The sequence below is a fragment of the Schistocerca nitens genome, chromosome 2, assembly GCF_023898315.1.
Source record: "Schistocerca nitens isolate TAMUIC-IGC-003100 chromosome 2, iqSchNite1.1, whole genome shotgun sequence".
Taxonomy (NCBI): domain Eukaryota; kingdom Metazoa; phylum Arthropoda; class Insecta; order Orthoptera; family Acrididae; genus Schistocerca; species Schistocerca nitens.
Window position 1 is genome coordinate 418,902,005 of NC_064615.1, and position 144,179 is coordinate 419,046,183.

The 144,179-nt window shown below is 42.6% G+C and overlaps 1 protein-coding gene across 1 annotated transcript; it reads left to right on the plus strand.

Moving 5' to 3' along the window:
* Positions 1-29,658: 29,658 nt before the first annotated feature.
* Positions 29,659-120,095, plus strand: LOC126235059 (uncharacterized). The gene is made up of 8 exons (XM_049943795.1): positions 29,659-29,873; positions 63,467-63,753; positions 71,273-71,588; positions 80,955-81,167; positions 84,633-84,888; positions 110,108-110,679; positions 114,511-114,523; positions 119,625-120,095. Exons 1-8 carry the CDS (start codon positions 29,674-29,676, stop codon positions 120,093-120,095), a joined length of 2,328 nt encoding a protein of 775 aa, XP_049799752.1. The 5' UTR covers positions 29,659-29,673.
* The last annotated feature ends 24,084 nt before the right edge of the window (positions 120,096-144,179 follow it).

A 144,179-nucleotide genomic window follows, 5' to 3' on the forward strand; every position in this document is an offset into this window, starting at 1 on the left:
AAAGTGTACAGAATGAACTGCTACTAGCGTAGCAGAGCTAGAGGATGGGCTGGCAAGCAAGAATGACCCATACGTCTAGCTCCAACTGCCACTCCGCGTTCAAAGTCTGTTAATTCCCATCGTACGCCCATAATCACGTCGGAAGCCTTTTCACATGAAGCACATGTGTGCACGCTGATGACCACGCTGTTTAGCGCCCGTAAACCTCAAACATGTGTGCAAATGACAGCTCCGCCAATGCACTACCTTTTATACCCTTTATGGAAAAGAAAATTGAGAATGCGCTAAGTGACGATCAGTTTGGCTGTAGGAAAAGTAAAGGGACGAGAGAGGCAATTCTGACGTTACGGCTAATAATGGAAGCAAGGCTAAAGAAAAATCAAGACACTTTCATACGATTTGTCGACCTGGAAAAAGCGTCCGACAATATAAAATGGTGCAAGCTGTTCGAGATTCTGAAAAAAGTAGGGGTAAGCTATAGGGAGAGACGGGTCATATACAATATGTACAACAACCAAGAGGGAATAATAAGAGTGGACGATCAAGAACGAAGTGCTCGTATTAAGAAGGGTGTAAGACAAGGCTGTAGCCTTTCGCCCCTACTCTTCAATCTGTAGATCGAGGAAGCAATAATGGAAATAAAAGAAAGGTTCAGGAGTGGAATTAAAATACAAGGTGAAAGGATATCAATGATACGATTCGCTGATGACATTGCTATCCTGAGTGAAAGTGAAGAAGAATTAAATGATACGCTGAACGGAATGAACAGATTAATGAGTACACAGTATGGTTTGAGAGTAAATCGGAGAAAGACGAAGGTAATGAGAAGTAGTAGAAATGAGAACAGCGAGAAACTTAACATCACGATTGATGGTCACGAAGTCAATGAAGTTAAGGAATTCTGCTACTTAGGCAGTAAAATAACCAATTTCGGACGGAGCAAGGAGGACATCAAAAGCAGACTCGCTATGGCAAAAAAAGGCATTTCTGGCCAAGAGAAGTCTACTAATATCAAATACCGGCCTTAATTTGAGGAAGAAATTTCTGAGGATGTACGTCTGGAGTACAGCATTGTATGGTAGTGAAACATGGGCTGTGGGAAAACCGGAACAGAAGAGAATCGAAGCATTTGAGATGTGGTGCTATAGACGAATGTTGAAAATTAGGTGGACTGATAAGGTAAGGAATGAGGAGGTTCTACGCAGAATCGGAGAGGAAAGGAATATGTGGAAAACACTGATAAGGAGAAGGGACAGGATGATAGGACATCTGCTAAGACATGAGGGAATGACTTCCATGGTACTAGAGGGAGCTGTAGAGGGCAAAAACTGTAGAGGAAGACAGGGATTGAAATACGTCAAGCAAATAATTGAGGACATAGGTTTGAAGTGCTACTCTGAGATGAAGAGGTTAGCATAGGAAAGGAATTCGTGGCGGGCCGCATCAAACCAGTCAGTAGACTGATAAAAAAAAAAAAACAATACTACAGCCATCTGTATGTGTGCATATCAGTCTCCCTATGACTTTTGTCATTGCAGGACGTCACTTTGCCCACCAATAATGCGCAATCCGTTGATGAGGCAGCACAGAAAGATGCGGCGACAGTAGTGAGCTAGTGAGCTGTAGGAGAACACCCCTCACTGACGTCCCGGCTCACTGGAATCCCCAGAATCACGTCTGCTGAGCTCCACCTATCCCCCTCACATTGAGGTGACGGGGCGTCAAAGCACAATATCAAAATAACAACAACGTTCTAGGGTTGGGCATAGCTTGGCGTGGATGGGAGTAAAGCAGGCTGTCCGTTATGCTTATAACGTGCAGCAACTTGCCTACCGAGCTAACAGGCAAGCATGGGCAGGTTAAAAGCGGAATGTGTACACCTCTGTCCATCACACCAACAGTGCTGTAGACATCGGTGCTCGGACTGGTGTCGTGTTTCTCGACTGCAGGAAGGCATTTCACACTATTCCGCACTGCTGTATACTGAAAAAAAAAAGCTTACCGACTATCTGACCACATATGCGACTGATTAAAGAATTCCTCGCAAATAAAACTCAACACCTCGTTCTTAACAGAACGAAAGGGACATAGTTAAGAGAGCTCTCCACAGAACTTGATGAGAGCGTTACTGTTTAAGCGTATATAAGTGATTTGGTAGAACGCCTTCGAAGTTCTTTAAGGTTGCTCACAGATGATGCGGTTGTCTATAGGAAGGTAGCAACGCCAGAAGACAGTAAAGATTTGCAAAACGTCCTAAAGAGGACTGAAGAGCGATACAGGGACTGGCAGTTGACCCTGAACGTAAATAAATGTAACATGTTGCCCTACATAGGGAAAGAAAACCATTACTGTACGACTACACTATTGAGGACAAATTGCTGGAAACAGTAACTGCCGTAAAATATCAACGAGTATCTATCCGGAGCGACCTTAATTGGAATGACCACATAAAATAAGTAGCAGAGAAAGCAGATGACAGACTGAGAGTCATAGCAAGAATTTTTAGCAGAGGTAATTCATTCACTAAAACAGTGGCTTCCAAGGTTGTCGTTCGATCGATTCTTGAGTATTTCTCATCAATCTAGACTCTTACTAGGTATGACTGATAGAAGATCGTGGGATTATATAGTCCGCACGAGAGCGTTACACAGATGCTGACAAAATGCATGGCAGTCCCACAAGACAGGCGCCGCGCATCATGGTTTTCAACTGGAATTTCGGGAGAATACTTTTCGGGAAGAGTCGGAAAACATACAACGTCTTCCCAGACACATCTCGTGAAATGATAATAACGACAAAAATTCGCAAAATAGAAGCTAATATATAGGCTTATCGACAATCATTTGTCGTTCCTGGCATTCGCGAATGGCGAAGGGAAGGAGGCGGGATCATTTAGTGGAATGAGAAGTATCCTCCGCTATATACCGTCCGCTGGCTCGCTGAGTACCGATGCCGATATAGATAGGTTGTGTTTGATTTTCTTCGGTTCACTGAGCACTTAATGCCGGTCGAATAACCTACACACATCCATGAAATTAAGGTTTAAGCACAGTTCCTCACTAATTTCAGTGTTAATACATTACATGATTAAGTGATCTTTTTGTATCTGTAAGTGAGGTTTCTATTTAAAATATGGTGACTACCCTTACAGGTCGTCCCAGAAATGTTGCGACAAACCTCGAGGCGTTATAGGGAGTGTCTTGACGAATAAATAGAGGGAACGAACGTGTGTCCAGAAACGTCATCCAAGCACGCTATAGATCGTCCAAGTCACGGGCGACGGCGCCCGTCGCTAGGTAACTCCTTCGGCAGCAACCGTGACTTTGTACGGCGATGAACCGTAGACGGAACGTCTCGCAATGCTTCTCTTTCATGGACCTCGGACGATTGCTACGATCACCAGTGGAGGAGATAGAGCCAGCTGCCTTGTCTCCTATGAATGCGATACTCTGTTGCCTTGATGGTCGATGCTTTCGGACACGGGTTTCTATCTGCAGTTCGTTTTTCTCCTGTATACTGAAAATAACTGGTGATTTCCAGGGGAAAAATAAACTGTGGATGGAAACGCGTATCTCAAACCTTCATCCACCGAGGCAACAGAGCATCGCATTCGTAGAGGATACGGCCTGTCCACTCAACAGCTAGCGCCATCTTCTACACTAGCAGTACTGGCTATCAGTGACGATCACAGAATAAAAGTCGAAATTGCAAGACGTTCCACCATCGGCATACAAAGTCACATTTCCTGCCGAAGGCACGACGTAGCAGCAGGCTCCGGCGCCTGTAACATCGACACACTGCAGCGTCGTTGGTTGATGTTTCCGCACACGGGTTGCTGTTGTCAATTTGTTCCTCAACACATCCTCTACGACCCCTCGAAGTTCGTGACAAAATTTCTAGTGCACGCTATACAGATTCGTAGTCGCACCTTCACTTAATTTCTGTTACTAGCGTAATCATAACGACAGTGATGAACCTACAGGCCGAGTTAAATTGGCGCCTGCAAATTGGAGACGAAGCTGATGCCTGGGTGACAGGTAGGAAAAGAGGCCCAAAAGCAGGTCTCCATTTCATCGAGAGCAGGTGCTACTAGGGCCAAAAACCTTTTTTGCTTATAGAATAGTACATTCATCAGCACCATTAAATCCCATTCATTTAACAATGTGCGAACACTTTTTCGAAATTTATTATCCTTTCACCACAGCAATCCGTGCAAACGTATATTCATACGGATAATATCATCCAGCTACTTTTACACAGTTGTGGTGGGATAATGTAGTCAACCGGAGATCTTCAGAATCTTCTTGTATGAGTGGCAGTAGTCTGTAGCCACACGTATCATCCATGTGATACCCGGGCGAATGTCTATATGCTGGAGTAATTCCGTTCTCCTTATACACACACCTGAATGTCCGGCACAAATGAGACCTGAGGTACATTTTGCAGACTTTAACCGGATCGGCGACTAGAGCCCCAAGTGGTAACCGATGCCGAGTGTCAGCAGGTGAGAACCCGCAGCGATAATTGCTCCGCGGCTAAGGTCAGGCCGCGGCCGTTAATTGGCCGTGTTAATCGCCGCCGCTTTCAACTTAGGCTAATTAACGCCGCCCGGTTCATCAGCAATCAGCCCCCGCACCCCCTGTCGCCCCCTCCCCTACCCCCCCCCCTCCCCTTACCCACAGCTGTCGTGCGGGGGTTTTCCGAGCGCGGACGCGGATGCGCGCACGCGTTCAATTACGGGTCGCCAATTAACTCCTGTCCTTTACACACAAACCTTAATTTGCGCGAGCCCGCTGCGTGCGTGCGTGGCGTGGGAGGAGGCCGGCTATTAATTACTCTAATTGTAACAAATTGCGCGCCGGTCGCCGTCGTGAGGGCTTTCCGGAGAGTGGAGGGAGGAGTGAGGGAGGCGCCACAGCGATCCTCACCTGTCCAGCCGCAGCGCGCTCCCCACGCTATCGGGGATTTCTGCCGGTGAAAGCGTTCTCGCGCGAGTGCCGTATGCTTTCGCCGTTCGCTGCAGCACAGTCGCCTCTGGCGCTGTCGGTACTCCGGCTCACGTCGCTTTGAGTCTATTACCTCTACATCTGTGCATTAGAGAATGGCAGTCAATTGCACTACAGTAGACTCTCTACGTTTTACTGTCAGAATTTGAGAATTGACTGCCTATCGATTCAGGTGTTGAAGGTAGGTCCCCGACGTATTGTGCCAAAATACTATAGCTAGAAAATTTTTTGGAAAAGAATTTGAAGTCTATGCCCTCAGGCAAGTCAGGTATTTACAAATATTGTGACTAATTGGAACTAGAGGGTGGCCTACGTAATGCCTATCGGGCGCGTCCTCCAGGTTCGGATGGCAGATCTCACCAGATACGGTGGGGTGGCTCGAATAACCAATAATGTTAGGCCGAATAAAAGTCTCTGGGTGCGTAGAGTGCTGTAACACTCCACCAATTCGCCCTATCTCCCACTTCAACTTACCAATTCCCCTATTTAAATTTTCTATCCTGTCTACTCCATTAAAGGATCTAACATTACACAGTCCGAGCCATAGAACTGCAGTTCAGTTTTTCTTGATAACGACTTCGTCCTGAGTAGTTCTCGGCCGCTCATAACATATAGATCCAGAAGATGGTGAGTGTAAGGTAGAAACGGGTTATGATTGTAGTCATATTCTGTGATGATGTCTAAAGTTAAATGACTATACAAATGAATGACGTACACAGAATTCCACAACTAAACTATGTACTAGTGATCTATGGACTATACAGATTGTTGGGAGACATAAATATCGACAGCCCAGTCCAGCGTAATAGGGTGAAGATTTGAATGATAGGTCAGAGGCGACAGAATACCGCAACTACACTATTTACTAGTGATCTATGGACTATACAGAGTGTTAGGAGACATAAATATGGACAGCTCAGCCCAGCGTAATAGGGTGAAGACCTCAGTTATAGATCAGAGGCCAGCGGAAGACACAGCCCTCTGATTTGGGATAGCACAATTGGACACAGGTTTAAACGCTAAGAGGAGGCATGCTCTTTTTTAGACCTACCTGACGACAGGCTGGAAAACTGTTGTGGGGAAACAGCAACAAACTCTAATTCTTCACAGGAAAAAGCCGGATGGGTCGTTTTCCAAACGATCTGGGCGAAAGTTAAGGATAAACGACTGAGAATTATATATCGAGCAAAAATAGGAATATGGACTGAGAGGCGTCTGGGGGATAAAGAAGTGATCAGTGGACTACACGTTCTAAAACAATGTAAACTTACTGTCTTAGCCAGAACAGAAACTAAACGGAAATTAAAGGGGATAACATAACATGAGGATTATATAATGGTATATGATGGAGTCCCTCAAAACAGGACTTGTAGTGGTGTAGCAATTTTAATGGATAATACTACGGTTGGGACTCAAATAGTGGCTAATTCACAACCGATACAAATGAGTTACAAAAAATGGTTCAAATGGCTCTGAGCACTATGGGACTTAACTGCTGTGGTCATCAGTCCCCTAGAACTTAAAACTACTTAAACTTAACTAACCTAAGGACATCACACACATCCATGCCCGAGACAGGATTCGAACCTACGACCGTGGCGGTCGCGCGGTTCCTGACTGAAGCGCCTAGAACCGTTCGGCCACAAGGGCGGCAAAAGAGTTACATGTTTGCACTTGTTACTGTCCTTCAAAGTACGAGGTGCATTCAAGTTTTAAGGCCTCCGATTTTTTTTTTAATTAACTACTCACCCGAAATTGATGAAACTGGCGTTACTTCTCGACGTAATCGCCCTGCAGACGTACACATTTTTCACAACGCTGACGCCATGATTCCATGGCAGCGGCGAAGGCTTCTTTAGGAGTCTGTTTTGACCACTGGAAAATCGCTGAGACAATAGCAGCACGGCTGGTGAATGTGCGGACACGGAGAGTGTCTTTCAGTGTTGGAAAAAGCCAAAAGTCACTAGGAACCAGGTCAGGTGAGTAGGGAGCATGAGGAATCACTTCAAAGTTGTTATCACGAAGAAACTGTTGCGTAACGTTAGCTCGATGTGCGGTTGCGTTGTCTTCGTGAAACAGCACACGCGCAGCCCTTCCCGGACGTTTTTGCTGCAGTGCAGGAATGAATTTGTTCTTCAAAACATTTTCGTAGGATGCACCTGTTACCGTAGTGCCCTTTGGAACGCAATGGGTAAGGATTACGCCCTCGCTGTCCCAGAATATGGACACCATCATTTTTTTCCGCACTGGTGGTTACACGAAATTTTTTTGGTGGAATCTGTGTGCTTCCATTGAGCTGACTGGCGCTTTGTTTCTGGATTGAAAAATGGCATCCACGTCTCATCCATTGTCACAACCGACGAAAAGAAAGTCCCATTCATGCTGTCGTTGTGCGTCAACATTGCTTGGCAACATGCCACACGGGCAGCCGTGTGGTCGTCTGTCAGCATTCGTGGCACCCACCTGGATGACACTTTTCGCATTTTCAGGTCGTCATGCAGGATTGTGTGCACAGAACCCACAGAAATGCCAACTCTGGAGGCGATCTGTTGAACAGTCATTCGGCGATCCCCAAAAACAATTCTCTCCACTTTCTCGATCATGTCGTCAGACCGGCTTGTGCGAGCCCGAGGTTGTTTCGGTTTGTTGTCACACGATGTTCTGCCTTCATTAAACTGTCGCACCCACGAACGCACTTTCGACACATCCATAACTCCATCACCACATGTCTCGTTCAACTGTCGATGGATTTCAATTGATTTCACACCACGCAAATTCAGAAAACGAATGATCGCACGCTGTTCAAGTAAGGAAAAGTCGCCATTTTAAGTATTTAAAACAGTTCTCATTCTCGCCGCTGGCGGTAAAATTCCATCTGCCGTACGGTGCTGCCATCTCTGGGACGTATTGAAAATGAACGCGGCCTCATTTCAAAACAATGCGCATGTTTCTATCTCTTTCCAGTCCGGAGAAAAAAAATCGGAGGCCTTAGAACTTGAATGCACCTCGTACTCACCAACGTTGTGTAGAACCCGTTGCCAGCGATGTGGAAGGCGTAGTATACCGTTAGCATAGCCTGTTCTGTTGATGGTGCGAATGGAGTGGTCTAAAGTTATGGTGATTCTAGTGTAGGACATTCCTCCACGGCAGACCATCAGTGCACAGTATTACTGTTCGTTTTTGGAGCATCATCTGATACCAGCTTTGCGAAAGAAGCGACGACACTTTCTGTGCAACCCACCCATCAATTTTCACGACAATGCTCGGGCGCATACAGCGCAAGATGTGGCTTCTCTGTTCGGTCGATGAGACTGGGAAGTACTGTACCATCCACCTTTTTTTTTTCTTTTTTTTTTGGTCTACTGACTGGTTTGATGCGGCCCGCCACGAATTCCTTTCCTGTGCTAACCTCTTCTAGCACTTGCAACCTACGTCCTCAATTATTTGCTTGACGTATTCCAATCACTGTCTTCCTCTACAGTTTTTGTCCTCTACAGCTCCCTCTAGTACCATGGAAGTCATTCCCTCATGTATTAGCAGATGTCCTCTCATCCTGTCCCTTCTCCTTATCAGTGTTTTCCACATATTCCTTTCCTCTCCGATACTGCATAGAACCTCCTCATTCCTTACCTTATCAGTCCACCTAATTTTCAACATTCGTCTATAGCACCACATCTCAAATGCTTCGATTCTCTTCTGTTCCGGTTTTCCCACAGCCCATGTTTCACTACCATACAATGCTGTACTCCAGACGTACATCCTCAGAAATTTCTTCCTCAAATTAAGGCCGGTATTTGATATTAGTAGACTTCTCTTGGCCAGAAATGCCTTTTTTGCCATAGCGAGTCTGCTTTTGATGTCCTCCTTGCTCCGTCCGTCATTGGTTATTTTACTGCCTAGGTAGCAGAATTCCTTAACTTCATTGACTTCGTGACCATCAATCGTGATGTTAAGTTTCTCGCTGTTCTCATTTCTACTACTTCTCATTACCTTCGTCTTTCTCCGATTTACTCTCAAACCATACTGTGTACTCATTAGTCTGTTCATTCCGTTCAGCAGATCATTTAATTCTTCTTCACTTTCACTCAGGATAGCAATTTCATCAGCGAATCGTATCATTGATATCCTTTCACCTTGTATTTTAATTCCACTCCTGAACCTTTCTTTTATTTCCATCATTGCTTCCTCGATGTACAGATTGAAGAGTAGGGGCGAAAGGCTACAGCCACCATAATACCCGGAAAAGTCCTTGTGACTTTGATTTTATTCCGAAGATGAAGGAACAACTTCGTGGCATTCGCTTCAGAACAGTTCCAGAGATTCAACAGGCAGTAGACCGCTCCATTGGCACCATCAACGTAACAGGCTCTGCTAACGGTATGCTACCCCTTCCACATCGCTGGCAACGGGTCCTACACAACGCTTCTAAGGACAGTAACAGGTGCAAACATGTAACTCTTTTGTATCGGCTGTGAAAAAATAGTTGCCACTATTTAAGTTCCAACCCTCGTAAACACAGGTAGGTTACAGTAAGCTATAATTATGTAAATGAAGGATTTGTGACATGTAATCACACAGTGTAGGCTCTCACGGTCAGCATCTTCTTCAGTTAAAGTTACTATGCTGAGATGGTGTGGCCGCTGCATTAAACTGCTCCCTGACGTTTCGTCTCCAATTGCGGGAGACTTCTTCCTAGGTAAAATGGCTACTGCCACTATGGTTCTCGGGGACTCAGAGTAGACACCGTTATCTTACTGTAATTGGAGTGTATGCACCAGAAGAAGGAAGGAAAGAAGACACTCATAAGTTTTATAGCGACCTCCAAAATGGATTAAATGAGGTAAATAAGACAGACCATTTGTTGAAATAATCAGATGTCACTTGCACGAAAGAAATTTTATTGCTTTAGCCGTTTCAGAAGTGTGCAATTATCGCTTTATTTGACAGCGTCGAAAGTAAGATGTATGCAGCATATTACTCTGGTCATGTGGTTGATAATGCCTGTACAAAAATGTTATAAGGAAATCAAACAACTAGTGCACACGTCATGCATGATCTGGAGCTAATCAGCTGATTACATGTTGAAACTTTAAACAATAAAGTTAGAAAAGCCACACAATTGAAGCTGTATGAAACAACGGCCGTGCCTCTGCTACTTAATGGTAACGAATATGGCAATGAGAGAAAGAGATATAAGAGTAACATACAGTCAGCAGAAATGAGATTTTTAAGAACTTTCAGGAGAGAACACATAAAAGATAATGACACAAATGCAGAATTGGGAAGCTGTAATTCAAATTAGAAGACTGAAGATTAAGGGAAGTAATGGAGACAACACCTCAACCGGACGGATGAGTACAGAATTCCAGTCGCTGTAAACAAGTACTAGCCCTCAGAAAGGAGATATGCAGGAAGGCCGAGAAAGAGATGGAGTCGGAACTGGCATATTGCCTAAGACTTGAAGTGCAAAAGAGGGAGGAGACTGGAACTAGAGTATCTATCGTTGGATATGTTGTGACACGTGTTCGAAAACGCCGAAAACTGGACATCCTTGTGTACGCAGAACACTTAAGTACAATTCCAGAACGACACATATGGAAGAATTTCACAAAATCGCCAATGAAGATACTTCATAAGCAAAAAGAAGCGAAACGAGTGTAGCGCCGAAAGAAAATCATTTCATTTAGATGCACACAAAAAGCACCTTTCAGAATTAAAAAATAAACTAAGAAACGACTTAAAACATACACTACTGGCCATTAAAATTGCTACACCACGAAGATGACGTGCTACAGAAGCGAAATTTAACCGACAGGAAGAAGATGCTGTGATACGCAAATGATTAGCTTTTCAGAGCATTCGCACAAGACTGGTGCCGGTGGTGACACCTACAACGTACTGACATGAGCAAAGTTTCCAACCGATTTCTCATACACAAACAGCAGTTGACCGGCGTTGCCTGGTGAAACGTTGTTTTGATGCCTCGTGTAAGGAGGAGAAACGGGTACCATCACGTTTCCGACTTTGATAAAGGTCGGATTGTAGCCTATCACGATTGCGGTTTATCGTATCGCGACATTGCAGCTCGCGTTGGTCGAGATCCAATGACTGTTAGAGAATATCGAATCGGTGGGTTCAGGAGGGTAATACGGAACGCCGTGCTGGATCCCAAAGGCCTCGTATCACTAGCAGTCGAGATGACAGGCATCTTATCCGCATGGCTGTAACGGATAGTGCAGCCACATCTCGATCCCTGAGTCAACAGATGGGGGCGGTTGTAAGACAACAACCATCTGCACGAACAGTTCGACGGCGTTTGCAGCAGCATGGGCTATCAGCTCGGAGATCATGGCTGCGGTTACCTTTGACACTGCATCACAGACAGGAGCGCCTGCGGTGGTGTACTCAACGACGAACCTGGGTGCACGAATGGCAAAACGTCATTTTTTCGGATGAATCCAGGTTCTGTTTACAGCATCATGATGGTCGCATCCGTGTTTGGCAACATCGCGGTGAACGCACATTGGAAGCGTGTATTGGTCATCGCAATACTGGCGTATCACCCGGCGTAATGGTAGGGAGTGCCATTGGTTACACGTCTCGGTCACCTCTTTTTCGCATTGGCGGCCTTTTTTACAGTGGACGTTACATTTCATATGTGATACGAGCCGTGACTCTACCCTTCATTCGATGCCTGCGAAACCCTACATTTCAGCAGGAAATTGCACTGCCGCATGTTGCAGGTCCTGTACGGGCCTTTCTGGATACAGAAAATGTTCGACTGCTGCCCTGGCCAGCACATTCTCCATATCACTCACCAATTGAAAACGTCTGGTAATGGTGGCTGAACAACTGGCTCGCCACAATACGCCAGTCACTACTCTTGATGAACCGTGGTATCGTGTTGAGGCTGCATCGGTAGCTGTACCTGTACACGCTATCCAAGCTCTGTTTGACTCAATGCCCAGGCGTATCAAGGCCGTTATTACGGCGAGAGGTAGTTGTTCTGGGTACTGATTTCTCAGGACCTATGCACCCAAATTGCGTGAAAATGTTATCACATGTCAGTTCTAGTATAACATATTTGTCCAATAAATACCCATTTATCATCTGCATTTCTTCATGGTGTAGCAGTTTTAATGTCCAATAGTGTATAAAATAACGATAGAGAATATGTTTAGTGGAAAAGTAGGTAATTTTACGTGGTGTGTTAAAGAAAGTTGCACCTGTTCCTACAGGAAGTAGTAGAGATAAAAAAATGCAATAGAAGAAAAGTTTCTATACTTATGCATCCGGAAAGAATAAGTGTCGAGAATGAACCGGTTTACATGTGACCAGTAATGTGTGGTATTCGATGATGTAGCACGTCTTTCTTTTGCAGTAAACGGCGGGGTGAATTGCTAGCGCCACAGAAGAACATTACCCTTGTGGAAAGAAGACTGTGGAATATGAACCAATCCGTTTTCTCCGGATCGGACCTCACCGCAACATTTTACGGACTATAGATTGGTCGTTGAGGTCCAGTTGTGGGGACTCCCCTTACACTGGATCTGAATATGTTGGATTTCTTGCTATGGCGGAATTTGAAATGATTGGTGTATGCCCAACCCGTCGACAGTGTGCTCGTGTTACAAGAGCATGTGGCCAATGCAAGTGACGCAGTATAAATAGATCCAGGTGTGTTAGAAAGAGTTAGTGGTTCACCGTGAAGCAGAACTGAAGGATGTGTCACGATGGTTGGTGACTACACACAGAACCACCTGCTGGGGCAGCTTCTACGTAACGGATGGGAATGAGAGGAGAGACTGACTCATCTCTCAACAGGTTTGGTTTCCGGACATATCACTGTAGGAACTCTTCTTCAAGGGTTTACTAAAACTGCTGCTGTAGAAATATGCGACACTTTATTTCAAAAACCAGACAGCATAAATGACTGCTGATTTTATTCAACAAATAAAGACAGATAAAGTACTAAATATTTTACTGCGTTAATCTAGTAGTGTTCTATGTGCGTTGAGCGTCATCCATGGTTGTAACACAGTCAAGTGTGCATTTATTTATAGTTTGACAGTGTAGCAAAAATTAAAAAAAAACTGACTTCAGAATTAAGTGAGTAGTTTCTTAAATGAAAAACGTAATACACTATTAAAGTTGCCCCAACAGAATTCCTGAACTCCACTCGCATGTTGATCAAAAAGAAAAAAAGGTAAGAAAAAGAAAAGGAAATATTTTCAGAATTACGTAAAACACCCTAATATTGTAATGACTACCTACATTAACTGCAAATTGTTCCAGTTTAGACATCAACTCGGAAAAGCTGGTGCATGCAAGTCAAAAACGTATACAAACACATCTGTATCTTACGCGATTATAAAGTAACACTTTAAAATTAACTTTGTTTGAACGAGAAACAAACGGACGTTTCCACATGAAACATGTGTGAATTGCAATGGTTCGTGGTGATATATTGCAAATATCTACCTGAAAGCCAGACGGGGAAGACAGACGACAGACAGTCTCGCACTTTCTAAAAACTACCCGAATGCAGTTTCTTCCACGACTGGAATATTGTTCACAATCAGCACGATTAATACACTGAAACACGCTAATTTCACATACCTTTATTGGTTGGTATCATGTACATTAAAATTTTGTATCAATTCAGTTCAAGATAAAACAATACGTTTAGCTGACAACGGGCCAGTTAGGTCAATGAATCATGCATGCTGGAAAGTGAAGAAGTCGACGGAAAAAAGTGGTAACGCCCAACACCATCTCTTGAGTTACTGCATGTTATATTTTCGGTAAAATTCAAAGACAAGAACGTAAGTACAAGAAGACATGAAAAATTTCTATTACACTGTACTTTCTAGCAGAACAGGTATTTGTAGCAAGCGAAAGCACAACGGATTACGTGATCAAACTAATCTCTCCTAAACTGAATTGGTATCTCCTTCTTCCACTGACTGTTTCAATTAACAATCCTGTATCAAGGAAACTGAGAACTCTTACACTTGACACTGCACTACTTTCATTGCTTACGAGACATAGAAACAACCTTCATACTGCGAACACATCTTCATTTGCTGTACAGAAAAGTATTCAGCACCGTCTGATGTAGATTATCGGTAAAATAAAACGAAACAGTTTTAAGGTTCAACGTCCTTTCGACAACCATTTTCAATAAGCTTCTGCATGGAATTAATACTGTTACTGACAAACTGCAAATATTCAAATGCAAGTTTAACCTTATTTCGTTAGCAAACTTCTTTAATTTAGTACAAAAACAAATATAGGTCACCTTCCTATTTTTGGTATTTGTATCTCACTGAAATGACGTTAGAAAACAGGAATTTATGAATACTTAAGTGTTCTTGATTGTGTAATAATAAGCCGTAAAATCGAGGACGAATGGGGAAGAGATATGCTGCTTTACCTGATCAAATATAATGATTTGGGTGTTCAATGATTTTCCCAAGTGATTTAAGGCGAATGCGTTCTGACTCACCAGCGAAATAAGACAAGTGATTCAGTAACATTAGAGGAGCTCGTACAGATTCCAAAAAAATCTAAGAAATAATAAAGCATGCGGCCTAGATGGAATAAATATCGATCGTATTAAGTATGGAGGGACACTGTGTGAGTTATGGCTTTTACATGTATTTAGTAAAAGCTGGCGAATTTATAAAACCTCTGCAGATTTTAAGACAACAGAAGTATTTTTCTACTTTTGAAAACCGATTAATAAATGTAGGTGACGTCTGAAAAGGTGTAAGTGTTTTACATAAAGTTAATTGATAAATTTACTGAAAAATATTCAAAGATCGGTTGACCGCAATAGCAAACGTATTCCTGGGAGAATAATAAGCGACATTAGGAAGGGACGCTCCCTGAATGATCCTTGAAAGAATTTTGGAAGAACGGCGTGAAGGCAGTCTAGATAGATATGTCGCGTTTGTTGACTTCGGTGAAGCTTCTGAATCGACTAGAAACTACATATGGGCAATAATAAAAGAAAGACGATATCCTAAACATCTTATACAGACAATCAAAAACTTGGGTGAGGTTTGCAAAATAATCATAAATACAGGAAGCCTAAAAACGGAAGAGAAAATAAATCAAAAGCGTCAGACAAGGATGTAGCTTATACCCGACACACTTTATTGAGGATCTTTTTAAGAAAATGGAAGTACGTGAAGCCATACAACTGAGTGCTATGCTATATACAGATGATGTAATCTTCATACAAAATAAGAAATCAGACGTACAATATTCGTTATATTGAAGTACATAAACTAGGAAGATAATGTTACAGTCTAAAAATAGCCACGACTAACACTCGTGACTCTTTATGGAAAACACCCACAACGATCAAAAATTGTTATTGAAGACAATACAGCCGAACAAATGTCCAGATTTAGTTATTTAGGTCGATACAAACTGAAATAACGATAACGATTTACGGAATAAAATCAATATATTCCAGTACAAGTTTGGAACTGTAAATAAAACCTTAAAGGACAAGACGAGAGAAGACACATAACTAAAGTTTTACGGGGGAATGATGTGCTTGTCTCTCTATGGCAGTGAAGCTTGGACCGAAAAAAAAAACAAAACCAAACAAAATCAGTAAACAACCACCTGAAATGAGATCTTTAAGGTATGTCATAGGTTGATCAAGAGGGGATCTTGTAAGAAATGAAAAAGTGGAATAATGTAGGGAGAAATGGAGGCAACGTCCTAACTGTACGGAAGAACACAGAATTCGAGTCTTTGTAAACAAGTGCAAGTAGCGAGAAGAAAAGATACATTGGAAGACCAAGAAAAATATGGTTTTAAAATTGTGAAGCTGGACCAGGCACATGACCTAAACACTGAAGTGAATCGTAATAATAGGAGGAGGACGCTGTTTTGTACTTTGCCTAATACAGTCTCAAATGGCTCAAATGGCTCAAATGGCTCTATGGGACTCAACTTCTGAGGTCATTAGTCCCCTAGAACTTAGAACTACTTAAACCTACCTAACCTAAGGACATCACACACATTCATGCCCGAGGCAGGATTCGAACCTGCGACCGTAGCGGTCTCGCGGTTCCAGACTGCAGCGCCTAGAACCGCACGGCCACTTCGGCCGGCTAATACACAGTACATTGTCTGTTATCAGGCTTTGCAAAATGAAGTATTTTCAAGCAAAATGTTACTTCGATGTTGTGATCAAGCGTTTTGTCTTCCTTAGAAAACATGGTGCTTAAAGACTGTGGTTAGTCTGTTTCCTTTTTCTCCTCAGAACTTCTTCATACGTTGACTTCAGGCCTTTGTTCGTCTGACAGACTGGCTTAGATTGTCGTTTAGGCGTAAGGGTTGGAAATATCGCAGAAGTGATCCGTTCCTGCAAGCCATTTCTGTTTATATCAATATATTCCGTTATCTTGAATATTCTTGGATATTATCCCTTCGCTTGTGTGTGTGTGTGTGTGTGTGTGTGTGTGTGTGTGTGTGTGTGTGAGAGAGAGAGAGAGAGAGAGAGAGAGAGAGAGAGAGAGAGAGTGTGTGTGTGAGTGAGTGTGTTAATTCTGAGATGTAATATCAGATTTGACTAGTGCGTCTTTTACTATTCAATCTACGAAAATAGCCCGTTAAATTTCTACCTTTTTTCATATTGTTTATATAAATTTCTGTTGAGAACACTATCTCCTTTCTTCGATTTTTTAATTTAGTTATTTTTTTCTCACAACTTTTCAGAGTATTCTCCTATACTTTTCTTTGTAGTTTATACTGGTAAGCTGTTGTGCTTCATGTAAGTCATTCGGATCCATGGAATTCACCTGGATTTTATTTACATGTAGTCTTTAGGCTTTTTGATTCCGTCATACATCTTTTCCTATTTTGCGCTACGTCTCTACCTGCCTGCTCCATCCAATATCTTCTGCAATATGTTTTACGTTTTCTAGTCTTTCTGTCTTTCTTCGTGTCTACAATTTTTCGCCTCTCCCATCCCGTAATTGCTATTTAATAATGATAAACTCTTAATTGGGAACATATAGATTTTGTTGCTGGGATTTTGTATCACATTTCCTTTTCTCTTTATCTACGTGCCTGTATCATTTAGTCCGTCTCTTTGGCTATATTCTTCTTCTTATTAAATCTGGCAAATCACATGAGCGACCCAAAACGTTCTAAAACCCGCTTTTTCCACTGTGACTAAAATCACCGAATATCTGTAGTCTGTTTTCACCTGCAATTTAAGGCTTTTCGCAATTGCTTCTGGTTTCACTTTGTTTCAGAAAATTACGGCAATGTCAATGGGACAAACGAGTCAGAAACCTGAAACCTTTCTTGTCCTTTTTACAGCTTTATGTGCTTCTCTCGCCTAATTTTTCTCATTCTTCTCTTGCAGCTAGCACGAAATTAAAGGGAGAGGGACCGTCACGTTGCAGAAAATTTTTGTTGTATTTTGAACGATTCTGAAATTTCGTTTACAAGCTTCACTCTTTACATCATATTTACGAGAATGCGTTCTATCATTTTGTATTCATATTTCTCGATCTTTATAATTTGGGGTTAAATGTGAAGTCGATCACTGTATGGAAACTTAGGCCATTATTCAATTCAACGAAGGTGACATTCGTGTTGGTTTTTCCTGTTATTGTACGGGGTGGTTATAAGTAAACGTCCGTTACTTGAGAGGACTGCCGTGAATGACAAGTAGTCGTAGGACAATGAAATGTTGTAGAAATATTTGTAATAGCATGTAGAAGACAAATAACGAACAAATCACTGAAGGAAACGCATTTTAATATCCACATCAGAGTATAACGTTTGTTAATCGCGTACCATGTTTACTTTCCAGGCTACTAAAGTTGCTCTATGTGACGACCAACTGTATCCTCAACAGCCTGTAACCGTCCAGAGATACCATTTCACAACTGTTGGCAGCTCTTTTCAATCAGTGGACCATGGAATGTTTGTTTAGTTGTCGTGGCAAAACTTGTGTGCTCCTTGAAGGTCACACATTGCGCCTAGCATCGTCAGACATGGCAACAGTAACTTGTTCAACAATTTGCAACATAACTGGCTGTCGAACTCTCAGGAGCCATACCAAAGTCGCCAGTTAAATCGAACTTCCGAACCATGTTCTTCAACCGCGGTGCGAAAGTGGACCTCTTCGTATTCATTTAATGCGTCAATACTCGGAAAGGGCAGCAGCAATATTGCTGTCGTGTTGATAAAACAGCTTTCGAGTAAGGCCTATTTTACTTTTGTAGACTCATATTGACCGTTTACAACTATAATGCACACCGATGCTTGTGTTTCAACCTACGTCGCCACATCGGTACCAGCACCTAGTGGCAAGTCTTGTTACTAACACTACCAACAAAGCAAATCCCTCAGCGCACAGTCATTCCTATAAAATTGGGTAACCACACGTTAAATAGTTTTCCGTGTACACCGGCTCAAGTAGCGAAAGTATATTTACAACCACACTGTAAATCTCAGAGACGTTTTTAGGTTGAAACTTACTTCCGGCGTCGTCTACTTTCATAAGTTTTGTGACCTCCTCATTCTTACACGTTTTGCAGATACACCTTTTCTTTGCGAAAATGACAGGCAAGAAGGAGATGCCTCTATGGTTTTTGGCGTCTATCTTGCAATGAGTGAGAGTTTTCAGACCCAGACGTCCACGTATCTTTCTTGCTTCCAAGAGGTATTCTATTATACTGCTGTCAATTTACCGCCTAATTTCCACATATCAGCTACTATATCATCCTCATCTAGTGTCTTGTATATTCAGTATATCAACATACTGTTGTGTTTCCTACAATGTGCGTGATTTTTACAATATATGTTATTCCCTTTTTCAAAAGTCTCCATAATGTTTGTCGGTCAATTCTAAGTTGGCTTTATCATTGATAACCGGTGTCCTTACACAAATTCGAAGTGAATATTTGTGGGTCTGAACCCTCTGTCCTCGTTACTGAAGACATTAGAAAGGACCTATAATTATTCTTCTTGAACGTATTTTTTACCCTTTTCTTTGATTGTACTTACGTTACTTCACTCTTAATATCGAAAGATTTATTCCTTAGTCTTTGTAAAACGGTTCTAATGCGTTTTAAGAGAGAATTCCATATCAATCAGGGTGACAGTCTATGTTATATTGTTGCATCTCTTCATGTTTCATGTTCCTGTATGTCAGAGGCTTTAGTTCTTTCGCGATTTTCCATAACTTTTGTGATCCCATCCCAACACATCACTTCTGTTCGAATATTAGAAACAAATATTAAAAGTTTACTGATAAACAGCACATGTCACTGCAGTGATGTTTCCGTGTTTTCTTGATACTTTATTGTAACCTTTAGAAAAAATCCTAACCCATATGTTGAGAGCTATTTCGACACTTACTACATTATTCCTCTTTGCTTTGACTGCCTGTTTATAACTGATACGAGGTGTGGCTAGGAAAAAACCGGACTAGTACTGGTGAAACAATAAAACGAATGCAATAAGGCTGAAAGTCGCGTGGCCTGTTACGTGACTCTCGCTCCGCCTACTGCTCGAGTTTCATCTGCCTCCTGCACTCAGTCTGCCCGTGGCGTCTGTTTTAAGTAGTTGACGTTTTGTCTGTGCGTCGGAAAATGTTGAGTGTACAGAAAGAACAGCGTGTTAACATCAAATTTTGTTTCAAACTAGGAAAATCTGCAAGTGAAACGTTTGTAATGTTACAACAAGTGTACGGCGATGATTGTTTATCGCGAACACAAGTGTTTGAGTGGTTTAAACGATTTAAAGATGGCCGCGAAGACACCAGTGATGACACTCGCACTGGCAGACCATTGTCAGCAAAAACTGATGCAAACATTGAAACAATCGGTAAACTTGTTCGACACTTTCCTTGTCAACTCCTGTTAACTCAGACACTGCTCTGGTTGTTAAACGGCGATCTTGTCGAACAAGTTTACCGATTTTTTCAATGTTTGCATCAGTTTTTGCTGAAAATGGTCTGCCAGTGCGAGTGTCATCACTGGTGTCTTCGCGGCCATCTTTAAATCGTTTAAACCACTCAAACACTTGTGTTCGCGATAAATAATCATCGCCGTACACTTGTTGTAACATTACAAACGTTTCACTTGCAGATTTTCCTAGTTTGAAACAAAATTTGATGTTAACACGCTGTTCTTTCTGTACACTCAACATTTTCCGACGCACAGACAAAACGTCAACTACTTAAAACAGACGCCACGGGCAGACTGAGTGCAGGAGGCAGATGAAACTCGAGCAGTAGGCGGAGCGAGAGTCACGTGACAGGCCACGCGACTTTCAGCCTTATTGCATTCGTTTTATTGTTTCACCAGTACTAGTCCGGTTTTTTTCTAGCCACACCTCGTATAACTGATGTGAGTAAAAATATGTTCCTTATGTCCTTCTTTGTCCTTGGTAATTTCGAACAAGAATTCTCGTTAATTTTATGCCAGTTGTATAGCTGGAGAATAATTTGGAATTGTTTTTTGTTTTACCTCTTTGTCTGTTTGTTCGCTTAAGTCCCCCACCTGTTTTAAACAGTATCGTAGTAACTTTATCACTCAAGCTTTAACGTCTTTTACAGTATTGTCTCATTTGTTTGGACTGTTATTCTTAGCAATGTTGATGCAGGCATGTGCATTTGCAGTAATGTATGCATAGTTTCCTTAACAAAATGAGAAAAATGAGATCCGTTCCGATGGAGATGTAAAATTTATAAGTGACTCCGCCAAATTGTGTTTGATTATGGACGCAGTTACATGTTTTGAGGCTTTTTGTGTGTTTTTGAGATCCAATTTCCTTTAATAAATCTGTATTTCCGCATTATATTGTATAACTGATATCATGTAACATCAGTATGAGAAACATTCACCTTTCTGTAAATTTGTCAGATGATTTAGTCTGACCCCGCATCTCGTGGTCGTGCGGTAGCGTTCTCGCTTCCCACGCCCGGGTTCCCGGGTTCGATTCCCGGCGGGGTCAGGGATTTTCTCTGCCTCGTGATGGCTGGGTGTTGTGTGCTGTCCTTAGGTTAGTTAGGTTTAAATAGTTCTAAGTTCTAGGGGACTCATGACCAAAGATGTTAAGTCCCATAGTGCTCAGAGCCATTTGAACCATTTGATTTAGTCTGAGATGTCTCAAGAGAACAATGAATTTTAATGTTTCTAATAAATTGATCTGCTTAAGGTTGATGTGCGAAACTCAAGGAACCTTCCATAGATGATATCCTATGCTCTCCATAATTCATAGGCCTAGTTGTACTACATTTTTCAGTGGGGGAGAATTTTCTGCTTCACAGGGTACTTCTCCGTCAAGTATTTAGCATCTTGCCTGTCGGTTGAAATTATTTGAGAAGGTGCTTTAATCCCCCTCATTTGATGTTACATTTGAGGCCAAATAATCTTACAGAGTTCGGCTACAGGACCGGACACATTTCACAGCTGGGCACTATGATAAAAAGCAGATTGTGTTACGCTACTATTATCTTCATTTAGTCATTTCACAGTTCAGCGCTTTGATGTGTCTGACGTTAATGAATTAGATGCAGTATAATCCATTTTTTTAATTATGAGCCTTTTATCGTAAACGGCAGTGAAGGTAAACAGGGAAACATTTGAAGCGGAATTGTAAACAAGAGAAGAATAAATGTTTTGAAACATAAACAGTACTGTATCCATATAAATTACGATTCGTGTGATACAGCTTACCTGACAGGAATCAGTTAAATGGTATATTTTTATATCGATTCTATTTGTTCCTCTCTGCGCGTCAATGATAATTCGGAAAATGCAGGACAGATTGCAATAAGTGAGAATCCAACGCACTGACACTTTAACAAAATTATTTCCAATTCAATAATGAACTTTATTTACCAGAAGACCTATCACCAATGGGATCCCCAGTTTCAGCAGCCTAGGCAAATATTTTTGTAAACCACATTTAACAAATCACTTTTACAAAAATAGTATCAAAAGAATACATCACATTATATTGGTTCAGGTATACAAATGAGATCCTTTGCTTACTAGTTGAACGACAAACAAAAACTGTAAAACTACATACTGACAACTAGAAGCTACGTGAAAACATAAAATTCATAACTGAAAGACAATAGAACAACCAAATTAATTTTATGGATATAACAACAAAAAAAGAACAATAAGCATATGTTTGAAATTGACCGTAAACACACAGCAACGGACATTATCATTCCCCAATCCTTGAACCACCCACACTCACAAAAGCAAGCAGCATTTCGACACAAGCTCGACAGACTCAACACAGTGCCACTCATAAAAGAAGTCTACCGAAAAGAAGTGGACATAATAATGCAGATAGCATGAAGCAATGGTTACAAGAGTGACACAGTCACAAAGCTAAACAACAGAATTAAAAGTAAAATAAAAGCAGAAAGCCTCAAACCACAGAGCACAACACAACAGAACCAAACACAAACACGCAGTACCGCAACAACTACACAGGATAATGAAAAAAAGGTGAAAGGAAGCACAAGATAGTACACCATGACATACAAACATAAACTCCCACATAAAGACGGAGAATAAACGTAGCATATGCAACAAACAATTCTATACAAAAATACACCCCAAAACTGACAAAAAACAGACACATATACCAGAAAGCCGGTATATATTAGCTACAGTGTAACACTTGTGAAGGAAGATACATAGGACAAACAGGTAGAACATTTGATGTCAGATACAAGGAACACATGAGAGCCAGGAAATATGGGACAAACCACTCCACATTTGCAGAACACCTAGTAGAACATGATCGCAAACCAACCACTAGAGAAACGATTTGAAAATAATTAGAATCAGCAATAAAAAACACCTCCTGACCCTGCAAGGAAATTACCACATACAGAAAACCAAATCAGAAATGAAAACCCTGTTGAATGATCAAGTACACATGCCAAACAATTCATTGTTTACACTAATAGATAAAGTAATAGAATAACGCTCCCAAAGAGGATTGATATAATAATACCACCCAACATCTTTACACTCACATATCCATGAACCACCCCATGGAACACTGAAACAAAAAGTCAAATCAGCTGTCACCACTCGCTAACAGATAGTACATTCATATTCTGTACCCTACAACTCAAACTGCCAATCCCCCCCCTCCCTCCCCAGACACACACACATACACACACACACACACACACACACACACACACACACACACACAAAAGGCATATATACGCCCTTCAGTTCACTCTCTCTCTCTCATAAACATACACGATATAAACATCATGAAAAAAAGTTGGTTTTGAAACTTCGTTGCGTTGGCAATGTGTAGGTAAACACACCAAAGAGGAGAAAACACGTAATCAAGTTAAAATGTTTACATTGTTAAAAGCACAGTGTTCGAAGAAATAGTTATATCGCGTGGCAAAAGAATAATAGTACACCACAAAAAATAAAGAGAAACATGGTAAATAGTGTGAAAAAGGTCGGAACTCAAAATTGTGCTTATATATCGGTAATAAAGTGGTAGTGCTACCTCCAGACCAGTTGAGAGGAAACGCAGATCACAGAAGATCGTAAGTAATTACTTTTTTTGCATAAAAAGTCACGACGTTAATTGTTCGATAATCTAAAAATAACAAAACTGTATCGTTAGAGATCCTACTGATGATGCCTTAGAGCAAGGAAAAGACGAAACGCGTCTGGGAAAAATAAATTAAGTGGCAGCAGGAAAATGAAGTTTCTTTACAAAACAAGTATTTCTGTGTTTGCTGCAGAGGATGACCACCCAAACAAGCTTGTCACTCTTCTTTTTTTTCTTATACTTAGCATAGCATTGTATAGTCAACTCGTAGGAGTGCAATAAAATCGCATCGTGTGAATTAACTGCTCGGACCTGGAGACGCTTGCTATCCTCTCGCAGTCCGTCCGCTAAAATTCCTAGCAGTAGGTTTGGTGGCAACAATTGTTACGAACCGTGCGGGGTAGCCGCGCGGTCTTGGGCGTCCTGTCACGGCCGGCGTGGGACCCCCTGTCGGAGGTTCGAGTCCTCCCTCGGACATGGGTGTGTGTGTTGTCTTTAGTATAAGTTAGTTTAAGTTACATTAAGTAGTGCGTAAGCTTAGGGACTGATGACCTCAGCAGTTTGGTCCCATAAGACCTTAGCACGAATTTCCAAATTTTCCAATTGTTAAGAAATCGCTTTATGAACGAGCTGACTGATGATAAGTTGCGCATGAAACGCTAAACTGTCATTAAATATACAACATGCCTGGATATACACGAGGGGCATTCAATAAGTAAGGCAACACATTTTCTGAGAAAACATGTTGGTTTCATTCAGGATTCCAATACACCACATTATTCCCCACTCTTTTCGCTACAAAACCCTGTTTTCAAACATAATGTGTATTCATTGCGACCGCCTTACGGCGGCTTACTGGAAGGGCCTGAATCCCGCATAGTACCATTCCACTTGTCGACTGCGGTTCCAACGTCCTGCTGCATGTGTAGTCTCCCCAACATCCGTGTACTGCTTTCTCTGGAGCGCATGCTTCAATGGGCGAAACATATGGCCGTCGGAATGTGTGATATCCGGGCTGTAGGGTGGATGAGGGGCTCCGCTCGGGTGCGCCGACTTGTGTGAGGGGCTGCGTTGTCATGGAGAAGTTCGCATGCAATTTTGTGGCGACGAACAAGCTGAAGTCGTTTCATCAATTTCCATGGGGTAGCACAATACACTTCAGAGCTGATCTTGGCGCCACGAGAGAGTACATCAAACAAAATAACCCGTTGCGACTCAGCAGACCGTCGCCATGACTGTACCAGCTGTGGGTGTGGCTTTGAACTTTTTGTCGGAGGAGTGGCGATGTGGCGTCTCTCCATGGATTGCCGTTTTGCTTTTCCTTCGAAGTTATGAACTCATATTTCTCCACCTGTGACGATGTTCGAAACAAAATTATCACGATCAGCCTCGCAACGTGCAAGCAGTTCCGCATAGCCGAGGAACCCAGTGGGCACACGCCTTTGAACACCTTAACTGGTGGACGAGAGTGTCAGCACTACCAATAGAGGCGTCCAGTTGCGCAGCTGGGTCTTTGATTGTCTTCCATCAGTCCCCTCGACTAAGAGTGTCCGCACGTTTCAACATTGCGGAAGTCTCAGCTATGTGCAGCTGGTCGGAAAGGGGTGGGGGGGTGGGGGGATCGGACATGTTTTCGCGACCTTGTTCCGATGGTGACAGACGCCTCACCCAACGACTTACTGTGCTTTTGTTCACAGCCAAGTCTCTCTAGACATTCTGCAAGCACCTATGATTATCTGCGAGGTTTTGGTTTTCCGCCAGAAGGAACTCACTGACAGCTCTCTCCTTGGAACGTACTTCAGTTACAGACGCAATTTTGAAAGATACGCATAGCACCGCCACATATCGTAACTCCGTGAAACTATAGGGACTGAATCAGATATATTCCACGCTGTCACACAAAACATTTAGCATTTTTTTCAACAGAAAATGGCCGAGAAAAAATGCGTTGCATTACTTATTTGACGCCCTTCGTAAATTAGCACGTCAGCCCAATCGTACAAAGTGGCTAGCAGTAACACCGACTACACTCTGTACATCAGGAAAGATTATCCAGTGGCTTTCTTATTCCCAAATCGCTTTTCAGTGTTGTCTTCGAGAGGTTCGTATTATGTCTCGTACAACAAGGAGAAACGTCTTTCAGCGCCCGTCCTAATTCGACAGCTACAATGTCGTTGCCTACCGAGACAGCAGTTCACCGATTCGAGATATTGCCATTCACGTTGGTCGGATTACCACGAATGTCATGGGATACACAACCGGTGGCTACACGAAAGGCTCCACTCAAAACCATACACGATCTTGAGATAGCAGAATTACTGTCCGCATGTTCTAGCAAGATCGTACTGCTACGCCGTGTATCTTGAGTCAGGAGACGGGTAACTTTGCAGCAAGACATGTAGCAATAGCTCGACTCAGTATGAAGCATCACGCATTGGCTCCACGACTACGACTGTTGGGGCTTCCGTTGACGTGGCAGTAGAGTGAGCAGCACTGACAGTGGTGCGCTGAACGACAACAATAAACGTCGTGACTTTTTATGCAAAAAAAGTAATTACTTACGATCTTCTGTGATCTGCGTTTCCTCTCAACTGGTCTGGAGGTAGCACTACCACTTTATTACCGATATATAAGCACAATTTTGAGTTCCGACCTTTTTCACACTATTTACCATGTTTCTCTTTATTTTTTGTGGTGTACTTTTATTCTTTTGCCACGCGATATAACTATTTCTTCGAACACTGTGCTTTTAACAATGTAAACATTTTAACTTGATTACGTGTTTTCTCCTCTTTGGTGTGTTTACCTACACATTGCCAACGCAACGAAGTATATGTTCAAAACCAACTTCTTTTCATGATGTTTATATCGTGTATGTTTATGAGAGAGAGAGAGTGAACTGAAGGGCGTATATATGCCTTTTTGTGTTTGTGTGTGTGTGTGTGTGTGTGTGTGTGTGTGTGTGTGTGTGTGTGCCTGGGGAGGGAGTTGGGGGATGGGCAGTTTGAGTTGTAGGGTACAGAATATGAATGTACTATCTGTTAGCAAGTGGTGACAGCTGATTTGACTTTTTGTTTCAGTGTTCCATGGAGTGGATACAGAGGCCGCACCATTTGGCCTTTTGAGGCGATCCTCGTTCTGCGTAGAGCCTCGTAATGGAACGTACGCTCGAATGGGAATGAAGGTTGTCGAACTGCATTCGTCGTCGTCATATGGGTCCACCACCTGGCTTGATAGTATGGGGTGCCATCTGGTACACTAAACGATCATCTTTGTTTCGCATAGCCAGTGTTTCGGACAACAGACACTACATTTGTGACTGGTCAAGGACTAGGGCTGTGACTTATGTTCTGAAAAAATAACTCCAGACCAGAAGTTTTCCTTTGCAGTCCTGACCTGCCTCGATATAGAAGGTTTTCGACTGTTGCCCTAACAAGCACGACCTCCAGGCTTTTCACAATATGAACATGTGCTTGTGGGTTCAGTAGAAACTGGCACGCCGTCACTCAAAAGTAATCACGATGCATGAACTTTGGCGTAAAAATGAAGCAGCATGCAGTCGTACCGTTATTTATCATTCGAAATAAGTTGCTGGCTATGGTCAACTAGACTGGAGACCAGAGGAGTCTGCTATGTTTAGTACATTTGACACTTTGTATAGCCGCAAATGACATACCAATTAAATCATCTGCTCTTTCTACTATAATACACTGTATGAAATACACAGACATTCCTGTATAATGCGGAAGATAGGTGGGAGAGAGGGGAGGTGGGGCCAGTTGTTAACAGAGAAGCAGCAACCGCAGTTATATGGCTCATGCGAATTCTGTGACTTCGAACGTGGTCTAGTCATTGGATGTCACATGAGTAACAATTCCATCAACGGCATTTCAACCCTTCTAAAGCAGCCCCAGTTGACTGCTGGTGGTGTGAATGTGAAGAAGAGAATCGAAGGAACTACCACAGCTATACCAAGACCAGGTAAACCTCATGAATGAACTGACGTACAAGGCACACCGAGCATTACTGAGAGTGGTTGTAAAAATATCGCGCGAAATAAGCGGGAGCAATCACTCGTGAGGTCCAAAGTTGTACGAGGAGTGCAGCTACCATAATAACTATGCAAATGGAGTTGAAAAGAATGGGATACAGTGGTTGAGCAGCTCCTCATAGGCCACATATTTCTGTAGTCAGTGCTGAAATAGATTGAGGTGATGTAAAGAGTGATGACACTGCACAGTGTATTCCACTACAACTGATACTACACTACTGGCCATTAAAATTGCTACACCACAAAGAAGACGTGGTACAGACCCGAAATTTAAACGACAGGAAGAAGATGCTGATATGCAAATGATTAGCTTTTCAGAGCATTCAGACCAGGTTGGCGCCGGTGGCGACACCTACAACGTGCTGACACGAGGGAAGTTTCCAACCGATTTGTCATACACAAACAGCAGTTGACCGGCGTTGCCTGGTCAAGCGTAGCTGTGCTACCTCGTGTAAGGAGGAGAAATGCGTACCATCACGTTTGCGACTTTGATAAAGGTCAAATTGCAGCCTATCGCGACTGCGGTTTATCGTATCGCGACATTGCAGCTCGCTTTGTTCGAGATCCAATGACTGTTAGCAGAATATGGTTCAAATGGTTCAAATGGCTCTGAGCACTATGGGACTTAACATCTATGGTCATCAGTCCACTAGAACATAGAACTACTTAAACCTAACTAACCTAAGGACATCACACAACACCCAGCCATCACGAGGCAGAGAAAATCCCTGACCCCGCCGGGAATCGAACCCGGGAACCCGGGCGTGGGAAGCGAGAACGCTACCGCACGACCACGAGATGCGGTCTAGAATATGGAAGCGGTGGGTTCAGGAGGGTAATATGAAACGCCGTGCTGGATCCTAACGGCCTCGTATCACTAGCAGTCGATATGACAGGCATCTTATCCGCATGGCTGTAACGGATCGTGCAGCCACGTCTCGATCCCTGAGTCAGCAGATGGGGACGTTTGCAAGACAACCATCTGCACGAACAGTTCGACGACGTTTGCAGTAGCATGGACTATCAGCTCGGAGATCATGGCTGTGGTTACCTTTGACGCTGCATCACAGACAGGAGCGCCAGCGATGGTGTTCTCAACGACGAACCTGGGTGCACGAATGGCAAAACGTCATTTTTTCGGACGAATCCAGGTTCTGTTTACAGAATCATGATGGTCGCATCCGTGTTTGGCGACATCGCGGTGAACGCACATTGGAAGCGTGTATACGTCATTGGCATACTGGCGTATCACTGGGCGTGATGGTATGGGGTGCCATTAGTTACACGTCTCTGTGACCTCTTGTTCGCATTGACGGCACTTTGAACAGTGGACGTTACCTTTCAGATGTGTTACGACCCGTGGCTCTACCCTTCATTCGATCCCTGCGAAACCTACTTTTCAGCAGGATAATGCACGACCGCATGTTGCAGGTCCTGTATGGGCCTTTCTGGATATAGAAAATGTTCGACTGCTGCCCTGGTCAGCACATTCTCCAGATCTCTCACCAATTGAAAATGTCTGGTCAATGGTGGCCGAGCAACTGGCTCGTCACAATACGCCAGTCACTACTCTCGATGAACTGTGGTATCGTGTTGAAACCGCATGGGCAGCTGTACCTATATACGCCACCCAAGCTCTGATTGACTCAATGCCCAGGCGTATCAAGGCCGTTATTACGGTGGTTGTTCTGGGTACTGATTTCTCAGGATCTACGCACCAAAATTGCGTGAAAATGTAATCATATGTCAGTTCTAGTATAACATATTTGTCCAATGAATACGCGTTTATTATTTGCATTTCTTCTTGGTGTAGCAATTTTAATGACCAGTAGTGTATCATGTGACTGCACAGTACTAGCATGTTATTTATATGGCAAAGTTTTCATTCACATTTAATATTATTCGTCTTGCTAGTTAACAGAAGAGAAATTATTCAACTACCTGTTCTTCTCCTTTTTCTTTCAGATCGTAGACGGCAATGCGAAGACGGAGCTGAGTAACCGCAAGGATCCGGGCATGTTCTGCGGCGAGACGGAGCAGCCGCAGACGTTCATCTCGGAGACGAGCTTCGTCAAGGTGGTGTTCCACGTGGACAACTTCACAGACCAGACCTACTTCAGCTTCGAGTCCCGTGTGGAGCAGCAGCTGGAGGTGTACGCGCGCTACGGCCACCACCCCGAGCTCTACCCCAACAGGCGCGGCCAGGTCGTGCCGGGGTGAGGCGCCTTGCCGCACGGTGTCATCTGTATTCTTTGGATGTGCAGCTCCTACCTGACTCTGATGATGTTTCTTTACCAAAGATGGTGTCCCCTGTATTAAACATCATAGCGTGTGTTACAACTTTATTTGTGTTACCTCTTCCTGAGATTTTAGCTCCCTTACAACGAATCGAAAAGTCAAGAGAAATACGTAAAACACCTGAAACCCGAATTCAGTATATCTTTTATGTTCTATTTCGTTGATTAGGGACACTGATTAGTGAATAAAGACCACGTACAGTGCCTCGGTCAGAAACCTTCACAACTCCCGTCAACGGTACGTCAGATTACGGTTTCAGAGAGCTTGTATTCCCAAAAATCTTCATCACGTGAAAGTTCTTAAAATGTACGCTGTGGCTCTAAAAAAAAGTAGGACGATGTAACGGACCGAATTATAAAGGAATACGCTGAGGGAAAGCCAATACTGAATTATCATTGGTTGGTTACTGATTCTTAATACTGGGAATTTCGTATTGACAAAACTACATCAAATCATGTCTATATGAAAATATCTAAGATGTATGATGAAAATATCCAGTAGTCACATTTTTAAAACTATTAATTCATCATTGATGTCAAGATTGTATGTGCTCTTTATCAGATGCAAGCAGAAACCATGTGACCTATTGTCAGAGTAAGCTATGTGAAGGTTGTTTCGATAACTATCAGCATAGGACACATAGTTTTTGTTGGATTTGGTAAGCAGACATGCATGAAATGAGAGTTTAATGTACAGTGACTATTGGAAATACTCTTCTTTACATTACATAACCCACAGACCCAAATACACTTTACTAAGATGAATAAAATATTGCAAAATCTGATATACACTGCATCGGGACGTTCCGCTGCAGACATTAATGGGTCATATGATCAGAAAACGATTAGGGAACAACATTTGAAGAGAAAGGTGTAGCCACCAGGCTAGTCGAGCGCGCTAACTCGCTGCTTCCTGGACTTGGGTAGGCGCACCGGCCCCGGGTCTAATCCGCCCGGCGGATTAGCGACGAGGGCCGGTGTGCCGGCCAGCCTGCATGTGGTTTTTAGGCGGCTTTCTACATCCCCCTAGGTGAATACCCCGATGGTCCCGACCTCCCGCCTCAGTTACACGGCTCGCAGACATCTGAACACTCTCGCACTATTCCATTGATTACACTAGTCACAAACAGTTGGGGTACACTACTTCCTTCCAAGGGGAGGGGGGGGGGGGTACGGGGTGGTGACAAGAAGGGCATCCGACCACCCCTTCAACTAACATTGCCACATCCGATTAACCATGCCGACCCTGCGTATCCGCGGGAAAAGCGGCACAAGCAAGAGAAAGAAAGAATTTAAAGAGAAAGGTGTCTGGCTGTACTGCATTTGAATCTGCGAAGGAGTTGGTCGTATATCTCTCACTGATGACGCGGACTAACAATAGAGGCACGAACTATACGAAAACTTAGTCTGCAGGCCTTTTTTCAGTAGATATACATTTTCGGCGGGATATTCAAACTGAATTTTACTGAAGTTTTTCCCCATTCTCTGCCACCGAGATGTAGAGTTTCTCCTGAACGATGAACCATTGCAAGAAGCTTCCCCCGCGCTATAGCTCTTCGCATTCTCTCAAGCGTTCTTTCAAAGACAAGATCAGACGAGACTATTTCCGGACATCAGGTACCGATCAGTTGCACTGTTGGCCAAGTATTGGGCGGCATTGGCCCATCTGTTCATAATTCCTTAGTGGCTAGTTGGGAACGTGTCGATGAAGTTCACGAGCAGCGATTCTAGCAAGATTGAAGATTTTATGTACAGGTTTCGACGTGGTATGGCCTGAAATTAGCCGCTTGGATAATTTGGTTCAGTTTCGTGGCTTTCAAAGAACTTTGTCACACTAGAATCGTGTATTCTACAGCAGATTACCAAAACAGAAGTTCTCACGCAAATCACTTACGTTTACGACCTAGTCACTCGAATATATAACATTGAACTGCAGTGTTGCGCCGATGCCTTTGGTTCACCAGTATCAAAGTTGTTACATGGATGTGAAGGAACCTTTCTTTGGAATACAGTCCACAAACTAGGAGATCACCATATGAAATAAGAGAGCGTGAAGTAGCATCACTAATAGTCGCCCAGCAAATTCTCTGATGTGATCATGTAGAGATCTGTTAGCAATGGTAATAGTAATCGGATGGATGCACGTGAAGAGTTTGTAGCCACACCGTCCACAGGAGAGGAATAACTTCAGGTTGGGCAGTAAAGGTTTCCTGTTTCGTACACATCGATTAGAGGTGCCGATTTTCGTTTTAGGACCACGTTTTCGTTGTAAAAATCTTCAGTAATTTACAATGTTAAACCACGGACCAACAGCACCACTCGTGAAGTGACGCCCCAAGTGGTCGGCCGCAGATACTGCCTCCGCAGATGTCGCTTAGAGTATTTAACTAAACTGTGAAGCGATTTATTTTTTCTTTTTCATGATTAACCTTAGGGCTGAATTCTCCATAGCCCCATCATCAATGGAATGCTTAAAAGTAGCTGTAGTTGTAAGTTGCAAATATTCTGCATCTATAGATAGTAGTTTTGCCGCCTTGGTGTAAAAGATAGATTTCAACATTTCATCAACAAATAAGTCATTAGTGTTGGAGTACGAGCCTTTTTAAGTGAAGTATGGAAATGAGTTTACCGTGTCCTATTTAAAGAACCATTCCGGTAATGTACCGTTTTTCTTTGGAATCACTATGAAAATCCCAATCAGGGTGGCCGAACAGCGACCAGAATGTAGTTCCTAGTCTCTCTAATAATATTTACCGATTCTTAAAGTGTACCTGTGGAATGCACTGTGTAAAGCAACTTTTTTTCCATCGTGACTGCGGGCACATGTAGAATTTTGGGTTTCTTGTAAGCACCTGCTTCGAGAGGCAATATATTTTGTGAAGTGTTACGGTGTTCAAAGAGTTTTAGCTATCTCTTAAACGCAACGGTAAGGTACTTCAGTTTCTACTTCCATGTTTTGTAGTTGAAAGTTAAGATAGAAGATCCACATCGTCAATGTGAGCAAGAATACCAGTATATGCATATGCGCTTCACTGCTTTGTATACGTCTTAACAGAGATCCTATCATCCTGTCAGTGTTTTACATATATTTCTTGCCTCGCCGATTCTGCGGAGAACCTCCTCGTTCCTTATTTTATCATTCCACCTAATTTTCAACATTCTTCTGTAGTACCACATCTCAAATGCTTCGAATCTCTTCTTTTCCGGTTTTCCAACAGTCCAACATACCATACAATCCTCCAGGAATTTTTCTTTCTATGGTTAATACAATAGACTTCTTTTGGCCTGGAATACCCTTTCTACCTGAACTAGTCGGCTTTTTATGTTCTCCTTGCTCCGTCCGTCATGACTTAATTTTCTGCCTAGATAGCAAAATTCCTTAACTTCATCTACTTCCTAAACACCAATCCTAACGTTTCTCGCTGCTCTCATTTCTACTACTTCTCATTACTTTCGTCTTTCTTCGATTAGCTCTCAAGCCGTATATTGTACTAAGTAGACTGTTTATTTCATTTAGTAGTTCCTTCTAATTGTTCTTCACTTTCTCTGAGGACAGCAATTTCACCAGCGAATCTTATCATTTATATCCTTTCACCTCGAACTTTAATTTCACTCATGAACCTTGCTTTTATTTCCGTCATTTCTTCTTTGACTTATAGCTTGAACAATAGGGGTGCAGGAATACATCCCTATCTTACACCCCTTTTATTTCTTTCAATCTTCGTCTTCAACGCTTATTATTCCCTCTTGGCTCTTGTACATATTGTATATAAACAGTTTTCTCCTATAGCTTACCCCTGTTTTTCTCAAAATCTCGAATATCTCGCACCATTTTACGGTGTAGAACGGGTTCTCCAGGTCGACGAATCCCATGAACCTCTCTTGATTTTTCTTTTGTCTTACCTGTTCCCAATTTTCTTTTCCGTTCTTCTGTATATTATTCATGTCAGCAACTTGGATGCATGGGCTGTTAAGAAGCTTGTGCGACAATTCTTGCAACTGTCGGCTCTTACAATCTTCGGAATTGTCTGGATTATGTCTCTTATTAAGTCAGATGGTACATCGCCACACCACATCTACACACCAACGTGAACAATCGTTTTGCTGCCAGATCCCTCAGTGATTGTAGAAATTCTATGGAATATTATCTATCACTTCAGCCCTATTGGATTTCAAGTCTTCCAAAGCCGTCTAAACACGGATTCAATCTCTTCTATATCGAGTCCTGTTTCTTCTTCTATCACGTCATGAGACAAGTCCTCTCCGAGGCCTTCTATGTATTCTTTCCACCTATCCGCTCTCTCGTCTGCATTTATCATTGGAATTCCCATTGCATTCTTAATGTTATCGTCCTTGCTTTTAATTTTGTTTTTCTGTTTGCTGAGTCAGTCCATCCGACCATACATTTTTTTCTATTTCTTCACATTTCATTTGCAGCCACCCTGCCTTAGCTTCCATGCCCTTCCTATTTATTTCATTCCCTAGTGACTTGTATTTCTGTATTCCTTAATTCCCCTAAACATTTTTGTATTTTCGTCTTTCATCGATCAACTGAAATATTTCTTCTGTTACCGATGATTTCTCCGAAGTTACTTTCTTTGTACCTACGGCTTTCTCTCCATTTTTTGTGATGACCCTTTTCAGGAAAGTCCATTCCTTTGCAACTGAACTGCCTACTCAGCTATTCTCTATCGCAGTATCTACAGCCTCTATAGCCTCAGAGAATTCAAGCGTACCTCTTCATTCCTTACTACTTCCGTATCCCACTTCTTTGCACATTGATTCTTTCTGATTAGTTTCTTAATCTTCAGCCTACTCTTCACCATTAGTTAATTATGATCTGAGTCTACATCTGCTGTATGTGCTTCTGAGTACCCCTTCAATCCAGTATCCGATTTGGGAGTTTCTGTCTACCATGATGTAATTTAACTGAAACATTCCTGTATCTCCCGGCCTTGTCCAAGTATACAAGTATACCTCCTCCTCTTGTGATTCTTGAACAGAGTATTCGCTTTTAATAGCTGAAATTTACTGCAGAACTCAATTAATCTTTCTCATTCCTAGTACCAAGGCCATATTCTCCAGTGACAAGTCCTTCTATTCCTTCCCCTACAGCCGCATTCCTATCTCCCATGACTTTGATTTTCATCTCCTCTTACATACTGAATTATCCGTTTTACATCCTAATATACTTCATCTATATCTTCATCTTCGGCTTGTGAAGTTGGCGTATTATATCTGAACTATTGTTGATAGCGACGGTTTGCTGTCGATTCTGACGAGGATACTCTGTCGCTGAATTAACAGTAACTCTCTGCTCTACCTTCCTAATCATAACGAATCCTACTCCTGTTATGCCATTCCCGCTCATCTGGCCAGATATCCTTGTCTCCCTTACGCTGTACTCCACTGATCCTCACGATATCTAGACTGAGCCTTAGCGTTTTCCTTTTCAGATATTCTAACTTCCCTACCATGTTCAAAATTATGACATTCCACGCTCCTATTAAAACGGTTAAACGTAGCTTCTGAACCACCGAGGTGCTTGTGTAGAAAACCTCCAAAACACCAAAAAGACAGTTTCTGGGTCCTCCTGAAAGAACAGCTACAGTTTAAAATCTGCTTGTGTTTTAATAGCTGATGTAAGAGTATAATCGGAGCTGTGTGTTGCATGTTGAATTCCTTTTGCAATGACCGGTTTAATATAACTGTTCAGTCGATGTCGAGGTTTAACCTCGCCGCCATCCGGCGAGAAATCGCTTTCAATCTATTCTTTATGTTAGTATTAATTAGTGAAAGAGCATTCTGGATTGAAAAATTTGTGGGCTTCCTATAATATATGCAGAAACTTAATTTTAACTTCTTGGTTAACTTTCCATCCAGAACGTCTACATCTGAAACAAAAATATATACAAAATTGTGCTTTGTGCGTCCTTTTATGAAAATGTAGCACACTGTTTTTAATGAGCGCTCTTCCATTTGAGATCTGAAACTGGGTGCCTCCTGTGTCACAAGTGGAGGTATTTCCCCATTGCTTTCGTCCTGTGGTCACTTGAATATTACGGGGATTCCGTAGCTTTTCCAAAAATAACTTAATGACGTCGCAATTCGTCGACATCAAGTATTGTTTGCTCATTTAGTTTTAACGAAGCTGTTTGAAGGAACGTTTCTCTCATTTATCTTCTTACGAGAGAAGTTCCGTAATTTCCAATGTGCTGTTTCATGTTTACCTTTTTATCGGTCTCGGAGATTTCGTGCCGTATCCAGGTGGGTACAGTCAGCCATAGTAGACTTGTTAATTGTTTTCTACTCACTCTTTCATAAGGTGTGATACGATGTGCAAGACATTGGAATGGTCAATGGGGAAGGCAGTAAAATAATGCTTATAGTTGTTGATCTGTCTTTTCATCACGATTTCGAAATTCAATGAGCAACACTTTGGCGCCAAGGAAACCTGCGGCATATTTTTCCACTTTTCCATTTTTATAAATGACCATGCCGTTCACAGACTTAGGGTCATGTTGCCACACTCCAGTTGTAACATATTTTTAAATTTTCAGTAACTTTCTTTTTAATCTGTGTCATATTTACTCAATGGTTAATAGCGGTGCCCTTTGTTGGTTGCTTTGCGGCTCGTGCATGATCTTTCTACCTACGTTTCAGTACGTTTCACTTTTTTGAGGACTCTTAAATTGAGAAACAAATATATACCTATTTTGGGTGTACCAGAAATACTACTACAAACTTTGGGGGGAGGTTCCTGACATCAAAACTAGTATGCTAGTAGCGTTCAATAAGTAATGCAACACTTTCTTTTCTCCACCAAATTCGTTTGAAAAAATATGAAATTTGTTGTGAAACATCGTGAAATATTCCGCCTCAGCCCCTATAGTTTGAAGAAGCTCCGACAGGTGGCGGCCATTTACATAGCCTTCTGGCGTCTGCAACGGTTGTCGCTTCCAAGAGGAGAGCTGTCACTGAATTTCTTTTGGTGGAATACCAAGGGCATCACAGATATTCAGAGGTGCTTGTAGAGTGTCTACGCAGATTTGGCACGGTCTATCATTGGGCCAGGTGTCTGTCATCATCGCAACAAGGTCGCACAAACCTTCCCATCTCCTGCTTGCCGGCCGGCCGCGCACAGCTGTGTCTCCAGCAATGTTGGAACATGCGGACACTCATTCGAGGTGTTCGGCGCACCTCATTCCTCAACTGGACGTCTCTGTTGGTAATGTTGACACACTCGTCTATCTTTTTGGGGACTCAAATGTATGTGCCCGCTAGGTTCCTGGCCTATGCGGAAATGCTAGCAAAAAAAATGGGTCAAATGGCTCTGAGCACTATGGGACTCAACTGCTGAGGTCATTAGTCCCCTAGAACTTAGAACTAGTTAAACCTAACTAACCTAAGGACATCACAAACATCCATGCCCGAGGCAGGATTCGAACCTGCGACCGTAGCGGTCTTGCGGTTCCAGACTGCAGCGCCTTTAACCGCACGGCCACTTCGGCCGGCGAATGCTAGCACGTGACGAGGCTGATGGTAACAGTTTTGTGCCGAACATCGTCACAGGCGATGGAGCCTGTACCAACGTGTCCAGGGAGTCTACAGGACTATTTGATACCATCCAAGGGTACCTAAAAGGGAATCGGATTCCCCATGTGTCGACGGAATGCGTTGAGAGTCCAGCATAATGCTTTTAAATAGTAACTCAAGATATGAAGTTATCAACTACTGTCCTCCACAGTTGTAGACAGTGATTAAAAGAATGTTACGAAGTGCAGTACAACTTGAATTTGTTAAACGGGTTAGAGGTTAGTAAAAGAGAAATAGTGACCAAGAGAAAGAGAGAGTTGCCGTGCAAGAGAGAGAAGAAGGTAAAACTTCAAAGACAACAGCGCGCTTTGTAACGGGTTTGCTTACCCAGTGCAACACGAGTTAAGAACGTCATTACTTTCTCCGTCATATCATACGCAACCACTAGTAGAGAATGACATACAGTATCACAAAAAAAGGTTCTGACCCACACCGTAGTTTCAGCCACACGTTGCGGAGTAAAGGCGTACATAAAAAAACAGAATAAAGAACTTCTGTGAGCCGGCCGGTGTGGCCGAGCGGTTCTAGGCGCTTCAGTCGGGAACCGCGCGACCGCTACGATCGCAGGTTCAAATCCTGCCTCGGGCATGGATGTGTGTGGTGTCCTTAGGTTAGTTAGGTTTAAGTAGTTCTAAGTCTAGGGGACTGATGACCTCAGATGTTAAGTCCCATAGTACCCAGAGCCTTTTGAACCATTTGAACTTTTGTGTGCCAAATGTAGGCCCAAACCACGATTGATTTTTACGTAAGGATCCTATACAAACAGTAACAGTATGACCAGTAACTCTTTACTAAGGTGATTCTTGAACAGTTTCGTGAAAATACGTGCTAAATTAACATGCGTATTTTACTCTCCTGGACGAGCCTATAAATGGGTAAGCGGTAATAGTAAGTTAACAGAGTTCGAATAAAGAAATGGAGAAAAGACCCACTGAACTGATTACAATACAGGTGGAATGCAAGCTTGTCTTGGATTAAGCAAGGTTGCTTAATCGACTCTGCACCTATCTCGAGAACTTTCTGCAGTTCACATCCAGTAGTTTATTCTAACCACGGAAAGTTTAAATCTGGATCAGAGGGCGAGGATCTGAACCCGTGCACTTTCAATCCAGGAGTCTTCCCAGCGTTCCACGTCGCTTGCTGTACGGAGGCGAGAGTGGCATCCCTCTGCGTTACGTCATACGTTGCGGGTCAAAGCCAGGTGGATATACGTAACGCAACGCTTCCCTCTCTACGTAAGTTATTATTTGGCTGTAGATTCATGAAAATTTAATAAAAATTAATATGTTCTCTGCCAACGAAGTTCTCAGATCGTCTTATGGAATGTAGACGTGCTTTACCAAAAGCTCAAAATACTCTCTCCTTTGCAAAAATGTGTGTGCAGCAAACATAGTTCCTTGTATCTCTTGTGACTTACGAGAATACGTCTTAGCTGCGTGATCCTGAACAACGTGGCGCAAGCCGCTGGATGGAGTTCGAGGAATTGCTTGCATCCCCAAATGTGTTCATCTCGTTCGCGACAGGCTGTGGGCGCTCTCGTGAGGGAAACAAAAGTACACGTTTGCCCGCTACATTTATACAGTGGACGTAACTGCGATTTTAAAACATACAGGGACACTACCAGTCGAGTCCTCATTCTTAGTGAGAGCCACACTTGAAATGCGCTATCCTTATTTGTGACGGCGATATCACCACAAAATTAGTGGTGTCTGTGGCTAACTGAGAGATAACTGTTGGATCTTAGCATCCGATGACCCGGACGACATAACATGAAATATTATGATCAGTAGGCAAAGTGCTTTGTGAAGACGTCGCAGACTTATTTCTTGAACTGTGGAGGTGACCCACCTCTATCTTTTCAAAAGACTGTTCGAATGATTCTTTTACAGGGCTACATCGTACATCCTTCCCCATCCAGATTACCACTGATCTTTCTTCCTGTCTAAAGTTATGTAAGTGTATACCATATACATACCAAACTACGCTACATCCGATACTGGACAAGAAGGAGCAAAGTATTTAATAACGCTGTGAAAACGGAATTTAAACTGTATATAGTTTACCTAGAATACAATGGGAAATACATATGATATGTTTCGGAAAAGATTAACGAAAATGTATTTACCGTTAAGGGCAGTGCAAATATGAAACTGTTGTGGAAGTTATTACCAAGAAGGCTTTAATGAAAGATAGAAAGAATTGAAAATTTGGAACGGAGGCACAGAAAACTAATAAAAGCAAAACAGACAGTCTGTAATAAATATCTTCAAACAAGGACAAATCAAGCTTATGCATCATTTTAGCAAAAACGTAGTTTTATATAGAGCACTGTATAAATTTATATAATGAATCATGGGACAGATTTGTTAGTAAATTAGACAGTAGTGGCATGTAATATAACCAAACATTTTAACCAAGGGGAAAGTGAAGCATTCGAGCTACATTTTATTGCCATGGCTCACTCGGTTGAGTCTTAATAAAAACTATGGTTTGATGACAAAATCCAAGAGGAAACAGAAGACAGAAGTGTTGATAACGTAACATATACAGAATTATAAAATGCATTTAACTCCATTGAAGACAGAAAAAATACCAGCTGAAGAAATTTATGTCAACCAAGGAGTATACCAGAGCTGTAAATAACAGAAAAGAATTTCTTGAAATCCGTGACACGCTGTACGAGGATAGATATATTTAAAAACGACAATGTGCAGAGGGAACAGAATATTTTTTTAACAGAAGGTGGAGTCAAAGAATCAAAAAAAGTACTTCGCACTTGATCAGCTTGCTACAAAGATATTTACGGTGTAGAATGAATTCTAGAAGAGGCATTAGAAGCAACACGGCATGCCATTATTAACAGAGATTTATTTTTCGATGTAATGTTATCGTCGGGCATATGCCAAGGGCGTGATATAAGACGAGCAATTTTCGCAGTATATAAGTATAACCTAATGGATAATGTCAGAAGTTCCGTAAGGATTTCTGTGTATGGTGCTGTTTATTATAGCGAAGTGGCAATGCTAGAAAACTACGGTGAATTGCTGGAAGACCTGCATATGGTTGACCCTCAACATAAATGTTATGCATTATGCACAAGTGGGCAGAAAGACACTTTATGATTACATTTTTACAGAACAATCACTGGAGGCAGTTAATACGCTACTCCGACCGAACAGGCCTCGGAAGGCTCAACTCTATCTACCGACCTCCGTGTCATCCTCAATCGACAGGTATCACTGGATGCGGATACAGAGGTGCATGTGATCAGCACACCGATCTGCCGGCCACTGTCAGTTTTCATCACCGGAGCCGCGACTTCTCAGTCGAGTAACTTCAGAATTATCCTCACGAAGGCTGAGTGCACCCCGCTTGCCAACAGAGCTCGGCAGAACCGGACAGTCATCCATCCAAGTGTTAGCCAAGCCAAACCGGTGTTTCCACTGTGACAAGGCCATTCTCGGAGGCAGTTAAATCGATTAAATATCTAAGCGTGTGCTGACGGAGGGGTTTAAAGTGCCAGGACTACACAAAACTAATCGCAGGCAAATGTCATTCATTGGAAGAGTCTTCAGAAAATGTAGTCCTCCCGAAAGGAAACAATGAAACCCTCGTCCGAATAACAATTGCTCTTCAATCTGGGGCGCGTATCACATAGCACTGAAGCAGGAAATTAAGAAGATCCATAGAAGAGTAGCTGGTTCCGTTACGGATACATCTACTAAACTCGAAACGGTGACGAAGATGCTGAGCCATCTACACTGACAGAAGCTACAAGAGGTGTTTTGCATCAAGGCGTGATTTACTGTAAAAAAATCGATTGCATACGTTCCCAGAAGAATCAAACAAAATATTACTTCTTCCTATGTATATCTCGCGGGAAGACCTTATAGGTACAATTAGCTTAGCACTGGCTGCTTCGCTCACGTAGACTGTATGGTCTGAGTTTCTTTTACTTTTCTTTAATCCAATTTGAATGTTGTCACACCCACTGAACATGTGTAAATCTACATACTGTCCAGTCTCCTAAAGAGTGTCACGGATTTCAGGAAATTTCTTTTCTGTATTTTGTAGTTCTGGTGTACACCTTGGTTGCCATAAATTTCTTCACATGGTTTGTTTTCGATCTTCTATGGACTTAAGTACGTTTCATAATTCTGTAATTGTTATGTTATTAAAATTTCTATCTTCTGGTTCCTCTAGGATTTTGTCGTCAACCCGTAGCTTTTTATATCGCTAGCATGGCCATAAAATGTAGCTTGAATGCTTCACTTTCCCCTTGGTTAAGATGTTCGATTATGTTATGTGTGATTATATTTCTATTTAACGAAGGTAGCTGTCCTATGACTCATTATACGCATTTCATATAGTATTCCTTACAAAACTTCGCTTTGGCTAAAACTGTGTACTCGCTTCATTTGTCCTTGTTTGAACATATTTATCACAGATTATATGTTGAGTTATTATTATTTTTCTGTACTTGCATTGTAAAAGAGTTAGTCGCCAGTTAATTGGCTGCCAGTTTCTGCGTAGCTAAAATGTTCTAGCGGGTTCAATTTAATTTCACACAGCAAATTAAAAGAAGAAAGAGGCAAATAGGATAAGTGGTTCTACTGTTATTACTGCCAGTCTAAGCACCCAATACTAAATTCTCTCATCTCAATCGAATATTCCTATACGTGGAATCGCATTTGAAGTTGGTATCTATTCTGTCATCAGTAATGGTTACTTTGCGGAGCAATTGCAAAAAAAATGATTTTATAAGCACGTGTTACGCCTACTGAAAAAGTAATCTATTAAGGATCCGTTTCTTCTTCTATGCAGTTCTTGACAAACCAAATTTATCATGGTGACTATTAAAAAGCTGTCTTTCATTTAGTGCATACATCGCAACACGATCTAAACCTTTCACGTTAATAAACGTTAAAGAAGCATGATCTTTTCCGAATGTATTTCTAATCAAAAAGCGCTTGTACTTTCGTGATGAAATATTTTCATAAACTATTTCTTGCCCTGTTTCACATCCTTGTGGGTTGAATTCCCAAAAACACTAAAACTCATATTTTTTATGTCTAACCAAGATGTCAAATACCAGTTCTCATAAGAAATGATTTAGTAATTCTTTAACAATGATTTATTTTAAAAAAATTCATCCACCTTTTCACCCCCTTATGGTCTGATTTCCAAAACTGATGAAACACGTATTTTTTTGTTTCTGACTGAGAAACCAAGTACCAATTTTCGTAGTTATGCTTCAAAAACTGTCTCAATAGCGATGTATTAAAAAAAGATAAAAAATAATTTTGTCCTCTGCTTCACCCCCTCTGCGGTGGAGTTTCAAGCAATACCTTCTCAAACGATGCCTACAGTATAAGACCAAGACCCTCTCTAAATTTCAAGCTACTATCCTTAGAGGTACCGGCTGGGCGAATATGAGTCGGTGAATCAATCAGGAAATGTTCTTTCATACAGTGTTGTCAGAAGCAGTCTGAAACCCAGACGTAGCCGGCCGGTGTGACCGAGCGGTTCTAGGCACTTCAGTCTGGAACCGCGCGACGGCAAAGGTCGCAGGTTCGAATCCTGCCTCGGGCATGGATGTGCGTGATGTCCTTAGGTTAGTTAGGTTTACGTAGTTCTAAGTTCTAGGGGACTGATGACCTCAGATGTTAAGTAACATGGTGCTCAGAGCCATTTGGACCATTTTTGGCCAAACGTGTTTGTGGTTTGGTTTCCTTAAACCGAACAAGAGAGTGATACAAAAATTGGACCCGAAAATGTAGTAAGGATCGAACCGGAGGCAAAAGCTGAGCAGTCTCGTCCGCTATCATCTAAGCTGTGAAAACAACTGCCATTAACTGCATCTGGCGGGCCTCCTGAATTCGTGCACAACGGCCTGATTGGCTAACTTCAATGCTAAATAGCTCGGAAACGCCGCTAAGCATCGAATTTTTTTCTTAAGAATTATTTCTTAGTACAAACTACCGTGCAACATCCTTACAAGCTTTTCAGACTGTTTCTGACCACCAAAGATCTTGTACTGACTGGTTCACTTACTCATCATCGCCTAGCCAAAACTACATAGGATAGAAACTTGAAAATTGAAGAGAGTGTTGATCTTACACTGCAGCCATATTTGAAGTATGGGTGTTTTCAGATTTCCGTTCTCTAGGGGGTGAACGATTGGTAACTACTCCCTCCAGGGCCTCAACTGTCGAATCGCCTATTGCTTGATATACAAAGAGAAAAGTGTATTTCTCCGATCGTCGGGACAGGATTTCAAAAAGCAGCATTTCTGTTGAATCGTTCTAAATATCAGCGTCTTCCCACATCTCCTGTACCTCTCCTATAGATGGTAGCGACAGCTGGGACACCACACGTCAGAATGAAAGAGCCGTCGCCGCAGTAAGGATAACGGCACACAGCCGGGCTTTATTTTGAAGCTGCGTGGGCGGGCCGAGTCTTGAGGGAATGGCAATCACCGTCAGAGCGGCGGCACCTGCCCCGCGCAGCGCGAGTAATCAATTCCGCGGCCGAACCGAGGACGGCGGGTTGCCTACCACCCGCCTCCTGCTGCCTGGGACCGGACCGCCTGCCCGTCATGCATAATGGATAGCGCGGCGCCTCGCGATAACGCAAACAACTGTAGCGCCAATCTGCGAACTTGTTGCTCGCCGCAAACTCCATCTGCCCGCTGCCGGTCGCGGTTCAGTTAGCGTGCAAAGAAGGCCAATTCTGCGTAATGCGCTTACCGCCGGGACTGCGCTCTGCGCCAGAACTCTCATGCGGCCAGCGAGATAAAAGAATGCTGGATCGTGGATTACTTTAATCCGTACACAGGCATAAAATAACAGTTCCTCACTCGACGCTTTATTCAGAAACATCTGCAGACAGATTAAGCTCGTAAAGGAGGACGAGCAATTTGTGTTTACCGTAATCTTGCAAAGTGCAATTCGTTATTCGGCCCTTTCTTTTATTTACAGTTACTCGAGTTGATTACACACCACCTTTAGTATTCCTCGAGATAATCAGGTTACATGTTCGGTAATTCCCAGATTTAGAAGGTATTTTGGATCAATATGTCGCTGTTTAAACATAGTTTACGTAGCTATTGTATCAACATAAACATCATTTCCACCCTTTGTACTGCTCATGAAAAACACACAATGCACATTGTACCACCATACAGCGAGACCTTAAGTAAGAGGTGGAGGTCCAGACTGCTGTACGCACTGGTACCTCTGATACCCAGTAGCAGGTCCTCTTGCATTGATGCATGCCAGTCTTCGTCGTGCCATACTATGCATAAGGTCATCAAGGCACTGTCGGTCCAGATTGCCCCATTCCTCAACGGTGATTCGGCGTATATCCCTCAGAGTGATTCGTGGGTCACGTCGTTCAAATTATCCCCGGCATGTTCGACAGGGTTCATGTCTGGACAACGTGCTGACCACTCTAGTCGAGCGATGTCGTTATCATGAAGGAAGTCATTCACAAGATTTGCACGAAGTAGCCGCGAATTGTCGTCCATGAAGACGCATGCCTCGCCAAAATGCTGTGGCAATGGTTGCACTATCGGTCGGAGGATGGCATTCACGTATCGTACAGCCGTTATGGCGTCTTCCTTGACCACCAGCGGCGTACGTTGGCCCCACATAATGCCATCCCAAACAGCAGGGAACCTCCACCTTGCTGCACTCGCTGAACAGTGTGTCTAAGGCGTTCAGCCTGACCGAGTTACCTCCAATTAAGCCTCCGACTATTGTCTGGTTGAAGGCATATGCGACACTCATCGAAGAAGAGAACGTGATGCCAATCCTAAGCGGTCCATTCGGCATGTTGTTGGGCCCATCTGTACCGCGCTGCATGATGTTGTGGTTGCAAAGAATGACCTCGCCATATATTTACGTAGGGAGTGAAGTCACGCACCATGCAGCCTATTGCGGACAGTTTGAGTCCTGTGGATGCATGAAAAGCATTATTAACACGGCGACGTTGCGGTTAGAGTTCCTCCGAACCGCAATCCGTAGGTAGTAGTCATCCACTGCAGTAGTAGGCCTTGGGCGGCCTGAGCGAGGCTTGTCACCAACAGTTCCTGTCTCTCTGTATCTCCTAAAAACATGTCTTTGGTTCACTCCCAGACGCCTGGACACTTCGCTTGTTGAGAGCCCTTTCTGGCGCAAAGTAACAATACGGACGCGAACGAGCCTAGGCATGGTTGAACAACAGACAACACGAGCTATGTACCTCCTTCCTGGTGGAATGACTGGAGCTGATCTGCTGTTGGACCCTCTCCGTGTAATAGGACGCATGGTTGTTTACATCGTTGGGAGGGTTTAGTGGCTTCTCTGAACAGTCAAAGGGACTGTGTCTGTGATACAATATCCTCAGTCAACGTCTATCTTCAGGAGTTCTGGGAACTTTTTTTGATGCGTGTATGAGATTTATTATTGAAAGCGAGAGTTGGACGCGGCCAGTGAGCCTAAATTTATATTTGAAGCATTTCGAAACTTAATCTGATGTGTAGTTTAACGATTTCAGTGCAGTGTGGCGTAGTCACATGAGTAGAGATTCAATAACAAATGTTTTGTGACAAAACGCTCCTTCAGTTGCTCTGTAGGCCTAGTGTAAATGTAATCTACTTTCACATTTAACTCGAACGTTTCTCTTAACAGTTAATGAGTGATAGCCCTGTTGAAATTATCCTAGGATAGCGATTTATAGATCTGTTATCCAAGTGAATTCAAAATGAGTTCGCAATAGTGGAGTGTTTTAAGTCACAGATTGGAAAATCAACGTAGCTAATACGGATGTGCCAATGTAAATGACGGACGATGACACCAAAATATGTACACTAATAACAACCCACATCTATTTATTCAGTCTCGTATCAATTTCCTTTACACATTACGCGTTGTGACTGACCACTTCTATCGTGCGGTGTAGGCAAATCATGACAGCTGAGAGGACAACCACTGTCTGGACGAGGAAGAAAGAAGAAGCCGCCAATGTGTCCGTACCGTCGCTGCCACAAATTGAAATTATGTGAAATGTTAAATCAAAAGTTCTTGTCTGACCGCCCGTGGCCTTTTAAAACCCTCAGTGTCGAGCTAGGCTTGAAACATACTGAATTTCAAGGACTTGTGTGTAATTACTGTGAGTCAGTGAGAGGATTTAAGACGGAGTATTTAAAAGATTAGCTGTGTTAAATGCACGTGATTGGTAATTGACAGTTCAGTGATATTGTAATGGATTGGTATGATGATTTGCGTCTCAGTGTAAGGACAAATTTGAGTCAACAGTCGTTACCGAGAAGGAGAAATATCTTATGAGGCATGCATTGTATTTAATCTGTGCATGTGCGTTTTCCTTAGGAAGTGGTGATTTTCATTCAAAAATCGTAATACTCTAGTACGAACTCGCCAATATCTGACCAGCCAGGCAAAGTTATTAATTCAGGGCTGGATTACTGTCGTGATATTCGTGTGGCATCTCCCTAGGCCGATAACTCGTAATCGGTGCACCTATGTTCCTAAGGGCCAATTGATCGACAGACTACATCCACTTAAGTAGAGTAAGCTCCTAAACGATATATGAGGTCCGCCACAGCGTAGAACCGATATTATACTTTGTTAGCTGGATAAAAGTCGATCGAGAGAATAAATGTTATATTTCAATTTTTGTGAAGTTTTTGTAATGTTTGGTCAAAGAGAGCCAAACTTTCATTTTTATTCACAGACACAACGACGGATTTCCAAAGTGACTAAAACAAGCGAAAAAGTCAGTCTCCGTTGATAACGAAGTTACTGGGACAGAGCGGAACAAACGGTGGCATTTCGCCGATATCTCACATTGGAAAAAGATAAGGTTTGTGCCCTCGTGAACGTAAACACACAGCGAGGATAATATGAGAATATTACAATGCTTCTTGAAGCAAGTACGACTGAAGCTCAAGCATGAGACAGCGCATTTCAAGTTCCAACATCGGCACTTCTCATGCTTGCGTCGCAAAAGTACAAAAAGCACCGTACCTTTGAGCTAGGAGTCGTTATATTACTCTGAAATTATCTCTTATTCCTCGGCACAGATCCAGTGACGTTGGTGATTTTCGATGAATGAATTATGATTTGCACTTTTATTATCGGTATTCGCCTTCGAATCTGACACATGTGGAGGACCTGTGACCGATTCCTGACAGTGCCAGGAATTTTTTCTTGGTCGGAGGACAGAAACACTGTGCCTCAGCCCCGTGAGACCAACTGAGGATTTACTTGATTGAAATATAGCAACTCCAAAGTCTGGAAAGCTTACAAATGGCCGGAGATCGGTGTGCTGACCGACGCTTCTCCGTACCGCATTCAAATGACGCCATTCGGCAGAGGACGACACAGTGTGCTGTGGGCGTCGTGTGATACTCTTTGTATGACGGCACAGTTACTTTTATCTTTATTTTTGCAGTGTCCTGCCCGCAACAGGTCATTAGATTAACATAAATTGTACAGTCTAAAAAATTTTTAATATTTCCTAAACACGGAAAAATTTACCCGCATCTTTCGAATAAGAAATTTGAAAAAAAAAAGAAATACTTCATACACGATAACAGAAATGAAATTATTAATTTCTGAGCCCTAATTATCAGTACACTTTTTTGATTTTGGATGCAGCTTAGAAATTGTGAAATGCTGGTTTGGGTGAACAGGGTAAAAGGGTGCAATCGATTGACTGAGTTCAGGGTGATATTTGAACGCTTAATCGTTTAGTAATAACTTGTGTCAATATCAGTCGACATAAAAGCGGAATTTTACTTGAACAACAAACCTGTCCTACTAACTGAAATGAATTTGAGGACATAAAAACATTTTAAACACTCTGGCTGCATAAAATTCTTCAGCATTTAGTAACACAAAAAATTAGAACAAGTACTTCCAATTTTTAATCAGTTTCAGAAATCAAATATTTGTAAAAATACTCTGTAACTGAATTCTTTAAATGACATCTGCTACTATGTTTCAAAATATGATGAAATTTTAATTTTACTGTATTTTAAGGAGATATATGGTCATTTTAACAATTTACAAACCGATCAGCACCATGTGGACAACAGTAATTTCCCTGACATATTCTGTTGGATCCCAAGTATTCATTCTGTCATAACAGCTGCTTTGCCATATCAGTGTCAGTGTATACCACCCCATAAAATTGTAGGGAAATGTCACCTTGAACATCTCAGCATTATAAACAGGCAACCATGGGTTTTTAGAGCAGCCAGACAGTACAATAGTAGTATCTGCAAGTCTAACAGGTTTGTTGTGCATCAACAACATGCATTCAGACAAAGCTTGTCGCTAAAGGACAACATTAGTATACAGTGAGAAGTGAATAGAAACAATATAAAATAATCAGACAACTGCCTATTAACGACGTACGTTGATGTCAAGAATCACACGCATACAGACTACAGCGACATTGGTGAACACAGAGTGAAACAGACTCCATCAACGCACAATATGTGAGTGGTTACTAGAAAGTGGCGATATAGCCACACCAAATAACAGTCCATTTACATCTACATTTATACTCCGCAAGCCACCCAACGGTGTGTGGCGGAGGGCACTTTACCTGCCACTGTCATTACCTCCCTGTCCTGTTCCAGTCGCGTATGGTTTGCGGGAAGAACGACTGCCGGAAAGCCTCCGTGCGCGCTCGAATCTCTCTAATTTTACATTCGTGATCTCCTCGGGAGGTATAAGTAGGGGGAAGCAATATATTCGATGCCTCATCCGGAAACGCACCCTCTTGAAATCTGGACAACAAGCTACACCGCGATGCAGAACGCCTCTCTTGCTGAGTCTGCCACTTGAGTTTGCTAAACATCTCCGTAACGCTATCACGCTTAACAAATAACCCTGTGACGAAACACGCCGCTCTTCTTTGGATCTTCTCTATCTCCTCTGCCAACCTGACCTGGTAAGGATCCCACACTGATGAGCAATACTCAAGCATCGGTCGAACGAGTGTTTTGCAAGCCACCTCCTTAGTTGATAGACTACGTTTTCTAAGGACTCTCCCAATGAATCTCAACTTGGCACCCGTCTTGCCAACAACTAATTTTATATGATCACTCCACTTCTAATCGTTCCGTACGCATACTCCCAGATATTTTACAGAAGTAACTGCTACCGGTGTTTGTTCCGCTATCATACAATCACACAATAGAGGATCCTTCTTTCTATGTATTCGCAATACATTACATTTGTCTATGTTAAGGGTCAGTTCCACTCCCTGCGCCAAGTTCCTATCCGCTGCAGATCTTCCTGCATTTCGCTGCAATTTTCTAATGCTGCAACTTCTCTGTATACTACAGCATCATCCGCGAAAAGCCGCATGTAACTTCCAACACTATCTACTAGGTCATTTATACAGTACCTGTATTTACCTGAAGTGTACACACATCATGGCCAGAACAAACTCCGTGTGTCCTGCTTGGTTAGACACGCTGTAGTCCGATTGAAATTACTTTGTTTTTGACATATGGTAGTGGTGGGGAGCAGAGCTACTGGATTGTACACAACATGCCAAGTATTCATGCTCGCGCACCAAAAAAGATACAATGTGTCTACTTTCCTTGGGCCCTGGTACTCGCCGATTGTTGTTAACTTACTTGCAGGTAGTAGGGAAGGCAGTGGTGAGACGCTGCTACTGCAGCGACCGTGATGCGTTAACATGCAGTAACCACATGTTATAGGCGAATAACGGCAATAAGACGAGCATTATGTCACACAAATACTGCAAAGTAAGAAATTATCTAAATAAGTGGAGAAAACTGTAGGAGGCTGACACAGCTGAATTATACCGTTAACGGATGCACGGGTTGTAACTGAATCACATTCATTATCATCTGTGTAGTAACCAGAACTGTTGTCAGAATCTAATGAAATAATAAATTGTTCTCCGTTATTTTCCACTGCCATTCATTCATGCATACTTTGATTATTGCTTCCTTCCCATGTCTTGCAACAACAGGTCAGTCTGACGACGAAATTTGATTTATAGTATCCTTTGTCAGTCTTCCCAAATCTGCCATTGGACTTTTTTGTGGTTCCATGCCACTTAATCCGTCACTTCAGCTCCATATGCATCCGATGGAACAGACATGGTCGTGATATGTTGGCTGTCTAAGGGCGGTATGGCTACTTTTTTTTTGTTTGCCTGTTCATCTACAAGTATAAAGGTGTTTTATTCTGAACCGCGAGATGAAGTAATTAACTTCTTCTACACCCGTGTGGTACGGGAACGTGTTTCTACTGTTGTCAGTTGATAATATCTTATTTCCTTGAAGGTACCCTAGGTGCTTCTCTAATATAAAGAGCTCTAGAACCAGTCACAGATTCCAGTTCTGCCTGTCTTTAGGGAGACAAAACTTCACTGCATATTAATACATCGATCAATAACTAAGACCAAGGAATAACGATTTATATAAATACTCAGCTTTTTACGTTCATCCATGTAGAAATAAAACAACAAAGCAGTTTGTTATATTGATAAAAGTATCATATTAACTAAAATGAACGCTATTTTCTTAGAGACAAATAACTGAAGATTACATTTACTCCACACTGAATACCTGTTCTGACGGAGTTTGTTTTTAAAGTCACCTGAAGGTAAAGTGATCACATTTGACACGGGAAGTTCTCTAGATTAAATTCTGAAGGTCTCTTAATTTCAAAGTATCGTAATAACTATGAAAACTAAAGGAAAGCCGTGATGCGACACTACAAGTTGCGAAAGAATCGAAGCTTTAAACCAAATAGTTTATTTATGATCGTGTAATAAAGATTGTGAGTCTGAAATCTTCCTTTTCAATATTCTGTGAAGAAACTAAACCGTTTACCAAAGACTAACTTCAGTAGCAGACATAGTTTTGCCTTATTTGCGTAATATTGTTTTTGTAGTTGCTCGAAACAAAAGTCACTGGTTATGGGACCCTCCTTCCCCTCCCACCTCACCCTTGGGGCCTGGCCCGTCCCAACTAGGCATGGCGGCTGTCACAGAAACAACCGGTTTTTGCTTACATGGTTTTTTTTTTCAAGCCAGTTTAACCCGAGTGTTAAACATCCCAATATAACCGGTTTCCGAAATAACATATTTTCGGAATTTATACCTATTATTTTCTGTAACAAACGTAGAAACTGAGCAAAGACTGAAAAATTTTGACTGTCTCAGTTTAACGATACAGATGAAAATATTAAATCAAATGAGCAAGTAAAAGAAAATATAGTCCGCCCACCATTCACTGCTTTACTCGAAAAGTAATAAGTAATTAAATACTACCAAAAAAAGTTACCAGTATTCGCCTATTGATTTCTTTTTTACGAAACTGTGCTCAAAATCATGTTGTAATCGGGGACCGTACCACTGTTTGCGTATTACGAATAGTCAGTACTAAATCGTGAAAACTGAGGTCGGAGATATCTGTTTTTCGTGTTAATTTGTCCGTTTTTAAGGACAACAAGTAGGAGAAGACGTATTATGTAGACACTGGCAGCAGATCAGTTACCTTCTGTTTTTATCGTATACTATGAATGAACTGTTGTTAGGTTATTAGCTTACTAAAATTACCATAATTTTATTCCTCTTTTATTATTTCATAGAAATGGCAGACAAATCCTTAATGTTTTAAAGCAAATGAAGCATTGTACTTAATTGCTACGTCACTGTAGCACTCGCAAAGTAATTTCGATCGGAGTATAGTGGTAGGATTTGAAATCTGCTCCATCTTATTTTATTTGAAAACAGAAAGTTCAGAGTCGAATTGTACTCTGTAATGCACTCGAGTAACAGTATAATCTTTGCATTCAGCTCTAATGTTTTACGAAATTTATACAAGTCTTCTACTTGACAATGTCGTATACAGACTATGAATAACTCCCGAGAAGCTTAATTACAGTACACTAATTCAGTATTGTGAACTTTATTACAACTTGATGCACTGTAGAAGCCGTTTCCGTAACTTTCTCATTCATTTAACAACGGTGAAATTTATACCAACCTCTTCATAAACAGAGATCGCAGAAGACTTCCCCAACAGAGAACAATAGCACCACTCGCGCCCCCTGCCACCATCTATTCACTCTAAGGCTCATTAATTAAAGGAAAAAAATTCGATAGCACGTTTGCACCTTGGTCTGAAACACTCTTTCTCATGCCATGTTCAGGAACGTTCGTTGAAATATTAGGTCTATTTCCATACGTATTCTCGTAATTCGGAGGGCGCATTACATTTCATAAACAAAACGAGGTAACGAAACTAACCTCCCAGCACATAATTTTATACAAAGACGAAAGTACTTTGAGCTATTAGCAACGTCCATGTACCGGGTGATCAAAAAGTCAGTATGAATTTGAAAACTTAATAAACCACGGAACAATGTAGATAGAGAGGTAAAAATTGACACATGCTTGGAATGACATGGGTTTTTATTAGAACAAAAAAAAAAACAAAGTTCACAAAATGTCCGACAGATGGCGCTGGACAGCAAAACGTCAGTGACTGTGCATGACAATCGTGTATGAAAGGAGCTGTAATGAGAGAGAGAATCAGATGCGCCAGCAGTCGCAGCATGTTGACGTTACCTGAAAAGGCACCTTTAGTGAAGCTGTATTATCAGAATGGGGAATGTGCTAGTTCAGCGTTACGATCCTATCGCCATAAGAAGGGGATTCGAAAGGGTAAAGGTCCGTTGACAAATGCAGCTGTGGGGAGAATGATCTCGAAGTTCGAAGTCACGGGTTATTTAGAGATAGATCCCGTAGTGGCCGACCGAGCACAAGGCGTAATGCTGCTGAGACAGTTCAGGAAGAAATTGAGACTGTAGCGGGTTTGTCTATGCACGGGGAAGTCAGCGCTCGTGCAGTCGCACGTCGCACCGGCATTCCATACACTACTGTTTGGTTGGCACTTAGGCGTACCCTCCGATGCTATCCATACAAAATCCATCGGCATCATCAACTGTTACCCGGCGATTTAGTGAAGCGGAGGGCATTTGCGGTACGGGCGTTTCAAAAGATGGCGGAAGATGACGATTGGTTGAGTAATGCGTTGTGGACCGACGAAGCTAATTTTACGCTCCGAGGGTCTGTCAACGCCTACAACTGCAGAATTTGGGCTACCGAAAATCGTAGAACTGTCGTGGAAACTCCGTTGCACGATGAGAAAGTCGCGTCATGGGTTGGATTTACCACATAAACCGTTATCGGGCCTTTTTTCTTCGAGGAAGTGCGTGATTCTAGTTTTGTAACTGCTACCGTGACGGGTGAGAGGTACGCCGATATGTTACAGAATCGAATCATCCCCAGCCTCGCTTATTAACATCTGCTGGAACGTACGATGATTATGCAGGATGGCGCTCCACCCCATATTGCTAGACGCGTGAAAGATCTCTTGCGCACGTCGTTTGGTGATGATCGTGTACTCAGCCGCCACTTTCGTCATGCTTGCCCTCCCAGGTCCCCAGACCTCAGTGTGTGCGATTATTAGCTTTGGGGTTACCTGAAGTCGCAAGTGTATCATGATCGACCGACATCTCTAGGGATGCTGAAAGACAACATCAGACGCCAATGCCTCACCATAACTCCGGGCATATGTCCAGACGTGATTTCCTTCCCTGTCCTTGTCCAAGACAAGCTGACGTTCCGCCTATACTGTTTTCAGCTCAATGGTGCATTTCCTTTCTTCTCACTAAGATGACGAAAGTGGTCAGTAACGGTTTCCCTTTGAATCTGCAAGTGTTTCGGCAAAGAGCTTGGAAGAGTATTTGAACGGAATGCATAGTATTTTCGAAAGAGGTTATAAGATGCTCATCAATAGAAGTAAAAGTCGAAGTAAATCAGGTGACGTTGAGGGAATTAGATTAGGAAACAGGAAACTAAAAACTGTATATGTTTAATTTTATGCATTTCTGTTGGCGTTCCTTTCGTGACAGTATTACTTTCGTAAAATAAAGAATAGCTCCCTGTAGACCAAGCCATGGTTTTATTTCAATGCACAATGCATCTCGAGTCCTGAGTGCTCAATTCAGGGGCTTTGACAGTCTACGTTGATTAATTTTCCGGATTTAGATTCATTCTGGTCCTGGTAAAGTTGCAATGGCATATTGTGAATATAAGTTTAAAAAAATAATACAAATCGATAATTAACTTACTAATCCCAATGGTGGATACATGGTTTTTGAACCATAGTATGAGTAAACATGTTTATGTGCACATATACACTTTTTGTTCTTCAGCACATTTTGTGTTCACAAGTCAAGGAATTTCAAATGCAAATATACTGCATTTATACAAATGCACTAGTGATATTATTTCAGAGGAAATACAAAGCCGTTATATTATTAGTTATACAGCATATCATTTACAAAACAAAGATTTGTGAATATGTAAAATGTGGATTACGTTATCAAATGGTAGCACTGTTAAATGTTACTACCTGTTCATTCAACATGTTTTTCAAAGATATGATTTTGTTTAACATTATTTCTAATTTTTACCGTTGATCAAGTTTTTCACCACATTGTTCTGTGTGGTTTACACTTACTCTTTTGTGAATGTCAGGTAGACTGTGTCTCTTAAGGTACTTGGGGTTGGCTACTGTGGATTTGTCGAAGTGGTTAAGTCTAAAAGCATCAGTGTGTTCTTTGTATTACATATGGAAAGTTCTTCCTGCTTTGCCTATGTAAAATGCAGGGCAGCTGTTACATTGTAATTTACATATTCCTCTATGTTCAGTTGTTGGGGGGTTTCTGTTTACTGTGTGAAGAAAGTGATGTGCAAGATTGCGGTTTGTGGAGAATGATATTTTAATATTGGTGTTTCTAAATAAGTTAGCAATTTTTGTGATGCCGTACCTAAATAGGGAATGCTTGTGAAAAAGTGTGTTGGGTCATTGCTATTCATGCTTCTGTTACTTATGTTCGCCTGTATTTTCTTAGATAATTTGTCAACTGGTTTTTCTGTATTCTCATTATATACTGCAGTTACTTTTGTTGTATATTTTGGGGCACTGGGGTATAATGTAACTTCCAAAGCACAGAATTTCTATGGGAGGGTTATAAATAAAACCAACATTAGTTTCGCAAATACAGAACCAACCTACTGATCAAATGTCTTAAACACAATATCAGAGTGCTTGATGACCGTACCCTACAAAATCAATTAGTAAATACTAAGCAAGCTGTTGACATGACTAGCCTGTGAACGATGGAAAGATTTTCCTAGCACATAATATTAATGAAATTATTCAACAAGAAGAGGAAAAAGTAAAACAACACTCCAATACAACCTTTCAAGAAAACGAAGTGTTAAAACAGTTGCAACATAAACTAAATGGTCATGACACTATAACTGTTAAGGTGGATAAAGGAAACTCCACTCTTGTCATTTACAAATATGATTACATTAGCAAAATTCTAAATTTTTTCTCAGAAAAAAAACATTACTAAATTGGACCATGACCTAACCACTAAATTGTAGTAAAAATTAAAGGAAATAATTAACCAATATAAGTTCCTGCTGTCTGATAAACAACTAAAATGTTGTCCATTAATTAACCCCACAGTCTGCAAACATTGCACACAACTAAAGATCCACAAAGCTAGCTCTCCAATTAGATCAACTCTTAACTCCAATGATAAACCAGCATACAAACTTTCCCCAGTATTAAACAAAATACTCAGGAAGTTTTACACTTTCGAAACAATATACTCAATAAAAATACAAATGCGTTAACAAAACTCATCAAAGATGTTGTAATCCCCAGAGAAGATAGATTTGCCTCATTTGACACTGTTAATTTATTCACAAATGTACCTGTCAAAGAAGCAATTGAAAGTAACACAGAAAACCTTATAAAACACAAAAAACTAACCATACCAGACTTTTAGAGTTAGTTGATCTGTTCAGACTGGTAATATAAAATCTACCACCAGAAAGAAACCTTAGTTATGGCTAAACGTATCAAGCCTCCTGAATACAAATTTCTTGAACAGAAGAATATACTTCCTGAAAAAATTCAGTACTACAGAAGTTATGTGGATGACATTGCACTCCTACCTGGTGGCACAAAATATGAACATCATGAGACTCTTACATGATTAAGTTCAATCCACGATAAAATAACAATGACAGTAAAACGCGAAAGAAATCAATCCATAAATTTGTTAGACCTTACAATTGTTAACGAACAACAAGAAATAATTTTTACATTACAGGGAATCAATCAACACTGACATCACAAAACATGAATCATCATACTATCCTAACACACTCAAGTTTACTGTGCTGAATAGGGCAAACACATTATCTTTGAAACCTGGAACATTGATACAAAAACTGATATGATCAAAGCAATTTCAGTAAACAACGAGAGTACAGAAAAATGAACTGATAAGCTATCCAACAAAATACAGGCCAACAGAAGCATGAACAACAACTGAGACAGCACACTTCTCCACTGGTATTCCCTATTTAGGCACAGCATCACATAGAATTGCTAACTTATTTAGAAACACCAATATTAAAATATCATTCTCCACAAACCACAATCTTGGACATCACTTACTTCACACAGTAAACAGAAACACTCCAATAACAGAACACAGAGGAATATATAAATTACGATGTAACAGTTGCCCTCGATTTTACATAGGCAAAACAGGATGAAATTTCCACACACAATACACAGAACTCACTGATGCTTTTGAACTTAACCACTTTGGCAGACCCACAATAGCCAACCACAAGTACCTTAGCATACACACAATAACTGACATTCACAACAGCAGAACTGTTCTCCACACAGAAAAACATGGTTAAAAACTTGATCTACTAGAACAATCAGAAGTAATGTTAAACAAAGTAAAATCTCTGAAAAACATGTTGAATGAACAGAGTTTAGCCGTCACAGATTTTTCTGTAATTTTAGAAGTTTATTTTTTCCATAAAGTAGAAATATTTAATAGTGCTACCAACTGATAAATTAATCCACGTTTTACATATTCACAGATATTTGTATTGTAAGTGATATGCTGTATAACTAATAATAGAATGGCTTTGTATCTCCTTTGAAATAATAGCACTAGTGTATTTGTAGAAATGCTGCATATTTACATTTGAAATTCCTTGACTTGCGCATACAAAATGTGCTGTATAACTAAAAGTGTATACATGTACACAAACATGTTTACTCATACTAAGCTTCAAAAACCATGCATCCACCATTAGAAACAGTAAGTTAATTGTCAATCTGTATAAGTTTTGTAAACTTATATTCAGAATATGTCCATTTTCTAATGTACCTTTATAATCTTACCAGGACCAGAATGAATCTAAATCTGGAAAAATAATCGATGAAGACTGTCACAGCACCTGAAGTGGAACACCAAGGACTTTAAATGCATCGTGCAATGAAAAACCTAACGAATTGACTGAGGGCGACTGTTCTTAATTTTCCGAGCTGTAGATCAGTTTTGAAATCTGGGCAGCAAAATAACAGATGATGGCCGAGGTAGAGACGATCTGCAGACTGGCAGGAAATCGTTTCTGTAAAAGAGAAATTTGAGTGTTAGGAAGTCTTTTCTGAAGGTTTTTGTCTTGAGAATACAAAAGTGGAAAACAAGCAGTTCAGACAATAAGAAATAGAAAATTTTAAAATGTGGTGGTGCAGAAGAATGCTGAAGATTAAATGGGTCGACCGAATAGCTACTGATACGGTAATAAACTGAAATGGGGAAAAAATCTTGCCGCATCACGGAAGAGACAGTCTGGCTGTCAAGGAAAGTGTAGGGACAAAAACTGTAGAGGAAGAGCCAAACATGAATTCAGAAAGCAGGTTCAGATGAAAGTAGCTATTCAGAGATGAAGGAGCTTGTACAGGATAGATTAGCACGGAGATCTGCCTCAAACCGGTCTTTGGAGTCAACAGGGCAACAACGGTAAGTAAATGGGAGCCTAATCTTAAATTACCTATTTTCTTCTGTTGCCACTTTCTTAATTTTTCTACACCTGCCACCAACAGGAGTGTAAGATTCCTGAGCCTACAGTTCACAGTTCACCGTTGAATATCCTTCTCTCCCGCTGTAAAAAGCCTGTAACTTCTACCTTCGTTGTATGTTCACTCTATTTCGACTTCTCATTTGATATTATCCGAACTACAGTTATGATTAGTATCAGTAGAGAACTTTTAATTTTTGAACAACTATTTTATTCCCTCCTCGTACCTCTATTTATACTATTACCACTGCTATTACTCCAACAAGCTGGTGGCAGTAGTAGTAGTAGTAGCTGTTGTTGTTGTGCAATCCTAATACTATTACAGTCTGTAAACTGAAGAGCGAACAGCAGAAGCGGTTTAGAGAGTAGCCTTTCCCAGAGGAAACTACCATACAGCTGCACGAAGAATCATTTTTCCATCTAGCAGTGCTACGCAGCATGCGGAGATGTACGCAGAATATATTAGGGTGCCTTTCTTGAGTTAGTTGTTCGCGTTACTAGCGGAAGGTGGTTCTGTTTCCTTAATTTTTTTTTAGGGCAAAGATATCGATAATCTTATGATAACTCAAGAGATTGTGCACAAGATAGTGAGACTGTGGTTGAACGTTTTTATATATAGAAGAAAATAAATACAACCAGCCACACTTTTTTAATTAATTATTTGTTTCACCGTAACCAGTTACGGGGCTGAGCCAATCTTAAGGCGACAGCCAGAGCTTCTTGTACAAATATCACGGTTTTGTTCTATAATATAACACAATATTCATAATTTTCTTGTTTACAAAAAGTTTAATGTTATACACAAAACCTTTTAAATGTAATTTACTTGAGGAAAACGTTTCCCTACATATTCCAGCGGAGGGCTCACGCCATTACAGCAAGTTGAACACAAGCTCACCAAAGCAAGATAGTGAACACATATGTATGCACCTGACGACAAGTCATCTAGTTATCTGATTGGCTGCATCAAAGAAAAAATGGTGCAATATTCACTTCTACAGCTATAATGTATATTGCTGTAAACATTTTGTTTCTTCGTGTCACGGCCCAGATCCGAGATTAGCGAAATAAGTCATTCACTAAAAATGGGTGGCTGGTTCCAGCTTTTCTTAAGCTTTATTTTTGCGAAAACAGTTGCAGCGTTTCCAAACCATCGTGAGTAAAATAGTGAACTTTCTGTGATTATCTACATATAATCAGCAATTGCTTGAAAATTTCATAACCGATTGCATTAATTCTTTTGCCAAAAGAATGTATTTCAAACAAATAAAACTTGAACAGTTTACAAAACATCTGGCGTTGTTTTAAACTTCGAATGAGCCTCAGCAGTGAGAAGGATTACTTTTGAACAGATTTTGATACAGTTGCAATACATTCAGTTCTTAAAACTATACTTTAAAACGTTAACGTTATAGTTATGTTATGCGATACTGAAATACCAAACGAAATTCGTTAATACCCTAGTTTTTTTATGTGTTCTATCGACTAAAATTTTTATCTCGCAATCATAAACTCATCAATTGCATCACGTTGTGTTAAAAATCCTGTCGAAATATATTTGCCCGTTTAAGAGGAGATACTGCGAGTACAAGCGTTTTGGCCGGAAGGTATTACGTTCCATGTTTTTGGTGGATACATAAACCCTATCTTTCTTATGACACTCGGTCATACGGTAATATAATGTACCCTACATTGCTGTGGAAGAGTGCAGTCTCATACTCTATTTCATAAAGTGGTAATGCAGTAAGCGAAAAATAAACGGAGTCTCTCTATTGTGTCGGCACTGTCGAGATGACTGTAATAACTAAGAGAAACAGCCTGCAGGGGCACCTAGTGAAGTAGTTAAAAAAGAACAAAGACTCATTTGCTTGCCTTTCAGTCTAAATAAGACTTCACTACGCTCGTGGACATAAATAAGCGATAATACTTCTATTAATCTCACAAGAATATAGTTTATTTTGTGGTTCATATTTTTTAACCCTAGCAACACGACAGAGAAAGAATTTGTTTTCTCTCACTAACGCCGTTATCTCGAGCTACCAAAACAATTCCTTATCTGGCGCTGGATTGAGCAAGAGGCCCATGAGGAAGACAGGCCGTGGCGCGTACGTCACTAAGGTAGTCCTGAAGTCTCTCGCTCGCTCAGCTCAGCAGACAAAATGCGTTTCTAAACCTGTTAACTCGCAGCTAGGCGTGTAAGTACTAACGAGAATTGCATCTTCCACTGGAATCAGCTATTATGAAGTCTTACTGATTAACAGTACTACAGCAAAATTTAATTTAAGATCAATACTCGATATAAATGCTATAACGGCTTGTTTATAGCATTTAGTCTCTTCTGCTTAACAGTACTCATTACATACTGGATCTGGTGCCTTATGCAACTGATAATCATTGAAGCATGATTTTATTTTATTGTACGCCAGTACAGCCGTAACAAATTATAAGTAGGCCCGATGACTTCCCATCATTGTAAGACTAATAACGGTAAGATTCCCTAATAGCGGATTCCAGAAGAAGATTCAGTTTTCGTCTGTACGGACACGCCTAGTTACGAGTTAACAGGTGTAGAAACGTAGTTTGTCTGCTGATTTGAGCGAGCGAGCGCAGGACTACCTTCGTGACGTACGCACCGCGGCCTGTCTTTCTCGTAGGTCTCGATTGGGCACCCGTGACGTCTCAGGCCACTATGGAGGGACGGCATCACAAACCACACTTGGGTCACCAATTGACAGTGGCAGTGGAGTACTCGGTAGAAATCTCGTAGATTTTAAACTACTTGACGTGGCTGAAAGCCAAAGAGAATTTAATCAATATATATCGCCACGAAACTATATGTTCGTACATTTCTGTTACCACATTTTCAATAATCCACCATAATTTTAATCATGACAAGGTGTTACAATTCTCAATAATAGGCATTCCATTGTCCACTTGTAAATAATTTTAAGAGTAGCGTTGACAGACTCACTGATTTTAAGCCAAACGTTATCTGTGATGTATTTGACACACAATCAATAGTCCACTCAATGGGTGATTTGTTCTAGAACGTCGCCGAGGCTGCTTACGCTAATAGTACAAGTGACCTCTGTTACTGCAGACAGCACAGGCATACGCTGGTACGACGGACATGGGATGCAAGTTTAGTTATTCGGAAATCAGAAAGAAGAGCACGGGAGATGACAATTTACCCAGTTACCCTTTCCATGTCATCGTCTATTACAGCAGGTATAGTGGCACGTTGCCCCAAATAGGTAATAAGAGTAACTTTAGAATAATATCAGGCTCGATTTCTTAGGGAAGAAATAGCGCCCAGCGGCTGTATTTATTTCAAGAAGTAAAGGGTACAGCAGTCACTCGCAACGATATGTATTGCAGATCTGGATTTCGGTCACCATGTGGCCGTCTTTAGAGCAGTAAATGTAAGTAAAGACATTAAAGACACTTGTGTATGCACATAATCCCATTTTGACTGTTCATTTCAGACGTTCACACAGTGTGAACTCAACATTTGACATGAAAGGTCCAGTTGGGGCTACGTGCATATACAAGTGTGTTTAATGTCTTAACTTACATTAACTGCACTGGAGATGGCCAAAAAGTGATCGAAATCTAGGTATGCAATACACATAATTGCGACTAATTGCTGCATCCTTTACTACTTAAAAATAATTACTACTGCCGGGAGCATATAATGCTGTTGATGGTGTGGTCTTCAGTCCTGAGACTGGTTTGATGCAGCTGTCCATGCTACTCGATCCTGTGCAAGCTTCTTCATCTCCCAGTACCTACTGCAACCTACATCCTTCTGAATCTGCTTGGTGTATTCATCTCTTGGTCTCCCTCTACGATTATTACCCTCCACGCTTCCCTCCAATACTAAATTGGTGATTCCTTGATGCCTCAGAACATGTCCTACCAACCGATCCCTTCTTCTAGTCAAGTTGTGCCACAAACTTCTCTTCTCTCCAATCCTATTCAATACCTTCTCATTAGTTATGTGACCTACCCATCTAATCTTCAACATTCTTCTGTAGCACCACATTTCGAAAGTTTCTATTCTCTTCTTGTCTACACTATTTACTGTCCATGTTTCACTTCCATACATGGCTACACTCCATGCAAATACTTTTAGAAACGACTTCCTGACACTTAAATCCATACTCGTTGGTAACAAATTTCTCTTCTTCAGAAAGGCTTTCCTTGCCATTGCCAGTCTACATTTATATCCTCTCTACTTCGGCCATCATCAGTTATTTTGCTCCCCAAATAGCAAAACTCCTTTACTACTTTAAGTGTCTCATTTCCTAATCTGATTCCCTCAGCATCACCCGACTAATTAGTAGATTAAAATCGTAATACTGGGGCTGTCCTCTAACTTTTGACCGCAAAGTAATTATGATTGTTCATGTCCGTTGATGGAACTGTAGTTTTTTCGCCTCAGTTCAGGCTTTCGACTGCAAAGTGGATATATTATTGGACATCTGGATCTGCGTTGACTTCTGACTATAGGGTTTCACTTTCGTTTTCTGACCACGTCTTCTAGAATTCGTACCTTTGCTGAAGTGGTTATTGCACCCCTATTCTTACCAGAACATTGTCGATAGAATGTTAATTTATAACTTTTCACCACACTTCCGCAGCATGTATCGCATCGACACATATAGGACTACGTACCACGGTCGTCAACGCCTCACAATGCTGTCAGCAGCAGGTACTGAGTGGAACTAGGTCACAGCAGTGTTACGCGCGGTGTGTTCCCGTGTTTAGAGCGCTCGCCTGCACAGTGGAGAGGAAACTGCCCGCGGCAGCGATAAAAGCGGGCGGTAACGTCTTCTGCCCCGGCATGAGCGGACGTCCTGTTGTGTTCTCAGGTCCTACTGCGAGCGCGTGTTTCGCGACTGCCGCCTGCAGACGTGCTACGTGCAGTCTCCCGCCTACCCAGGCGTCTACCCCAGGGGGCTGCACTGCCGTTACCACCTCAACACCAGGCTGCCCTTCATCAAGCTCTACATCGAGAACGAGGTCTTCAACATCGACGGCCAGCGCTGTGAGAACATCATGACCTGTCCCATGAGGCCAATCTCGTCGGGCGCCGAGAACTGCCCGTACGACTACATTAAGGTGTACGACGGGAAGAACGAGAGCGCACCAGTCATCGGTGAGTGTGGCTGCACCTGCAGTCTGCACTGAATCTGCACTTACATTACGGTATTAAAAACAAAACAGTCATCATCGTTTCAGAAAACCAGTCATGCGAAACTTAATATATTCTTTTAAAATATGGTATCTTGCAAATAGTAGACGAAGATGAGCAATAAATTTCAATATTTCTAGATTTATGAAAGATGTTACATTCGGTGTCACAGTATCAACTTACAACGAAGACAAGAATTTGGTTCAAAAATGGCTCTGAGCACTATGGGACTTAAATTCTGTGGTCATCAGTCCCCTAGAACTTAGAACTATTTAAACCTAACTAACCTAAGGACGCCACACACATACATGCCCGAGGCAGGATTCGAACCTGCGATCTTAGCGGTCGCGCGGTTCCGGACTGTAGCGCCTAGAACCGCTCGACCACCAGCTGCAGGCACAGGAATTTGTTTCAACTCTTTGTTGTAAGTCCAGATTCATCTGTATGTACATGTTTGGCACCAATACCTGAACATTGTTGATGTTATCGTTGTTGTTGTCTGCAGTCTGAACACTGATTTGATAGTAACTCTTCACACTAGTCTATCCTGTACACGACTCTTCTTCCCTGCTCAAATACTTCATCCTACCTCCATTTGAACCTGCTTACTTGTTCGGTGAATTCTATTTTTCTTGTCGGCCGAAGTGGCCGTGCGGTTAAAGGCGCTGCAGTCTGGAACCGCAAGACCGCTACGGTCGCAGGTTCGAATCCTGCCTCGGGCATGGATGTTTGTGATGTCCTTAGGTTAGTTAGGTTTAACTAGTTCTAAGTTCTAGGGGACTAATGACCTCAGCAGTTGAGTCCCATAGTGCTCAGAGCCATTCTATTTTTCTTGTTTTCGACTGAGTACCTGTTCGTTAGTTATTCAGTCCATATATCTAATCTGTAGCACCATGTGACAACTACTTCTTTTCTCTTCTTGTCTGAGCTGCTTATCGCCAGACTTCACTTACGCACATTCTAGACAAATACTTTAAGAAAAGACTCCGTTATTCGATGTTAACAAATAAATACTTTTAACAAATCCTTTTCTTGCAATTACCAGTCAGAAGTTTTGTCCCTTCTACTTTGGAATCGACAGTTATTTTGCTCCACAAATAGCAGAACTCGTGTACTAGTTTAAGGGACTCATTTCCCAGTCTAATTCCCTTAGCGTCCCCTGGTTTAGTTGAAGAACATTCCATTACCGATTTCGATGCTCAACTAAGAGCCTCACATCAAAACACTATTTATTCAGATCAAATGCTCTTTCCAATCCTTTGTCGTCTTTCACAGAGTTACTATGTCGTCTGTAGACGTTGAAGTTTTTATTTCCTTTTCCTGAACTCGAACGATCTTTCCAAATTCCTCCTTTGTTTCCCTTACTACTCGCTCAGTGCACAGATTAGATAAAATGGGGGGGGGGGGGGGGGAATGTTACAATCCTGTCTCATCCTCTCAACTATTGTCCCTCGGCTTATTACTGCAGCCTGGGTTTTGTACCAGTTTTACTAACTTTTCACTCCTTGTATTTTATTCCTGCTAGTTTCACATTTTTCAATAGTTTGTTCGAATCAGCTTGATCAAAAGCTTTCTCTAAATCAACAAATGTAAATTTAACGCATTACTGTCTATTTATTCTCACCCTTATGTTTCGCACATTGTCGACTTGCACATAAGAGACATGAAGCAGTGCATGTGCACAGTTGTTTTAAAACACGACATTAATCCTAACAGTTATCTTTGAAAAATGTCAAGTCGTGGTTTGAAGATATGAGGTTACTCCATAATTAGCTATGTTTGAAGTGTTGACAATAATGTAAGAGTGCGATTTTGAAATTTAGATGAATAAAACAGAGGCCATAGCTGATGAAATTTCTTGAGTGTTAGCCGAATACCAGCGTCTTCTTGGGAACAACTTTTTAACAGGTTTCATCCTCGTAGTTTTTATGTGACTTCGTTTGATATTTGAAGAATGCCAAAGTTTTTATGGCACCCTTTCCGTCAGCAAGCGCGCTGCGTATTGTAACGCAGTAGCATCATGGCGGTACTGGTAGGCACAGGCACCAAAATATCATTTCCTGCAACAGTAAAAGAAGTCGTTCCAAGATACCTTAAAAGCCGGCTGCCCACTCACTTTCCCTGTGTAAAACAATCGACACTTAGTTCTCTGGTGGATCAAACTTTCGCTCTGTAACAAAGACTTCTCGTAGTCACGAGCTTACTATTGAACAAATATTGTGCCAAGCTGTCTAAACTTCCATAAATATTGAATTCTGGTCTTAATTTCTATCGCAAGGGGAAAAAGAAAAACGCGAAACAGAAATCTGTTGAACTTCGGATCTATCAATCAGGCTTTAGACTTCATTACATATTTCCTAGTAGCCTTCTCTTACAGAGTATTTGAGGGGAAGAGAAGGCATGTTTTCTATGCACACTGTAGTGAAATTTAACTCCATAGCAGCATGAAGGACATTTATTCACAAAGGGGGACGCACTCCTGAACTGTATTTAACATGGAATACATACAAAATTCCTTACAAGCAAACTGTGATTGCGTACAGATCATCATTATTCAGCAAGAACTGGGTGGACTAAGTACAACAACATGAAGGTGCGTCCAATAGGTTCAAACTCACAGAACAACTGAAAGCAAAATTTTACCGTTTTTCAATAAAGCCTGAACCGTCAATGCCGACTTGTAATGCGCAGCGAAAATAATCATGAAAGTTAACTGGGTAGTCGATGCATAAAATGAATCGTGACCGATTAAAACAAATTCCAGATGAATCTGCGCAAAACGCAGCAAAATTAATACCCACTTCTCCTAACGAATTAATTCAATTGTTAATGTAGTATCCTTACTCAAAACTGAAGTAACGCCCATTCAAAATCACCGTCAGGTATGCACAGAAGAAGCACTTCTCAATTTCTTGATCGTGGAACAGCGGCAGGCTAACTCTGGACAAAATCCAACCCGCCTCCCTCCGTGCAGAAAGAATGAACGAACTTGGAGAGAACTAACTGATCATCACCAAGATGAAATTGCCAGTGGAGCAGACGTCTCCTCCAGTCAGAACACAGGAGAGTCAATGCCCGGTTCCCTCGCCTCAGAATTTTCCACTCATTGAACTCGAAGCTAGCTTCCCTTTTTCGTGAGTCCGGAGCAATTAATCACGTCACGGCACGTGTAAAGCGTTTGGGCAGACGAGTGTCCCAACTGACTGGAGCCACGGGCCAGATTCGAAGATAGCATTCAAACGCCTTTCTCAGGCTTCACCTGCAAAGTTACACCAAGAACTTCCATCTGAATTCACCCAGTCGCATGCGTTGTAATTACACCCACAGTCACGCAATGCAGTGATTATCTATTTTTAGGACACGTAGTTACAGGAACATTGTTTGCTGAATATCTAATGTCGTGAAAATGAGAATAAAACAGTCTCAGTGTTGGATCCGTGCGTGGTTTTCCTTCCGGGCATTTAAAATATAGGACACCACAGGCAGAGCGAAGTGTTCAACCGATTTTATCAAATTATGGAATTATAAAATTACAAAATTATGTGAAATGTACATATATTTCCGCATTTCGAAATGATTTCTTCGATGAAATATCAGTGTAACGCGGAGAGGTATAAGACGACAAGAAGCTATGCCTAAATTGTTGATAGTCTACAGCCTAAATAGTAAAATCATAGTGATGGAAAATGTGGAGATCTTATGTACAAGGCATGCGTACGGCATGTTTAACATAATGGAGGTATTAACATGAGCCTACGGCGCTCAGCTGATATATCAAGCCTACTAGCAAGTGGAAAACGAAAACAAGACAGAAATTCACAAAGCTCTATAAACGCAATGTTTGCAGAAGTGAACGATTTAGATGTGCAGAAGTGTGTTTTTCTTACGACAAAACTGGCGTTTAGAGATTGTAAAACAAGAAGTACATGTTAAGAATTATTACTTGAGTTTGCTATGTTTAAACTGCATTATTACCGAAGTTATATGAAAAGAGGAACAAACAGAATTTTGTAAGAATACATAATGCGGGTTACGTCACGAAAACGGTGGTCGGCTCTTTCTAAGAGCGGCGACGTAAGACGAACTCCCTTCTTTTTATAGTGAGGCTTTCTGTCGATAGAAAGCTCTGACTTTGCCTTACTGCGTGGTGGAGCGTATTGTATCAGTGACAGGGCGATGGGGTGGAAACCTCCACGGCTTCCTCTAAAAGTGCCATATTTCTGACGTCGACGGCAAGAAGCTGCTCTAAGGCGACGAATTTTCCGCGGCATTACCAATATAGCACGCCGCTTATGTCGACTATCGCTAAAGAAGCTTCATATAAATTACTGGTTATGCTGTAGATGTTCAATTTGAAATAGAGAGTCACGGGGTCATAATCAGTTAAGACTAACATGTCTTTAACTATTCTTAGCATAATCATTTCCTAACGACACTATTACTTAACCACATGAAAAAATGTGCCATTTCTTAACAAATCTATATAAAGCTGTTTCGACTTACTGTCATATGTGCACTATAGACAATTACTGTAGACATTGTTCAATAAAATAAGAAACATGAAAATAAATCCTGTTTGTGGGAAACAAAAAATTAGAATGTGTTAAGACGTCACAGAGCTCCCATATCTGCATGAAATGATGTAGCATTGTAAAGGGAGAGAAACTGATGGTCACACAGTGGAGGGAGCAGAAAACATGCACTGATCATGAGAACGCTGAGTCCACACGAACTGCATTTGATTGGCGGAAAGTCTGTAGTTTCGAGTATTATTAGACATTCCTACCTCATAACATAAATTAGAACCAATGACGCTGTGACCATCAAGAAATTTCATTACAAGCTTGACAACTACCAAGGCTCTTCTCCAGTGTTTTAGAGGATCACAGAACCTGCAGAATGAATGGAGAAATTTAATGGTTAGTGATAGGAAGTGACTGGTCTGTAGTATCAGTGGGATTTAAGCGAGTTGGCGCGTCAAATAAGAGAGCGCAATTTGTATGGTGTGTACGAATAATTGAAAATGGATGTTAAAGTTTCACTTTATATTGCCCTGATTAAAGACGCCCATTTCATAAGGTGAATGGAGCCCCAAAGAAAATAATTTTATTTTTGATCTGACTGCTCTCAGCTATAATTCATCACAGCCATACGTACTTCGCTCAACGAATATTATGTGGCATTTTCTGTTGATCAGTTAACTTTCTCTTTAATGAATCTAACGTTAGATGTCATAAATAACCTCTAGATTTAACCTAATCAGCAGGGTACAAATATCAAATCATGTATTCAGTTATAAATTTATAACACTTGGTTGTTGTGAGCTGGTAACGTTAAGTTACCGTAAAACATTTCTGAAATTCTCAAGGCAGTTTTACCTTGCGTGGTATAAACGTAACTGACTAAAGTGGCAGAAAGCCTTGCTGGATCGCACAATGCATACGACATGAAAAATTGTTATCTTCGATCTAATGAGTGAATTGAAGGCATAAAACTGCATCTTTGTTATTAATTTACGAGGCAGTAGTGAAAAACTTCATGGTTACTCAATACAGGGTGTCCATGAATTATCTTTCCAACTTAAGATTTTATTAACATTAAAACTGTACTAGATGTTTAAAATGGTTTTCGAAATCTGATAAGATATTATAAGCCTTTTTACCTTCCATATGACGCAGCTTTGACGCAAAACTGAACTTGAAAAACCTCAGAAATGTTTTCTCCGGATAGATGACTTGGACGATATGGTCCACAATTCCACCCCCCCCCCCCCTCCACTTGATCTCTTCATCTCACCCCGATAGAATTATTCTTATAAGGGATCTAGTGTGCTGATCCTAGGTTAGAGATGTGCGCAGAACTTGTAGGCACGTATTCACAAGTCTTTTCAACATGTCGCCGTGGAGATCTTGAATTGTACATGGAGACGGAATTCCAACTAGGTATTATCCGTGCCACTAAATGTGCAAACACTGATGTGTATGAATGAGGACACAAAACTTCGTGGGTTATCACATATTTACAACCATATGTTAATACCTCGTATAGTTTTACAGATATAAAAAACTTAAAATGTAAAGATAATTTATGGATAGCCCGTAGTGTCATCTCGTAAGGTAATAATTCATTTAAAGGAATTGGTGAAAGGTACGAAACATAAATAAAAATACGTGATTTTCTGTAACATTATTATTATTATTATTATCAGATCTCGAGAATACAATTTTACCCAGAGAAATAAGATTGTTACATGAGCCATGTGGCATAGTCATACAATGACCAACTACATAATGTAGATTTGGAAAACACATAAGGTACAAAAACATTTCGGCGTATGAAATACCAGCATCGTAACCCAATCCCCGCATTAATCGTAGCTGCAAACACCATTTCACTGTACATTCGACCTCAGTGCTTAAGAAATCTGTGCTCCAAGATGGCTTGGCAAGAATATAGTTGCAGAAAAACATTACTTTGTGTTTCAGAGTAGACACATAAAAAGAGATGTATGTAAATTATGATTGTAGCTTGAAAAATACGTACTCATTGCTACTTTCATACATAGTTCTATCTCTTCCTCAGAACAATGAAATTTAATCACGTTGATTATCGCACCACATCACACACAGACAAAGGCACACATTCACTCAAGAACAGTCTTGAACAAAGTAGAACTAAAGAAGAACGCTTCGTACCCGTTAAAAGCTTGCCAGCTATGAAGAATGTCTCGTCCCCCTCGCTTCTCATGGCTCAAGACCGTACTAGCCCCAACCTCGAGCTCTTCCGAGGCTTTTAGTAACATATCTATAAGTATAAGATGGAAGTTATTCGCTTAGAACTTGACTTAAATCCTTTTATTTTATATACATTTTTATTTATTCATGTTTTTCAAGTGCTATGTTTAATTTTTATATTAATATTAGCAGGGTTGCTGTTAACATGATTTGCTATTATATTCAGAATATAAAACATTGTTTGTCACCATAATTATTGAATACCTACGACCTGTTTAGAGTTTTCAGATAAAAGGTCTAAAATTCATAGCTATATATTGAACTGAACTGAACTGACTCCCTACCGAAACTGAAGTCACACACGCAGCTTAACGCCTGCTCCTTCGGCAACCCCTCTGACTTACTTGTACCGCGGGGAGCCTATAAGCTCCTTGGACCAGAAGAAACCAACACTCAAAAGCGTTATCAGAACACATATAGGCAATCCTGCCTTATATGCAGAATGAAGATGGCGTTACTGCTACTCAGATTGTGAGACTGCGTCGAAATGCTATTCAGTTGCATGCCAGCATCGGTAATATACTTCATGCTAGTTTGAGTCTATTGCTTGCTTCCTTCATTGCGTTGGAATTTTAATGACCGGTATTGCAGAAAAAACGAAAACAAATAAAAAGCTCCAGAATTAAGATGTTACTGGCCGGCGTATGCTGTTTTAGTCCACTGTGGTAACTTTGCTTTTTACACTGCAGGCGTCTTCTGCGGAATGGGACACTTCCCGTACTCGATCATCGGCACATCGGAAGACCTGCTGGTTGAGTTCTCGAGCTCTCCGGCGGGCCCGCTGCTCAATACGGGCTTCCACTTCAACGTGGGCAGCTGGCCGGGCCACGGGAAGCTGGCGGGCGTGCGCAACGGCACGTGCGACTGGCTGCTGACCGGCGACGACTTGGGGTCCGATCAGGAGGGCATCTTCCAGAGCGTCGCCCACTGGTACCCGCCCCACTCCTCCTGCACCTACCTGCTGCAGGGCCGGCCCGGACAGGTCGTCCGCCTCTACTTCCCCAGGTGCCAAGCTGCCTCACTCTAACACAACAATGTGTGGGAAGGAAGAGGGATTGCACTGTGCACTAACACACGCCTGAGCCACGAACAATTGCATGTATCTCAAATAATCTCTTGTTCTATTACGGAGGAGGGACAGCAATTTTACACGAAATTTGATCATCACAGAGGGTGGTGGTAAGACGAAATGGCCATGTTTTTGCTTACAGGTGGTTTTGACAGTCATGTGATTGTGACTGAGGTTGGAGTGATGTAAAAGCGGGTATCTATAAAGTCGTATAACAGTCACCTACATCTACATCTACATACATACTCCGCAATCCACCATACGGTGCGTGGCGGAGGGTACCTCGTGCCACAACTAGCATCATATCTCCCTGTTCCACTCCCAAACAGAACGAGGGAAAAATGACTGCCTATATGCCTCTGTACTAGCCCTAATGTTATCTTTGTGGTCCTTCCGCGAAATATAAGTTGGCGGCAGTAAAATTGTACTGCAGTCAGCCTCAAATTCTGGTTCTCTAAATTTCATCAATAGCGATTCACGAAAAGAACGCCTCCTCTCCTCCAGAGACTCACACCCATTTTCCGTAACACTCGCGTGATGTTGAAACCTACCAGTAACAAATCTAGCAGACCGCCTCTGAATTGCTTCATTGCTTCTATGTCTTCCCTCAATCCGACCTGATAGGGATCCCAAAAGCTCGAGCAGTACTCAAGAATAGGTCGTATTAGTGTTTTATAAGCGGTCCCCTTTACAGATGAACCACATCTTCTCAAAATTCTACCAATGAACCGAAGACGACTATCCGCCTTCCCCACAACTGTCATTACATGCTTGTCCCACTTCGTATCGCTCTGCAATGTTACGCCCAAATATTTAATCGACGTGACTGTGTCAAGCGCTACACTACTAATGGAATAATCAAACATTACGGGATTCTTTTTCCTATTCATCTGCGTTAATTAAATTTATCTATATTTAGAGTTAGCTGCCATTCTTTACACCAGTCACAAATCCTGTCCAAGTCATCTTGTATCCTTCTACAGTCACTCATCGACGACACCTTCCCGTACACCACAGAATCATCAGCAAACAACCGCACATTGCTATCCACCCTATCCAAAAGATCATTTATGTAGATAGAAAACAACAGCGGACCTACCACACTTCCCTGGGGCACTCCAGATGATACCCTCACCTCCGATGAACACTTACCATCGAGGACAACGTACTGGGTTCTGTTACTTAAGAAGTCTTCGAACCACTCACATACTTGGGAACCAATCCCATATGCTCGTACCTTGGTTAGGAGTCTGCAGTGGGGCACCAAGTCAAACGCTTTCCGGAAGTCAAGGAATATGGCATCCGTCTGACACCCTTCATCCATGGTTCGCAATATATCATGTGACAAAAGGGAGAGTTGCGTTTCGCAGGAGCGATGATTCCTAAAGCCATGCTGATGCATGGACAGCAACTTCTCTGTCTCAAGGAAATTCATTAAACTGAGAATATATTCGAGAATCCTGCAACAAACCGATGTTAAGGATATTGGTCTGTAATTCTGAGGATCCGTCCTTCTACCCTTCTTATATACAGGTGTCACCTGCGCTTTTTTCCAGTCGCTCGGGACTTTACGTTGGGCAAGAGATTCGCGATAAATGCAAGCTAAGTATGGAGCCAATGCAGTAGAGTACTCTCTGTAAAACCGAATTGGAATCCCATCACGACCTGGCAATTTATTTATTTTCAACCCATTCAGCTGCTTCACAACCCCAGGGATGTCTATCACTATGTCCTCCATACGGGAATCTGTACGCGACTCAAACGGCGGTATGTTTGTACGATCCTCCTGCGTGAAAGATTTCTCAAATGCTAAATTTAAAATTTCAGCTTTCGTTTTGCTGTCTTCCGTTGCCAGGCCAGACTGATCAGTGAGTGACTGGATGGAAGCCAGTCCCAACAAAAGTCACAACAATAGCTACAGTAGTAGTAGTAGTAGTGGTGGTGGTTGTAGTGGTGGTATTGGCAGTGCAGTGAGCAGTGTTGTTGATATCGAGAGGACAGCCCAGACGTCCTAAGTAGATTCCAGGACCACTACTTGTAGTCATCCGATGCCTGTGTGTCGCTTCCTATACAGAAGTTTCAATTTTCGCATCAGACGTCTAGGAGTGATGAATGACGCCATATGAAACAACTTTTTTTTAGAGACAAAATGTTTGCTGACCCTTCCCTGAGACGCTAGACGTCTTTCTGTTGAATTCACTCTGGGCCGACGAGATTTCACCGAATAAGCATCGTCTGCTAACCAGGTGTTTTGCATCTGCATACTACCTACCCCACTAAATTGATAGAGTGATTTCCAACAAGAAAACCTTAAGAATTATATTTTAGAAACGGATGAGGAACTTTGATTTAGCCTTCTCGCGTTGAGCTGATGACTCTATTAAAGGCAACACACATTGCGTAGACAAACCGAAGAGTGCCTATCCCCTGCCGCCGCATCATTGCCGCCGCATAACCAATGATAAAAGACGCCTAGTGTGGCCGGGATGTGTTAGAAAACATTTTGTCTGTAACAACAGTTGTTCTCCATGACGTGATCTGTCATCATTAGGCATTTGATGCTAAGATTTTGAAACATCCTATAGATATAGTCTCTGAATATTGACAGGTGTATATTTTAAATTTTATTGAACAGAGTATATTTGTAAATGGCGATTTACGAATAAATAGGAAGAATTACTTATTTGTTCCACATATAATCAAGGTATACAGAAAGGTGTTTCCAAACCACTTTGGGGTAGAACTTTCTCCCATATAAAAAATACTGAGCGAGTCGTACTCTCTCATGCGTTATACAGTCCTCAGCACTATTACATTCTAAAATAGTCGACAGATGCTCATCAAGCGCTTGAATAGCCAGCAGTTTTTGAAGAGAAAAGAAGGAATATTTTGTTGCTATGTGGCAACTTTAAGTTGATCAATGGGTGTTCCTTTTTTGGGCATGCGGTGTGCTGACCACATGCCCCTCCATACCGCATCCACATGACGCCACATGGCAGAGGACGACACGGTTGCCGGTAGACAGTTCTTCGGCTTTCACGACCTGGCGAGGAGCACGTTTTAATGGGTGTTTTTAGGTAGGAACACAGAATGTGAGTTGGCGATAATATTAAATTGTCTCGAACCGCAAAAGTGCTTGCATTACTTCCCTCTAATCATCTTTTCTGAACGCGACGTGGAGGATAAAATTTGTCAGATAATATTATCTACCAAATACGCAGTCTTTTGTGAATCTAGCAATGAATTACCATTACTGATAATGCAGGAAACTGTCAAAATACATGTCCGGAAGGCACTGCATTAAGTGACTCTGAAGTATACTAACTCATTTTCATAAAGTATTAGAAATGTACCGGTCTCATGACTTATTTTGTCTAAATATACAGCGATTAGAATTTTTTAAGTCATGACAGCTGAACACTGTTGCCATTTCATGGCAATTAGTTACGAAGATTGTCGGTGAAACTTTGATGTTACCTGAAGATGTTCATTCACAACGAAACCGGCTGTGACGCAAAGAACGTACCATAAATAGAGCTGTGGTGGGTTTTATTAACATTTACTATGTTCGGCTTGGGATCATGTCCGATGCAGAATATTTTCTACGTAATGGAATCACAGTGACTTTCTCTCATTAATTTTACTCACAAAATAAGGAAAGCAGAATTTTTCTTTCTTTTCCTTTGATATCAGTGTAGTGCTGTCGAAGCCATAGCAAGTGGTAAAGTGCTCAAGGCTGGTCCACAGAGAAGACTCTGAGTATCTTGCAGACATGGAGTTACTGGTAAAGTAAGTTGGACGCTGGAAATGAGCAATCAGCATGTAAGGGTACAAAGAGGAAAATCATGAGAACTCATTACTTTTTAACAAATATTCTTACAGAAATCCAGGGTTAGTGGGTTTAAGCATTTGAGCAGATTCAGTATGAACTATTTTTCTATAAAATATCGACCTATTTTTGCCTGGTGTGTGTTACCACCTCTTCTTCTAGCCGGTGCCAGTGAATTTTAACATTAAAGCATGAGTGAAGTACATCGACGGTATAGCATGTAAATTGTACCAGATTAGATACGAATAAATTTTCTTAGCACTTCTTTCAGCTTTGTTTGGATAGCCGAAATTTGATGCTATTTACCACGTATTGCTCTTTACTAATCTGCGTACCTGGTCTTCCTCCCTTGTACTCCAGTCAACGAAAGAAAATAAGGGAAAATTATATAGTAATAAATTATTGTACAGTGGTTGGAGGGAGTGTCATGAATTGTCATTAACAACATATTAAAAGCCCCACCAGTGGTTTGTGTACCGGGGGCGGGGGGGAGGGAGGAAGGGTTTAACGATATTCTTTATGTTTTTGTTGTATAACACATATATAGTGGCTTCTAGCGAATATATTTTCAGTAGAAAATTAAGCTACTTTAAATATCCTACAAAAATGTCCTATGCATTTTGTTTCTAGGATTAACAGTTTCTACGCCGTAAGAGATGAAAAAATTGCTGATTATTAAAAACAGTGTTTTAGTGAAATAAAATTATTACTTACTGTTGAGTGATGTGGATTAAGAATGAGTATTAAATGTGAGTATTTCATCTAAATGCAGGAGAGCCGCGTTAAGGGATGTATTGTGTTCTGGGAGTGTAATACGACGAAGGGTGAGGGGGCTGATGGATAGAAATGTGAGGGAAAGTATTTCGCTGGGTTGTGATAATGCAATTCCTTCCTCGTACGTCTGCAAACTGAAGTGCGACCAGGTGATTCTCCGTTACATCTTCCCTACGTCACATGAAGCAACTGCAGGGTGTTTCATCAAGTTAATCGACTTTTCCGCAGTTCGCCTTATTAATAACTGACATCTGCGCAGACATACCGAAGGCGGAGGGAGAGTTTATTTCCCACGAAATGCGTTAACACTACATAAAGTAGAGATACGAGCTACTAATAATACCAACGCAAGGAACGTTGTTGTTGTGTTGTTGTTGTTGTCGTCTTCAGTCCTGAGACTGGTTTGATGCAGCTCTCCATGCTACTCTATCCTGTGCAAGCTTCTTCATCTCCCAGTACCTGCTGCAACCTACATCCTTCTGAATCTGCTTAGTGTATGCATCTCTTGGTCTCCCCCCACGATTTTTACCCTCCACGCTGCCCTCCAATACTAAATTGGTGATCCCTTGATGCCTCAGAACATGTCCTACCAAACGATCCCTTCTTCTGGTCAAGTTGTGCCACAAACTCCTCTTCTCCCCAATCCTATTCAGTACCTCCTCATTAGTTATGTGATCTACCCATCTAATCTTCAGCATTCTTCTGTAGCACCACATTTCGAAAGCTTCTATTCTCTTCTTGTCTAAACTATTTATCGTCCATGTTTCACTTCCATACATGGCTACACTCCATACAAATACTTTCAGAAAAGACTTCCTGACACTTAAATCAATACTCGATTTTAACAAATTTCTCTTCTTCAGAAAAGCTTTCCTTGCCATTGCCAGTCTACATTTTATATCCTCTCTACTTCGACCATCATCAGTTATTTTGCTCCCCAAACAGCAAAACTCCTTTACTACTTTAAGTGTCTCATTTTCTAATCTAATACCCTCAACATCACCCGACTTAATTCGACTACATTCCATTATCCTCGTTTTGCTTTTGTTGATGTTCATCTTATATCCTCCCTTCAAGTCACCATGCATTCCGTTCAACTGCTCTTCCAAGTCCTTTGCTGTCTCTGACAGAATTACAATGTCATCGGCGAACCTCAAAGTTTTTATTTCTTCTCCATGGATTTTAATACCTACTCCGAATTTTTCTTTTGTTTCCTTTACTGCTTGCTCAATATACAGATTGAATAACATCGGGGAGAGGCTACAACCCTGTCTCACTCCTTTCCCAACCACTGCTTCCCTTTCGTGCCCCTCGACTCTTATAACTGCCATCTGGTTTCTGTACAAATTGTAAATAGCCTTTCGCTCCCTGTATTTTACCCCTGCCACCTTCAGAATTTGAAAGAGAGTATTCCAGTCAACATTGTCAAAAGCTTTCTCTAAGTCTACAAATGCTAGAAACGTAGGTTTGCCTTTCCTTAATCTTTCTTCTAAGATAGGAAGGAACGTATATGCATAAAATCTACGTTAGTCTCTGCTGACTGTCGAGACTGGGGCATCGTCTACTGCAGCCGTGGAGTTGCTGCGAGCAAAGCAACATCCCCAACGACGAGCGCTGCTAGCTTTGCGTTTTGCAGACAGATCATACCTCTCCGGCATATCCTGTCTAGTTCTCTCGTGTGAGTGGACAAAGTAACTTTACTGAGTTCCTGTTTATAAAGTGGAGGTATTTTCAGTTTATTACATTAGTACTTATTTGCAGTTGTTAAGCGAACTTGAATGTAAAATATGTTCGCATGAACCATGGTTGAAAAGGTTAGTGTAAAGTTGTCAGTGACTGTAAGCGGGAAAATAATTGAATTGGTACGAGGGTAATCTCAAAAGTAATGTCTCCTATTTTTTATAAGTATATAGACCTGTTTATTTCTACAATGGTTTACATCAGTTGACAGCTTGAACATTTAGCTATTTTTCGACATAATCACCATTTCTGTCGATGCATTTTTGTAGACGCTGTGGCAGTTTTTGTATGTCCATGTCATAGCAGCTCGCCACCATGCTGTTCAGAAAGTTATGAACCTCTTCTTTCAACTCATCGTCGGAGCTGAATCGCTGGGACCACAATAAACACTGGCGGGTAGTGTGAGAATCTGAAAACACTCAAACTGGCAATTCAGAACAGGGGAAGGGAATGTTGAACAAGGGCGTACATATTCTCCATGCCAACGCTCAACCAAACATTGCTCGGCAAACCGTTGCTTTCCGGCAACAGTTTCAGCGGAATATAATCACCTACCCACCCTATAGCCCTGACTTGGCGCCCAGTGGCTATCACCTGTTCCCTAGGTTAAAAGAACATTTGGCCGGAAAGCGATTCAGCTCCGACGACGAGGTGGAAGAAGAGGTTCATAGTTTTCTGAACAGCATGGCGGGGACCTGGTATGTCATGGGCATACAAAACTGCCACAGAGTCTACAAAAATGCATAAACAGAAATGGCGATTATGTCAAAAAATAGCTAAATGTTCAAGCTGTAAATTGATGTAAACCATTGTAGAAATAGACGGGTATATGTACTTATAAAAAAATAGGAGACTTTACCTTTGGGACTACGCTCGTAAATGTATCATTTTTCTGATGTCTGCCGTTAACAGCATATTGTGAAGTCGAGTAACTGAAGTCATTAGATGGTGAATTAATGAATGACTTGAAAGTTACTGCACTCCATTCACTATTAATCGTGTTACTGGTAGACTGCATAAATCTCTTCCGTTCAGTATTTGCTTGCGCTTGTAGAGTTGGCTGCTGTAATGTCTTGCTGGACTTACTTTGAGGTATCTGAAGTTCCATAATACCTACGTGACCCACGTATGATGCAGACGGAACAAATTTAAGCTTCTGGACCTCTTCAGATATTGGGAAAGCTGAAACTTGATACGCCTCATGCTGTGAAAAGTATCCCAGCCAGTGATACTGGAGACAATGAAATTAAAACACTTACCCTTGGGACAGGCTCTTCAGTATGGTAACATTTGATTGCTCCAGCTGTTCAACTTTCCATACATAATACACTGAAGAGCCAAATAAACAGGTACGCCTGCCTAATATCGTGTAGCGCCCCCGAGAACACATAGAAGTGCTGCAACACGACGTGGCCTGGACTCGACTAATGTCTAAAGTAGTGCTAGAGGAAACTGACACCATGAATCTTGCAGGGCTGTACATAAATCCGTAAGAGTACGAGGGGGTTGAGATTTCTTTTGAACCTTGCAACCATCCAAAACATGCTCTATAATGTTCATGTCTGGGCGTTTGGTGGCCAGTGGAAGTGTTAAAACTCAGAAGAGTCACGCTGTAACAATCCTGAACGTGTGAGGTGTCGCATTGTCCTGCTGGAATTGCCCAAGTCGGTCGGAATGTTGAATGGACTTGAATGGAAGCAGACGATCAGACAGGATGCTTACGTACGTGTCACCTGTCAGAGTCGTTTCTAGACGTATCAGGGGTCCCATATCACTTCAACTGCACACGCCCCAGACCATTGCAGAGCGTCCACCAGCTTCAACAATCCGCTGCTGATATACTGGATCCATGAGGGTGTTTCCATACACGTAGACGATCCGCTCTATACAATTTGAAACGAGACTCATCCGACCAGACAATATGTTTCCAATCATAATAATCCAATGTTGGTGTTGACGAACACGGGCGAGGCATAGAGCTTTGTGATACTACTACTACTACTACTACTACTTCTGTTACTACTACTACATCTAAAGCAATACAGTTTCCCCAAGAACATTTTATTTCTCCTCATATATGTCACTAACGTCTCAGTTTCTTTTATGAACGGCAAGGAACCACCAAAAGTTAAGAAATATGTATTTATAACAGAAAACCAGCTTAGCTCAAACGAACATCTTAATTTCACCTACATATACGTAAAAATATATGAATACAGTACATGTCTAAAATAGATACGGTGAACCACTATGTGTAACAGCTTCCACGAATTTACGTTATACCAGGTAAGAAGAACGTTCTACCGTGTGTCATCTAGGTCTTCCAGAACATGCGGATTACTCGTGTAAACCTTAACATAAAAAGCACAACGGGTAAGGCTAGGCGATCATTGCCGCCAGGAGACCTTATGTACTTTGCTAACTATCCTATCTTCATCCCTTTAACTCTCGCCGAGACTGCGTCTGCGAAGTGTGCTGCTGCACTATCTTATTCCCCACTGTTTTAGATTATGTAGTCATCAAATGTCTGTAGACAATTATTGGATCAATTATATTTTCGCTACCCTTTATAAAATGCTAATATGACTTTGGCTCGTTGAGCACAATGATTAGGTCAATGCGCTGCTCGCAGTGATTTTTTATGTTGCCCACTTTCCAACTCATAGTGGTACGAACTGTTGTATCTTTTTCGGATGCTGTTATAACTTTCATACAGCCTCGTATCCTCTTTTAATCGCACTTCCTTGATCCCTAAAAATTTAACCATGTCTTCCGACATTTAGACCACAATGCAACTGTCAGATTCCTTCGTAAGATCGGAGTCTGTAACATTAGCCTTATTCGTTATCTGCATGATGGACCCAAACTTGATATTAATTTGTGTAGTACACTGTCCATGTTTTTATGTCCTATGTGATTTCGTCGTGACTGTGGTAAGAAGGCAGTGTGTTGTCCGCAGCTTTCGAATCAACACGATAGAGGCGCCCATCCAGCCCTATGATGGGGACTGCGGAGAGTCTCTGACGCTGTACGACGCGTCGTGGGCGGACGACGCGCGAATTATTAAAACCTTCTGCGATACCTTCTCCAGGGCCATGGAGAAGCACGACTTCGTCTCCAGCGGCAGCTCCATGTTCGTTCGCTTTGAAAGCAAGACTGGCAGCTACTCAGGGTGAGTTCATTGCTAATCCTGCGCTCTTCTGCCAGTGACATTCCGTGACGAAATTTGTTTTAATACTCCACTTGGTTTACTGACGAAGAGGCACCTACTTTTTATCGGATAGCTGATAAAGATTACTTATACCATAATTGTATTCAGGGTACAAGCGAAGACGGTAGCAATCTTTCATAAACCGTTAAACGTAGCCCATCAAAGTTTGCAGCAAAGATATTACGCAAGGCGACCATTATTTTACGGCATCATTAGGAATTGTAACATTTTTACTTACCTTCACTCTTTGTTACACCGGAACATATATTTTTAACGACCTTAGGCCTCCGTTGGAATAAATGGTACAAAACGTACTCTGTAAATACTCGAAATGTGATTTACAAGTCAGTGTAGTGAATTTACAAGTTTGTTCGGGCTTAATCAGATTCAGACTGACATGAGAAACAGTAAACGGCCAGGAGAAATTATTGTGACGCTGGAAATGCCGCAGCACCGAGAGGGCTGGTGAAGTTACAGCTGGCATAACTGCTGTCATGCTGTTTGCGATGGAGTAATTGCGCAGATGTCTTGTGAACTGAAACAGGTCAAAGCGAGGCGATTCATGCTGTTAAAATAGTCCAGATAAAAATAATAACTTACTATTCTTTCTGTTTACAACTGTACTAAACTGTAAGAAATAACTTAACGTGTGTAGAATGCTGCTGAAATAACTGGAGTGGATAATAGCATACTATTCTCTTTGTTTGTAACGGTAGCAAAATGTGAGAAACATCTAAACATATGTTGCCTGACGCAACTGATCTGAAGATTAATGTCATCTTATTACCCGCTCTCAAGTGCAAAATGTTTATACTACATTTCATATGACTGTAATTATGATGTCGCTATGTGCAGTGTAGCCTGGTGTCCAGCATATGAATGAAGTCGTAAATCATATCAAAAAATAATTTATATATGCTTAGGCGCCCACGAACAGTATCAATCCGAGTTACGACCTTTTGGGTATCAGGCCTTGGCATTATGAACCAATAAGAACAACTATAAACCTCAGTGGTCCTTTACATGGCGGAAAAGGTATGGTTGGCTTTGTGGCATTGCAGGGATTTCAGGTAAGTGCTGACACTGAACTTAAATGGCGACAGGCTCTACAGATGGATTCGCACAGTAGATGTACTTCATTTTCGAGTGACGTACTAAAGTTTTCAAGTACATCTAATGATGGGATGGGATATCCCGAAATGGGCAGTGTGAAATTAAACAACAAATCAGAACAATGCAGTCTTAGGAGTCAATTAAGTCAGGCGCTATGAAATTACGACTGTTTGCCCCTCAACACCATAGCGAAAGATGGAAGGGGCTACACCACTACTACCCTCGTACGCTGAGAGTACAGTATTACATTAGTGGTACGATGCATTGTCTTCTGAGCACTGCTGCTGGTAATCAGAGTATTAAATAAATCTTTCATAGATGTTACGAGTGGCAGTGGTTAAAGCCAGTAGCGAAATGCAGAGAAAACTGCAGGGGATCGATGTTTAATGCGGGGTTTGGCGCAACATAAAGAAATGTACCATACTGCACGTTAACAGGCAGAAAGGTCCGTCATTACACGATTACACGATTGTAGAACCGTCACTGGAATGAGTCATATGTGCAGATTATCTAGGGATATGCATACGGAGCGATGAAAAGTGAAATGACCACATAAAATAATCGTAGAAAAGGCAGGTGCCACACTGAGATTTATCGGAAGAATCCTCAGGAGGTGCAGTCCACCCACAAAGGAGGTAGCGTACAGAAACCTCATTCGACCAATACTTGAACACCGATCGTCGGTGTGGGATCCGTACGAGGCATTATTGACAAAGAAAATCAAGAATTTCCGAGAAAGAGCACCGCCTTACGTGACAGGTTCGCTTCGTAAGCGCAACAGCATCTCAGAGTGGCCCATCTAACTCGGTTAGCACACGCTGTTCTTTACTGGGATGGTTTCAACAGCTTATTTTCCTAGAGGGAGTCAAGCAACATAGTAGTATTGCTTCCTCCTACGTATTTCTCAAGGAAAGGTCACGAGGGTAAAATTTGGGATGTTCGAACTCACACGGAGGCTTAGCACAATCTTGTCCTGGAAAACTGTGCGCGATTGGAACAGGAGGATGGGGAAATGTCAGTGCTACCCTCCGCCACACGCCGTAAGGTGATTTGATAACTGTACAGGATTATTCTTATTAACGTTTAAAAAACTCATAGTAATTTAGATGACGCTGAGACAGGTAATTTAATATAATACACATGTAGGCGCAAATGTCTGGAAATGCCCCAGAAGTGGAAGACAAATGTTGAAAATTTGACATTACGTCGAAACTACACAGGGTATTTTTGAGCGCGTGCATGAAGGGATGACTGAGCAATGCAATACTTGCATTCAAGTAAACGGAGAAAATTCCGAACACGTTTTGTAAATGTGATTTGTTGTGCAAGTAGAAGTTATGGAAATATTGTTCTCACTGTAACCCAGCAAAATCTGTTCTTCTTTTTTACCTTCTTTTTGTTTACATGTCTTATGAATTAAAGGAGACGTAGACAGGTAATGGTGCAATTAGGAAACTATCACACATTTGCTTGTGACGCATTGCGTTAGATTTATGTTGTACCGTAATTTGAAATAAACCAGCGGAGACCGTGTGCCCGTTAAATAAATTAATTGATTAACAGCTCAATGTAAACACATAACCGTCTCACGCAATGAAAAAGATATTTCCAGCTAGACTCATTACTCTAACTCTGAGACCCACGCGCTAAAGTCGCGCCTATGATGTTAATACTTGATTTGAGTTGGGATGATGAGGTGCGATAGGCAGATAGGCTTAACCGCTGTGAGGTACGTCATCTGATGACTTCAGACGCTCAACATTTGCCATCCACTTTTGTGATATTTTGCAGCACTAGCAGCGTATTTTATATGAAACTACTTGTTTCAGAGTCACGTCTATCGCTTCTAAGATTTTTAAACGTTAATGAGAATTATTGTATAGTAGTGAGACATGGGCTGTGAGAAAACCGGATGAGAGAAGAATAGAAACGTACGGGATGTGGTGCTAATGAAGAATGTTGAAAATTAGGTGATTGAGATAAGTGGTGAGTAGGTTTTTCGTAGGATCGGCGAGGAAATGAATTTATGGAAAGAAGAAGAGACAGGATGGTAGGACATCTGTTAAGAGATCTGGGAATATCTTCGTTGGTACTAGAGTGAGCTGTAGAGAGTAAAAACTGTAGACGGAGACAGAGACGGGAATACATCCAGCAAATAATTGAGGACGTTGGGTGGAAATGCTATTCTGAGCTGAAGCTGTATGTATAGGAGAAGAATGTGAGGCGGACCATATCAAATCAGTCAGAGAACAGATGACGCACAAAAAAAGAAAAGAAATCGGTTAATTCTGCAGCGACGCTGTTTCTGCGTAGGTCTTCGCTGTACTACTGGGCGCACTACGACTTCTTCAACGCGAGCCGCAGCGGCGACCCGGTGGCGGGCAGCGCCTGCGACGAGCAGTTCGTGGCGTGGAGGAGCGCCTCAGGGTACCTGCGCTCGCCCCTCAACACGCTGGTCTACAAGCGGCACGCCGACCCGCACCACAGCGTGCGCTGCCAGTACCGCTTCATCTCCGACCGGAGGCTCTTCGCCAGGGTTATCCTCACCATAGAGTCCATGGCTTTCAAGGTAAGTACTGTAGTCCAATGTGTCAGCGGAATGACATAAAATGTTGTGGCGATGACATGAGTTGAAATTTGCTGGTAGGTTAAAACTGCACTGGACCGGGACTCGAATTCAGAATCTTGCCTTTCTTTGACATTACTCAGACCGTCTAAGCTACACTCATCCTCATAAATTAAGGATAATTGCAGAATGTGGTGCCACACAACGTGGCACTACTCAAAACTAGCGCTAATAGCATAAGCACGTAGGGAACACACACGACACAGATCTGTTAGTCCATGGTATTGCTGACAAGTTGAGAAAACCGTCCCGAAACACAGTTTCCTGCTCATATACCCCGACATCAATATGGGATATATCACCATGCACACGTACACAGGCCGCACAACGGTATGACATTCTCTCTCGATCAGGTGGTCGAGCAGCTGCTTGGGTAAAGCCGCCCATTCTTGCACCAGTGCGTGTCGGAGCTCCTGAAGTGCCGTAGGGATTTGAAGACGTGCAGCGATACGTCAACCGAGAGCATCCCAGACGTGCTCAATGGGGCTTAGGTCTGGAGAACAGGTAGGCCACTCGATTCGTCTGATATCTCCTGTTTCAAGGTATTCTTCCACGATGGCAGCTCGGTGGGGCCGTGTGTTATCATCCATCAGGAGGAATGTGGGACCCATTGCACCCCTGAAAAAGCAGACATACTGGTGCAAAATGACGTCCCGATACATCTGACCTGTTACAGTTCCTCTGTCAAAGACATGCAGGGGTGTACATTCACCAATCAGAATCCCACCCCACACCATCAAACCACGACCTCCATACAGGTTCTTTTCAAGGACACTATGGGGTTGGTATCTGGTTCTTGTTTCACGCCAGATGAAAACCCGGCAATAATCACTGCTCAGACTATACCTGGACTCGTCCGTGAACATAACCTGGGACCACTGTTCCAATGAACAAGTACTGAGTTCTTGACACCGGCCTTTATGGGCTCTCCTGTCACGAGGGATTAGTGGAATGCACCTTGGAGGTCTTCGGGCGAATAAACCATGTCTGTTCAGTCGTCTGTAGACTGTGTGTCTAGAAACAACTGTTCCAGTGGCTGCGGCGAGGTCCCGAGCAATGCTACCTGCAGTACTCCGTGGCCGTCTGCGAGCACTGGTGGTGAGATATCGGTCTTCTTGTGGTGTAGTACACTGTGGACGCCTCGTACAGTAGCGCCTGGACACGTTTCCTGTCTGCTGGAATCTTTGCCATAATCTTGAGATCACACTTGGTGGCACATGGAGGGCCCGTGCTACGACCTGCCGTGTTTGACCAGCCTCCAGTCGCGGTAGTATTCTACCTCTCATAACGTCATCAATATGTGTTCTTTGAGCCATTTTCAACACACATTCACCACTAGCGCGTCTGAAAACGTCTGCACATTTACTCGTTGCACCATACTGACATGCACCAACACACCTCTGCGTATGTGGACTGCTGCCAGCGCCACCGAGCGACGACCGCAGGTCAAATGCACCGCATGGTCATACCCCGAGATGATTTAAACTCGCAAACCACCCACTAGAGCGTTGTTTCACCATGTATCAGCATTATCCTTAATTTATGAGCATGAGTGTATGTTGGCAAGACTCACTAACCGCCTTCGTAACTACAGTTCAGCTATCTAACGAGATGGCGTGAGTGTATGTTGGCAAGACTCACTAACCGCCTTCGTAACTACAGTTCAGCTACCTAACGAGATGGCGTAGCACTGTCATCCAGATTTATATGTTCTATGATTAATACTTAAGATGAATAATGGGGTGGTTCCTTAGAAAAATCTGGCACATTTCTTTCCTATCCTTCTCCAATACGACCTTGTGCTCCGTATCCGACGACCTCATCACTCTTCCAATTCTTATAAGTTAGTAACAAAACTGCCAGCGTAAAGCAGCGTTTCTAATTCTACTACCGGTGTGGTACACACTGCTGTGAAATTTCAAATCTGTCCCTCTCCTTTGTAGAGTGAAAGATTATTTAAGAGTGAACAGTTATTTAAAAGTAATAGTTCTTTGCCGAGGGAAATTATAGGTTAGTGCGAGAGTATAGCTATGTTGCGTAGGAGTATAGCTATGTTGCGTAGGACACCTATGGCTTAGTAAACAGTGAAGTAGAATACGAGGCAAGCCAGCACTCTACGAACCTGCCGCTACCAGCTTGGCACATCAGCCAGTTTCAATTGGGTTTTAGACGGTTTTACACACTCGTGAAGGCTTATGCAAGGCAGGATCACCATCTCCATCTCACGAAAACAGTAACACACAGAACAAAATTTTTAGCAGTCACAGACATAAGATAAACACGACTAGCTTAGCTTACAGAAACTGACTAATGCGAAGGTAGAAAGGCAACCCAGCTACAGAGTTAAAATACACTCATAAGCAACTAGGTTGGAGATAACTGGTATTCTGCAGAATGAGTGCTTCTGTCATAACTGCTAATGAAATACACTGCGCAACGAAATTAAACGACTAATTTTTCGAAAACATGTATTTGCCTCCCACTGCGACGCGTAAGTTTGGAATTTGATTCAAAGGTGCCTAAAACCTTTCTTTGTGCAAAATAATTGCGCCCTGCGACATAACCCGCGGTCTTGGTGACGCTTCAAGCAGCAACGTGTCGACATGTGAAAGAAATAGGCGACAGATCAGAAACCCATGTGAGCTGTATCGTGGAATAATGATGTCACATTGACACCAAATTGCAGCATAATTCTGCCCAAACATTTTAGACACCCCGCCGTAAGAAACGACACGAAAATGTCCCAGGAGAGGTATAAAGTGCGTCACTAAAGTCACCCCTTCCCTTGGAGCGTTGATTCCTACACATTTCGCGACTGAAAACGACAGTTCGCAGAGCGCTGGGCCATAGGAAGACGTTCAGGCATCCTTTGACGCTGCTGACACCTCGCGGACGTTCAACCCTTTTCTAAGAACATTGTAAGGCTGCATTCTCTCTGAATGTGATCTCGATGACAAAGATCCTCAAAAATACACTGAAGCGCCAAAGAAACTGGTATAGGTATGCGTATTGAAATACAGAGATCTAAACTGGGACAGTACGGTGCTGCGGTTGACGAAGCCTACATATGACAACAAGTGTCTGGCGCAGTTGTTCTGTTGGTTACTGCTGCTACAATGGCAGGTTATCAAGATTTAAGTGAGTTTGAACGTGGTGTTATAGACGGTGCACGAGCGATGGGTCACAGCATCTCCGAGGTAGCAATGAAGCGGGGATTTTCCCGTACGACAGTGTCACGAGTGTACCGTGAATATCAGGAATCCGGTAAAACATCACATCTCTGACATCGCTGGGGCCCGAAAAAGATCCTGCAAGAACGGCACCGACGGCGGCTGAAGAGAATCGTTCAACTTGACAGAAGTGCAACACTTCCGCAAATTGCTGCGTATTTCATTGCTGGGCCGTCAACAAGTGTCGGCGAGCGAACCATTAAACCAAACATCATCGGTGTGGGCTGTAGGATCCGAAGATCCAATTGTGTTCTTGATGACTATACGACACAAACCTTGACGCCTCACCTCGGCCCGCTAACTCCGACATTGGACTGTTGATAACTGGAACCATGTTGCCTGGTGGGACGCGACTCGTTTCAAATTGTATCGAGTGGATGGAAGTGCACGGGTATGGGGACAACCTCATGACTCCATGGACCCTGCATGTTAGCAGGAACTGTTCAAGCTGATGTAAGCTCTGTAATGGTGTGGGGCGTGTGCAGTTGGAGTGATACGGGACCCCTGATAGTCTAGATACGACTCTGACCGATTACACATCCTGTCTGATCACCTGCATCCATTCATGTCACCGGCCGCGGTGGTCTAGCGGTTCTAGGCGCTCAATCCGGAACCGCGCGACTGCTACGGTCGCCGGTTCGAATCCTGCCTCGTGCATGGATGTGTGTGATGTCCTTAGGTTAGTTAGGTTTAAGTAGGTCTAAATTCTAGGGGACTGATGACCACAGATGTTAAGTTCCATAGTGCTCAGAGCCATTTGAACCATTTTGAACCATTCATGTCCATTGTGCATTACGAAGGACTTGGGAAATTCCAGCAGGACAATGCGACACTCCACACGTCCAGAATTGCTACAGAGTGTCTCCAGCAACACTCTGCTTGATGACTATACGACACAAACCTTGACGCCTCACCTCGACCCGCTAACCCCGACATTGGACTGTTGATAACTGGAAACATGTTGCCGCTGGCCACCAAACTCCCCATACATGAACATTATTGAGCATATCAGGGATGTCTTGCAAAGTGCTGTTCAGGAGATATTTCCACCGCCTTGTACTCTTAAGTATTTATGGACAGCCGTGTAGGATTCATGCCGTCTGTTCCCTCCAGCACTATTTCAGACATTAGTCGAGTCCATGCGACGTCATGTTTGCGTCACTTCTATGGGCTCGCAGCGGCCCTACACGATATTAGGCATGTGAACTAGTTTCTTTGCCTCTTCACTGTATGTCTCTATTGCTCATCGCACCGCGAACCGTCGTTTTCGATCTCGAAAAAGAGAGGTGGTTTCATTGATACCCTTCAGATCTTTTCGTGTCGATCCTTACCGGCCTTATGTCTGAAATGATTTCCTCGGCTACTCAGAAGTAAACCGCATAATTTCGACGCTAGGAGTTTCATTTCTGACCTCCTCCGCAGAGACGTCAAACGACGGTGAAATGTGCTTAAGAGGTTCTATGATGACCTTCTCTTCATCTGACACGTTCAAGGTGGCTGTAGGCAGAACTGTGGCGAAATCTGGCGCAAATGTGACGTTAACCCGCCTCACACCTCACATGAACTTCCGTGTTGTGGTCTTTTACTCGCATGTATCGGCACCTTGCTGTTTGTAGCGTCGCCGAGTTCGAATGTGACATATCAGGGCGCCACGGCTTTACACCATTACAGAGAAGATTTTTCGGTACCTTTGAGCCAAATTTCAAACATCTGCGTTGCCATGGCAGGCAGTTACTGGTTTTCGGAGAAATGATCCCTTTAATTCTTTTGCACATTGTAGTAGGGCACTTTACATACGTGAGACGTCGTTAGATCTTTACTTGGCATCTGGCTGCTGTTTTTACTTTGTAAAAGAATTAGTCTATATCTTCAATAGCGTCATCTAGTGGAAAGATAATTTGAAAGATTTTTCTAACAAGAAAACTTGAATGATTTACTCACTTTCCCCAGAGGTCTCCTACGCCTATACTTCGGCTACAATTGATTATAGCATCCACTATTTCATAGCAACCTAAATGCATAAGCAGAATTGGAGAGCTCACTACTGCACGCATAGTCCGTGGAAGAACATGGGTTGAATAAAACAACCACCCTGGTAAAAACAAATTTCCATATGAAACTTTTATTCGCTCTTAACAGAACATATAGTTCTGATTACTGGCTTAGACCGGTAGACAACTATACTGAGGTTTAGGTACTTACACTATTTAACTTGTCTCAAGAAGCGTATGTATTTACTATGTCACTTAGAAAGGGCTTAAAACAGGAACACAGCCTTTGTCCTTTACAGGTGAATTCTAAGAAGCAAGGAATGAAATAAAAGGAAGGTACAGAAAAATCTGTGGTGAAGGGATTATCAGTGATAAGATTCGTTGACAACATTGCTATGCTCTGTGAAAGTGAGAAGAACAGTCTAATGAGCACAGAATACGGATTTATAGTATGCTAATGAATGATGAAGTAATTAAGAAGCTTCAACAGTCAGCAGCAGTATACAGACTTAGCATCATTTCTTCGTCCCAAATTTTTGTGCTATCATGGAAGCAAAATAACGGATGACCGATATGTATGTGGCTGACTAGGAGAGAATTCCTAGCTATAGAAGTCTATCAGAATCAAACATAAGTCTTAGGCTGCGAAAAAGAGTTCTGAGAATGTGCGGCTAGTACACGTCATTGTATGGAAAAATTATGTACTGTAGGAAAACCGTAAAAGAATTGAAACGTTTGAGATGTGGCGCTAATGAACGATAGAGATGCTGAAATTTAAGTGAACTGATAACTGGGCTTCCCACAAAATTGGTGAAGGAAGGAATATAAGGAATAATGACAATGGAAAGTATTGTAGGGCATGTGTTAAGAGATAGGGAAAATTACCCATGATATTATAGGGAGACATGGAGGCAAATCCTGTAAAACGAGACCGAAATTGGAATTTATTATCCAAGAAGTAACGGAGAACGTTTGGCGTATGTTCTACTCTCAGGTAAAAAGCTTGGCACAAGGGAGGAAAGAATGATGGGCCTCACAAAATAATTCGCTACAATGTAAGCTCTCTCATGGTACCAGAACGGCTTCTTCGAAAATCCCGTTGCGTAATATTCCAGCTTTACATACATCGATCCTGTGGAGAAATCAGTCTATTTTAAATTCCTAAAATATTTGTGCAAATTATTACGGTCGTATTCACATTACCTTCGTATAGAGTCCGGCAAATCAACCTTAATCAAGATATAAATTCATGACACTAAAATTGATATCTTAGAAATACCCAGGATGTCAAATGAAACTTAGTAATCGTATACGTTAAGTCAACGCCGTCTGTAGTTGAACGCAAACAGCAGTTTTCCAGGAATGAGACTGCTGCTAAAATATATAGTATGTGCGATCAGTAATAGAACGCTGCAAAACTGTGTGCAGTCCATATCCGGTTGTACCAACAGAAGTTCTAGAGCGTACGTAAAGAAAGGCAATGTGTCCAGAATGAGATTTTCACTCTGCAGCGGAGTGTGCGCTGATATGAAACTTCCTGGCAGATTAAAACTGTGTGCCGGACCGAGACTCAAACTCAGGAGAGCACTTGCCCGCGAAAGGCAAAGGTCCCGAGTTCGAGTTTCGGTGCGGCACACGGTTTTAATCTGCCAGGAAGTTTCAAAGGCAATGGGGTTAGTATGCCCGCTTGAATGGCGTTAGAGAGTACTCTGCATAAAGATACAATATGGCGAGAAAGTCTTGTATCTTATGAAAACTAGTCACAAAGTTCCGAGAGATAGCCTCAAAGTATACTCACAAAGTTCTGGAACGATTATGTGATTCACTGTCTGCAAGACGACGCAGGTACTCTAGGAGAAGAAAGGGGTGCATATGATCGGGCGGTAGGTTTCTCGGTATTTCGCCTATGACAAAGGGTAACAGGAGTATCATGGACTGCATTTCATCCGACCTCTCTCTATGCTCACAGTATTACTTCACTTGCACGCGTTATTCTGTAAGAGGCCAGATAATATTATGGATGTACAGTCGTGGACAAAACGAGCGAGACCCCTCGCCTTTTCGTTACACTGATCCGCACAGCTTTAAAGTCTGCTACACAGCACAACAGGCAAGGCGACGAAGTGCTACTAACATACTATGCAAGTTCGCTCAGCTGATGTGCTGACATAACTAGCACTGGAGAAACTCGCGCTTCAAAGACGCCACAACATCGTCTGCCACCACTTAGTGGGAAACGAAATACCTCAAGTATAAGCCAGTGTGTTGCATTCACATGTATGTGACTATGACGTGGAGCTAAAGTGTGGTTATGGATAGTACGTATGCTCAGATTGCGAATCTAACATCATGAATAAAGACAAGGGGAAATGAATTAGGCGTCCTTCCACTTCCGTAACATCAAATAAATTTTAATTACTCTTTCTTAAAAGGAGTGCGCAGAAAATCATTCACCAGAAGTGAATAACTTTTTAGTAACACCAGATGACATTAACAGCTTGTCGGCGCGGATTAGCCGTGCGCTCAACAGCGTCAAATCGCGGACCGCGCGGCTCCTTGCGCCGTCAGTTCGAATCCTTCCCCGGGCATGGATGTGTGTTAGATTAGGTAGGTTGAAGTAGTTCTAGGTCTAGGGGACTGATGACCTAAGCAGTTTGGTGGCATAGTTCTTAGAGCCATTTTTTGACCTTTCGCGTAAATTTTCTTTACATAAACAGCCGTATCTTTAGATTGCGTTGACATAGCTCACTTTTTTTACCCCACCATGGGACCGTATACCGTAGGAAGTGCGATACATTTCCACTTATTATGTCCACCCGTACTCGAGGTAAACAGGTTTTAAGGGTTGGGTAGACAAATAGACGGTCAAGAAAGTGAGACTAGTAAGGTTCCGTTTTTACCGATTTACGTGACGAAATCCCAACAACGTAAACAGCTACGACAGCTACTGAGGATGAGGGCCGCATAATAATTTCCCCTACTCTTTATTCGAAATGTTCCAGTTGCAGTCGATACATCAGCATATCAATTGTAGCTACGCTTTCGATCCAAATCACGTTTACAGGAATGCAAATAAAATCCATTTGCCTATACACGTGGTGATTCAGATCCCACTATTAATGCCACCGCGTTTTAGATGTGCGAGCATTCCCATTGGTAGCTACCTTAAGGAACACTTGGGCTAATGAACGTTTTGTGGCTGTGGCACGTCTAATGGAGAATTCTAAACGTTGTAGAATACGTTTGGCAGCTACGTCGCCTTTTATTTCCTGGGGTGGTGCAGCATTATCCTACTAAGTTTACTCGTTAACAACTGTTTTTTTGTTATTTCGATAAACATCCCGAATGATTGTCACATAAGCGGTGACATAAAGGTAGACAATACATGTTTTTGAGTCCAGAAAGCTCTATGCAACAGAAACTACAGATCATTTTGCCATTTTCATTGCGAAATTGCCGGCTTATTCATGTCTGGGGTAATAATAGAGGGCTGTTTGCCTGGGTTGTCTGCTAGCGTAGTGAAAGGTCCTTTGCTACTGCAAAGGAGGTCTGGTATATGTTCGGTTCTAATCTCGATGAAGGCAGATAGACTATCAGTAAAGGAATTTTAAGAAATACTCGCGTCCCCAATACGTTTTAGCGCTACCTTTATTCTGTACCGGAGTCCTCTGGATGTCGATATGAAAGTCTTGTAGAATCTCATACTTGTTACTGCCTACGTTTTTCCGCTTCTGTCAGTAATTGAATTGACTTAAGTGTAGCACTGAATGATTTTTAACTGAATTTCGATATGAATCTTCTCACATTGTTAAATTTGCACACTTTCATGGAGGGTCAGCAACGGTAATCCAGTATGACTGGTCTGAAAGTTGATACAGGCCATTTCGCGGCCGAATGCGCATAATATTTTGCTACTTCGTAACGATCTGGGTTTCTTTGTCTCACAAAAACAGTTATGTTACCTCGATAATCTGTTATTAATTTTTGTTAGTACAGTTCATACTATTTAGCGTTTCTTCTTTCATTTAGGTGTTGTGGTTAACACACTATTCAGCATTAATATAGTCTTACACATGACTGAAAACAGTCTGACAAATTTCGGATAGTTTTTCAATTTCACGCCTGCGCGTAGTATGTTGGTAGCACTTCGTCGCCTTGCCTGTTATGCTGTGTAACAGACCTTAAAGCTGTGCGGATCAGCATAACGAAAAGGCGAGTGGTCTCGCTCGTTTTGTCCACGACTGTACGTGACAAGTAACTAGTATTTGTATTACTTGAAAATGGCCGCAGTGATGAATAGTACACCCAATTGGAAAAATTCAGTCTAGGTGTAAGACAAAATGGTTTTGCCTTTCACAAAAATTTTGGAAATTATGTAGCTGAAAGAAATTACTTCAGTTGTTTATCAGTGCAATCATACTTATCGTGCTCCCTCCAAATCACTCCTTAGGGACTTGAACATCTTGCACAGAAGCATGAAAGCAGTCAATGTCAACACTGTCCATACTGAATGGATCGAATAAGATGCATTGCATTCAATACAGCTATACTGAAGACCGAAAGAAACTGGTACACTTACCTAACATCGTGTAGGGCCCCGGCGAGCACGCAGAAGTACCGCAGCACGACGTGGCATGGACACGACTAATGTCTGACGTAGTGCCGGAGGGAACTGACACCATGAATCCGTAAGAGTACGATGGGATGGACAGCTCTTCTGAACAGCACGTTGCAAGGCATCCCAGATCAATAACATTCAATTATGGGAAATTTGATGGGCAACTCAGAAGAGTGTTCCTGGAGCCACTCTGTAGCAATTCTGGACGTGTGGTGTGTTGTATTGTCCTGCTGCAATTGCCCAAGTCCATCGGAATGAACAATGGACATGAATGGATACAGGTGATCAGATAGGACGCTTACGCACGTGTCACCTGTCAGAGTCGTATCTAGACGTATCAGAGATCCCATATCACTCCAATTGCACACGTCCCACACCACTACAGAGCATCCACCAGCTTAAACAGTCCCCTGATGACATGCAGGGTCTATGGATTCATGAGGTTGTTTCCATACCCGTACACGTCCATCCGCTCGATACAATTTGAAGCGAGACTCGCCGCCCAGGCAACATGTTTCCAGTCATCAACAGTCCAATGTCGGAGTTGATGGGCCCAGGTGAGGCGTAAAGCTTTGTGTTGTGCAGTCATCAAAGGTACGTGAGTGGGTCTTCGGCTCCGAACCCCATATCGATATGTTTCGTTGAGTAGTTGTAACGCTGACAACTGTTGATGGCCCAGCATTGAAATCTGGAGCAATCTGCGGAAGGGTTGCACTTCTGTCAAGTTGAACGATTCTCTTCAGTCGTCGTTGGTGCCATTCTTGCAGGATCTTTCTCCGGCCGCAGTGACGTCGGAGATGTGATGTTTTACCGGATTGCTGATATTCACGGTACACTCGTGAAATGGTCGTACGAGAAAATCCCCACTTCATCGATACCTTGGAGATGCTGTGTCCCATTACTCGTGCGCTGACTATAACACCTCGTTCAAATTCTCTTAGTTCTTGATAGCCTGCCACTGTAGCAGCAGTAACCGATCTAACAACTGCGCCAGACACTTGTGGTCTTGTATAGATGTTGCCGACCGCAGCACAGTATTATGCCTGTTTTGATATCTCTGTATTTGAATACGCATGCCTATAACAGTTTATTTGGCGTTTCCGTGTAAATACGTTACCTTTTAAAAGTGTATAGCATGTAGATGGCTGCAATGCGTCCTCCGCAGGACGAAATTATATTCATTATCTCTGCTACACTCTGGCTTTATTTAAGGAATATATGATGAAAAAAGAGGTACATTATCCACGTAACTGGTCTTTTCAACGTAAGCGGTTTAGACTTAAGTCCACAATCTGACTGCAGCGTACATCTGCTCTAACATTACAGTAATGAAAAAAGCTCAGTTCGTTCTTTGCGAGACAGAGTTACCATTCGCTCTACATAGATCGCTGTAATCCATTTTAATTTAGAAAAAGAGCGCTTTGTCTAAATGAGAGAATTTCATTAATGTAATGTAGCAAGAGGCGTAAGCTGACACTTGGGCTATCATAGAACTGAAACGGTTCATTTCTTATTGTTGATGTAATTTGCTATCATTCATTTGAAAGTGACTTTACCAGAAGCGTTGGTAAACTCAGTATTATAACCAAGAAAGAGCGTGTGAAAGAAACAAATGCTATTAAAAAAGTAAACTTGAGATGAACTTTATGAGGATTTCCCTCTCAGATAATGTGCTGTTAAAGGTTGTATCCCCTTGCCTTCGATCATCTTCCAGATATTTCTGAAACATGGAGGAGAGTTGTGGATGGGTATCTATAAAATTGTCTGTGAAAGCATATTACTTTGAAACTCAGGATTCTCTCCTTACACAGAACTCTCCAGAAATGATGACTGTGGAAATTCACAGTTTTAAGATCACCGCTGCTACGATTTAGCATGTAGGGTGAAGCATGTGACATTCTTCACAGTTGAAGTTTATACAAGCGGAACAAAATGCAGATTCCTTCCTACGAAGAGAAAATTTCCCGAATAAAAGAGAACTGCTACTAATACGTCTTACAATTCACGGTGGCGGAAAATGAAACATCAGTAGCCTCAAAAACTGGTCTCGTATTAATGACGCATTTTGAAAAAAAGTTTCACGAAAATGTTAACGTTATACACTCTATACATTGATAAGCGAGAAGCGAATTTACTCTTGTTGGAACTGTGCTTACACTCTCTGTGTTTGAACAAAAACACCAGTCAGTACAGCTTGAGAGTTTGCCGCACAACACAAACTTCTGATTGGCTGCGGTTACGCAAAGAACGCACACTGTGAAATACTGCCAGTTGTTGTTGTGGTCTTCAGTCCTGAGACTGGTTTGATTCAGCTCTCCATGCTACTCTATCCTGTGCAAGCTTCTTCATCTCCCAATACGTACTGCAGCCTACATCCTTCTGAATCTGTTTAGTATATTCATCTCTTGGACTCCCTCTACGATTTTTACCCTACACGCTGCCCTCCAATACTAAGTTGGTGATCCCTTGATGCCTCAGAACATGTCCTACCAACCGATCCCTTCCTCTTGTCAAGTTGTGCCACAAACTCCTCTTCTCTCAAATCCTATTAAATACTTCCTCATTAGTTACGTGACCTACCCATCTAATCTTCAGCATTCTTCTGTAGCATCACATTTCAAAGGTTTCTATTCTCTTCTTGTCCAAACTATTTATTGTCCATGTTTCACTTCCACACATGGCTACACTCCATACAAATACTTTCAGAAACGACTTCCTGACATTTAAATCTATACTCGATGTTAACAAATTTCTCTTCTTCAGAAAGGCTTTCCTTGCCATAGCCAGTCTACATTTTATATCCTCTCTACTTCGACCATCATCAGTTACTTTGCTCCCCAAATAGCAAAACTCATTTACTACTTTAAGTGTCTCATTTCCTAATCTAATTCCCTCAGCATCGCCCGACTTAATTCGACTACATTCCATTATCCTCGTTTTGCTTTTGTTGATCTTCATCTTATATCCTCCCTTCAAGACACTGTCCATTCCGTTCAACTGCTCTTCCAAGACCTTTGCTGTCTCTGACAGAATTACAATGTCATTGGCGAACCTCAAAGTTTTTATTTCTTCTGCATGGATTTTAATACGTACTCCGAATTTTTCTTTCGTTTCCTTTACTACTTGCTCAATATACAGATTGAATAACTCCCTTCCCAACCACGGATTCCCTTTCATGTCCCTCGACTCTTATAACTGCCATCTGGTTTCTGTACAAATTGTAAATAGCCTTTCGCTCCCTGTATTTTACCCCTGCCACCTTCAGAATTTGAAAGAGATTATTCCAGTCAACATTGTCAAAAGCTTTCTCCAAGTCTACAAATGCTAGAAACGTAGGTTTGCCTTTTCTTAATCTAGCTTATAAGATAAGTCGTAGGGTCAGTATTGCGTCACGTGTTCCCATATTTCTACGGAATCCAAACTGATCTTCCCCGAGGTCGGCTTCTACCAGTTTTTCCATTCGTGTGTACAGAATTCGCGTTAGTATTTTGCAGCCGTGACTTATTAAACTGATAGTCCGGTAATTTTCACATCTGTCAACGCCTGCTTTCTTTGGGATTGGAATTATTATATTCTTCTTGAAGTCTGAGGGTATTTCGCCTGTCTCATACATTTTGCTCACCAGATGGTAGAGTTTTGTCAGGACTGGCTCTCCCAAGGCCATCAGTAGTTCTAATGGAATGTTGTCTACTCCCGGGGCCTTGTTTTCACTTAGGTCTTTCAGTGCTCTATCAAATTCTTCACGCAGTATCATATCTCCCATTTCATCTTCATCTACATCCTCTTCCATTTCCATAATATTTTCCTCAAGAACATCGCCCTTGTATAGTCCCTCTATGTACTCCTTCCACCCTTCTGCTTTCCCTTCTTTGCTTAGAACTGGGTTTCCATCTGAGCCCTTGATATTCATACAAGTGGTTCTCTTTTCTCCAAAGGTCTCTTTAATTTTCTTTTAGGCAGTATCTATCTTACCCCTAGTGAGGTAAGCATCTACATCCTTACATTTGCCCTCTAGCCATGCCTGCTTATCCATATTGCACTTCCTGTCAATCTCATTTTTGAGACGTTTGTATTCCTTTTTGCCTGCTTCATTTACTGCATTTTTATATTTTCTCCTTTCATCAATTAAATTCAGTATTTCTTCTGTCACCCAAGGATTTCTACTAGCTCTCGTCTTTTTACCTACTTGATCCTCTGCTGCCTTTAGCACTTCATCCCTCAAAGCTACCCATTCTTCTTCTTCTGTATTTTTTTCCCCCATTCTTGTCAATTGTTCCTTTATGCTCTTCCCGAAACTCTTTACAACCTGTGGTTCTTTCAGTTTATCCAGGTCCCATCTCCTCAAATTCCCACCTTTTTGCAGTTTCTTCAGTTTTAATCTACAGTTCATAACCAATAGATTGTGGTCAGAGTCCACATCTGCCCCTGGAAATGTCTTACAATTTAAAACCTGGTTCCTAAATCTCTGTCTTACCATTATATAGTCTATCTGATATCTTCTAGTATCTCCAGGGTTCTTCCATGTATACAACCTTCTTTCATGGTTCTTGAACCAGATGTTAGCTATGATTAAGTTATGTTCTGCGCAAAATTCTACCAGGCGGCTTTCTCTTTCATTTCTTAGCCCCAGTCCATATTCACCTACTATGTTTCCTTCTCTCCCTTTTCCTACTCTCGAATTCCAATCACCCATGACTATTAAATTTTCGTCTCCCTTCACTACCTGAATAATTTCTTTTATCTCATCATACATTTCATCAATTTCTTTGTCATCTGCAGAGCTAGTTGGCATATAAACTTGTACTACTGTTGCAGGCGTTGTGTCTATCTTGGCCACAATAATGCGTTCACTATGTTGTTTGTAGTAGCTTACCCGAACTCCTATTTTTTTATTCATTTAATAACGAATAAAAAAATAGGCGTTCGGGTAACCTACTCCTGCATTACCCCTATTTGATTTTGTATTTATAACCCTGTATTCACCTGACCAAAAGTCTTGTTCCTCCTGCCACCGAACTTCGCTAATTCCCACTATATATAACTTTAACCTATCCATTTCCCTTTTTAAATTTTCTAATCTACCTGCCCGATTAAGGGATCTGACTTTCCACGCTCCGATCCGTAGAACGCCAGTTTTCTTTCTCCTGATAACGACGTCCTCCTGAGTAGTCCCCGCCCGGAGATCGGAATGGGGGACTATTTTACCTCCGGAATACTTTACCCAAGAGGACGCCATCATCATTTATCCATACAGTAAAGCTGCATGCCCTCGGGAAAAATTACGGCCGTAGTTTCCCCTTGCTTTCAGCCGTTCGCAGTACCAGCACAGCAAGGCCGTTTTGGTTAATGTTACAAGGCCAGATCAGTCAATCATCCAGACTGTTGCCCCTGCAATTACTGAAAAGGCTGCTGCCCCTCTTCAGGAACCATACGTTTGTCTGGCCTCTCAACAGATACCCCTCCGTTGTGGTTGCACCTACGGTACGGCTATCTGTGTCGCTGAGGCACGCAAGCCTCCCCACCAACGGCAAGGTCTAAGGTTCATGGGGGGAATACTGCCAGCCTGTGAATAAATCCAAGTCTCTCATACTGATATGCAAGATCCAGCGAAACATAGTTCACGCTCACAGCGTAGATCGGCAACAAGAGTGTGGCCGGCACACATGTTGTAATCATGTCGACTGAAGAGCAGCTTTACTGCGCTCAGGAGTAAGTGGTGGTCATAATATTCTGGCTTCTGAGTGTGTGTGGTGTCCGTTCTTCCGCGCATGTCCGAAAAACAGACGCTTGTGACCTTCCATTCTGTATACAGGACAACTACTGCAGGCGTGGTGCAATAGCCTGCAATTAGAATCACAGTCCTGGGAGGAGTACATGTTAACTTACTTTACCTCACACTGGGCTCCTGAATATATACTGTATCCTATTAATTTTCAGATGTTGGACTATTACTGGGATTTTTTCGGCAGACATATCAACTTCGCATTGTTTTGACTTACAGTACCTTCACGGCGGTGTACATGAAAGACAATTCTTATTAATAACAATAGAGTCAAAATTAATTCTCCTATATGCTATAATTAAAACCATGAATTTATTATTGAAGTATAAGTTTAAAACAGCGAATATGTCATCTATATATAATTAATATAAAAATTTTCTGACTAATCTTCAAATGCAGAACCCAATTGTTTCATCTTGATTAGTAGGTTCTTTAACTTCAGCGTTAGCCTATCTGTTTGATAATGGTAGACGAGGTTGGATCCTAGTTCAGCTGTGAGATTTCCATCATCTCAGGTCTGTTTGAAGAATATCTTTCCTTCCATCTTAATCTGTCCCGAATGGATATATACACTGTCACAGTCGCTATACCAAGAGTGAGGCTTTTGTACTATTTGTTTAGCTTTCAGTATTCAACTTTCTTGTATTTAGGGAACGTTCGTGGTGTTGTGTCCGGTGTAAAGCCATGGCCGATTTGCTCTTAGAGCAGGATATACGGATGGGAGCGTTAATGGACCCACAATCGGCTTTTTTATGTCCATTTTTTCACACTTAGCCCATATAATCTCAGTGTTCCTGAAGTTTTTCATTGCGTGTTCCTACATCACAACAGCTGTAGCACTGGGGTAAAATGTTGTAATTTAGGACTGCACACCGTTGGTACTTAATGAAGCCTTTGCCTTTTTGTAAGAAGATTTTTCTCAGAGTTGGGCTGACTTCACGGATGTTGTGCGAGAAGCCTCTAACTTTCGGTTCTGACTTAAATCGAATTTTCATCCCTGAGGAGGTCCTGACGTACATTAAGGTGACATAGACCTTCACGAAATTCTTCATCGCTGTGTATGTCCGACCTTGGTAAAGTGCCGGTAGTGTCTTGCTTCTTCGTAGTCCCTCAGATTTAATTTCTGTTGTTGTATTTGGTTCTTCGATTACTCTGTTGTTGTGACAGAATTAATGCGCAATTCTTCTTTAGTTGGGCTGATTTGGCTGTTTAATATGTGCCAGAGTGATCTGTAATCATTGTTGCAAGTTGTCTTTATAAAGACAGTACTCGACTCTTTCCCTTTTTAAATTTTTTCCTTGTTCTTACTGTTCTTATCATCATTAGTCACTGCCGCATAAATTCATGAGCGGCTTATCAGCGTCCTATGTGGGCCTCAGGTTTTCGCCTCTAAAGGTGAGATCTGATATTTCAGTGCTTCTGTCTATGCATGCATTGCTGGGTCATCCATCTGTGCAAGTTAATGAGCAATTCTGGAGTTTTCCTCCAGTACATCGATTCTATCATCAACTCTGCTGACAAAGATTGGCCACGACGCTGGGATCAAGTATTTACTTCAAATTTTGTACATCTTTAGTAGGCCATTAAAACAACGTCATGTGCAAGTAATCAGGTACACTACTCTGGCAATTCCGAGAAAATCGCAAGAGAAGTTTTACGCGTCTACTATGTAACTGAGGTATCCGTGCGAAGCTGCCAACAATACGAAGTCAGTCTGGCCAAATGGTTAGCGTTCACGCTTGGCAAGAGGTACGTGGAAGAGGTGGCCGTGAGAATCGTTATCACATTCGTTATCTGCGGTAGTCGAAGAACGAGCAGTCACATTTATTTTTGTAGTACAAGTGTAAATTCTGTGACATTCAAAAGATTTGCAACTAATCTATTCGTTCTTTGCTGCATTAGCAACGTCTCACGGATACGCAGGTTAAGTGCCAAATGGGGCCATCCTCTGTGTCTGCAGCTCGAAGCGTTGAGGTGCAAAGTAGTCCCGGCTATCTTACCAGATTGCATGTATAAAGGATTTCGCAAATCGCGACAGGCATACATTTTCAGGAAAACTCTGTGCGTTTCATAGTTTGCTTGTCGATGGTTATAAATGTGTTTGTCCTAATAATTAAATTTGACTTAAAGTAGTAAGCAGTCAGCGTGAAAGTCACTAAAGCTTCATACGAATACACGTGGTTTCTTAAATCATATGACCTCTCAGGTATCATATACATTAAATTATATGACCAGTGATGAGAAAATATAGATTAAAAACTATATCTGAGTAGATGTCATACGAGTATACGTTCGTTTTACAAAGCACGAACTCTAGTCACTTAATCAACATGAACTCTAGCCTTCGATAACCACACAAGTCCAGAGTGGTGTCAAATAAACATGAACAGCAGATCCACCGCAGCGTAGCACTTCCGAGTTGTGGAGTGCAACACAGGACGATGAGAACTGGCTCGTAGAAGTCAGTAGCGGGGTTAAATAAGGTTGGAAGGTTAATGGAGCCGGAGGCTGGAATCACTGTATATTCTTGGCGGACAATCGATGAATAGTTATGGGTGGCCAATAGCTGTGGTTTGAAGCGCGCGAGCGCGAAGGCGGACTGCGAAGTTAGCGGCGGGCCGCCTACAGACGAGTGCTGCCAACGACGCCTTTCTCGGCGGCGCGTATTGAAGCGCGTCGCTGCCCGGTGGGGAGATTTAACAGTGGTAGATACCACAAGTACGTAATTGAGTTCACTACTGGGGGCATAGACGTTATTATTAATAACTCGATTTGCCTTTTCAAGTTTATGTGTTTTAATCCGAGCTCTTGCAGTAGGAAAAGTAGGGTTCATTATCTTTGCATTTCCCTAATGGGTCAAACAGAAACTTGAGGTATCAATTTTTATTTTCACTTCGGTTTGATACATACTGAGTGGATATTTACTAATTTCGTTTATGCCATTCTGTTCGAAATACTGTAATGTTTTGTCAATGCATTCTTTTTCATATAATAACATTGCTTTTGCCCTCATCAGATTTTATCACTAAAGCTCCTGCATCTAGCAATTTTTTATTTAAGGTTTTTACTGTCGTAAGTTCCGGTACATTGTAAGTATCTGCATGTAGTGCATTATGTAGGGCTTTTCTCGTCTGTAAAGAAACTTTTGTTTCTTAATTTTTGTTTAATTTTGCATAAATACAAGCTACTTTTACCTCAGAAATTATTTCTTTAATTTTGTTTTTGATAAATTGTGCTTCAAGTTATGCTGAAGTCCTTTCTCTAATAAATGTGTCTTACATTTGTTTATCTGTACATTTGTTAAATTGACGTGCATATCGTAGATTTTATCTTGTGTTTCTTAGTCAGTTATGATACAATCTGTTGTGAACTGTGACAAGTTATAAAGTTTCTTACAGTGAATAGCGCTACATTTATGTGCGTCGTAAAGTGGACTGCTGGGTACCGATGTAGCTGTACGTATAAACTGCTGTCTCAGGGTGGCTGTTAACTGCGGGAGGGTGATACGCACTTGCACGAACCCCTTACAAAATGGCAATTGATAATCCCGGTGTCTGCACGGCCTTCGACAATCTGAATAGCACTGAGTCTCTTCAACAAACAAACTTCCTCCTAATCCAAGAAACAGGCAAAGTCTCTTGTTCAGCAAAAGGTAAATGAAAACATAAATGTTAACAGCAGTCCGAAGATGCACGCTCGAAACTGGTAACGGCCCTATTTAGTTTAAGTAAATAGCATCGTTGGCCGTAGATGGTTGTTGTATCTACAAAGATTAGTCAGAAAGTAATGCTTTTTTATGTTGTTATTTTATGAGAAAAGTAAGTACCAAGTACCTGGGATAACACTTACAACATTTTTGTTCTTTTCAATATTAATCTTTGCTCACAGTTTTCCTGAGACAAGAGAGTTTATATCTGTGTAGTTAAAATCACAGTCCTACTTCCTCAGCCACTGGTGCACAGAATTTTTGAATGTCTGTGCATTTTCAGGGTGATGCCTCCGATGAGCTTCTTTGATTGGCACGAACACGTGGAAGTCTGATGGATAATTTAATCTACACGCGGGATGTTGTGTGGAGTCACTGCAGCCGTTAAACCGTCTATTCCTTGATGCATTAGCCCATTGTGTCCGCCGTTCAATTTCTCTACAGAGACGAACCCACCGTCTAACAGTGCTGTTGTCTACCGTAGCATTCCAAATACGATCTTGAGCCTTTCACGAATGCGGTTGGGTGCCTCACCACCTGCAGTAACGAATTCAAACATGGAACTCTGTCTTATTCATACGTCATGCTAGGCAATTTTCTGAACTTGTACAGTGTTACTGTCCGCTGATGTGGGGCGCTGTTATTGGAGTGGACTACAGAACAACAAATTCGTGATTAGTGTATTGTCAACTTAAGAATAATAAGCACTGCCATTCCGGTGGGAGGCGGTTCATTCAGGTCTGATCGACTGCCGCGTCATCCACTGCAAATGGTGTTATTTGGATGTGGTATGTAAGTGTAAGGTTCAGTACACCGCACTGCCGACCATTGTCGGTGTAGCGGACCTGGTGCTGCTTCTACTCGTTCCAGTCCTCTGACCAAGGAAAATTCCCTGGAAGTACCGGGAATCGAGTAGTTTGCATGGAAGCCAGCTACGCTGACCTCTCAGCTAAGGAGGCGGACACATTATCGAACTTAATGAAGTAGAAAATAATTATTTAAGTAAACATTTCGTAATATAACACTTTTTAAACCAAACTAAAAACTATAAAATATTTTCTCCTAGCCTTATACAGATTCCTAGCCTCATACAGTCCTGAAATTGTGTGCTTCTGAAATTCTAACAGTTATGAAAATACTTGTAGAATTTAAAACCAGAAACGTGGGGCGCATGCAACAGACAATAATAAGGACGCCAAACATTCATACGTCAGTTATGCTTTGGGGGCACCCCACGTTCGTCGTTTCAAATTGTACAAGTACTTCTATAGCTTTATTAAAATGTCAGAAGCACAAATTTTCAGGACTATTTATATGGAGTTCGCAATCGTTATGGGGCTAGGAGAAATAATTTTATAGTTTTTAGTCCATTTGGAAACATGCTATATTAAATAGTTTGTTTAAATAATTATTTTATGCTTTTTAGTGGTGTGTGACCAATCGATTTCAAATATTTTAATGAGATTGCAACAAAGACGTATGATAAATTTCAGGATTATTTCAGTTACTCTTCACCTGTGTCAACCAATTCACTGCTTCCTCTTCTGATAATGTCACAAAACACCTCGAAGATAAAAATCAGAGTCGAACTCACTCACGGACTTACCAGCAACCATTCTTACCCCGAAATATTTGCAACTGGAAGAGGAAAAAGGGAAAGCAGCAGTGGTATACAAAGTACCCTCCGCAACACACCAGACACAAATGCAAGTTAATATTGCATTCTCATCCAGTTATGAGCTATGTTGAAACTTTCAAGTCTGTAGTTCATTGGGAAATGACAGCGGTAAGCAAAGTATCCTCCGTCACGCACCAGACAAGAAAGCTAGTTCGTACTGCATTATAATCCAGTTCTGAGATATGTTAAAAGTTTCAAGTGTCTACCCCGTTGGGAAATGATAGTTGTAAATAAAGTATCCTCCGCCACATACCAGCTAAGGAAGTGAATTAATGTTACACACTAAAAATGTATTCCAGTCGCTAATAATGTTCTTAATTTATTCTATGACCGGTTTCGAAGCTTAAACGTTCATCTTCAGGTGCAACCAAATAATTATGAGAAGATAAATGTGTGGCGATCGGACCGGTCAGTCGTGGGGGTTCACACCTACGTCAAATCAAGGCATGGAAGAGTAGGAGAAACAACAACAGCGACCGCCTGGACAGCACGACACGGAAGACAGTTAACATTCTACCATCATCCTGTTTTAAGCTATGTTGATAGTTATAAGTCTCTAGCTGATTGGGAAATGATAGGGGTAAACAAAGTACTCTCCGCAACACACCAAAGTGGAAAGAGAATTAGTACTGCATTAACATTCAGTTCTGAGTTACGTAGAAAGTTTCAGGTCCTTAGCACATCGGAAAGTCGGTTTAAAATCAATTTAAAAACAGACAAGAAAGCGACCTAAAAAAAGTGTTAAAAACAGGAGGCATCACTTTCCGGTTGTCCTTCTTTCATTTTATACGAATTAACGTGATATTCACGTGGTCGAAATATCACAATAACAACATACCTATCGAAGTCAGTACTTGACACTCGAGACACGCCAAGACAGTCCGAGGCGCGCACGTCTCAGCACGTGACACACCAGCTCTTACGAGTGTCAGCAACCGTCTCTGGCGGGAAGTGAGGAACTACTCGTATTCTAGACCAGTTCAGTAACTCTTATCTGGGCGTTTAATTGCATGCAAGCTCTCGATAGCATACGACAAAGTTAAAACCTTTACTTGGTACCTTTTCATTGAATTACTGATTTCCCGTGGGTCCCGCATGGAGCCAAGCTTTCACTAAGTATAGTGGACAAGGTTGCTCGGGGCCAACGAGATACACAGGTTCCGCAACAAATTTGTGACGTCACACTACTCGGCTTGTCCGCGACAGGTCGCAAGCGGTCGGCTCCGTGCAGGGCCCTCGGGAAACCAGTATTTACATTGAAGAGCCAAAGAAACCGGTACACCCGCCTAATATCGTGGAGGGCCCCTGCGAGCACGCAGAAGGGAGCAACACGACGTGGCATGGACTCCACTAATGTCTGAAGTTGTGCTGGAGGGAACTCGCACCATGAATCTTGCAGGGCTGTCCATAAATCCGAACGACTACAACGGGGTCGAGATCTCTTCTGAACAGCACGTTGCAAGGCATCCCAGATATGCTCAATAACGTTCATGTCTCGGGATTTGAAGGACAGTGGAAGTGTTTAAACTAAGAAGAGTGTTAAGGAGCCACTCTGTAGCAATTGGACGTGTGGTGTGTCGCATTGTACTGCTGGAATTGCCTGAGTCCGTCGGAAAGCACAATGGACATTAGTGGATACAGGTGATCAGACAGGATGCTTGTGTACGCGTCACGTGTCAGAGTGGAATTTAGCCGTATTAGGGATACCGTATCACCCCAACTGCACACGCCCCATACCGTTACAGAGCCACCACCAGTTTGAGCAGTCCCCTGCTGACATGCGGGGTACATGGATTAATGAGGTTGTCTCCATACCAATATGCGTCTATCCGCTAGATACAGTTTGAAAAGAGACTCGTCCGAAAAGGCAACATGTTACGAATGATCAACAGTTCAATGTCAGTGTTGACGACCCCAGACGAAGCGTAAAGCTTTGTGTTGTGCAGTCATCACTGGTACACGAATGGGCTTCTGCTCCGAAAGCCCATATCGATGATGTTTCGTTGAATGGTTCGCACGCTGACACTTGTCGACAGTCTAGCATCGAAATGTGCAACCATTTTACGGAAGGGTTGCACTTCTGTCACACTAAAGTATTCTCTTCAGTTGTTGTTCATCCTGTCCTGTTTCCGGACGCAGCGATATGGGATATTTGATGTTTTACCGAATTCCTGATATTCACGCTACACACGTGAAATGTCACACGGAAAAATCCCCACTTCATCGCTACCTCGGAGATGATGTGCCCCATCGCTCGTGCGCTGACTTTAACACCACGTTCAGACTCACTTAAATCTTGATAACCTGTCATTGTAGCAGCAGTAACCGATCTAACTGCGCTAGACACTTGTTGCCTTCTATAGGCTTTGCCGACCGCTGCGCGGTATTCTACATGTTCACACATCTCTGTATCTGAATGTCTTGCCTATACCAGTTTCTATGGCGCTTCAGTGTAATTTGAAACGTATCCGCCAAAGATCTTAATTTTGTCGTTTACACAGAGTACGCGAAGGAACTTGCCCCCCTTCTTGCACCGGTGCACCGTAGGTCTCTAGAAGAGCGTAGCGTTCCAAAGGATTGGAAAAGGGCACAGCTCATCGCCGTTTACAAGAAGGGACGTCGAACAGATGTGCAGAACTACATACCTATATCTCTAACGTCGATCAGTTGTAGAATCTTGGAACACGTATTATGTTCGAGTATAATAACTTTTCTGGAGACTAGAAATCTACTCTGTAGGAATCAGCATGGGTTTCGAAAAAGACGATCGTGTGAAACCCAGCTCCTGAAATTCGTCCACGAGACTCAGAGGGCCATAGACACTGGTTCCCAGGTAGATGACTTTCGCAAGGCGTTCGATACAGTTCCCCACAGTCGTTTAATGAACAAAGTAAGAGCATATGGACTATCAGATCTATTGTGAGATTGGATTGAAGAGTTCCTAGATAACAGAACGCAGCATGTCATTCTCAATGGAGAGAAGTGTTCCGAAGTAAGAGTGATTTCAGGTGTTCCGCAGGGGAGTGTCGTAGGATCGTTGCTATTCACAATATACATAAATAACCTTGTGGATGACATCGGAAGTTCACTGAGGCTTTTTGCGGATGATGCTGTGGTATATCGAGAGGTTGTAACAAAGGAAAATTGTACTGAAATGCAGGAGGATTTGCAGCGAATTGACGCACCGTGCAGGGAATGGCAATTGAATCCCAATGTAGACAAGTGTAATGTGCTGCGAATACATAGAAAGAAAGATCCCTTATCATTTAGCTACAGTATAGCAGGTCAGCAACTGGAAGCAGTTAATTCCATAAATTATCTGGGAGTACGCATTAGGAGTGATTTAAAATGGAATGATCATATAAAGTAAATCGTCGGTAAAGCAAATGCCAGACTGAGATTCATTGGAAGAATCCTAAGGAAATGCAATACGAAAACAAAGGAAGTAGGTTACAGTACGCTTGTTCGCCAACTGCTTGAATACTGCTCAGCGGTGTGGGATTCGTACCAGATAGGGTTGATAGAAGAGATAGAGAAGATCCAACGGAGTGCAGCGCGCTTCGTTACAGTATGATTTAGTAATCGCGAAAGCGTTACAAAGATGATAGATAAACTCCAGTGGAAGACTCTGCAGGAGAGACGCTCAGCAGCTCTGTACGGGCATTTGTTAAAGTTTCGAGAACATACCTTCACCGAGGAGTCAAGCAGTATATTGCTCCCTCCTACGTATATCTCGCGAAGAGACCATGAGGATAAAATCAGAGAGATTAGAGCCCACACAGAGGCATACCGACAATCCTTCTTTCCACGAAAAATACGAGACTGGAATAGAAGGGAGAACCGATAGAGGTAATCAAGGTACCCTCCGCCACACACCGTCAGGTGGCTTGCGGATTATGGATGTAGATGCAGATGGAGATGCTACTAAGAACTTGTATGGTTTTAAACTAGCAGAATACTTATGGAGCTCGTCTGAAATAACTACTCGCTCCACATCGGAGACGGCTGCTGGCACTCGTAATACGTGCACGATCCGGCTCGTCTTTCTTGTGGGCCTCGAGTCTGCTGTGGGATGACACAAGTTCGTTGCAGAGCGTATATTGATTACTCTTCGGATCCCGTCGGGATTTTAAACTGACTGATGACGGTGTGTGCAGGACAACCCGTACAGTGTGGGCCGGTGCGGCGACTGCCTGCGCGACCGCGCGGACAAGCTGGTGGTGCTGGAGCCGGCGGGCAACGCGTCGTCGCCGGTGTCGGCGGTGCTGTCGGCGTGCCTGTGCCACGGGGGCGCGCAGCTGCCGCCGCTGTCGGTGGTGTCGCGCGGCGAGCGCCTCACGCTGGAGCTGCGCGTCGACGCGGCGCACGCCGCCTCCAGCTACTTCAAGCACGCGCCGCCGCTGTTCGAGGCGCGCTACCGCTTCGTGCACGCGCCGCTGTGCGGGCCGCCGCTGCTGCCGCCCGCCACCGACGGCGAGCTGCGCTTCCCCAACTTCGAGGCGCTGCTGGGCTTCGCGGAGCCGCCGCGCTCGCTGCACTGCATCTGGCGGCTGGCGGTGCGGCCGGAGCGCCACCTCTGGCTGCACTTCGAGGACGCGCGGCTGGCGTCGCGCGACTGCCGGCTGTCGGTGTCGCTGCCCGCGCGGCCCGCCCCGCTGCTCTTCGCGTGCGGCGTCAACGCCAGTGCCTTGCAGGAGCTGCCCGTCATCGCGGCCGCCGACCTGCTCCCGCCGGACGCCGCCGCCGGCGACGACTCGCCGCACGTCACCGTCGAGTTCGTCTCGTCTGCCTGGAGCGCCGCGGACTACTTCAGGATGGTCTGGACCGAGCTCACCAGGGTCGAGGTCGTTCAGGCACGTACATCTCATAGCGTGAAATCCAGTAGGGTTCTCACAACGAAAACCGTCAGGTGTCGCACATACTAATTCGAGCATTCATTAAGCGAGTATGACGTGGGGTGGCATTAACGTCACTACGTTACTTTTGGCCGTTCTTCTCATTCTGCGGCGTGGCTTGGTGCAAAGTCACATTCGTGGGCACGGTGTCAATCCACGTACTCTTGTCTTTGGGTGGCGCGGGGACAAGTTCGATGTAGCAGTGGATCGCGGATATAAGTGGAAACTTTTTTGGCGGACCCGGATCAATTGTCAGCTGCAGGCGACGGGCAAGAACAAAATAATAATGGCTAGCAGCCTCTTTTTCACCAACGATTCAGGGTTATACTTATAACTATTCCGAAGTCGAAATCAAAAGGCCTCTATCTATCTCACTACTGTTATGGAAAAATCCTACATTCGGCCGGTGGACAGGAACAGGTTCACCTTCCATTGCTCACACTTCGTCAATTTGGACAGCAAGAAGTCAGCTATATACTTCAACATCAATAGGAAAGGAATCACACCAAAACATCACACTGCAATTTACACGGTACAAGAAATAAAATTTATTGAAATGAATTAACGCTAACCAAGTCCGTCAATTTTAACCTACACAACCTCCAGCTAGCTAATGACTCAACGCTCTCCTGTAAACTATAAAACTAAACTCCTCCCACACAGGCCATGAAGTCCCAAAGGTATCGACCGGCCGCCTTGTCATCCTCTCAGCCCACAGGTGTCAGGGGATGCGGATATGGAGGGGCATGTGGCCAGCACACCGCTGTCCCGGCTATATGTCAGTTTCCGAGACTGGAGCCGCTACTCCTCAATCAAGTAGCTCCTCAGTTTGCCCCACAAGGGCTGAGTGCACCCTGCTTGCCAACTGCGCTCGGCAGACAAGTGCTAGCGCACCCCGACAGCGCTTAACTTCCGTGATATGACAGGAACCGGTGTAACCACTGCGGCAAGGCCGTTGCCCACGCTCTCCTCTAATGTCTCCCTATTTACCGTGTAAGTCCACGATCACTAGTCCGTAAAACTCGTTGAGACAAGCAGGAAAATGGTAAATAGAACTCCTCGGGAACGCACATCGGATTGATTACAGAGGATTACCCACTCCGGAATCTTGATATACTCAACGAAAATTCCACCTTCGCCCAGAAGGCACAAAGCTTTTCCACCCCACAAGTGTTGCCAGTCGACTCCTCGACTTCACATAATTGTAGGCCTTTCAGCCAGTCAGAATCAAGAGAAGAATATAGGAATTTTCAAGGGACATTTCCCTCTCCTGATTACTGGTCTCCTGTAAGGTGCTGCCTCCTGGCAGGATGTTTAGAATGTACGCTGCAAACACCGCCCATCGTGCGGAAATTACTCTTCGTGTAAGCCCGCCAAATGTGCCCCGGTCAAAACTAATTTAGCAGGGAGAAGGTAAGGACTAGATTGTCAGCTCTAGACTGAAAAAAATCCCCCTTTCCCCTGCGGGTGCTTACTCGCCGAGACAACAACGTTACCGTACGGAGCTAGCACGTTTCTGCGACTATGAGAAACCTTAGGACGCGCTGTGTCTTGTTCCCTGCCATTGTCACAGTAGATGCGTGTCCGCCTCCTGGTATCAATTTGCAACAGTCCTCGTACACCTTGCACCCAGCATTGCTGATTACAAGTTGATGATTCGTCAGTGAGTACCGTGTAGTTACACTGGTTAAAACCATTTCATTTGGGGAGGAAAGTTGATGTTTGTGCTTGAACCAACCTCCTCAAGTAGTTAGGCAGTCTCCTGCTTGATCCGTGTTGCAGTTCTTCTGAATGTGTTCCTCAAAGGCGGTAGCGTTATCGTGCTGTAAACTTGTAGTGTCAAGCTACTAGGTTTGCGAATACTTATCCTGAACATATATAACAATGTATGTACAGGGTGTTTCAAAAATGACCGGTACATTTGAAACGGCAATAAAAACTAAACGAGCAGCGATAGAAATACACCGTTTGTTGCAATATGCTTGGGACAACAGTACATTTTCAGGCGGACAAACTTACGAAATTACAGTAGTTACAATTTTCAACAACAGATGGCGCTGCAAGTGACGTGAAAGATGTAGAAGACAACGCAGTCTGTGGGTGCGCCATTCTGTACGTCGTCTTTCTGCTGTAAGCGTGTGCTGTTCACAACGTGCAAGTGTGCTGTGGACAACATGGTTTATTCCTTAGAACAGAGGATTTTTCTGGTGTTGGAATTCCACCGCCTAGAACACAGTGTTGTTACAACAAGACGAAGTTTTCAACGGAGGTTTAATGTAACCAAAGGACCGAAAAGCGATACAATAAAGGATCTGTTTGCAAAATTTCAACGGACTGGGAACGTGACGGATGAACGTGCTGGAAAGGTAGGGCGACCGCGTACGGCAACCACAGAGGGCAACGCGCAGCTAGTGCAGCAGGTGATCCAACAGCGGCCTCAGGTTTCCGTTCGCCGTGTTGCAGCTGCGGTCCAAATGACGCCAACGTCCACGTATCGTCTCATGCGCCAGAGTTTACACCTCTATCCATACAAAATTCAAACGCGGCAAATCCTCAGCGCCGCTACCATTGCTGCACGAGAGACATTCGCTAACGATATAGTGCACAGGATTGATGACGGCAATATGCATGTGGGCAGCATTTGGTTTACTGACGAAGCTTATTTTTACCTGGACGGCTTCGTCAATAAACAGAACTGGCGCATATGGGGAACCGAAAAGCCCCATGTTGCAGTCCCATCGTCCCTGCATCCTCAAAAAGTACTGGTCTGGGCCGCCATTTCTTCCAAAGGAATCATTGGCCCATTTTTCAGATCCGGAACGATTACTGCATCACGCTATCTGGACATTCTTCGTGAATTTGTGGCGGTACAAACTGCCTTAGACGACACTGCGAACACCTCGTGGTTTATGCAAGATGGTGCACGGCCGACGTCTTTAATTTCCTGAATGAATATTTCGATGATCGTGTGATTGCTTTGGGCTATCCGAAACATACAGGAGGCGGCGTGGATTGGCCTCCCTATTCGCCAGACATGAACCCCTGTGACTTCTTTCTGTGGGGACACTTGAAAGACCAGGTGTACCGCCAGAATCCAGAAACAATTGAACAGCTGAAGCAGTACATCTCATCTGTATGTGAAGCCATTCCGCCAGACACGTTGTCAAAGGTTTCGGGTAATTTCATTCAGAGACTACGCCATATTATTGCTACGCATGGTGGATATGTGGAAAATATCGTACTATAGAGTTTCCCAGACCGCAGCGCCATCTGTTGTTGACAATTGTAACTACTGTAATTTCGAAAGTTTGTCTGCCTGAAAATGTACTGTTGTCCCAAGCATATTGCAACAAACGGTGTATTTCTATCGCTGCTCGTTTAGTTTGTATTGCCGTTTCAAATATACCGGTCATTTTTGAAACACCCTGTATATGCTTGTGTGTGTGTGTGTGTGTATTTTCGTCATAACTATCTGATCGATTTCAACCAAATTTGGTACAGTTATTACTTATTACCTGGGAAGAAGTATTTCTAGGGTTAGAACCACATAGGTATTCTTCACGTGCTATCACTTTTCTGTTTTTCTTACATCTATCCGAGTTCTCAAAAACTTCATCTGATTTTCACGACCCTACTTTTTAGCCTGTCTTTCTTTCATGATTCAGGTTCTGCAGCGAAGTACTGTATAGATGAGTAATACGTTTGGCGTATTAGCTTCTACTTTTATGTGCGACTTCTTTGTCCCACATCACTCTGCGCCCTCTCCAGTCGTCATTACTAGCGAAAACGTGCTGGTGAGGGTGGTATGTAGCAGTGACACGGTCGTTGCAGGTGGACGTGTGCACTTAGATAAACGTCGCTAATGCTCTTTGCAGTAACCTTGCGTCTCCGTGGATGTGTCCCTCACGGAGATTATACAGTACAGCGGTCGGCGCGTTGATAGCACTCACCTTGACTGCAATGCGGATCGCTACAAACAATGAAAAGCCTCTTCAGTTGGAACTTCCGGGCTCATAGGCTGTGGTCACTGTATAAAATTTTCAGCTAACGTTTCGTCTCCATCTACGGGAGACAAAACGTTAAGTGAAAATTTTATACATCGACCACGGCCTCTCAGACCGTAAGTTTCAACTGAAGACAACACCTGCCGTGAAAGTCTACTTTGTATGAATGAAAAGGCTCCTTGGTTATTGACAATGAACATTCATGTTTAAGGATAGCAACACACTTTTTTATCATTGTAATTATCTTTGTGGAACATATCACAATCACTCTGGATAACCATCACACGAAACTGAAATAAAAAGCAATTAAAATCACTAATAATTACAGCGCAAGCCCACACCATATGCAGTACGTGTTTCTCCATGCACGTTCACCCCCAGACTGGCTTATCCATCCCCTTGCGGTAGGCCGTCCTGAAGTCATCATTCTCGAGTGCTACGCAGTCAGAGGCCAGAACAGCGTGCTCTGGACAGCTAGTGGGAGACGAGAAGCGTTTTTCTCAGTCGTTTCGCGTGTTCGACCACGCATTCAGTGTAGCACAACAAAAAATTTCCTTTTTACATAGAACCAGATTTCTGGATAGCTGGAGTCCACAGAGACTGAATTGTATTGAGAATAATTTCTGTCGAAATTACCTATTTCAGGTGGCATCAGCAACCCTCAGAACTACAAAAGAAATAAGCAGATTCCGTAATAATTGAATCAAAGTAATTTATATTCTGTTCCATTTCGAACTTTGTTATAAGTTGTCTTTAATGTGACTACTGCTTATTTAACTACCTGTTCTAACGCCAACAAGTAGTGCCTCAGCATTAGGCCTACATAGCGTAGTGGAGTCGTTGGCATTTGTTCTGTAGTACATGATGTTATCTGCTATATGTCTATTTTCTTTAATGATTCCTTCTCTATGTGGTACTTTTTATTCGGAATGAAATTTTAAGGGATGTGAACTACTGGCGTACTGCCATACTATAAAGTAATTTACCTGCTTGCTACAAATGCATCACATCTGTGACATAATGTACGGTAATTACAGTGTTTGTAATGCAGTTTTATACATGTTATGGACTAATGAAGTAATATATATGTTCTGCTAAATTTTATACTGAAAAACCTTTTGTAGAAATGTGTCAATGGAAAATTAATAATTAGTCACCAGCCCACAAGGAATTAGCTTTTATATGAAACATCCTCCGCCTGTATATTCAGAAATGTTCAAATGTGTCTGAATTCCTAAGGGACCAAACTGCTGAGATCATCGATCCCTAGACTTACACACTACTTAGACTAACTTATCCTAAGAACAACACACACGCCCGTGCCCAGTGCTGCAACTGAACCACGACCTGTAATTTGCCACATGGCATTACTTTGTTATATTGTACTTTAACTGTGCAACTTTAACTGCGCAAATTTTCCATAATTTTTTAAAACTAATTTGCCTTTTAGATCTGTAGATGGGCGGTGCTGGCCGAAGACGGTAATTTTGTTAAAGATAAGTGTGACCATCAGGATAATTAAATTACTCACATAATAGTTTCCACATACAGCGTTATTTAACTGGAACGACTGTTTCCCAGTAGACTGATATCATGTTCCAATAAGTGTGCAGACTTTTGTGGCTGTTGTCACTGAAGGTGAAATCTTCTATGATATCAGGAGGCTTTATTTGCCTCTGTCTGTTTCTTAATCACGGTGGGCGTTTCGACCCCACTGCTAGCATATTCTGATGTTGACGGTAGAGTGAAAAGTGCTAACCGTGTTTAGCTAACCTCGGATACCTGAAGGTACTGAAGAAAATCCCAGTAAGGGCATGGGGCATGTCTAGTGTGGGGGCAGTTATCCAATACAACTCTAAAAAATAAAAATAAAAAGTAAAAACGACCGATGCACCACGGCGGGAAGTCAGGGCCGGAAATCAGTAGATGTGATGTACGTAGAGACAAAGCAATTGTAACAATTTTAGAAAAACTGATGATATATTCAAGAGAAAGAGCTTCACAAAATGAGCAAATCAGTAACGCGTTGGTCCACCTCTGGCCCTTCTGTAACGAAACTGCGCGCTTAGCATCGACGACATACCAATGCGCAGCAGGGACCGATGACCGTAGCAGTCTGGTCCCTTTAATCCCACAAACCAACCAATGCGCAGCAAGGAATCGGTAGATGACATTCCAGCAAGGTCGTTGGATCTCTCCCCATGAAATGAAATGACATCCCAGACCATTACACCTGTTTGTTGGGCCTGGAATCTCATTGATCAGAGTACAGATGTTGTCATTGATGGCCGGCCGGTGTGGCCGAGCGGTTCTAGATGCATCAGTCTGGAACCGCGAGACCGCTACGGTCGCATGTTCGAATCCTACCTAGGGGAAGGATGTGTGTGACGTGCTTAGGTTATTTAGGTTTAAGCTGTTCTAAGTTCTAGGGGATTGATGACCTCAGATGTTAAGTCCGATAGTGCTCAGAGCCATTTTGTCATTGATGGTCCCCGCTTCGAACTGAGTCCAGATTACAAGCGAAGGCGTGTCTGGAGATGTCCCAGGCAGTGGTGGGGAACCGACATGACTGTCGCCCAGCATACATCCCGACAACCGGGAGCGACGCTGTGGGGTGCCATTCCTTTTCACAGCAGAGCCCTTTTCGTTATCGTCCGCACCACCCTTAGAGTACAGCAGTACGTCGACGATATTCTACGCCCCATTTTGTTGCCCTTCTGAGCAAACCATACTGGGCTTACATTTCAGTAATTTCTACTGCTTGTCATCGTGCTTGCCGAACCCTATCTTAGCCAGCAAGGTCGTCGGGTCTCTCCCCATCTGAGAGCGTTTGGAGCTTTATGGACAGGGCCCTCCACGCATCTCGGGATTTTGACGATCTAAAGGGTCAATTGGACAGAATTCCGTTTGACATCGCTCAATTGGAGATCCAACAATAACTTCTTGCGTAAGGGCTACAGGTGGCCATTAAAATCGCTACACCAAGAAGAAATGCAGATGATAAACGGGTATTCATTGGACAAATATATTATACTAGAACTGACATGTGCTTACATTTTCACGCAATTTGAGTGCAAAGATCCTGAGAAATCAGTACCCAGAACAACCACCTCTGGCATTAATAACGTCCTTGATACGCCTGAGCATTGAGTGAAACAGAGCTTGGATGGCGTGTACACGTACAGCTGCCCATGCAGCTTCAAAACGATACCACAGTTCATCAAGAGTAGTGACTGGCGTATTGCGACGAGCCAATTGCTCGGCCACCTTCGACCAGATGTTTTCAGTTGGTGATAGGTCTGGAGAATGTGCTGACCAGGGCAGCAGTCGAACAATTTCTGTATCCAGTAAGGCCCTTACAGGACCTGCAACATGCGGTCGTGCATTATCCTGCTGAAATGTAGGGTTTCGCAGGGATCGAATGAAGGGTAGAACCTCGGGTCGTAACACATCTGAAATGTAACGTACACTGTTCAAAGTGCCATCAATGCGAACAAGAGGTGACTGAGACGTGTAACCAATGGCATCCCATACCATCACGCCGGATGATACGCCAGTATGGCGATGACGAATACACGCTTCCAATGTGCGTTCACCGCTGTGTCGTCAAACACGGATGCGACCATCATGACGCTGTAAACAGAATCTGGATTCATCAAAAACATGACGTTTTACCATTCGTTCACTCAGGTTCGTCGTTGAGTACACCATCGCAGGCGCTCCTGTCTGTGATGGATTTTCAAGGGTAACCGTAGCCATGGTCTCCGAGCAGATAGTCCATGCTGCTGCAAATGTCGTCGAACTGTTCGTGCAGATGGTTGTTGTCTTGCAAACGTCTTCATCTGTTGATTCAGGGATCGAGACGTGGCAGCAGGATCCGTTACAGCCATGCGGATAAGATACCTGTCATCACGACTGTTAGTGATACGAGGCCGTTGGGATCCAGCACGGCGTTCCGTATTACCATCCTGAACCCATCTATTCCATATTCTGCTGACAGTCATTGGATCTCGGTCAACGCGAGCAGCAATGTCGCGATACGATAAACCGCAGTAGCGATAGGCTACAATCTGACCTTTATCAAAGTCGGAAACGTGAAGGTACGCATTTCTCCTCCTTACACGAGGCATCACAACAACGTTTCACCAGGCAACGCCGGTCAACTACTGTTTGTGTATGAGAAATCGGTTGGAAACTTTCCTCATGTCAGCACGTTGTAGGTGTCGCCACCCGCGCTAACTTTGTGTGAATGCTCTGAAAAGCTAATAATTTGCATATCACAGCATCTTCTTCCTGTCGGTTAAATTTCGGGTCTGTACCACGTCATCTCTGTGGTGTAGCAATTTTAATGACCAGTAGTGTAATCATCCAATTTTTCTGAAATTGTGATCATTTGTTTGATTGTACGTGTACTTCACATCTACCGATTTCCGTCCTAATGGTATTGTCCATTCACGGTGCGGTCGAATTGTATTACGGTTCGCCTCTAGCCGGCCGGGGTGTCCGAGCGGTTCGAGGCGCTACAGTCTGGAACCGCTCGACCGCTACGGTCGCAGGTTCGAATCCTGCATCGGGCATGGATGTGTGTGATGTCCGTAGGTTAGTTAGGTTTAAGTAGTTCTAAGTTCTAGGGGTCTGATGACCTCAGATGTTAAGTCCCATAGTGCTCAGAGGCATTTGAACCATTTTTGAACAGTTCGCTTCTCGCTTGTAAGTTCTCAGTTTGAGTTGCCTGTTGAGTTACCTGGTGTACACGTGAACAAATCAATCAGCAGGATTCCGGGTCGGCGCCGTCGTCGGGCGAGGCCGGCGAGGACGGGGAGGAGGCGTCGGCGCCGTCTTCCTACTACGTGACGCGCGCCGACGCGGCCGAGGACTGCGAGTTCCCGTGCCCCGGCGACGCGGGCTACTGCATCCCGGCGCGGCTCGTCTGCAACGGCGTCACCAACTGCCCGGCCAACGCGACGCTGGCGGCGGCCCAGGGCGACGAGGGCAGCGCGCTCTGCACGCGCCCCGACGCCGCCGACGTCAACTGGCTGGCCGTCGCGCTGTCCGCCGGCGCCGCCGCGCTGCTCGCGCTCGCCGCCTGCGTCGCCATCGTCTGCCGCTCCTGCTGCGCCGGCGGCGCCGATGCCGACAAGGCCGTCGCCGGGGACGTCGCGGCGGGAGGAGGCGTCGGCGTCGGCGGCGGCGGCGGCGGGGGCGGCATAGACGACGAGCGCGCCTACGACGGCTACCGGCGATGACTGCGGCGCGGCGGCGGCCGGCCTCGCAAGCCGCCCCCGGCCGGCACTGCCGCCGCCCCCGCTCCAGCTGCCCCCGCGCCACCGGACAGGCTGCTGCCACCCCGGCAGCCGTCGCACAAGGCGGCCCGGCTGCCGGCCACGGCCCGCTACCGGCCGCCGCCGTTCCCCAGCCAGGAACTCTATTACTGAACTGTCAGCTGCCGCCGGCGCCACCTGCTGGCGGCAACTCGGGCGCCTCGGGAAAAGTGATAGCGTGTTGCGTGGTCCAAGCGTTGCTCGGAAGCTACATATTCGTCATTCACTGGAACACCTTGGTATCCCCTTTCATGAAGTAGCTTCGTCAGGCCCTCGGATGCAAAGTGGGGAGAATTATCAACAGAGTAATGGAGCTAAGATAGGATCGCTAGAGATGTACGAAACAGTTATCGTTTTATATCCCTGATGCTAGTTCCAAAGAATTCTTACAAAGAGCTCAAACATTACAGAGTACACGCGCCTTGTGATTCCGTACTGGGCAAGGCCGCGAATTTGCAACCCGAAGCTGTCAAATACTCGACATCCGAGAGTTTCGCGCCGTTACTTGATTTATTCGTTCGTGAAACGCTAGATGGCGCCTTGTTACCGGATTCTAGTACACTCTAGTAAGACATTGGTATTTCTTAGGTACAGTGGGAAGGTCTGGCAATCCACAAACAATAAAGTAACTCTAACAGGTTCTAAACAGTAATATTAGGCGACGATAGATGACTCTACCGAAGACAACAGCTCAAGAGATACAGACGAGAATTCGAGAGATTGGTACGACTCCTTTAGGATTAGCCAGCTGAGCCTTCAGAAGGTCGTAGAGCTCTTCTACCTGGAGGTAAACGGCATTTCAAGGCCCAACTTTAAGACTAACTACTTCCTGTTTGGAAAACATAGCTCGATATCTACACTTATAATGCAGTTCGACAGATAAGGATTCAGTTCCGCGTTCTAGCACAAGATGGACCACTGTGGTCCGGCTGACCACGTGTCATCGTCCGCCAAAGGCGTCATCAGACGCTTTATGGAAGGATATGTGGTCAGCAGAACGCTCTCACGTTCGTCGTCCTGTTTCTTGACCTTGTAACCGTTACTAATCGGTCGAGTAGCTCCTCAGTTAACCCATGCCAAGGAAAAAAAATCCGTAGCTGTATCGGGAAAGGAACCCGGATTCTTCGCATGGCTGTTACCCACGCTGACAACTCAGCTTCGGACGCGGACAGTTGAGTTTGTAACAGTATTTAAATTTCCGAAATTATTTCTGGTAATTTAAATTCTGTAATACATTATTCAGAAATCTACATTAATATGTTTTTTCGGGCGACTCCACCTCAGAGCCTATAAGTTCGATTGGGCACTCCATCTGGGTGTCCATAAAGTCTCTTTTCAAATTCAAAAATTATTACACGAGCAGTTGAAAAGACAGTTATGTGAAACAGTTCTTCCCAATGAACGATTGGTAGAACAACCGTTAGTAGTATTTCTAAAGGCAGACAGTTTATGTTGCGAGAGAACCATTACTTTTATTAATGCAAAATTTATGGTGCATTAAAATTTTCTGATGATACCCCCACAAGGGCGAAACTCATCAATAAATATATTGTTTACCCTGCTACGAAGACGGTTTTCCTTTCGAAATATATGTGAATTTTATTACAAAGTGAAATATATGTATTTAAACGTATTGTCTAAATTAACAGACCTCTAAAAGAACACCGTAAATTGCACAAAGCATGTTAACATGGTACTAGATTTCTTGTCATGTTCACCGTAAGAGACGATCGTCAGCGGTAATAATTGCATCAATAATCTTCACTTGAGATCAGAGATGCCCCGCACTTTTGCTTGATACATAATGTCTTTAACTTATATGTCTGCAGGCTTTCGTGGCCTTAAGTCTGAAATCTTCTGAACAGTTAGTCCGTCATAATACTCCTCAGGCTGGTGAAATATTTGACATTTCGATCCTTCTGCTGGGATCTTCTTCAGGATTCTTTTGTGTTCCCAGGCGGCTGAACAATGTGGGAAACCAGGGTCGCCTCCACTTATAAAATTCTTTTTCCTACGCTTTTAAGAAGTGGAGTTACAGTTTCAGTTGAGTTGACAGTTACAGGCTTCCCGACTTTGTGACTACCCGCGAAGAAACATCACGAAGCCACTTCGGTGTCCGGCAATAATATTTTGACAATATATTTTCCGGAGGTGGTGCCTCACAGCTAACACGTGTTTGAAAAATGTCACGATTGTCGCCTCGAGCCGGCCGAGTGGCCGAGCGGTTCTAGGCGCTTCAGTCTGGAACCGCGGGACCGCTACGGTCACAGGTTCGAATCCTGCCTCGGGCATGGATGTGTGTAATGTCCTTAGGTTAGTTAGGTTTAAGTAGTTCTAAGTTCTAGGGGACTGATGACGTCAGAAGTTAAGTCCCATAGTGATCAGAGCCATTTGAACCATTTTTTTATTTTTGTCGCCTAGAGATCCTGACAAAATCCTATTTTTGACGATCAGCTTCGGTCAACAAACCGTCATTGTCACCAGGTTGTAAGAGAAAGAATTTTATCAGATGCTCGAGACGGTAACATTACATTTTTTCAAAAATGTTGATAACATTCCCCCTCTATTTTACTATCTGCCAATAGAATTTAACCAATGTTGATGCCCATCAATGCCAACTTCGAAGCTTTTATAGAGTAATTCCTCTAAGAACGCATGGCGAAACGCCCTGTTATAAAAGCCCAGGACACTATTTTTTACAGTGTTCAGCCACCCAGGGATATCTGAACAATCCTGAAAATGATCGCGGAAGAGGGCTGGAAACTTCGGGTAATCTAGTCTGCAGTGGAATATGAAGCGGCTTAACACCTCCATGTATTTTAATACCAATCTTGAATATATCCTGATGGAAAAGAGGCGAGTGGAGTAATATCTGCTGAACGAAATACGCAGGAAACATGTTACCCATGCCAATGCACAGATCTGCAAATTTTTCATCTAACACGACACTAACTTACGGTCACCAAGGGGGTGGTGATCCATCTTGCTGGAAAATGGTGGTTGGTTGAAGGTCATGTAGTTGAAGTGCACGAATTCCGTCAAAAGGACTAAGTGCACATATGCAATTATTATTGTCTCGCCGAATAATAACTGACAAATGGTGCCATTAATCATCATCTCAAGTCATACATTCACCTTCGGACTATCTTCCTGAAGCTACCTAGTCATGTAGAGGTCTTCTGACCTCCAGATTCTCCTACAATGTTTGTTACTTCGCTGAAAGACGAAACGTTGCCGTACACTGAATCAAACTCGTGTGAGGAATGTTTCATCGCCAAACATTTGTACCAGCACTTAACTATTAAATCGTTTTGTTCTGGTTTACCATTTAGGTCCATTTCTTATAACAATTACTCTTTAACTGTGTAGAATCGCAAATTTAATTTACGGCTATGTGTTCTGTTGAAAGTAGTAGATGTGAATGTCTGGAAGCAGAAGGGAGGCTTTCTGGGATTCCAATCACAGGCTTGTGTTCCATGATCGATGTTTTCCTCAGATTTCCTTTGTCGTCATTCCTCTCTTTATCGAAGAGTACCCATTCCTCCATAAATTTCTTTTGCTTTGCTGGAATTGATGTACGTGACGTTGGATCTCTTCCATACTTATACATTCTGCTATTTCACTGAGTCTGCATGTCCGAGTTTGTTTCAGTAAACCATGAGACACACTGTCTTCTCTTGATAAGGAGCCTGTTAGTATGGAGTCTAGTTGACAGTGTCTTATCCATTAACAGGCAGGTGAGACATAGTAAAGTAATACGATTAAAAACCTCAATAATCACTAAGTAGGTGGTACATGTCCTATGAAGATACCTTGCCAATTACCTTTGTAATAAATTATTGAAATTGTAAAGACATTTTGTGGGCACCCTGTACAAGGGATTATTGACTGAAATGCCTGGAAACATCGTAAGTATTTCATACACGAGAGCAGCTTTTCACTGCCCTCAATAAAAGACTGGATGGAACGTTTAATTGGTTGTCTCTACTACATCAACAGAACAACACATAGTTCCTCAGGGACATGCAAAAAGTTTGATGGAGTCCAGTATCGATGAATACATGCTGAAACAAGTACAGTTCGGATGTTTGCAAAGTAGTATTACAATCTAATTTAGGAAGTGGCTCTGAACATTGAGAAACTGTATATACCGAGTGAACATTGTTACGTATAAAATGTATTACGGTGATCAGTATTAAAGGAAGATGAAATGTATTACAGTATCGTTTTGGACGGCATAGAAGTTTATTGATTACATCTCCATTACAGAAATAGAATAGATGCCTCAGAAGGATCTGTACCGAAAACGCAACTTCCCTGAAGCCAGAAATACCATTCCAGCAGGTACCACAAAATGAAACGAATTGATTGAGGAAAAGAGTTAGCAATGGAAACAAATCAGCTGGAGCTAGTTGCAGTGATTCGAAATTTTCACTTAATTATTTCGGAACTTAGCTGAGATAAATTAAAATCCTGTCACTAATCGTGTTATGGACTCTGTGATACTGAGTATAGTACACAAATACAGCGTTATGTAACTCAGGTGACCTCTCACGTATAATCAGTAAAATAATGCATTTTTTCGTTCATCCTACCTACGATGTGACACTAAAAGACAAGAAAGGAAAACACTCGGTTGCGTTCGTTCACTCACAGTTGGACTGTTTTACATGATTCTGCAAAGGGACCACAATTTTAGAGAGAAGTGGTCTATTAATCGATATTTATTCCTAAAAAGATTAACTACACGGTAAGGAACGCCGATGAAAATGTATTTTGACCTAAAAATCTTGTAGTGCTCATTCATGGTGATTCAACGCTAACTGTTGTGATACAAGCTAATCGACTACAATACACATTCATGAACAAGTGCTAAGTGAGTGTGTGTGGATCAGAAGATTAGCTAATATGGACAGAAAATAAATATTTCTGCACAATCATCAGCTTTAACACATTCTTCAAGAGCATACTCTGTGCGGTTAATTTGAAGTTGCCTTCATAAGCAAAGATTTGTACGCCCATTTATTTGAATTCGAGCGTATTCTTAGAGTTTGTCATGTGTCTATTTTTAACGGTGTTATGTTGAATTTTGTGATCGTGATATCCTGGTATTTGACGATGAAGGTACGTCTACACAGTGCCCTGCTTTGGAGTAAGAGAGCCCCAAATGATCGACCTCAGTACACCTACAACGGAAAAGACAACGAATAACTCAGATCGGCTTAATTTTTTTCTTTCTCTCTCCACGAGAGCATTGTAACGCTATAAAGTGTTTTGAAGCGGAGAATTTTATCTGAGTCATTAGTAAATATTTATTAAAAGACACTGTGTTATGTTCTCCGTGACTGCCGAGAACTGGAAAATCGACAGAATTGGTCTTACGTTATGACCCATAGTCAATAATGAACTTCTGTTATTTCGACAGTGGAAATATCTATCCTTTACTAGCAGGGTGGTTATAAAGTTGCGAATACATCTTATTCCATAAAGGCTATTTCTCATTTCTCTTATCCCCGTGAGTGTATTCTACAAATGGAGTTCTCAGCGTTATCTCGATTGATTTCGGCAGTTGCTGCTGGGTAGAGCAATTTTAATTTTCTTCCTCTTGGTTAGTTTACTTTCACGATGTAATAAAACTGTACATTGGAAACTAGCATGACATTTTTATAACTTAAATTTCAAGAATCTGTGAATGTCAGTGGATTGGATTTAATTATTTTTTAAAATTCAACAGATTCTCTCATAACGGTCTCCTAAATGATGGTAAGCTCAATGGATTATAAAGTAATACATACCGTCAAGAGATAAATGCTGACTTCAGAGGCAGTGGATTTTTGATAACATTACTGTGGTGTGTTATCTCTGTTTGTAAATGTTGTTTCTTAGGATTCAAAAGTTTATACGGCAACTAACTTTGTGACTGAATGAAGGAAAATTTGAAGTGATAGATATCGGTTACAGAATTATTGCTACAGATATTACTGTGAGCTGCTCGGGATGAAAGCTGGATTAAAATATTTGATGTAATCTTTGAGATAATCAAGTCTGCGTAGCGTGTATTGGTGGTGCACAAATTATTCAATATATAGCTCTTGTACGTGTTGTTGACTACAAAGATGTATATTTTTGTATAATAAATGTCTTTTTATTTTGTGTATATGCGAAATTGTATTTGTGACGTTTTTAGTTTTTGACAATATCAAATAAAATTGTTGTTGAATATGGATATTGTAAATAAAACTAGTCTTTAAAAAGTGTTTACATACTCTTTCTTTCCTCCTCGTATATATTCCAATAGTTTTCTGAACTACGCAAATCACAGTGCGAAACCGCAAGTGCATAGGCGTCGACAGGGTGCTGGGAAATGCATAATGACATTCGTCAAATCGTATTAGCGTCTGCTACCGTGCACAGTCAACAACGTAAAAATTTCAAAATAAAAAAAGACAATACACTATTAACAGAATGCTTTTCCTTTTATCTTACTTAATTAGTGTATTTACTTTGTAATGGGAGCAGCAAAGCTGTAGTAGAGTAATTTTATACGGGATTTCAGTGAAGTTCGTCGTGATAGTATCCTATTCATTCAAGATTCAAATTGAAACTAAGAGTGGGGTTTTTGATTTCTCTGAACGCTACTCGTAAGAGCCTCCCTGTCAGGTATCATGTTGCTCAGATAACGCAAAATTTGGAAACACACTTCTTGTGAAGGTTTAACCGGTACTTGCGCTTGTCGCGGAGTACTTTTCCAAATACCGGTTGAGTCACCTACTTTCTCTGGCATGATAGGAACATCACACAGTTTGCTCGACCTCTGCACTTTCTATTTCATACACAATTCTGTAGTTCATTTGCAGATAAAAGTCTTCTAAAATTTTCGTGTTTACGTTTGCTTCAAAAGGATTAGACATGCAGAGGAGAAGGCAGCATGGTCTCAAGGCGATGTAAAGTAATAATTTTTTTCGGTCTTTCAGCCGCCTCGAGTAATAAAATATTCACGAGCTTCCAGGCAGCTGCTCATCAGACATTGTTATGTCTTGACATCGACCGTGGAGAATTTATATGCTCAACGATCTGTAACGATTTGACGCGTTTGGAGGCGCAAGAAAATATTGTTACGAAGAGAAGGTTTAAAAATGCGCTAATATCTTTTGAACGCTTGGCAACAGAACGTTCAAATTCACAGTGCTGAATTCCGTATAAAGTTGGCTTGGTGTTACGTAAGATTTTAGTCATTAAAGCGGAGGAGACCGATTGAATTCCATAAACACTGTGAATTGTGGAACACAATTCCTATTACAGACTTCCAGGGATTGTAGATGGCACTTATAGATAAAATCTTGGCAAGGAAACCATGTCTGAGAACCTACCGTCTCGATTGAAAACAAATTTGAAGATCGGATCGCTTCTGAATCTCCCGCTCCACGATACACACACAATGGAGACAGAGACCTCTGCATGTGTGATGTGCGGAAGATGTTTCACGTAACGACGATGCTGTTCGTTGGATAAGCTGTATCTGTGAGGCAAGCTTTCACACACAGGGTCCTCAAAATCGGGTGCAAGTACTTGGAGGGCCACGGTCAACCCAATTTGACACAAACGTACCAGCCACTTTATCGCAGCCGTCGTTGTAGCCGGGCGGAAATGGTATGTGATGGACTACGGCAGGCCAGGAAACGTTCTCGATACATGCGTTGAGCAGCACTTCCGTTTGATACTGTACTGTCAAGCAGGAGTTTTGAAAGTGATCTGATCTTCAAAATTTCTTTGTATCTGAACGACGCATTTCCCGACATTGGTGCCTTATCAGAACTCCGTCTACAAAGTCCCCTCTGCATACCTATAAGCTTGTAATAGGAATAGTGGACACCCTGTGTATAGGAAATGTTAGTTTTGAAGAGCAGATACAATTATTCCGGCGCTGATAATCTCAGCGCGAAGCGCCCGTAAACTCTAAACACACATATTATAATTATTCTACTCAGCAGCTCTAAAGCTAACTGTGTGTAATAAGAAAATGTTGAGTTTCAACAATTTAGAGAAGCTGTCGCTCACTTGACCTTTATTTTGACATACTTTTGTTTCATGGTATCGGTGATAGGAGCATGGGTACTGATGTTGCATTGTATACAGAGACTGCTGAGATCTAACTCGGAAATCAAAAAAATATAGTTAAGCTATTTAATGACACCTCGTACAATCCATCGGTGTTAAAAAAACTCAACTCCAGCGCTTCCAGAGAGGCTTCTTGACAGCTTCCGGTAACCACGTCAGGGTATTTCACCAGTAAATTTCTATGATGGTTTTCCCCTTAGCAGCATAATCCGTTCGCAATTAGTCACGGTAGCATCAAAGAACACGGAGCTTCACCTTGCCGGATGATGGTCATGTCTTCACTCTTTTGAGCGGTAGTAGGTCTACAGGTCTCAGGTGCTTGCTTTGTCTTGGGACCATAGCAATAGCTCCATCACTCGTCCATGCTGGTTACGTGGTTAAAGTCACCTGAATTGGCCTGACACAGCTGCAACATTTCCGCTGCTGCCTCGATTCGGAGGGCTATTTGAATGGATGTGAGCAATTGCTGATCCCAGCGGAAGGTGACCCTTTCCATGTTCAGAATGTCGTACAAGATGTTGAAAACTGTCCCATGATTGATTTTTAATTTTTCCGCTATCAACTCGTTTGTGATACTTCGGCCTTCGAGCACGAGGGCCTAAACTTCTCTTTTCACAGGGAGTTGTTAGTCTACCAGATCGTTCATCAGACTTCTTTCATAACTCTGGACGCGTCTACTCTACCTAGGAGTTGTGGCGTTTGATGATGCACTACTGACGTACACTTCTAATAACTCTGATTGGCTTGTCCTCAGATGCAGATAGTGAACTGCTGCATGGTGCTCCACTGTATCAACTGGCTGCGCTAGCCGGCTGCTACGGTACTGTGGCTCTGTGATATCAGCCTGTGCCAGGACTTATGACATGTAGCAGCAAATCAACAAGATATAGTTAAGCTTTATGATCACGCCTTGTACTACTAGTCGGTCTTATAAAACCACAGGTGTGACACTATGACCACCATTGGTGCTATGGGACTGGGGGAAATATTGTGGAGACAGCGAACTTGCATCGGGATTCTCGTTACTGGCAAAATTCTCTGGTGAGTTACTCGTGGTAAGTCACTCGTTCACCAGGAGAAACTGCCATTTTCTGGTTCATATTCCGCAGGCTACAATTTGTAAGCTGCCCATCTGTAGTTCATATTCTGCAGGTAACAATTTGTAACCTCATGGATGCTAGAACAACCAAGCACTAGAACGAGTGACAGACCGATATTTACTGTTCTGCATCCGAATGAGTAAGACCGCATCTTCTGTGAGAAGAAATACTTAGACCTAAAAAGCAATTATAGTTAAAGAATAAAAATTATAATTACGTGCGTATTATTTTGATATTGCACAAGTAACGTCAATACGGAGTTGATTGTTCCAAGCAGCCGCACAACAAATACAAAAAGGTACCATTTCTATGAATATGAGCTGCTTATGAAGAAAATGTTGTAAAGGTGCTAGTAAAAAACCACCGGCAAAGAGCCAGACGCCTAAGAAACACAGCCGGCCCTGGTGGCCGAGCGGTTTTAGGCGCTTCAGTCCGGAACCGCGCGACTGCTACAGTCGCAGGTTTGAATCCTGCCTCGGGCATGGTTGTGTGTGATGTCTTTAGGTTAGTTAGGTTTAAGTAGCTCTAAGTTCTAGGGGACAGCCGGCCAGTGTGGCCGAGCGGTTCTAGGCGCTCCAGTCTGGAACCGCGCGACCGCTACGGTCGCAGGTTCGAATCCTGCCTCGGGCATGGATGTGTGTGATGTCCTTAGGTTAGTTCGGTTTAAGTAGTTCTAAGTTCTAGGGGACTGATGACCTCAGATGTTAAGTCCCATAGTGCTCAGAGCCATTTGAAGCCATTTCTAGGGGACTGATGACCTCAGATGTTATGTCCCATAGTGCTCAGAGCCATCCTGAGAAACACATCCCATGCATCTTTGATGTTATGCCTCGATCGTTAACATGATACAAATCTCGTATGAATGAGCAGTCATATCTTGTAGAAAGAATGCTTTGGCTGTTGCTCTAGCAGCAAAATATACATATTCAAGGATGTCATCTACATTGCCTTGATTTGTTGCCCTCAGCAAACTATGCCGTTCCGTATAGACGTACGAATTTCCCTCCGAAGCGTCACTACGTATAATTCACCATAGTTAAGGCGTGAGGAGAGAGTTGCTCCAACGACCTTCAGTCGCCTGCTCATGGTCAACAGCCAACGGCAACGCGCAAGTCGTTTGGCGCTGATCATATGTACCAGGTGTGTGAAGCTGTGAGAAGCATTCTGGGACGAGTGTTCGCTGATATGATCTCGTGCAGTCCTCAGCATGGAACAGGGCCCTAGATGCTTCCGTGCTCCTATTCGAGAACGTGACAACACATATCGGTAATCTGAAGCACCACCAATAATTAAAACGTATTTGGTCACAACAACAATAAAAACATCTACTTTTTTCCGCCAGGTCAGATCTGACGAATTATGAGATAAATTACAGCTGTCAATTACTGTCAATCATATGTCTTTTGATAAATCATTCATCGACACTGTTGGTCCACTTTGTCCCTCGCAGGTCTCTGCGCCGCAGACAGCTCTGCTCTTAAACACTTAATTGCTCTATGTGGATGCCGCTTGTTAATATACGGTAAATCCGCATAGCGCTATTGTGGTAACAGCGTACTTCGCTTTTGTGTCGATTGCCTACTTTTGCAGAGTGATTGCTGTTTTCGAGGTTTACACACAACTGCAGAGATAGGATCACATTTTTTTTTTCCTGTCACTCTCATTCAGTGCACCCACACGTTCAAAATCATCCACACAAGCTGTAGAGTTGTAAATGTAATATTTGAATAATTAAAATGGAATGAGAGCAGTCGAGAAAAAGCTAAAATAATGAGTCAGGATTTTATTCAAAATAAACGAATATCATAGCTACCGGGAAAAAGAGTTAAAATGCTCTCCCTAGCAATTTGACAATAATAATAACTGCTCTGGCTTTCCAACTAGTGACGAGTTCTGCCCGTTTTATACACTGCCTCTCGCTAATGGTACTGTCTCACTATTAAGCACCGACATTTTTAGCTTGTCACGCATATAGACCTACGTGTTGTAATACGGGTCTGTATGTTTTAAGAAACCGCTGCAAAAGTTTTGTAATTGCTGTGAATTTTGACTGTCATTATGAGCAAGAGAATGAGATTCTAGACAACTTATAAAGCCGTGATCTATTTGAATACAGAAGATATGCCATAGTGAACAAGAGATAACAGTTAAGTACTTTGGTAAATGATAAAACTCGAAAACTTACCATGGCTTGCTGAGGTCGGTAGACTAAAACAGAAAGACACGTGGAACGAGACAGAGTAGACGTACATACAACCTGCCTGGTATTCACCCATTTCGTACACAAACTATAGAGGTATAACATTTTTTCAAGGTTCTAACCGTCTCAATTTATAGTGTGAAGGTGGTTCTTCAGAAGGTGTTCTCCTATCATCTGACGAAATGCTGGGTTTCATTGTCCGAGTATTCTACTTGCATATGAATCAGCGGCAGTGGGATTTGAACCCTGTAACGTGCACTCAAAAGGAATTTGACCGCCGCAAATTTAACCACCGCACCGTTATTCATCTCTGGCCCATAAATGCATAAGAATATCACCACGGTATCGACAAATAGTGACTGAATTTGTTGTACAGATGTGTTCAAGCCTTTGGGGATTTAAAAGATGTCTCGTGAGTACGTCTACAATTTGTTATCAAAAGTATGCGGACACGCCCAATCACATACGTTTTTCATATTAGGAGTATTGTGCTGCCACCTACTGCCAGGTCCTCCATATCAGCGACCTCAGTATTCATTAGACATCGTGAGAGAGCAGAATGGGTCGATCCGCGAAACTCACGGACTTCCAACGTGGTCAGGTGATTTGGTGTCACTCGTGTCATACGTCTGTACGCGAGATTTCCACACTCCTAAACATCCCTAGGCCCACTGTTCCCGATGTGATAATGAAGTACAGCACCAAAGCGTACAGGCCGTCCTCGTCTGTTGACTGACAGAAACCGCCGACAGTTGAAGAGAGTCGTAATGTGTAGTAGGCAGACATCTATCCAGACCATCACACATGAATTCCAAACTGCATCAGGATCCACTGCAAGTACTATGACAGTTAGACGGGAGGTGAGAAACTTTGGATTTCATGCTCGAGCGGCTGCTCATAAGCCACACATCACGCCGGTAAATGCCAAACGATGCCTCGCTTGATGTAAGGAGTGTGAACATTGGACGATTGAACAGTGGAAAAACGTTGTGTGGAGGTACACAATGAGGAGATCCTATGGCAGGCTGTGGTTATGGCAATTTCACGGAGAACGTCATCTGCCAGCGTGCGTAGTGCCATCAGCAAAATTTGGAGGCGGTGGTTTTATGGTTGGTCGTGTTTTTCATGGAGGGGCCTTGCACACCTTGTTGTTTTGCGTGGCACTATCACAGCACAGGCCCATATTGATGTTTTAAGCACCTTCTTGCTTCCCACTGTTGATGAGCAATTCGGGGTTGGCGAATGCATCTTTCAACACCATCGAGCATCCGTTCATAATGCATGGCCTGTGGCGGAGTGGTTACATGACAGTAACATCCCTGTAATGGACTGGCCTGCACAGAGTGCTGACCTGAATGCTACAGAACACCTTTGGGATGTTTTGGAACGCCGACTTCGTACCAGGCCTCACCGACTGACATCGATACCTCTCCTCAGTGCAGCACTCCGCGCAGAATGCGCCACCACTCCACATGAAAGCTTCCAGCACCTGATTGAATGTATGCCTGCGAGAGTGGAAGCTGTGACCAAGGTTAAGGATGGGCCAACACCATATTGAATTCCAGCATTACCAATGGAGGGCTCCACGAACTTATAAGTCATTTTCAGCCAGCTGTCCGGATACTTTTGAACACATAGCGTACCAATCAATTAAGCAAAATGTGTAGGAGCAGCCGTATGGCTAAAAGAACTTTAAAAATGGACGCAAATAGTCTCGAACGCAAATACATTTATTTCGATGGCAACCGGTTTCGTTCAGATTTTGACCATCCTCAGATCCCTATGTTATGGCGGTACGCGGCGGCGGTGAATGGTGGGAGTGTTGTAACTCCACGAACCTCAACAAAACCCGCTCTATTCACCGCCGCCTCCCACCGTCGTGACATGAGGATCTGAGGATTGTCAAAATCTGAACGAAACCGGTTGCCATTGAAACAAATATATTTGTGCTATAGTCGACATAAGCAAATCGAAAGGTTCAGCAACTGTTTAGATGATTAAGATAAGTCTCATTTATTGTTCCATCTCAGAGTAATCTGATATATTTTGGAAATTTGTGGTAACTTCCTATGGGACCAAACTGCTGAGGTCATCGCTCCCTAGGCTTAAACTAACTTATGCTAAGGACAACACACACACCCATGCCCGAGGGAGGACTCGAACCTCCGACGGTTGGAGTTGCGCGAACCATGCCAAGGTGCCCTAGACCACGTGGCTACCCGGCGTGGCAATCTGAAACATGTGTCTGATCAGACAAGTCGGGTTACTGAGGCAGGTACTTCGATCTGAAGATGATCCAAGGTGATCGAAACATGCAATCTATTTTAAAAACGTGCAGCTGACACCGAAGAATAAATGAGAATTATCGTAAAAATGTATTTGCGATAGAGGCTATTTGTGTCCATTTTCCAGTTAAGGCTTTTGATATCATTTCAAACAAGAGGTTTTTAATAAGATCGCCTCATTATTGATTATCGTCTCAGTTGTGCGACTGGATTCATGATTTTTCGACAGAAAGGACGCAATTCGTAGTAACTGATTCGAAGTCATCGAGTGAAAAATAAGTGAATCTTCCGTTCTCCAGGGAAGTGTTATAGGCCCTCTGCTGTTTCTAATCTACAAAAATGATGTAGGAGACAATCTGAGCAACTATCTTAGATTATTTGCAGATGATACACTTTTTTTCACTCTTATAAAGTCATCAGCTGGTCGAAATAAATTGGAAAACGATTTAGACAAGTTATTTAGGTAGTGTGAAAAGTGTCAATTGTCTCCAAATAATGAAAATTGTGAAGTCATACACAAGAGTACTAAAAGAGAGCCGGCCGGCGTGGCCGAGCTGTTCTAAGGGCTTCAGCCTGGAACCGCGTGACCGCTACGGTCGCAGGTTCGAATCCTGCCTCGGGCATGGATGTGTGTGATGTCCTTGGGTTAGTTAGGTTTAAGTAGTTCTAAGTTCTAGGGGACTGATGACCTCAGATGTTAAGTCCCATAGTGCTCAGAGCCAGTTTTGAACTAAAAGAAATCTGGTAAAATTCGTATACACGATAAACCACAGAAACCCAAAGGCTGCCATTTTAACTAAATGCCTAGGAATTACAACTACGAACAACTTAAATTAGAATGACAGCTGATGTGGTTAGGACAAAGGTTGTGTTTAGTGGGAGAACGTTGGGAGAATACTTAAGAGATGCAAGAAGTCTACTAAAGATACTGCACAGCCTACGCTTGTCCGTCCGCTGGTGGAACACTGCTATGCTGTAGGAGATCCTTACCAGTAATATTTATGGGTTCGTTTCTCCCGCACGCTCTTAGAGGGTGAAACGGTAGAGAAATAGAGTGAAAATGGTTCGATGAACCCTTTGCCAGGCAGGTAAGTGTGCACTGCCAAGTATTCATGTAGATGTTTTAAATATGGGAGGAGAGAATATACTTCCTGAAACGTTGCTGCCGCTGTACTGACTGACACTACTATTAGTATTTCGAGATGATTTGTTACATCGAGTGCCGCGGAAAGCTTCAGATACATACGGCCAGCAGTTACTGACACATATGGCTTACCGTGAAAAGGAATCAGACAGTGTGTTTACAGTACGGACAGAAGAGATTAAATATTTTCCATAGCGCTATACGTGTTTCAATGAGCGCCGTCATATAGTTTCATTATAGAGTTGTTGCTGAAATTTTCGTGTAGGCTCTTTGCACAGGCAATGACAGCGTAAAACAGTTACTTTTGCATTTTTAAAACAATGGAATAAGTAATATACTGCAGTAGAAATTCAGTTGACCTTATTTGCAAATTTTAATAGTGCGCTGCAACTCATGTCCCCAAGAAAATATGTCAGGTATAGAGCATATCTTTGAGGCTGTTGAGACTCGAAATATAGATGTAACATGGACAAGAAATGAGCCCGCTGCTTCGGTGAAGCTACAAATTTTGAATGAAACGAGACGATGTTGTATTAACTTTACTAATCCCAATTTCTTGTTTTTCAACTATGCTGGTGGACACGTGCATAGCTATGAGATTACACAGGCAAAGGAATGATCCGACATAAAATATTAATAAACGAAATGAATTTCCTTTGTGATTTCGCGATATCGTCTGCATCGTTCATTAACAATTCTTTACTTATAACGACTTTGGTTGCTGCTGTCATTAGATATCTGCAAATTAAGATGAAGGGGCAGAAAAAGAGACTGGCGCTTGTTATACAAGCTAACAAAAGATAATAAATCATAAAGTTAAAAAAGTTTTTTAAAGGTACCCTCACCAAAACTGTTAGAACTTATGAAAAAAAGATTATGTGTCTGTAGTAAAATCTATGCTTAATTTTAAAACCTCTGCATATTTTTAAAATCTATGCGCAATTTTATTTTGTTTCTTTTTACCTGTTCATACTTACAAAATGATGGATCGTCTATAATAAATTAAAATTAGTCATAGTCAAATTATAAATGACGATTTAAAAGCGTATGATTCCAATGTGTTAAATCAGTTATTCAGATACCGCTAATTAGGCCAGGTGGAGTACTGTGAACTAAAAAGACGCATTCATTAAATTCTACGAAGTAATATATAGTGAAAAAGCACATTAAAATCGGTAAAGGTATAAAGCATGTTATAAAGAGTAAACCAATTTAGTTATTAAATTAAAATTTTTGGCGGGTATCTCCATCTTGCGGAATCGGCAGCAATTTGTTTCTCAAAACAGGTAGTTTGGCGCACACCAGCTGCATTTCCGCCGGCGAAGCGAGGCCAGGTGTGATCTAGTCAACAGCGGGAGAGCGCGCCAGGCATCATACGTCACACTATTAAATCTCGAAAAATGTAAAAAAAAAACTAGTAATGGCTACACTCACTCTGTTCATTCGTAATAAATTTTAGTGTTCTGTTTTTGGGGTTAAACATTTCTATGCCTTCCAATTTATTTAAGCCACGTCCCTTTGGGGCTCTGTGCAATACTTCAACGCTTTCACTTATCTGGCCTAACTCGGGCCTTTGAGTTTTTCAGTGCGTCGTCAGTGCGCTACAACTCGTTTTGTAGGAGTGTTCCTTAAACCCTGTCTTGCACTAACGGTTTGTAGTACATAAAACTTATTGCAATCATTGCAGCTTATTTCATACACGTCTAAGTCACTATATTGGTCGCATCTGTTTCCTGCTTTGTGGCGCAACCTATTTCCTACGCTCCTTCTGGTTTGAAAACCTATAATGATATTAGCATTCCCGGGCTGCGAGCAATGGTTTCTGGAAGCAAACCACTAAATGTTAACGCTGCATGTCTTTTACTAATCTGTTGCCTCTCTGACGAGTACTTTTACTGTACTTAATTTGCTCGTATAATTTGATGATGTTACTGTGAAGCCTTACTAAACATTTTAATTTAATAACTAGACAGTTTTATTGTTCATAATATGTTTTGTAAAATTACAGAGTATAATGTATTTTTGGGGTATATATTACTTTGCAGCAGATTTCATGAATGCATCTTGTGAGTTTGGAGAGTTCCACATTGTCTAATTAGCGGCATCTGAATAACTAATTTGACAAGTATGGAATTACAAACATGTAAGTAGTATTTTATAAGTTGACTTAAAAAATAATTTGGCTCTGAATTTTTATATTTCAAAAACCGATCTGTTATTTTATTAGTATGGAAAAACAAAATGTATGTAAATAATGCAATGGAACAGAATCTGAAGGCGTTCCCGCTAGTGCCATCTATCAGCTGAAACTTACGTCTTTACAGTCCGCCTCCGAAGCGCAGCGGAAGAGTTACCGCCTACCACGCGAGGAGGCCAGGGTTCGATTCCTGGCAGGGAACTGGGTACTGTGTGTCCTTCGTCATCATGACGTAGTAGATAGTGTCAGAAGTTCCATGCGACTTTTCGCGGACGATGCTGTAGTATACAGGGAAGTTGCAGCATTAGAAAATTGCAGCGAAATGGAGGAAGATCTGCAGCGGATAGGCAGTTGGTCCAGGGAGTGGCAGCTGACCCTTAACATAGACAAGTGTAATGTATTGCGAATACATAGAAAGAAGGATCCTTTATTGTATGATTATATGATAGCGGAACAAACACTGGTAGCAGTTACTTCTGTAAAATGTCTGGGAGTATTCGTACGGAACGATTTGAAGTGGAATGATCATAGTGTGGGATCCGTACCAGGTCGGGTTGACAGAGGAGATAGAGAAGATCCAAAGAAGAGCAGCACGTTTTGTCACAGGGATATATGGTAAGCGTGATAGAGTTAGGGATATGTTTAGCAAACTCAAGTGGCAGACTCTGCAAGACAGGCGCTCTGTATCGCGGTGTAGCTTGCTGTTCAGGTTTCGACAGGGTGCGTTTCTGGATGAGGTATCGAAAATATTGCTTCCCCGTACTTATTCCTCCCGAGGAGATCACGAGAGAGATTCGAGCGCGCACGGAAGCTTTCCTGCAGCCGTTCTTCCCGCGAACCTTACGCGAATGGAACAGGAAAGAGAGGTAATGACAGTGGCACGTAAAGTTCCCTCCGCCACACACCGTTGAGTGGCTTGCGGAGTATAAATGTAGATGTAGATTGACACGCAAGTCGCCGAAGTGGCGTCACCTAAAAAGACTTGCAGTACGGCGGCCGAACCCCGAAGGGGATATTTCGGCCAATAAATGCCATACGATTATTTCATTTTTTGAACGAAGCTCTTAGCTGAATCCCCAATCTGGCATACGTTTTAGTACTAACACAGAACTCTGTTTTAGAATTTCTGATCTTTTTGTTAAGAGCACATTTGTCTTCTGAATGGTTTGATAAAGCCCGCTACAAATTTCTGTCCTGTAGCAATCTTTTCATCTCAGAGTAGCGACTGCAACCTATGTCCTCAGTTATTTGTTGGATGCATTCCAGTCTCTGGCGAAGATACTACAATCTTCGGTACTTCATCGCATTTCCTAGCCTCTGGCGGCGGCTGGGACATTCCCTCTAGAACAATTCGGTTTCGCTTCCGCCTGCCGGACCGGGCGAGGTGGCGCAGTGGTTAGCACACTGGACTCGCATTCGGGAGGACAACGGTTCAATCCTGCGTCCGGCCATCCTGATCTAAGTTTCCCACTATTTACCAAAATCGCTTCAGGCAAATACCAAGATTGTTCCTTTCAGAGGGAACAGCCGACTTCCTTCCCCATCCTTCCCTAATTCGACGTGACCGATAGCCTCACTGTTTGGATTCTTCCACCAAATCAGTCTAATCCAATCCACCTGTCGGCCGAACTACAAGTTCCTAGGATCACAGAACACGTCAGCAAGGGATTTACTTCCATCATGTCGACCCCATCTGTTTTCTTAGACCTGCAGAACGACTACAACCGGATTTGGCAGGACAAACTCGTGTACAAAATACTGACGCAGACGAGCATCCCGGACATTTATATCAAGATCGTAGATGATTCTCTCTGCGATAAATCCTTCCTGGTTACTCAGCAAGGTCGACGCTCGAGCAAACGTCACATATTGTCTCCCATCCTCTCTTTTATGTTAATGATATGCCAATTATTCCACAATGCCACCTGGCGCAATACGCCGACTATACAGCGCTCTATACGACCGGCCGCAACACCAACTAGGTCATTGCTCGTCTCGAGAAGTAGAAGGACTTAATAGTCACTTGCTGTCGTACAAACAGATTTCCCTCTATGCCATCAAACTACGGCGTTCTATTTCACCAAACGGCGCCCTATACTCCGCCACGACATCTTTATTGCAGGTGTCCTGGTCTAATGGTCCCCGGATACCAAATATCTAGATGTCGAGATGGATAATAAACTGCTATTCTACCGACATGCGGAATACGTCACCCGAAATGGGCAGAAGCTCTGACTGTATCGTAGGATTGTCCAATCTTCCCTCACCTTGGCACCACTGCGGGGGACCACGAGCAGTGCCTCCCGGACGCAGACCTTCCAATGTCTGCAGAGGAAGGTGCTTTGGTGGGTCCTGCATGCCCCTACACTCACGAGGATTGTTACGCTGTAGGAGAAGATGAACGTGGTCCCTCTAAAGATGTCCATTCGAGAGAAGGCAAGGCAGCTCTACGACAAAGTTGATGCCCTTCGTGAGTTGGTCAATATATTGCAACACATTGGCACCACGACTCCCCGGCACTGGCACCACCAACCTGGTCCTCTCACAATCCTCGAGAACTCGGATTCGGACCATGACTAACGATAGTCCTGGAACGGCCAGTAATAACATGTCATTTTCAATACGACCACTCATTATATGAAATCTACATCTACATCTACAATTATGCTCCGCAAGCCACCCAACGGTGTGTGGCGGAGGGCACTTTACGTGCCACTGTCATTACCTCCCTTTCCTGTTTCAGTCGCGTATGGTTCGCGGGAAGAACGACTGTCTGAAGGCCTCCGTGCGCGCTCGAATCTTTCTAATTTTACATTCGTGATCTCCTCTGGAGGTATAAGTAGGGGGAAGCAATATATTCGATACCTCATCCAGAAACGCACCCTCTCGAAACCTGGCGAGCAAGGTACACCGCGATGCAGAGCGCCTCTCTTGCAGAGTCTGCCACTTGAGTTTATTAAACATCTCCGTAACGCTATCACGGTTACCAAATAACCCTGTGACGAAACGCGCCGCTCTTCTTTGGATCTTCTCTATCTCCTCCGTCAACCCGATCTGGTACGGATCCCACACTGATGAGCAATACTCAAGTATAGGTCGAACGAGTGTTGTGTAAGCCACCTCCTTTGTTGATGGACTACATTTTCTAAGCACTCTCCCAATGAATCTCAACCTGGTACCCGCCTTACCAACAATTAATTTTATATGATCATTCCACTTCAAATCGTTCCGTACGCATACTCCCAGATATTTTACAGAAGTAACTGCTACCAGTGTTTGTTCCGCTATCGTATAATCATACAATAAAGGATCCTTCTTTCTATGTATTCGCAATACATTACATTTGTCTATCTTAAGGGACAGTTGCCACTCCCTGCACCAAGTGCCTATCCGCTGCGGATCTTCCTGCATTTCGCTACAATTTTCTAATGCTGCAACTTCTCTGTATACTACAGCATCATCCGCGAAAAGCCGCATGGAACTTCCGACTCTACCTACTAGGTCAGTTATATATATTGTGAAAAGCAATGGTCCCATAACACTCACCTGTGGCACGACAGAGGTTACTTTAACGTCTGTAGACGTCTCTCCATTGATAACAACATGCTGTGTTCTGTTTGCTAAAAACTCTTCAATCCAGCCACACAGCTGGTCTGATATTCCGTAGGCTCTTACTTTGTTTATCAGGCGACAGTGCGGAACTGTATCGAACGCCTTCCGGAAGTCAAGATAAATAGCATCTACCTGGGAGCCTGTATCTAATATCTTCTGGGTCTCATGAACAAATAAAGCGAGTTGGGTCTCACGCGATCGCTGTTTCCGGAATTCATGTTGATTCCTACATAGTAGATTCTGGGTTTCCAAAAACGACATGATACTCGAGCAAAAAACATGTTCCAAAATTCTACAACAGATCGACGTCAGAGATATAGGTCTATAGTTTTGCGCATCTGCTCGACGACCCTTCTTGAAGACTGGGACTACCTGTGCTCTTTTCCAATCATTTGGAACCCTCCATTCCTCTAGAGACTTGCGGTACACGGCTGTTAGAAGGGGGGCAAGTTCTTTCGCGTACTCTGTGTAGAATCGAATTGGTATCCCGTCAGGTCCAGTGGACTTTCCTCTCTTGAGTGATTCCAGTTGCTTTTCTATTCCTTGGACACTTATTTCGATGTCAGCCATTTTTTCGTTTGTGCGAGGATTTAGAGAAGGAACTGCAGTGCGGTCTTCCTCTGTGAAACAGCTTTGGAAAAAGGTGTTTAGTATTTCAGCTTTACGCGTGTCATCCTCTGTTTCAATGCCATCATCATCCCGGAGTGTCTGTATATGCTGTGTCGAGCCACTTACTGATTTAACGTAGGACCAGAACTTCCTAGTATTTTCTGTCGAGTCGGTACATAGAATTTTACTTTCGAATTCACTGAACACTTCACGCATAGCCCTCCTTACGCTAACTTTGACATCGTTTAGCCTCTGTTTGTCTGAGAGGTTTTGGAGTGAAGCTCTCTTCGTTCTCGCAGTAGTTTCCTAACTTTGTTGTTGTACCACAGCGGGTTTTTCCCGTCCCTCACAGTTTTACTCGGCACGTACCTGTCTAAAACGCATTTTACGATTGCCTTGAACTTTTTCCATAAACACTCAACATTGTCAGTGTCGGAACAGAAATTTTCGTTTTGATCTGTTAGGTAGTTTGAAATCTGCCTTCTATTACTCTTGCTAAACAGATAAACCTTCCTCCCTTTTTTTATATTCCTATTAACTTCCATATTCAGGGATGCTGCAACGGCCTTATGACCACTGATTCCCTGTTCAGCACATACAGAGTCGAAAAGTTCGGGTCTGTTTGTTATCAGTAGGTCCAAGATGGTATCTCCACGAGTCGGTTCTCTGTTTAATTGCTCGAGGTAATTTTCGGATAGTGCACTCAGTATAATGTCACTCGATGCTCTGTCCCTACCACCCATCTGAGTGTCCCAGTCTATATCTGCTAAATTGAAATCTCCACCTAAGACTATAACATGCTGAGAAAATTTATGTGAAATGTATTCCAAATTTTCTCTCAGTTGTTCTGCCAGTAATGCTGCTGAGTCGGGAGGTCGGTAAAAGCAGCCAATTATTAACCTAGCTCGATTGTTGAGTGTAACCTCCACCCATAATAATTCACAGGAACTATCCACTTCTACTTCACTACAGGATAAACTACTACTAACAGCGACAAACACTCCACCACCGGTTGCATGCAATCTATACTTTCTAAACACCGTCTGTACCTTTGTAAAAATTTCGGCAGAATTAATCTCTGGCTTCAGCCAGCTTTATGTACCTATAAAGATTTCAGCTTCGGTACTTTACCAACGCAGCTTCGACAGTTGACAATTACAATACCGATTGGTGCTTAGTCTCTAATCATCTAATAAATCATCGATAAAAATAAAAAACCCACCCACCTCCCCAGGAGTCGTAACTACCGCAGCCTAACCTAAACTTAAAAATATGTACAACAGTATAAACATGCTTCTGTATGTTCAATTAGAGTCAAGCATGGCTGTCTGTAAGATGCTGTTGCTTCGTGAACAGTCAGAGATGCAGTGGCATCAGTAGCAGCCAGCACGCGGTAGTCGTTGCTCGTTGCTGATAAGAGCTGCGCGCTACGTCACTACTGATAAGCGCCCAGCCAGCCAATCAGCGCCGACCGGATGGGCGGTGCCCCGACCGGAAAAGCTTTTTAGCAGCGGATCGCACTCTGTTAGAACTAGAGCGCGATCCTCCGCTGCTGCCTCGCCAGCGACTAAGTCCGTTTCAAGGTCACCCGCCTTACACAGCGTAAGAGTAGACAGCCATGCATGAACACCCACCCACCTCCCCATGCGGGAGGTGTGATTCCAAACAAGAATTATGGGACTGCAGTTGTTACTACAGATAAACCGTTTTCATTATATACGAAGAACAGGAGGAAGATTAATGCCAATGAGAGACTCAATGTTTGTGTAAAGTAAGTGGTGTCCTTAAAGGTGTGATTGACTTTCAAGGAGATGTTATTGCATATTATCATGCATAATAAACATTGATCCTTTCCTTCTATCCTGTGATTTTTTTTTAAAAAGATAAAAAATACTGATTCAGCTACTGAAGCATCTATATCTTCTATGGGTTGCAGGGGTCACGACCCCTGGGGAGGTGGCATGGCTGTCTTCATTTACACGCATCAGCTACGCTAGGCGGGTGACCTTGAACGAGCTTCGCCTGGCTGCCGCCAGGGCTCGAGGATCGCGCTCTAATTCTAACAGAGCGCGATCCGCTGCTAAAGGGTACTTCCGATGACGCCATTGCTCTTTTCAGGACGCGTATTTCCAGCCGCGCCCGTCTCATCAGTAACTACGTCACTACTCATGAGGCAGCTGCACGACATTCGACTCGAGGCAGCCGCACAGTACAGTCATGCCTTACCGAAGGAGGAGATTTACAAGAAGAACGAGATTACCAGTATACAAGAATGTTGATACATTCAATCTTACACCGAAGAATACTTCACAACAACAGTTGTTAGGAGGGCCTATTGTTTTTGTAGGCTGCAAGATTAATTTTTCTTGTACTACTACAGAAGTAGTTTCTGGTAACTCCTGGTTAACTGTTGCTATAATTCGAGGAGGTCCATGCTACGACCACCACTATAACTTACCTATGTAGTTGTGTCACCTCTTACAAGCAACATTGTACTCCCATCGTCCGAGGATGGTACGTGACTTCAAGCCCCGCTGCCACACCTTCAACATGCAATACAGTGGCGTCATTGCGGTAATATCATAGTAAGATTGGAAAATTTTATTCCTACCCAAGGCAGGTGACGCTGCACCGCAAACTATCACAAAAAAAGGAAAGTAAGCCAATCTCTTTCTTCCCCTACACTTTTTACCCTTTACAGCTCCTTTTAGTACCATGTGAGTTATTCCGTGGTGTCTTAACAA

Bases quoted from the DNA above. Each gene is read 5' to 3' on its own strand.
- LOC126235059 (XM_049943795.1), top strand. From the start codon at position 29,674: ATGTTCTGCGGCGAGACGGAGCAGCCGCAGACGTTCATCTCGGAGACG. The intron at 71,589-80,954 runs GTGCCAAGCTGC...TGTTGTCCGCAG, and splicing joins GTCCGCCTCTACTTCCCCAG to CTTTCGAATCAACACGATAG. The intron at 81,168-84,632 runs GTGAGTTCATTG...GTTTCTGCGTAG, and splicing joins AAGACTGGCAGCTACTCAGG to GTCTTCGCTGTACTACTGGG.